Below are 144,179 nucleotides of genomic sequence, written 5' to 3'. Positions count from 1 at the left end.
TGCTTGAGGAGTATAAGAAGTGCAAGAAAATACTTAAGAAAGAAATCAGGAGGGCAAAAAGAAGACACGAGGTTGCCTTGGCAGTCCAAGTGAAGGATAATCCAAAGAGCTTTTACAAGTACATTAAGAGCAAAAGGATTGTAAGGGATAAAATTGGTCCTCTTGAAGATCAGAGTGGTCGGCTTTGTGCGGAACCAAAGGAAATGGGGGAGAACTTAAATAGGTTTTTTGCACCTGTCTTTACTAAGGAAGCTGGCATGAAATCTATGGAATTGAGGGAATCAAGTTGTGAGACCATGGCAACTGTACAGATTGAAAAGGAGGAGGTGCTTGCTGTCTTGAGGAAAATTAAAGTGGATAAATCCCCGGGACCTGACAGGGTGTTCCCTCGGACCTTGAAGGAGACTAGTATTGAAATTGCGGGGGCCCTGGCAGAAATATTTAAAATGTTGCTGTCTACGGGTGAAGTGCCGGAGGATTAGAGAGTGGCTCATGTTGTTCCATTGTTTAAAAAAGGATCGAAAAGTAATCCGGGAAATTATAGGCTGGTGAGTTTAACGTCAGTAGGTAAGTTATTGGAGGGAACACTAAGAGACAGAATCTACAAGCATTTGGATAGACAGGGGCTTATTAGGGAGAGTCAACATGGCTTTGTGCGTGGTAGGTCATGTTTGACCAATCTGTTGGAGTTTTTCGAGGAGGTTACCAGGAAAGTGGATGAAGGGAAGGCAGTGGATATTGTCTACATGGACTTTAGTAAGGCCTTTGACAAGGTCCCGCATGGGAGGTTAGTTAGGAAAATTCAGTCGCTAGGTATACATGGAGAGGCGGTAAATTGGATTGGACATTTGCTCGATGGAAGAAGCCAGAGAGTGGTGGTAGAAAACTGCTTCTCTGAGTGGAGGCCTGTGACTAGTGGTGTGCCACAGGGATCACTGCTGGGTCCATTGTTATTTGTCATCTATATCAATGATCTGGATGATAATGTGGTAAATTGGATCAGCAAGTTTGCTGATGATACAAAGATTGGAGGTGTAGTAGACAGTGAGGAAGGTTTTCAGAGCCTGCAGAGGGACTTGGACCAGCTGGAAAAATGGGCTGAAAAATGGCAGATGGAGTTTAATACTGACAAGTGTGAGGTATTGCACGTTGGAAGGACAAACCAATGTAGAACATACAGGGTTAATGGTAAGGCACTGAGGAGTGCAGTGGAACAGAGGGATCTGGGAATACAGATACAAAATTCCCTAAAAGTGTCGTCACAGGTAGATAGGGTCGTAAAGAGAGCTTTTGGTACATTGGCCTTTATTAATCAAAGTATTGAGTATAAGAGCCGGAATGTTATGATGAGGTTGTATAAGGCATTGGTGAGGCCAAATCTGGAGTATTGTGTTCAGTTTTGGTCACCAAATTACAGGAAGGATATAAATAAGGTTGAAAGAGTGCAGAGAAGGTTTACAAGGATGTTGCCGGGACTTGAGAAACTCAGTTACAGAGAAAGGTTGAATAGGTTAGGACTTTATTCCCTGGAGCGTAGAAGAATGAGGGGAGATTTGATAGAGGTATATAAAATTATGATGGGTATAGATAGAGTGAATGCAAGCAGGCTTTTTCTACTGAGGCAAGGGGAGGAAAAAAACCAGAGGACATGGGTTAAGGGTGAGGGGGGAAAAGTTTAAAGGGAACATTAGTGGGGGGCTTCTTCACACAGAGAGTGGTGGGAGTATGGAATGAGCTGCCAGACGAGGTGGTAAATGCGGGTTCTTTTTTAACATTTAAGAATAAATTGGACAGATACATGGATGGGAGGTGTATGGAGGGATATGGTCCGTGTGCAGGTCAGTGGGACTAGGCAGAAAATGGTTCGGCACAGCCAAGAAGGGCCAAAGGGCCTGTTTCTGTGCTGTAGTTTCTATGGTTCTATGGTTCTATGGTTCTATGTACACAGATGTAAAGATGATGTTGTACTGAGACCAGAACTTTACATTCTCTAAAGAAGGGTTAATGTGGAATGCAAATTTTTAACCTAAAAGATAGTGAATCTTTCAAATTCTCCTCCCACATTTACTCTGGAGGTTCAGTTGCTGCAGGCATGCAGGACAGACAGAGATCAATAGATTTATGGATATTTAGGAAATCGAGGGATATAGGGTAGTCCAGTAATGTGGTGCTGAGGCAAGAGACCAGCTATAATCTTATTAGATGGAAGAACAGAGGATAATTACCAAAGGGGAGGATCTCAACAGGTCGAGTATCATTTTTGGAGGAAAATGGAACAACATTTTGAGTCAGGATTCTTCTTCTGAGCTGAAAGGTACCAGGGAGATAGGCAGCACAAAAAAGGTGAAAGGAAAGTATGGAGCAAAAGCTAGCAGATTATAAGATTCAGGAAGGATGGGAATGATAGGCCAATATCGGAGAGAAGACAGAAAAATGCATTAGAGGCCAAGAGTCATAGATAGAGGCAACAGCAGGCTGCAGAAGTAGAAACTGATAAGAAAGAAAAGCTGACCATGTAGCAAAATAAGGACAGAAAGTGGGAAGGTGGGGAAAATGGGTGACAGGCGGATGGAGGTGGGGAGGAGAGGAAACATGGTGATGGGGGGCTGTGGTAGGCTTGGGAGAAACTGGGGTAGTTCAGGAGCAGACAGAAAAGGGGCAGAAGGTGAGCAGTTAATGGAAGATGGATAATTCAGTATTCATTCAACCATCTCTTTCTGTTTTCCAGACTCCATAACTCCTTAGTCCATTCATCCCTTCCTACCCATCTCTCTCCCACCCCCTCCTAGGCACTTTCCAATGTAACCATAGGGGGTATATATGAAAAACATGTCATTGCACCTCCTTGCTCTAAGTAGCCCTTCCAGATGAAGCAGACTTTCACTGCTTCCCCACCAGTCTTATTTATTTCATTTGGTGCCCTGATGCAATCTCCTCTACACCGACAGAACCAGATGCAGACTGGATGGCTACTTTGCTGAGCAACTGCACTCCATCCACCATGGAGACTGCAGATGCTGGAATCTGGAGCAAGTTGCCGGAAGAACTCAACAGACCAAGCAACATAATTTTCTAGGAAATGAATTTTTAATGATTTGGGCCAAAACCTTACATCAAAACCATGTCCTGAGACATTGACAATTTCTTTTCTCCCACGGATGCTACTTGACCCACTGAGTTCCTCCAGTGTATTGTGTCACAGCCATGGACTGTACTGCAGGGTTTACGTGCCCACACAGGCAGGCTGGGCAACAGGTTCGATAATCGCGCTCATGAGTATGCACTTTCCAGTTCATTAGTGTTCCATTATGGTGGTACTTAACTCCCTTCTTTTCATTGTAGTCTTCTTAAGACTTGACCAGAAGGAGAGCAATGTTCATCTTCCCCGCTCACCCTTATCCTTGTCTAGAAAGAAGACTACTGTTTCAACTGATGCTGTCAAGTAGCAGTATTCATTCAGTATTAGTTATTGTTTCCAGCCGCAGTGTTGGCGTTAATTTTCAATTTAAGAGTTTTAGTTAATGGCCCTGTTGGCCTGGAGTTTATTGTTTTTCTTTTCTTTTAAATTCTGCCAACAGTTCTCATTAAAGTCAGTAAACTGTTGATCTGCTTCAGTGTCACTCTCTCCACATTTGGGCCATATCCAAACATTTTGATATATCATGTATTGCTGTCTGGAGTTCCCTATCAGTACCCATTTTAATTCCCCTCCACTCCGTTTACGCTAACACATCTGTCCTTAACCTCATCCACTACGAGGGTAAGGTTAAACACCACCCAAAGGAACAGCAACTTTTATTCCATCTGGGTAGTTTCAACTTGACGCCATGGACATTGAGTTCTCCAATTTCAGTTAAACTGCCCCCACTCTGTCAATTTTCTCTCTCCTCCTGATCCACCCAGTTCCTCCTACACCTACCCCATCCCTCCATCTCCCTGTTCATCCACACTAGCTGCCTATTACCCACAGATTCCTTCCACTGGGTCTCCGTCCCTCACTGTTATAAACTGCCCACCCACTTCGCTTACTTGATCCCATATTAGATTCCATCATCTACGGCCCTTTGTTGCCTTCAGCTCTCTTCACCTTCCTTCTATCTTTCACTCCAGATGAAGGGTCGCAACCTGAAACTATGACTGTCAGTTTTCCTCCACAGATGCTGCTAACCTGCTGAGTTCCTCCTGCTTTTTGCTTGTTGCTCCATATTCAGCATCTGGCAGTTTATTATAGCTCCAAATAGCCAGCACCTTCTCTCCTGTTCTGTGTCCTCTAATCATAGACTTTCCCAGAAGAGTGTTCAGTAATATATTCTGATGTCATTTACCAGAAATGTAAGGTTTGAGGAATGATTACAGATGCTGGAATTGCTCTCCATGTGATAGCAAACTCCTCACAGAGATCTGACTGTTTTTCATGATTTCTTAGGCTATTTAGGAAATTAATCCAAGCAATTTGTTCATCGCGATTAAGGGTTCAAATATCATGCTTAAATATAGGAAGTGAAAGGAAAAGAGATTAGTAGGTGAAGCTTCATCAGACGTGAACTGCTAATGTGCAATGAACCAGGCATCTCGATGTTGACAGGTCCAACAGTTAAATGAGGTGTCAAATCATTTTAATGTTTAGCATGGGTAGCCAGCATTGTGGAGGCACAGCAGAAGTGCCGGCCTGCATTACCAGCAGAATATCAAAGACAAACCATGCTGCTCTACCAGGCAGAGTTAATCAGCAACCTTGGAAAACTTGGATTCAAAGTATTCCCAGGAACTCCGCCTTCTTCATGTTCTATTAACTTTATTCTGAAATATTCTTTCAAAATGGTTAACACCGAAGCCCACTTCAGCGGAGCTACAATTATAAAAGGAAATGGTCTCAGGATTCCTCACGATTAACTCTGAAACCATGGTATTAATCAGAATGGGCAGGAAAACGTGCTGATCACCACCTACTGCCTTCCTTCAGCCGATAATTCAGCACTTCCCACATGTTTTACACTGCTGGGAAGCAGAAACGAGGATAGCAATATAATGGCAGTCAGGGAGTTTCAATTCTTAATACCAACGGATGCTCAACAGTACATACTGGGTTACACGTCCCAGTGCCTGTGGCAAGAGATGAGAGAACGTCAACGCAAGCCAAAAGCCATAGTGATCTAACCCTTATCAATATACCTGCTGCAGCCACTTCTAATAGGAGTCACCTTGCTCAGTTTTGGTAGAGACACAGACTGATTTAGACCATATGACCATAAAACACAGGAGCAGAATTAGGCTATTCAGCCCGTCAAGTCTGTTCCACCATTTGATCATGGCTGATTTATTATCCCTCTCAATCACATTCTCTTGTCTTCTCCATGGCACTCTGATTAAATAAGATCCTAATGACCTCCTCTTTACACCCAATGACTTGGCCTGCACAGCTGGTTGTGGCAATGAATTCCACAGATTCACCAAACTCTGGCTCCTCATATGTTAATTCTAGGATTCCAGGAACTTCATTCCTGGGATCATTCTTGTGAACTTCCTCTGGGCTCTCTCCAATGCTACCGCATCTTTTTTTTAGATAAGGGGACCAAAACTGCTTACAATACTTCAAGTGCAGTCTGACCAATGTTTTATGAAGCCTCAACATTACGCTCTTGCATTTGAATTCTAGTTCTCTTGAATTGAATGCCAACATTGCATTTGCCTTTATTACCACCAGCTCAATCTGCAAGTTACTCTTCATGGAATCCCGCGTGAGGACACCCAAATCCATCTGCACCTCTAATTTTTGAACTTCCTTGCCATTTAGAAAGTACTCCATGCCTTTATTCCAACTATTAAAGTGCATGACCATGCACTTCCATACAATATATTCTATCTGCCACTTCTCTGTCCATTCTCCTAATCCATCTAAGTCCTTCTGCAGACATCCTGCTCCCTCAGCACAACGTGCCCCTCCATCTATCTTTGTATCATCAGCAAACTTGGCCACAAAGACATGAATTCCTTCATCCAAATCCTTGATATATGACATGAAAGAAGCAGTCATAACAACAACATTAGTCACTGGCAGCCAACAAGAAAAAGCCTCCTTTATTCCCACTCTTTGCTTCCTGCCAATCTTCTCCCTGTGCTAGTATCTCTCCTCTAATACCATGTACTCTTAACTTGTTAAGCAGCTTCATGTGTGGCACCTTGTCAAAGTGCATTCTGAAAATCCAAATAAACAACATCCTGCCTATGCTGCCTGCTATTACCTCAAATACTTCCAAGAAATTTGTTAAGCAAGAATTCCCCTTAAGGGAACCATGCAGATTTTGGCCTATATTGTCATGTGCCTTCAAGTATCCCAAAACCCCATCCATAATAATAGACTCCAGATCTTCTGAAGTCAGGCTAACTGGCCTATAATTTCATTTCTTCTGCCTCCTTCCCTTCTGTAAGAATAAAATGACGTTTACAATTTTCCAGTCTTCAGGAAACATTCCAGAATCTAGTGATTCCTGAAAGATCATTACAAATGCTTCCATAATCTCTTCAGCTACCTCTTTCTGAACCATGGGTATAGTCCATCTTCATTTATCAACTTTCAGATCTTTCAGCTCATAAGCACCTTTTTCTTTCCTTCAGGGAATATCCTGCCTGACGAACCTGTTGGAATTCTTTGAGGAGATTACAAGTAGGACGGATAAGGGGGATGCAGTGGATGTTGTATATTTGGACTTTCAGAAGGTCTTTGACTTACCAATTTAAGAGCCCATGGTATTACAGGACAGTTACTAACAGGGTTAGAGCATTGACTGATTGGTAGGAGGCAGCAAGTGGGAATAAATGGATCCTTTTCTGGTTGGCTGCCAGTGACTAGTGGTGTTCCGCAGGGGTCAGTGTTGGGACCACTTCTTTTTATGCTGTATAGAAATGATTTAGATGATGGAATAGATGGCTTTGTTGCAAAGTTTGCAGATGATACGAAGATTTGGTGGAGGGGAAGGTAGTATTGAGGAAACAGGTAGGATACAGAAGGACTTGGACAGATTAGGAGAATGGGTAAGAAAGTGCCAAATGAAATACACTGTTGAAAAATGCATAGTCATGCACTTTGGTAGTAGAAATAAGTGTGGATATAATTTTCTAAACGGGGAGAAAATCCAGGAATCTGAGATGCAGAGGGACTTGGAAGTCCTTGTTTAGAACACCCTGAAGGTTAACTTGTAGGTTGAATCATTGGTAAGGAAAGCAAATGCCATATTAGCATTCATTTCAAGAGGTCTAGAATACAAGAGCGAGGATGTGATGCTGAGGTTTTATAAGGCACTGGTAAGGCCTCACCTTGAGTATTGTGAGCAGTTTTGGGCCCCTGATCTTAGAAAAAATGTGCTGGCATTGGAGAGGGTCCAGAGGAGGTTCACAAGGATGATTCCAAGAATGAAAAGGTTATCATATGAGGAACGTTTGATGGCTCTGGGTCTGTACTTGCTGGAATTCAAAAGGATAAGCAGGGATCTCATTAAAACCTTTCGAATGTTGAAAGATCTAGACAGAGTAGATGATGAAAGGATGTTTCCCATGGTGGGAGAGTATAAGACAAGAGGGCACAGCCTCAGGACAGCGGGGCACCCTTTCAAAACAGAGATGCAGAGAAATTTCTTTAGCCAAAGGGTGGTGAATTTGTGGAATTTGTTGCCATATGCAGCTGTGGAGGCCGGACCATTACGTGTATTTAAGGCAGAGATTGATAGGTTCTTGATTGGACATGGCATCAAAGGTTATGGGGAGAAGGATGGGAACTGGAGTTGAGGAGGTGATTTAAAAAAGGATCAGCCATGATTGAATGGCGGAGCAGACTCGATGGGCCAGATGACCTAATTCTGCTCCTATGTCTTATGGTCTTTTGGTCTTAGTAATAACAATGGCATTCGCTTCTGCCCCCTGACACTCCTCCATTTTTGGCATTCTGCTAGTGTCTTCCACAATGAAGACTGATGCAGAATACGTATGAAGTTCGTCCACCAATTCTTTGCCCCTATTACAGTTTTGACTTCTGGGCCGCCTAGGGGCAACTCAAGTAGCAGCAGTACTCTCAATGGATACAATTAAATATTCTCGTTTCACCCTGATACAGCTAAAAAGCACAAGGTCAGTACAGTCAACAAAGATGTCTTAATGCGTTTAAATGAACTATCGCTGCTTAAAACTGATGGAAACAACTCTGACTGTGCACAGAAGCACCCACAGAAGAAGTATGGCTGTAGATCAGCGTTACAAGTGTGTTTTTAACTTCCAAAACTGACTATCTTGCTGGCAAACATGCAGTCTCTGGTGGAAAAGGTAGGGTGCTGACTCGGAGGGACATTAGGACCGCGTTGGTCCTTCGTTTCACGGAATCCTGGTTAACCCCTTCTGTACCAGATGCTGCAATTCAGATCGATGGGTTTACTATACTAGGACAGATCTATAGAGTCTCTCAAAAGCAGAGGTGGAGGAGTATGCCTCATGGTCAACTCTTCTTGGTGCACAAATATATCACTGCTGTCCCAATTCTGCTCACCAGACATGGAATATGTAGCAGTTAAATTCCATCCTTTTTACCTACCACGGGAGTTCTCTGGTGCCATTTTGGTAGCAGTTTACATTCCATGTCAGGCCAATATCAATGAGGCTTTAGATGATCTGAGTAATGGGGTCAACACACACAAAATAACGCACCCTAATGCCTTCAGCATTGTTTTGGGAGATTTTAAACAGGCCAGTCTGGAAAAAGTCACTAAGCATCTACGATCAACAGATCACTTGTAATACCAGAGGAAATGACACACTAGATCATTGCTACACCACCATCAAGATTGCGTATTGTGCTATTCCACGCCCTCACATTGGGAAGTTTGATTACCTTGCTGTACTTCTACTCCCTGAGTATAGGCAGAGACTGAAGACCGCAGCACCAGTAGTGAGGACCAAGAAGGTTTGGACAAGGGAAGCACAGGAGCGCCTACAGGACTGCTTTGAATCGGTGGACTGGACTGTATTCAGGGATTCATCTTTGAATCTGGATGAGTATGCTGCAGTTGTTACCGACTTCATTAAAACCTGCGTGGATGAGTCTGTGCCTACAAAGACTTACTGTACATTCCCAAAGCAAAAGCTGTGGATGAACCAGGAGGTACGTCGTCTGCTGAAGGCTAGATCTGTGGCATTCAAGTCTGACAACCCAGGCCTGTACCAGAAAACCAGGTATGATCTGCGGAGGGCTATTTCAAGGGCAAAGAGACAATTTTATATGAGGTTGGAGGTGATATCGGATGCACGACAACTCTGGCAGGGTAGCAAGACATTACGTCCTACAAAGCTAAACCCAATAGCATGAATGGCAGCAATGCTTCACTACCAGATGAACTCAATACCTACTATGCCTGCTTTGAAAGGGAGAACACAACTACAGCTGTGAAGATCCCTCTGCGCCTGATGAGCCTGTGATCTCTGAATCAGAGGCCGATGTTTGGTTCTCTTTAAAGAGAGTGAACCCTCGCAAAGAGAAGGTCCCAATGGAGTAACTGGTAAGGCTCTGAAAACCTGTGCCAACCAACTGGCTGGAGTATTCATTGACATTTTCAACCTCTCCCTGTTATGGGCAGAAGTTCCCACTATGGAAGAATAACATAAGCTGCCTTAATGACTGTCACCTGGTAGCACTTGTATCTACAGTGATCAAATGCTTTGAGAGGTTGGTCATAACTAGAATGAACTCTCTGCCTCAGCAAGGTCCTTGACCCATTGCAATTTGCCCAACACCACTATAGGTCAATGGCAGATGCAATCTCAATGGCTCTCCATACGGCTTTAGACCACCTGGACAACACAAGCACCTATGTCAGGATGCTGTTCATCGACTATAGCTCGGCATTTAATACCATCATTCCCACAATCCTGATTGAAAAGTTACAGAACCTGGGCCTCTGTACCTCCCTCTGCATTTGGATCCTCAACTTCCTAACCAGAAGGTCACAATCTGTGCCTCCTTGCTGACAATCAACACTGCTGCACCTCAGGGGTATGTGCTCAGCTCCACTGCTCTACTCTCTATATACCCATGATTGTGTGGCTAGGCATAGCTTAACTACCATCTGTAAAGTTGCTGATGATACAACCATTGTAGGTAGAATCTCAGGTGGTGATGAGAGGTCATACAGGAGTGAGATATGCCAACTAGTGGAATGGTGCCGCAGTAACAACCTGACACTGAACGTCAGTAAGATGAAAGAGCTGATTGTGGACTTCAGGAACGGTAAGACAAAGGAACACATACCAGTTCTCACAGAGGGGTCAGAAGTGGAGAGAGTGAGCAATTTCAAGTTCCTGAGTGTCAAGGTCTCTGAGGATCTAACCTGGTCCCAACATATTGATGTAGTAATAAAGAAGGCAAGACAATGGCTATACTTTATTAGGAATTTGAAGAGATTTGGCATGTCAACAAATACACTCAAAAACTTATTTAGATGTACTGTGGAGAGCATCTTGACAGGCTGCATCACTATCTGGTATGTGGGTGGGCGGGGGGTGGGGGTTGGGAGTCTAATGCACAGGACCAAAAGAAGCTGCAGGAGGTTGTAAATCTAGTCAACTCCATCTTGGGTACTAGCCTACAAAGTAACCAAGACATCTTCAAGGAGCAATGTCTCAGAAAGGCAGCATCCATTATTAAGGACCTCCAGCACCCAGGGCATGCCCTTTTCTTTAGGAGGTACAAAGCCTGAAGGCACACAATCAGCGATTCTAGAACAGCTTCTTCCCCTCTGTCATCTGATTCCTAAATGGATATTGAACCCTGAGACAGTAACTTTCTTTTTTTTTGCACGATTTTTAATCTATTCAATATGCCTATACTGTATAAAGTATACTGAATAAGACTTAGTTATTTGTTTATTAGTATCATTATTATTTTATTTTTTTCTTCTATATTATATCTTGCATTGAACTGCTGCTACTAAGTTAACAAATTTCACGTCACATGCCGGTGATAATAAACGTGATTCTGATTCTGATTCTGATTCTGACCTCTCCAGTATTTTCTCAGCTGTCTGATATCCATTCTCGTTTCTCATTTACTCTTTATATATCTGAAAAAAAGCTTTTTGTATCCTCTTCTATATTAGCTATATTATTACCTAGCTTATCTTCATAGAGCATCATTTCCCTCTCTATGGCTTTTTAGTTACCTTCTGTTGGTTCTTAAAAGCTTACCAATCCTCTACTTTCCCACTAACTTTTGCTATATTATATGCCCTCCCTTCTGCTTTTATGTCGTCTTTGACTTTCATTCTCAGCCACAGTTGCCTTATTCTTCCTTTAGAATATTTCTTCATTTTTGGGATCTCTTTTCTCTGCACCTTCTGATTTGCTCCTGGAAATTCCAGCCATTGATACTCTAGCCATCATCACTGCTAGTGTTCCATTTCAAACAATTTTGGCCAGCTCCTCTCTCATGTCCTTGTAATTCCCCTTACTCCACTATAATACTGTTACATCCAATTCTAGTTTCTCCTTAGCAGGGATCCTATATTGATCACTGGCTCCTAAGCCTTCCCTTACCTTAGGCTCTCTAATCAAATCTGGTTCATTACATAACAACCAATCCAGAACTGTCATTCGTCAATGAGGTTCAACCAAAAGCTGCTCTAAAAAGCCATCTCATAGGCATTCTAGAAATTCCATATCTTGGGATCCAGGACCAACCTAATTTTCCCAGTCTACCTGCATATTGAAATCACTCTTGACTATCACAACATTGCTAATTTTACAAGTCTTTTTAATATCTTGTTGTAATTTGTAGCCCACATCCAGGCTACTGTTAGGAGGCCTATATATAACTCCATCAGGGTCTTCTTACACTTGCAATTTCTTAAATCTACCCACAAGGATTCTATATCGTCCGATCCTATGTCACCTCTTCCTAAGGATTTGATTTAATTTTTTACCAACAGTGCCACGCACCCAACACCCTCTGCCTATCTGCCTGTCCTTTCAATACAAAGTGTATCCTTGGATAATGAATAAACTGTTCTCAGCCTTCCAGCTGGGTACAAGTATTGATTTTAACTAACATGTGAATGATGAACTCTGCCATCTTCATCAGGGATGATGCCTGGGCATGTCTAGTCCGATGGTATTTATACCCCCGTTTTCCATCCCTTCTGATCAGTTAGTCTTCATCCCATCAGGTTTCCACTGTCCACATTGTTTGCAATCAAATTTCAATTCTTACTTAGAGCGAGACCTTTGTCTTTGTTAAAATTCTTTTCCTCTCGTTTTATTTCAAAGGCTTCCTTCACCAGGTGGTCCCAAAAGCCATTGGCCCAGCACAGTAGTTTTGTGCCATCAAAGTCAATCCCATGGACATTGCAAATGTAGTGTTGTGCTTCCGCTGATTTCTCCGGGTAACCCAGGCAGATACACCTCCTGTGGTCCTTGATGCGGATTTCCACCATGCATTCCATCTGGCCGATAAACGCTGCTCCACACTCACAGGGAACCTTGTAAACATCAGCCGTCTTGAGTCCCAGGTCATCATTGACCACATATGCTGTGATTTGAGCTTCTATATGGGCTTGTGGATGGTATTAATCCTGTATTTCTTCAGGATCCTGGCGATTCTTCTAGAAATTGTGGAAGGATATTGGTGCCCCTGAGCTTCAGGTGTAAGCCATCCTTTTTGTATAGGTCATTTCTTCCCCAGAGGAGATCCCAATGATCTAGAAATCTGAAACCCTGCCCCCTGCACCGATTCTTCAGCCACAGACTCATCTGCCAAATCATCCTATTTTTACCCTCAGTGGCGCATGATACAGACAACAATGCATGGATTACTATTCTGGAGGACGTGCTTTTCAGCTTTCTACCCAACTCCTTATATTATCTCTTCAGGACCTCCTTGGTTTTCCTACCTACAGTACAAATATGTACCTTGACTTTCAATTGTTCACCCTCGCCCTTTAGAAGGTTCTGGACCTGATCTGAGACATCCCTGGCAACTGGCAGGCAACCTACCAGTCAGGAGTCTCTTTCACGTCCACGGAATCTGCGGTCTTCTCCCCTAATTATGGAATCCCCTATCAACATTGCACACCTACCCAGTTCCCTTCTGAGCCACAGAGTTATTCTCAGGTTATAGAGATCAGGTTGCACCGTGCCCCCGCCCCCCCAACAGTATCCAAAGTGGCATACTTATTATTGATGGAACAGCCACAGGGGTACTTGGGACTGGCAGCCTATTCCCCTTTCCTCTCCAGAAAGTCAACCAGGTACCTGCCTCCTGCAAGTTAAGGGTGACAAGCTCCTCGTAACTCCTATATATCACCTCTTCATTTTCCTATTTCCTCACTTCACCCCCCTCATTTTCATATAATGATCCAGGTGCTACATAGCTTTACCGAAGTGGTAACGAATTTAACAGTACAATATTGAACAACCATGAAGTCTTCTGGAACTTCAGTAGTAGTCAAATTGTATTCTACTACGATCTCAATACACCAATTCTACCACTTCCGTCAGGACTGGGGATGAAAAATTGGTTCAATAAGACATGTAGAAGAGAGGGCCAGGAACTGGAATTGGAATTTGTTTATTATTGTCACATGTACCAAGGTACAGTGTGAAGTTTATCTTGCATGCTATCAATACAGAGCAATTCATTGCATAGTAGATCGAGATAGTACAAGATAAAAACTATAACAGAATGCAGAATAAAAGGCAACAGCTACAGAGAAAGTGCAGTGCAGGTAGACAATAAGGTGGAAGACTATAATGAGATTAATTGTGAGGACAAGAATCCATCTTACTATACAAGGAAAACATTTAATTGTCTTATAACAGTGAGGTATGAACTGTCCTTTAGCCTGATGGCACAGTTTCCAAACTGGTGTAACTGCATTATATCACTGTGATTCCTCCACCGTCCTTTAACCTGTAAAATCAACATCAGATTATTAATGTTTTTCAACTGGTCACAGTGCGAACTGTGCTGCATTTTCCTTTCTGATATGAGAATCAATTTTTCACCATTAATTTTGTATCCTGTTCCTTAGCTAACTTTTATCACCCCTACTATAGCTCCTATTATTCTATGATCATTTTGGGTGTCACCTTTTGGAAGTCACCAGCACAGACATATTTCTCTTTGTTATATCAGTGAAAAGAAACTATTATCATTAGTTATACACAATTTGTGTTTAACAAATCTATGCATGTCAATATCAATCAACGGACACATTCCCAGGTCACTACTAATTGTTTCCTCAATTATTGAGTCCAGAACTTACCCTATCATAAAATTAGACTCTCACTTTTCAATCAAAGGTATGGTGGTTGCAATTTTCCAGACCTCCTGCAGCATCCCTCAATTGGCAGAGTTTTCCTTTCTATTCTATGATCAGTTCCAACGACAAAGTCAAACATTGAGTACATTGAGTACACCTGCACAAGTTCATGTATTACTAGGTACAATGAAAAATCTATTTGCAGCAACATCGTAGACACAAAGCATTCAAGACAACATTCACAGGAAAAACACAAATGAGATATAAATTGTATACAATTACACAGGAAAGAAAGAACACAATTAAAACAAAAAATCCACAAAGTTTATTGTAGTGCAGGGTGGTCAAGGTGTTACCGTACTGAGGTTGTGATTAGGGTTGTGCAGTTGGTTCAAGAACTGAATAGTTGAAAGGAAATAACAGTTCTTGCACCTGATGATATGATTCTGTAGCATTTGCCACTTATTTTTCTTAAGTGCCTTTTTTTGTTCAAATGCCCATAGAATACTTTTTAGATTCCCCTTTACATTTGCTGCCAGTCTTATGATCTCTTTTTGCCTTTCTTATTTCCTTTTCCACTTCCTCTTTGATCTTTCTGTAATTATCCAGCTTCTCACGTGTTGACACTTTGCCGCATATTCTTTGCTCAGCTTGGATTCTGTCATTTCAGTCTTGGTCTAAACATAGACGGAGGAAATGACATTGAGAGGTAAGGTGAGAATGACTGGTCTTAACTTCTGGACAAAACTGACTGAAATAGGCATCAAAGGTTCCTACCAAATAAAATCAAAGGAAAAGTCTCCCATCAATATACTGTGAAGAAAGATGGCAGTTGTTATTTTGGACTGTTACTTCAACCCAAGACATTAATGAGGGAATTTCCCAGGGGAACTAATCCCACCCACTGACCTTCTCTGTAAAGGGAAAATCAGGTGCCCAATTCTCTAAACATGAAGAGGGCAAGAATCGCAGTAGCTCTTGGGATAAATGACACTAGAGATTTGCCAAGCAAGAATGAAGATCTCCTAACAAACAAGAGATCTGGAAGGTCAAGGAGATGAAAGGTTAGAGGGGTCACCTATTTAAACGATTGAAAGCACGCTATTAGGTATGGGAGGATTACTGCTGTTTATGGGTGAACCTTAGCATGAATGAACTCATTCAGAACTACAGGAGCTAAGAAGACCTAAATATGACAAAAACAAGTAAATACAATGCAGAATTATAGAATAGAATAAAATATAGAAAATGGTGCAAAAATGAAGTAAACTCTATTTTTCCAATCAATAAAACTGCATGGAAAGTATGTTGATCCAAGGACTGCTGACCATTTGCTTAGTTAGGGATTTTTTTTTCAGTTTTTCCTGCCGTTTAGTGTTTGAGTTGGCCTATTACATATATATATACATACACTGCTGGCCTCAAAAGCAAGGGAAGCAGGCACACTCATTTGAGAGTAGTCTATTGGACATGCTGAGCAAATTATCGCCCACATCCTCCAAGCAGCAACACAGAGTAAAATAAAGAACAACTGGCAAGTGTTCATCCAGGAAACTGAGGCTGTTCACTTTAAGCAGCTGGAAACACTCAGGCAACTGCAGAGGAAAGTAGCGTCAAGAGCCAGTTTTGTAATATATGAGCTTTTACCGATAAATATCCTGATTAAGTTTTTAGTTTATTTTATCACTTAGTTAAGATTCTATGATTTATTAAAGTAATCACACTTTGCTTATTGGCTGAATTAGGCTTTCTGATGGTAAAATTGGTGGAAAGTTGACCCTTGCCCTTACTTAGCTTTTTCTCCATTGCCATGCAATCAGCACTAGAAACAGTAAAGCCATTTTGATGCTTAATATTGCACTTAGTCAAAAGCATCTAGTACATCAGTAGCACACCAATGACATCTCAATGACACTGCAAACAATGAGGAAAATAATTGGTTCATTTTGCTTTTGTTTCTCAGCCAATTGCTTTCCATTTTCTCTCTTTCACACAGACACACACAGTTCATTTGCGAACATGAAGAATTCGGTTCAATCAACAACACCTAATGGAGGGGTTCCTGTATTTAATACTTTGATTTACGAAGGCCACTGTGCAAAAAGCTCTCTTCTCGATATACCTGTGACCCCACTTTCATTGAAGTATGGGTCTGTATTCCCAGATCACTTTGCTCTACCACACTCTTCAATGCCTTATCATTCACTGTGTATGTTTTGCCCTGGCTTGTCTTCCCAAAGTTCAACAGCTCATACTTGTCTCCATTAAGTGTCATTTCCCATTTTTCACCCCATTTCTCCATCTAGTCCAGATCACACTGGAAGCTTTGATAGCCTTCTCCCTGTCCACTACACCCCCAGTCCTGGTATCATCCACAAACTTGCTGATCCACTTTACAACATTATCATCCAAATCATTAATATAGATGACAAACAAGAGTGGACGCTGCAATGATCTCTGCGACACAGCACTATATAACAGGCCTCCAGACAGAAAGGCAACCATCTGCTACCGCTCTCTGGTTTCTCCTGTTATGCAAATGCTGAATCCAATTCACTACCTCATCCTGAATGACAAGTGACTGAACATTCTGGAGCACCCTCCTCTCTGGCACTTTGTCAATGGCCTTGCTGAAGTTGATATAGACAATGTGCACTGCATTTCCTTCAAGTTTCCTGGTAACCACCTTGAAAAACTATCTCTGTCTTGAATATACTCAGCAAATAAGCATCTACAAATCTATTTTGTAGAGAATTCCAAAGATTCATTACACACTGAGTGAAGAAATTTCTTCTCATTTCTGTCCTGAATAGCTGACCGCTTATTCTGAGACTTTGATCATTGCTTCAAAAAATCCCAGCCAGAGGAGACATCACCTGTTAACAATTACCTGTTAAGCCCCATAAGAATTTTGCATGTTTCAATATATTCTCCCTTTATTCTGATAGACTCTCTGTAATTTGCGTTCGTCCATCGTCGACGTCGATGAGGACCTCGACACCATTATGATAATGTCAAGACTAGCACGTGATTTAGATTTAAGTGAGGGAGAGTTGCGCAGCGTCAGCCTCACTCTCTCTTCCCAATTCCCATCTGGATCCAGTGGCAAGACAGAGCCGAGACGGCTGGAGATGAGACTAGGCACAGTGGATGACCAGGACGTCTTCTGTGTATTGTCCTGCTCTACACATTCCACGATGCTAGCAGAGACCGCCTTCTTGACCGTTGGACCTTCCATTGGTCTCATCCACTCAATCTGCTGGAGTCTGTGTAATATAGGCGCAGCCAACTTCATCTCTCCTCATAGCATAATGGTTGGATGAGACAAGGCAAAGCAGGGTTGGTAGGATATTTCAAAAACAGGATTGTGAGTCTGTCCTGAGGAAAGCCATGCAGCCTGAACACATGCTGAACCATGAGGGTGGCGGTCTCCTGAGCTGACGGAAGCTTGGGGTGAACAATAAAGTAGGCTGCTTTAGAGAACTGGTTCACAACTACCAAAATGATAGTTTCCCCATCTGACGGAGGCAGACCAGCCCACCAAGAGGTGGGGCCAGAGGTGGTGAGGCACAGGCTGTGGGCAGAGCAGAACAGCAGGGCACTGATATGACGTCTTGTTCTAGGAACTAGTGGGACAGACAGAGATGAAGTTGTGGACATCTTGAGGCATAGGTGGCCACTAAAATCATCTCTTTATAAATTCCAGGGTCCATTGAATCCCCAGGTGCCCCACCAGGTGGGAGGAGTGACCTCACTCCAACACTCTGGGGCACACAGTGTCTGGGCCAAAGAGCTGATTGGGAGGTCGCCACCTAGGCCTGGAATTGACTGCTGGGTAACCTTCACTTCTGTATCTATTTCCCAAATCAATATAGAAGCGATGCATCTGCAGGGAAGGATGGGCTCTAGATTAATGTTGTTATCAGAGATGTCAGACTGGTAGGAGAGAGCATCAGTCTTCGTAGTCTTGCTGCCAGGACAGTAGGTGAGTGCGAAATTTAACTGGGTGAAGAAAAGAGCCCAACAGGCTTGTTGGAGTTGAGTCACATGCTATCACGAATATAGGAGAGGTTTTTGTGATCTGTCCATACTAGAACGGGGCACTTTGCTCCCTCCAGCCAGACGTTTTTGCTCCTGACATCATAGTTAAACTCTGCTGGTGTCAAGCAATGGGAAAGAAAAGCACAGGAATACAGCTGATAATCTACTGAAGAGCACTTAGAGAGTATAGCTCCAATGCCAAGATCAGGTACATCAACCTCGATGATGAATGGACGGGATGAGTCTGGATGTTGTAGCACTAGGGCACTGGCGAAGCATCTCTTTAGGTCTGAGAATGCTTGGCTTGCTTCACTTGTTCAGTAGAATCCTGCAGAAGCCTTCTTGACGTGTACATTTATGGGAGCAGTGATGAAACTGAAGTTTTTGACAAATGGTGATAAATGTTTGCAAACCCCATGAAGCGCCACACCATAGTTGGTCAGGGCCACTCTGTGACTGCTTGAACTTTACATGGGTCCATTTGAACACTGGAAGGGGTGAGGATGTAACACAAGAACGACACCCGCTCCTTGTAGAACTTAAAATTCACTGGCTTGGGGTAAAGTTTGTTCTCAAGGAGCAGTCTGAGAACCTTCCAAACATGCTGGACATGCTCCTGGTGAGAGTGGGAATAGATAAGAATGTCATCCAAATACACAAAAGCAAATTGATTCAATATGTTCCAGAAAATGTCATTGACCAGGACACGAAAAACAGCACGGGCATTGGCCAGATCAAAGGACATCACAAGGTACTCATAGGGGCCAGAAGGGGTATTGAAAGTTGCCTTGCACTAGTCCCCTCCTTGGATGTGAATCTACAGTACTTGTAGGAATTATGCAGATCAATCTTAGAAAATATAGTTGCTTCCTGGAGATGTTCAAATGCAGAACACAGCAGGGGAAGAGGGACGTGGTTCTTCACCATGATGTTATTGAGGAGCCAATAATCAATGAGGGATGGAACTTGCTGTCCTTCTTGCTCACGAAAAGAAGCCTGTCCCTGCTTGTGAGGTAGTTGAGCAGATAAATCCTAAGCCCAATGCCTCCATGATGTATTCTTCCATGGCCACCATTGCAGGACAAGTGAGAGAAAACAGACAGCCTTGAGGAGGTCTAGACCCAGGTAAGATGTCAATGATGGAGTTGTACAGCCAATGTGTAGGTAGAGATGTGGCCTTCTTCTTACTGAAGCCATGAAGAAGGTCAGCATATTCAGCTGGACTGCCAGTAGGGTCCACACTAGCAGTTGGCTTAGGAAGGGAAATGCTAAAAGGGCTCAGGCAGGTAGATAGGCATGCCAGTCCCCACTCTTGGAGCGTCTTTCAGAACCAACCGGTCCATGGGTTGTGTGAAAATGGTCATAGAAGGCCAAGGACCAGTGGCAGATCAGCTGAGTCATCAAGGTAGAAGAAGAGCTGTTTCATATGGTTGCCCTCTAAAGCAGGGAGTGTTGTCACTGAGCTTCAGTCAAGACTGTCACACAAAGAAGAAAATTAAATATAATTACCAGAAATCTTAATTGGCTAGAATGTGTGCATTTTCATATCCCCTTTCAGCTGCCCATCTGTGAGAGCATCCAAAATCAATTGCAGTGTCCTTTGTTGTGACATAGCATAAATGTCCTATCCAGGAAATAAACTTTCTCACATTGCCTCTATAGTATCTGTTATGTTCACTCACCACTAACTATGGATGAACCCAAATGTCAGGAGATAGAACAAGGCCAGAACTTGAAATACTTCTTTATCCTGTAAAACTACGCAACTGCAAAATCTCAAACTTAAAACTCAACTGTACATCTCAAAGCACGGCTATTTAAGTAGTTTACCCAAAGGACATTCAAGATGTTGAGAGTGATGTATGACTTTGGTGAAAGGGTACAGCATCTTCCTCAACCTTGATCCGCCATCCATCAATGACAGATCTGGAGATACGCTGAAGAAGAGAATCTGCAGACATTTCTGCTCTGATCTTGTCTAGCATGACCAGAAAACCATCAATAGCATCTCATACAACCTGGTGGACTTCAGAATCCACTGAAATTACAGCCATGAGTCTGTCTTTGTTTACAGTAACCTGTTCATTCATAAATCTGGAAAGGCATCTGCCTTAGTTTGATGTGCATTTCAAAATTGTAGGCTAAAAATATTGTTGCCTTCCTTTGTAGACTGTTAACTGCATCTACCAGGATGCCATTCTTAGATCCAAAGGTGGACGACAGTGGCTTGTGATCAGTAAGGAGAGTGAAGTGTCTGCCATAAAGCATATTGTGGAATTTCTTTACAGCAAATATGATTCATAAGGCTTCTTTCTTGATTTGTCCGTAGTTACCTTCAGCTGCAGTCAGTGATCTAGCCGCATGCATGACAGTGTTATTGAAGCCATCAGGAAAGATATGGGATATGACAGCTCCAAACCCATTGTTGGATCCATCATTCATGACAGCGATTGGCAACTCTGGTTGAAATGCATCAAGAGACGATCAGATGATAGCACATTATTCACCTGATCAAAAGCCTCTTTAGACTATATAGTTTAGACAATATCCTTGTTGAGCAGGGCATTGACTGACTCACTCAGCTGGTGCATTGCTGAGAGAAATGCTGAATAATAACTGATGATGTCCGAAAATTATCGTAGAGTGCTGATATCTGATGGAAGGCATTTTTAAGATAGCAGTGATGTTTTTGGGATCTGGGCGATGACCATGCTCATCAATAACGAATCCCATATACTTGAATGAAGACATCAGGAGGCTGCATTTTTAAGCCCAAAGTCACAATACAAAGGCTTGTTGTTTCTTAAAAGTGTGCTCCAAGTATTCAGATAGTTATGTCTGATCTGTGCTCATTGCAATGATGTCAAGGTAAGCAGCAACACCATCAATAGCCCTCAGCATGGTATCCATAAGCTGTTGGAAAATTGAAGGAGCCTCCTTTACCTCAAAAGGCAGATGATAGAAGGAAAACAACCCCTTGTGTGTTGTAATGGTGAGAAGCTCCTGTGAATTCTTCACCTCTTCTACCAGAAGATAGGCTTCAGCCAAGTCAAACTTTGCAAAGTAGGGACCACTGTTCAATTTTTCACAGATCTGCCGGTACCGGTACTGGATACTAGTGTGTCTCCAGAGCCACACTGAGACCAGTGGGGAAGTCTGCACACAACCTTACTCGACCTTTGGCTTTCTTGATAATAACTGTTAGAGCTGCCCAATGTAAATATTTGACAGCTTTGATCACACGAGCTTGTTGCAGGCAATCAAGCTTATGCTCCATGATTGGTAAGGCAACATATAGTACCAGTATTTTAGGACAGAGATTGGCTTTGTGTCTGGATGGAGATGGAGAGTTCTGCTTGCAGTTTGGTGCAACAACCGGAACCTTTTTGAAATACTGCTGTGTAGCACGGTTGGTCCCACGTACTGATAGTGAATGGTGCAACTGAAATGATTTGAACAGCCAAAGTCTTCGTACAGATCTCATGCAGAGAGATGCTCCAGAGTTCAAGCTTGTCCATCCTGTCAACGCCAAGGACATTCAGATCTGGCTGCTCTGCTAAGTAACCCACACTGTTGACTTGGTTACCTTTTAGATTCACCATGCAGTGCAGTTTACCAATCAGTTTGAGTATTTCACTCAATGCACTGCAGGCAGAGTGATTAATTGATTTGACTGGTGGGAACCCAGTTGTGTGCCATGTGTATTTGGAGATAGCAATGATGTCTGACACTGTAAAGAGCTGAAGCTTGACCAACTGATTGTTGATAAATATATTGATGGACTTTCTCTGGGGGTGAAGTCAACTTTAAATGTGACCATTAAATTCCTTGTCGATTCTGACAGCTTTTGAAATTTTTTGTCCTTGAGTTTCACTGGCCCGGAAGACAGTGAAGGACATCAAAAGGCTTCTTTGTGATCACAGAATTGGCATTTGCTGCAAATGTATTTCTTTATGGGCAGTTTCTTCCATAATGCCAAGCACCACAGTTCCAACAATCTGTGTGTAGTCACTTGGAGACCTGCTGAGTCTTGATAGCTGGGCCATTGGAAACTGTATTAACATAGTTCTGTTTGATCAGGTTGGAATTGTTTTACAGGTTGTTCAACTGCTGACATTCTTGAATGACATCTTGTAAAATCATATTAGGGTCTTGCTCCAGTCTGCCCAGGAGCCATTTGTGAATGTCTGAATCGCCAGCTGTCTGAAGTCAGCAAATAAAATCAGACATTTGAACTGTGATTCAGTCATTTTACCCAGCTTGAACTTTTCTCATTCACAATTGACAATACCAGCATATGTGATGAGTTCATTGGTGTCGTGTTTAATGAGTTTTATGTATTAGTAGTGAACACTGAAGAGAGATGACTGCTCTTCAAAAATGCTTGTTAGATGTCAGACAGTTTTATCAAATGATAGACCATGCAGGTTCTTACGCAGAGTAACGCTCAGGTTCAACATTACACAATTTTCAGAGCAAAGTGCATGCCTTCCATAAGTTGTCTTTACTGACAAACACAACCTGGGATATATCTTCGTAACTTTTAAACAATGGTTCAAACGTAACTCCTGAAGTTGGTAATGGACGCAACAACTGACTCACATGAGTTCTGTTCAGTGTTTGGCACCAACGACCTTTCAAATAACTTCAGCGGGACTGCCTCAAATTGAGCTCAAAGCTGTTGTAGAATTAACCATTTGCTCAGCTTGTCTGGGTCCTCTCAAAGGCTTTTTGCATCCTCCTCCCAATTCACGACCCTTTGTTACATCAGCTAACTTGGACGCATTGCCCTTGATCCTACATCCAAAGCACTGGAATGAATTCTGAGCCCAACCAGCACTCCCTGTGGTAGCCATGAGACACAGTTATCTGACTTGAAAATGACTTGTTTATTGCTTTTTCTGTCCATTAAACAATTTTCAGCCCATATTTAATAACATATCCTTTGCTTCAGATTTACTATATTGCATTCTTTTAGTTCATTAGACCAATGTCTGTAACAGAAATAGATATCAGACCAGATCTCATTGTCTTACACCAAAGATATTTGCAAATGGGTCAGTTCCTTCCATTGGGATGGAGGGAGGGTGGAGGAATCTGATGGAATACTTCTCTGTAGGTTTAATGGACTGCCCCAATATTTCATATTGTTTATCCATTGGTTCCACAAGCTGATTTTGATTCAGGAATCAAACTTCATTTGAAAGGGGGAGGGTGAGCAGCCAGAAGTCTTGGTACATATTGGTACTAATGACATCGGTAGGAAAATGGAGGAGAGCCTGAAGACAATATTTAGGGAGCAAGGTAGAAATCTGAAAAGCAGGACCTTAAGGGAAGTAATCTCTGGATTGCTACCTGTGCTACACACCGATGAAAATGAGAATAGGATGATTTGGCAAATGAATGCATGGCTGAGCAACTGGTGCAAGGGGCAGGGCTTCAGATTTCTGGATCATTGGGATCCCTGCTGAGGAAGGTGTGACCTGTACAAAAGGGACAGGTTACACCCGAACCCGAGGAGGATCAATATTTTTGCGGGCAGGTTTGCTTAGAACAGTTGGAGAATGTTTAAACAGATTTGGCAAAGGAATGGGAACTGGATTGATAGGGCTGAGGATGGGCATTTGGTATACAAACAGAAACAGGGTGTAGTCAGATTGTAAGGAAGGACAGGCAGATGATAATGTAAAATTGAAGTTAGTGGGATGAGTTGCAGTGTAACAGAGGGACAAATCTAAAAAAAATGTGATGAATCCAGGATTGAAGATGGCTTACTTGAATACATACAGTATACGGAATAAGGTAGATGATCCTGCAACAGAGTTAGAAACTGGTAGGTGTGACATTGGAGGCATCACGCTGCTGAAAGAAGACTATAGTTGGAAGCTTAATATCCAAGGATACATGCTATATTGCACGGACAGGCAGATAGGCAGAAGGGATGGTGTGGCTCTGTTGGTAAAAAAAAATGAAGTCAAATACTAAGAAAGAGGTGACATAGGATTGGATCAAAAGATGTTGAGTCCTTGTGGGTCAAGTTACAAAACTCAAGGGTAAAAAACCCCTGATGGGAAGTATATGCATGCCTCCAAATAGTAGCCAGGATGTGGGCTACAAATTACAACAGGAGATAGAAAAGGCATATCAAAGGGCAATGTTATGATGATCATCAGTGATTTCAATATGCAAGTAGACTGGGAAAATCAGGCTTGTGCTGGGTCACAAGAGAGAGAGTTTGAGGAATGCCTATGAAGTGGCTTTTTTAGGGAAGCTTGTAGTTGAGCCCATTAAGGTATCAGCTATTCTGAACTGGATGTTGTGTAATGAACTGGATTTGATGAGATAGTAAAGGTAAGGGAACCTTAGGATGCAGTGATCATAATATGATAGAATTAACCCCGCAATTTGAGGAGAAGTTCAGGTTGGAGATACCAGTCTTTTAATTGAGTAAAGGGAATTACAGAGGGATAATAGGGCAACAGACCAAAGTTGCTTGGAAGGGGACACTAGAAGGGCTGATGGAAGAGAAGCAATGCTGGAATTTCTGGGAGGAATTTGGAAGGTGCAGGAAAACTATATCCCAAAAAAGAAGTATTCTAAAGCATGATAAGACAATATGGTTGGAAATGGAAGTCAAAGACAACATAAATCAAAAGTGAGGGCATATAGTAGAACAAAAATTAGTAGGAGGTTACAGGATTGAGAAATTTATAAAAACTAACAGAAAAAGCAACTAAAGATTATGAGAACACTCAGTCCTCTTTTATTGTCACTTAGAAATGCATACATGCATTAAGAAATGATACAATGTTTCTCCGGAGTGATATCACAGAAAACAGGACAGATCAAAGACTAACATTGACAAAACCACATAATTATAACATATAGTTACAGCAGTGCAAGCAATACCATAATTTGATGAAGAACAGTCCATAGGCACAGTAAAAAAAATAGAGGATGGAGTGAGAGCAGATGTACGTGAAATGGGGGAGATGCGTTTGAGAGCAGAGTTGATAGTGCATCTGCTCTCACTCCATCCTCCTGCCACCCCACTAGGAATAGGGTTCCCCTGGTCCTCACCTACCACCCCACCAGCCTCCGGGTCCAACATATTATTCTCCGTAACTTCCGCCACCTCCAAAGGGATCCCACCACTAAGCACATCTTTCCCTCCCCACCTCTCTCTGCATTCCGCAGGGATTGCTCCCTACGCAACTCCCTTGTCCATTTGTCCCCCCCATCCCTCCCCACTGATCTCCCTCCTGGCACTTATCCTTGTAAGCGGAACAAGTGCTACACATGCCCTTACACTTCCTCCCTTACCACCATTCAGGGCCCCAAACAGTCCTTCCAGGTGAGGCAACACTTCACCTGTGAGTCGGCTGGGGTGATATACTGCTTCTGGTGCGCCCGATGTGGCCTTTTATATATTGGCGAGACCCGACACAGACTGGGAGACTGCTTTGCTGAACACCTACGCTCTGTCCGCCAGAGAAAGCAAGATCTCCCAGTGGACACACATTTTAATTCCACATCCCATTCCCATTCTGACATGTCTATCCACGGCCTCCTCTACTATAAAGATGAAGCCACCCTCAGGTTGGAGGAACAACACCTTATATTCTGTCTGGGTAGACTCCAACCTGATGGCATGAACATTGACTTCTCTAACTTCCGCTAATGCCGCACCTCCCCCTCGTACCCCATCCGTTATTTATTTTTATACACACATTCTTTCTCTCACTCTCCTTTTTCTCCCTCTGTCCCTCTGACTATACCCCTTGCCCCTCCTCTGGGTTCCCCCCCCTTGTCTTTCTCCCCGGACCTCCTGTCCCATGATCCTCTCATATCCCCTTTGCCAATCACCTGTCCAGCTCTTGGCTCCATCCCTCCCCCTCCTGTCTTCTCCTATCATTTTGGATCTCCCCCTCCCCCTCCCACTTCCAAATCTCTTACTAGCTCTTCCTTCAGTTAGTCCTGACGAAGGGTCTCGGCCTGAAACGTCGACTGTACCTCTTCCTAGAGATGCTGCCTGGCCTGCTGCATTAACCAGCAACTTTGATGTGTGTTGCTTAAGGAGAAGCAAAGAAGTGTTTCATGGTGGAATCTCTGAAAATGAGGAAATTAAAAAGGTGATCTGTTAAGTGTGGAGGTTGATACAGTGGAAAGTAAAAACCAGAGGAACTCTAGTTGTCCTGATGAAGGGTCTCAGCCTGAAACATTGACTGTACTCATTTCCATAGATGCTGCCTGGTCTGCTGAGTTCTTCCAGAATTTTGTGTATGTTGCTTGGATTTCCAGCACCTCAGACTTTCTCTCGTTTGAGACTAGAGGAACTCTGGCCTTTCTCCATCCTAGTTCTGACGAAGGGTCTCGGCCTGAAACGTCGACTGTACCTCTTCCTAGAGATGCTGCTTGGCCTGCTGCGTTCACCAGCAACTTTGATGTGTGTTGCTTGAATTTCCAGCATCTGCAGAATTCCTCTTGTTTCCATCCTTGAGAAGTGTGATTGAGAGCAGAGGTGTGAGAAATAGATCAAATTCATTCAAGGTCCCTGTCATCCAAGGTCGAGAGGATATAATGATACAGAAAGGGGACAGGTACCTCAGAAGCATCTGTATGAAAAGTGGAACTCAGTTTCCTTTCCTAACAGCCACACACAAAATGCTGAAGGAACTCAGCAAGTCAGGTAGCATCCATGGAGGGGAACAAACAGTCAACATTTTGGACAGAAACAATTCATCAGTTTTCAAAATATTGCTTGTTTATTCCACTCCATGCATTTTACCTGACTTGCTGAGTTCTTCCAGCATTTTGCCTGTGAGTCTCAAGATTTCCAGCATCTACAGAATCTCTTGTGCTCTCATTTTCCTTTCCACAGAGGATTTAGAATTTCCAGCAATTTTCTGTTTTTCGTGGCAGAAGGATATTATCCAGCCTAACATGTCCGAGGCGGCTCGCTACCAGGGCAGTACATTAGTACTGGCCCCTCTCCACTTCTCTCCTCTGTTCCTTCTCTGTAGCTTTGCAATCTTCCCTCTCCATATACTTATCTAATTCCCTATTGAACACCACAATGGAACTGGACCGGCCTCCACCTCACCAGCAGGCTGTGCATTCCAGTTTCCAACCACACGCTGTGTAAAGAAGTTTTTCTTTATGTTACTTTTAATTCTTTTCACTTTGCTTTATGTTATACCTGTGACCTCTGGTCCTTGACCCCTCCACCAACGAGAACAGCCTCCCACTATTCACCCTGTCCAGACAGCTACAGGAATGTGCTGAGACTTTCCGTAGCTGGATTTTAAAACTTCTCGTAGGTCTATTAAAACATTCAATTGGCATTAATTAAAAAAAAGTTAATTGCAGCTTATGATGTATTTTCAAATCCTGTTTGTAATGTTATAGCAATGTCTTTAGTCAATCAATGGCTATCTTTCATGCACTCTCAGCAACTTTCATTGTATATTTTTGGGTTTTTCCTAAAGGCAGTTCCTGTGTCTGAAGTCACTATGACCCAGAAGCTTTGTTCAGTGCAACATCAAGTGGCGAAGCCAGAGGTCATTTTGGGAACTGGGCTAGCAAATTGCACTTTATACCATAAAGAACTTTTTGTAAGAGTGGTTCTTTCAAAGTCTAATCACTGTAGTAGCAACAAAGGTGCTTTGTGTAACATTGTTAGTACTATAGGAGCTCTGATATTCTCCTGTAACATGCAGCGAACCCCCAATATTGCCACTGTTCAAATCACATGCTGCAGTAACATGTCTGTTCAAGTCATGTTATTTAGTCACGAGATGTTGAAAATGGAAAGAGTTGAATTACAAGCAAGGCTAGGTTTGCATCTATTGTACTGCGTAACAGGCTGTGGAGTGTGCTTAGACAATTGCACATTTCAGTATTGAGAGGCATTGATAAATTAATCAAATTCCCCATGATGCACAATTCAGTTCTCAACTCTGACTCCCTTGTAACATTATTCAGATTACTGAAAGAGGAATTGAATTCCCCACATGACTATAGAGGGGCAGCATAGCAATTAGAAAGCCTTCTGCTATAGTATAAGCAAGGCATTCTTTCAATGTAAAACATCACTTGGAACAATGCTTATATCTGACAAACCAAATCCAGAGCAGTGCCCTTTTTCTGTGAAAGTAAGCAGTACCATGCACACTGGTCAGACCCTAGGGCAGATGCAACAGATGTAACAACAATGCTGTCTAATTCCTTTAACAGAGCAAATTGTCACAAGGCAACTCACAGGACAGTTTTCGGTTAAAAATTGTTACCAACGCACATAGGACAACCAGAAGAGACAGTCAGAAACTTAAACAAAACATTCAGGTTAGTGGTGCTAAAGGGGAATAACAAGGAATCTCACCACGAAGAAGCTTGAAAACAAGGATAAGAATTTTTAAATCAATGTGTTCCTGAAATAAGAGTGAATACAAGTCACACACATAAAAGTTGCTGGTGAACGCAGCAGGCCAGGCAGCATCTCTAGGAAGAGGTGCAGTCAACGTTTCAGGCCGAGACCCTTCATCAGGACTAACTGAAGGAAGAGTGAGTAAGGGATTTGAAAGTTGGAGGGGGAGGGGGAGATCCAAAATGATAGGAGAAGACAGGAGGGGGAGGGATGGAGCCAAGAGCTGGACAGGTGATAGGCAAAAGGGATATGAGAGGATCATGGGACAGGAGGTCCGGGAAGAAAGACAAGGCAGGGGGGGACCCAGAGGATGGGCAAGGAGAATATTCAGAGGGACAGAGGGAGAAAAAGGAGAGTGAGAGAAAGAATGTGTGTATAAAAATAAGTAACAGATGGGGTACGAGGGGGAGGTGGGGTATTAGCGGAAGTTAGAGAAGTCGATGTTCATGCCATCAGGTTGGAGGCTACCCAGACGGAATATAAGGTGTTGTTCCTCCAACCTGAGTGTGGCTTCATCTTTACAGTAGAGGAGGCCGTGGATAGACATGTCAGAATGGGAATGGGATGTGGAATTAAAATGTGTGGCCACTGGGAGATCCTGCTTTCTCTGGATGACAGAGCGTAGGTGTTCAGCAAAGCGGTCTCCCAGTCTGCGTCAGGTCTCGCCAATATATAAAAGGCCACATCGGGAGCACCGGACGCAGTATATCACCCCAGCCGACTCACAGGTGAAGTGTTGCCTCACCTGGAAGGACTGTTTGGGGCCCTGAATGGTGGTAAGGGAGGAAGTGTAAGGGCATGTGTAGCACTTGTTCCGCTTACACGGATAAGTGCCAGGAGGGAGATCAGTGGGGAGGGATGGGGTGGACGAATGGACAAGGGAGTTGCGTAGGGAGCGATCCCTGCGGAATGCAGTTGGGGGGGGGGAGGGAAAGATGTGCTTAGTGGTGGGATCCCGTTGGAGGTGGCGGAAGTTACGGAGAATAATATGTTGGACCCGGAGGCTGGTGGGGTGGTAGGTGAGGACCAGGGGAACCCTATTCCTAGTGGGGTGGCGGGAGGATGGAATGAGAGCAGATGTACGTGAAATGGGGGAGATGCGTTTAAGAGCAGAGTTGATAGTGGGGGAAGGGAAGCCCCTTTCTTTAAAAAAGGAAGACATCTCCCTCGTCCTAGAATGAAAAGCCTCATCCTGAGAGCAGATGCGGCGGAGACGGAGGAATTGCGAGAAGGGGATGGCGTTTTTGCAAGAGACAGGGTGAGAAGAGGAATAGTCCAGATAGCTGTGAGAGTCAGTAGGCTTATAGTAGACATCAGTGGATAAACTGTCTCCAGAGACAGAGACAGAAAGATCTAGAAAGGGGAGGGAGGTGTCGGAAATGGACCAGGTAAACTTGAGGGCAGGGTGAAAGTTGGAGGCAAAGTTAATAAAGTCAACGAGTTCTGCATGCGTGCAGGAAGCAGCGCCAATGCAGTCGTCGATGTAGCGAAGGAAAAGTGGGGGACAGATACCAGAATAGGCACGGAACATAGATTGTTCCACAAACCCAACAAAAAGGCAGGCATAGCTAGGACCCATACGGGTGCCCATAGCTACACCTTCAGTTTGGAGGAAGTGGGAGGAGCCAAAGGAGAAATTATTAAGAGTAAGGACTAATTCCGTTAGACGGAGCAGAGTGGTGGTAGAGGGGAACTGATTAGGTCTAGAATCCAAAAAGAAGCGTAGAGCTTTGAGACCTTCCTGATGGGGGATGGAAGTATATAGGGACTGGACATCCATGGTGAAAATAAAGCGGTGGGGGCCAGGGAACTTAAAATCATCGAAAAGTTTAAGAGCGTGAGAAGTGTCAAGAACATAGGTAGGAAGGGATTGAACAAGGGGGGATAAAACCGTGTCAAGGTATAACAAGGGGGGATATAAGTCAGTGAGAACAGAGGTGATGGATGAATGGGACATTATGTAAGCAGCAAAGGATGAGCAACGTTTATGGGTCAGAGAAATAAAAAAACAGTAGATACCAGAAACACTCAACGATCAGACTGCATGGAATTCCTGCTATACGTTCACAATTTTCCTTCAGAAGCAAGAACAGTTAAGGATCACACATGTATTAAATCACAAGGAAAAAGTTGAGGAACCTATGGGAATATCTGTGTTTTAAAAGACCAAGAAAGACAAAATGACACTATTATTGTTGTATTTTTTATTTTTTCTCATCTCAAGTTGGTAAAACCTAAGGTTTGGGCAGGGCCAAGTACCTTCATTTTTCAATTGCCTGGAACTTTTGGACTATTCTAGAGTGTTTAATATTGTGGCTTTCTGAAGACTTATGTTAATATTGCTGTGTATGCTTAACTGTTTTATGCTATTGTCTAGTGATTAGCTGATAACCAGCTGTAGACAATACTATTGCGACAATGTAAACCCTCTTCATGTTCCATAGTCCTTCAATTTCCTCTTTTAATTCAACATATTTCTGGTGTTTTTCACATTGATTTCTCTGTTATGTGTGTGTTGGAATGGCTATATCTATTAAGTAAGTTGTTCTTGATTGTTTATCCTGTAATATTATATCCAGACGGTTAGAGAGACTGTTCTATTTGTAATAACTGATCAGTCATCATATAATTTGTAGAACTCTGACTCTAAAACTGGATCAGGCTTGTATTTATAGTAAGGTATAGTGTTTTTTATGAGTTTGTATTTTAAAGCAAGATTTTGATGAATGATGTTTGCCACTTGGTTGTGCCTGCTTAAGCAATCAGATTATGTTAAACTGCTGCAGGATCCTGTAATGTATTGGGTTCTTTATAGTTTCTCTTGGTATTTTTTGCATTTATTGTCTTGAATTTGTTGGTCTTTTATTATGCATTTTTGATCATTTTTTGTGTAAACAACCTGGTCCTGTATTGCCACAAAAAAAACCCTCTGCTTCTGGGAAACGGTTTCCAACTCTGAGCCATGCATTTTACACTTCCTTATAAACATCTAGTCTGCTCAGATCATGTGGATGTCTTCCATGGAGGTTCATGATCTTCCATTAGTTAACATTTTCTTCTACAGTGATTATTTCTTCATTTTTCTTGGTTGTGCTTTATAATCATTATAATTCGTGTGGTCAAATGAACATTTGGAGAATAAAATTAGGATGGGACAGAGTTGACATGGGTTTATGAGAGAGAGAATAGATAAGGGTGAACCATTTGATTCAGTGTATTTGAGCTTTTACAAGGCCTTTGAAATGATAGCACAGAAATTATGAAACAAAATTGGAGCACACAATATCAAAGATAATAAACTGGTCTAAATTGAGGATTGGTTGATGGAAATAAGAGAGAAGGGATAAATGGGTTATTTTATGATTGGTAGCCACATCTAGTATGCTGGAGAGATTGGTGCTGGACTCCCAGCTATGCACATCCTCTGGCATTAAGTATGGAAGTTAGGATGTCAGGTTGCAGTCCAGATTCACGTTCAATTTCAGATTCATTTATCACATGCACATTGAAACTTACAGTGAAAGGTGCCATTTACATTAACAAAAAATACCTAAGTTTAGTCTGGGGGCCACACATTCCAGTGCCAATATGGCGAACCCATAATGTTTAGCAGAACAGAACGTGCAGCAACAACACAATGACAACAAAACAAACACAATAAAATGAGCCCCTTTCCCACACTAATACCCACACGTCCACTCACGCACACAGACAGGTCTTTGACCTCTCAACAAGCTGCCTCTGGGCCTTCAGTCCTCGGTTGTTGTATTAGACCTGTGACAAGAATACACATAGATTAAGATGTTAGCTGTCCTGTGGAATCAGCAGTTGGTCTGCCACCTGTCTTCGGGAGAGAGAGAGATAAGGAAAACAATGATGCAGCACTTGGAGATGTTAATGAAGGAAGGAGAGCTGTCAAGAGCGGCTCCCCCTTTGAACCCTGAACTGTTTGAAGTGATGGACAGGCGATACCCCAGCAGGGGGATAAAAAGGGACAGGTTCGCTAAGACACACACACGACACCCAAGGTAACAAGACCCTGGAAGCGGTGCGTCTCTCGCAAGTCGGTGGGAAGTACTGGGCCATAAACGCACAGGGTGGAAAGGCACGATCGGCGGGAACCTGGTGTGTGTCCACCCTTGCCTGGGTGCCAGGTTCACCGCAGGGAAACGATCGTATCTGGAAACGGAGGGGTCACGGTCGGTGACCTCAGATGACATCACAAAGGACTCACCCGACAGCTGACTGCGAAGGTCTGTGTGTGGAAGCCGTTTGAATATTCATTCGTTTTTGCTCTCGCTCTCCTTCCCCCCACTGTCCATCTCCCACGGCAGCAATTACTACGAACTGAACTGAACTTTGCGTCACTTTGAAACTGGTCATTTGCCCCTAGACAACGATAGAGCTTGATTGATCCTGTTATTTGAATTCTGTGTACATCTATGTTTATCATTGCTGAACTGTTGCATTCATTATCCTTTTGATTAGAGTACTGTGTTGCTTGTTTCTTTAATAAAACTTCCTTAGTTCTAGTAATCCCGACTCCAACTGAGTGATCCATTTCTGCTGGTTTGGCAACCCAGTTACGGGGTACGTAACAGACCATAAGACCGTAAGATATAGGAGCAGAATTAAGCCATTTGGCTCATTGAGTCTGCTCTGCTACTTGATCCTGGCTAATATATTTTTCCTCTCAACTCCATTCCCCTGTCAGCTGTCCATAACCTTATTGTGACATTGTAACATACATCAAAGTTGCTGGTGAACGCAGCAGGCCAAGCAGCATCTCTAGGAAGAGGTGCAGTCGACGTTTCAGGCCGAGACCCTTCGTCAAGACTAACTGAAGGAAGAGTGAGTAAGGGATTTGAAAGCTGGAGGGGCCATTGTGACATTGTAACCTTGTGAGTTAAGTATCTATCAAACTCCGACATGCTGAAATCAGGAAAGGGTGAAAAAGGTAGAAGCAGCAAATTGGTTGGTAGTTTCACATCCCAATATCCTCTCCAAGAACAGCACATTTAGAATGGAAACAAACCGTGCTGCAGAAACATTGGCAGTTCCCACATTCCTGTTTGGTTGCCACTTACAGCATTTACAGCCGATACAGCATCCGAATTCAAGTTCAAGTTTAATTATCATGAAGCGATACATGAATATAGCCAAATGAAACAACGTTCCTCCAGGACAAGTTGCAAAACATATTACCAACACCACGTAGCACAAATATCACATATGGTTATGATTTCAGAAAAATATGCAGTCACGAAGGAAAAAATACTAATATGCCCATCTCCCTGAGTGGCTTGCCTGTAGATTGATGGGAAGTTTTCCAGGTCCAGCTTGTTTTTTTACTAAGTGAACACCGGAGGGTAGAACCTACAGGAGGAGCCAGCTCCTAGCCCAGTATGTATTCCAATGCACTCACAAAGGCTCTCCCACACCCTGTCAACATCTCCTCTCCTGGTTGGCTGCAACAGGCCACCCCATGGCATGGGCCCAGTCCTTACCACAAATGATGCAATGCAGCTCCCCTGCCATCAGTCTTTCCAATGAATCAGTAAACTGGACTTGCAGTATTCTACATTCCCAATGTCCAGCAGGGTCTGGCGATCCCAATAAAAATGTCCAAGACACTCCAATTGCTGGACCATTCACCTTCTTGGCACAACGGTATACAACAGGTTGAGACATCAGCACAACAGTGGGACGCAATAAGTCCAGCTCCATTGCTATCAAGCAACTCTCTGATGAGATAGTCCTACACTACTTGATGTTCTTAGTATCCAGCAGATACGTGCAATCGTAAAAAAGACATGCAGGATGAACATGTACACCTTTGACTGGATCTGGAGTGGCTGCTGCATCTAAACGCACTGCCATCTTATCAACCTGCCTCCCAGCAAACATAGATTTAGCCTGGAAACATAAATTCAGCAAGGATTTCAAACTGGGGTTCTGATAAGGACACAAAAATCAAAAATAAAGCTGCAGATGCTGGAAATGCAAAATAACCACAAAATGCTTGGAACACTCAGCAACTCAGGCAGTACCTGTGCACAGAGAAATAGAGTCAGTGCTTCAGGTCAGAGAAAAGTTCATCAGAATAAAGGTCGGAAATTTTCAAAAAGTATATCTCTTAATCCCTGGACTTTTCTTTGTATGCTCCCAGTCCTCAGGTTTACGCCATGTTTCTAGTCATGTACTTCCCAGGACAGACACAGAATGTGATCAGTGAAAAGAAGTCCAGCTTTCTTCCCCCCACCTTCTTTGTTTCCCTCTGCCTTTTCATTCTTTCACACCCTCTCATTCCCTCCTTTACTTTCCCCTCTTCACACTACCTGTTCGCAGCTGTGTCCTCTTCCTGTCAACTCTTTTCTCCTTTTTGCTGTAGTTCTAAACTCCAGCACTCCCTGATCTAGTATGTCTCTGTGGCATTACATCCTCTCCTTACCCTGCCCCATGGCTAACCACACAGCTGCATTGAAAATTGTAATTCCTTTTCTGAGGAAACCTATTTATATATAGGGTTCAGAAAGTTTAAATTATTACGATAAACTGGTCACAGCCAGAGAACTGAGATATCCTGCGCAATTGTTGCACCATTTTCCAAACACTTCCTGTATTGCTTGCAAGCTTCTTTCTGCAGGTCCATAGTGACTTCCTCCTTGGGAGGGATTGTTTGAACTCTCTGTGTCTGCTACTTGTTAACTCCAGGAATATGTTGGAACACAGTTTGGAATGTTTCTGGTGCTTGTCAATCTGCACAGAGATCACAGGGATTTATTGTAGCCCTTTTACAACACTCTTATTCCCTCTCTGGATTCACACGTCTGCCTTAGTTCCTGCCTCCAATTTCTTGGCTGCAGATTGTTTTAAAGTAATTATGCACTTCCTTCTTGAGCATCAGTTAAAAATCAAACCCCCTGTGCCTATTTCCCACTTGTTTTGTCTCCAGTCTATTTCTGAGCTAACACAGCAAGCATACAAGGAAAGGATTGGCAATTGGTGGTGCTTATTGTACTTATGCTCTGCACCCAGTCTCTGGTCACAGCTCACAGCATCCTGTGAAGTCTTGACACGAGGCACATGAAACAGTGTCTGCTTCTTGAAGAGCAAACACAAGCTGTTGTCTCTCATCGTGTAGATCCCAGTTGAACTAAACTATTCCCTGCTTAGATCCTCTGCTCCACATACCTTCCCCCACATCGATTCCACATCCACCCCACCCTCCAACTCCACATCCCCTCCCTGAATTTCTCTCACCTCAAATTTTCCAAAAAAAATCTTGCAAAATCCAAGCCATGCCCTAGGTGTGCTTAAGTCAAACTGATATTGAGCCAAAAGCATGGTCAAAGTGGTTGTTCTAAGGACAGAGAGTAGGAGAGGCAGAAGGGGATTATATCCAGATAAAATGTAGAACAGTGACAGATTGTTGTGTAACCAAACTTCTATAATCTCATCATCTTCTTGTGAGTGGTTTCTCATAATTCATTATGAAATAAAAGGAGGTCATTTGGCTCATTGAGTCCATGCTGGCCCTCAGACAACTTACATCAATCACCCTCCAGTATTCATTTCTTTGTGACATATTCTCCAATTAGGAACACCCTGATTCTTCCACCAACTAATATACACATGGTGATAATTAACCTAGCAACCAGCTCATCTTCGAGATGTGGAAGGAAGCAGGAACATCCTGGAATCACCCTAGGAATCACTTGGAGCGTATTCAAACTCCACACTGATGGAACTGGAGGTCAGACACAAACCCAAGCTGTGAGACAACTACGCTACTTACAGCAGTTTGCAGAGCAATGGTGATCCTGACAAATATTAACTGACATGTTTTGGGAAGGCAAAGAAGGGTAGAATGCATACATTAATTGGCATTGTACTAGGGACTGTTGATGAACAGAGGGGCCTCCAGATACATAAGACCATAAGACATAGGAGCAGAATTGGCCATCTGGTCCATCGAGTCTGCTCCATCATTCAATCATGGCTGATCCTTTTTTCTTCTCCTCCTCAACCCCAGTTCCCGGCCTTCTCCCCGTAACCTTTGATACCATGTCCAAGTTCATAGATCCCTGATACAAATACATAGGTCCTTGAAAGTTGCAGCAGTGGTGGATAAGGTGGTGAGGAAGGCATTTGGACAAAATACATATTTGCTGGAATGTCATACTTTGGTTTATAAAATGGTGGTTTGCCATTGCTTGGAGTATTGTGTGCAGTTCTATTCATCATACTATGGGAAGGATAAGATAGAGCTGAGGAAAGTTATTGTTATTATTAGATACTGGTTAGGGTGAAGTTGTGCTTTTCAAGATGTTTACCCAATTTATTCACCTATGCTGCTCTGACAGCACCTCCCAAACCTGAGATCTTCAACACAAAGGGCTACGAATGCACCAAATGCATGGGAACACCACCATTTTCAAGTTCCCCTCCAGGTCACACACCATCCTGACTTGCAATTTATCTCTGGTCGCTGGGTCAATGGGTCTAAATTCTGGAAAACCCTACTGCCAGCACTGTGAGAATAAATTCACTAGCAGGACTGCAGCAGCTTATGAAAGAGGCTCACTACCAGACATCTATATCTCATAAATAATAATGAAATCCAAAGGGAAGATAGAGTGGAAAAAGTCAACATAGTGGTTTTCATAAGTAGTGAAGTGTTCTAGATTTTACTAAGAATAATTTCACTGATGGAAAGCTTTGTCATAATATAAATGTCATTTTCAGAAGAATCAATTTAATTGATACAAGTTACGTGCCACACCTAATATATAGTGATGCATTTTGTGCTTTGTAACCATGCTACAGAAATTGCCACACGAGGCAGCATAAAACAAATTGGAAGCAGTCAAATGCATAAGTGCAACAACCTAATAGCAGAGCTGCCAGTATACAGTGAGTCTTACAATGAGGTTAAGGTTTACTGGAAGTAATTGTTAGATGAAGTCACATACTTGCTTTAATTTAATTGAGGGGTTTGGGTAAAGTCATAACGTGCAAAGGCTTGAAGAGTTAAGGAAATCATCTAATGCACTGCAATTATGTTGTATTCATCAACTTATTCCTTGGCTCAGTCTTTAGCACTTTTGATACCAAGAGTGACAGACCTGTACTCAATCTGTTCTACAGAGCAGAACGCATCTTCCAGACCAGCATGCTGCTGAAGGACTTCACATTTAACCAGTGCAGTACTTAATCAGACACTAACCTAAGATTTCTTTTGTTTTAAGTGCAAGTTAAAGGTCTCATCGTATTATTTTAAAAAGGGGAGGTGAGTGTTATGGTCTGTAAGCCACTAATTAGCTCACATATACACGGAAAATAGGGAATTAACTACTTTTTTTTTCGTTTTTGTTCTCGTGAAACCTTTCTACATGCATACTGGACTAAATCACACTGAAATGCTGTGCTGGACCACACTGGAATAGAGGATGGATCTTACTGGATCAAGTGGTTTGGTCACAATGGAATCGTGCTGAATGACACTGGGGAATAATGTGCTGCATCACACTGGAATATGTGTACTGGGTCACACTGAAATAGTGGAATGGTGTACCTGATCACACAGGGATAGATGAGGACATTTTCAACAGGTTGTGAGGTTGCTCCATTTAAACATATGAGATACCACAGAATCTTGGATGAGGAAAGAATGGCTCTTGTAGCCCAATCTAGAACTATAGATCCCTGTAAAAATAAAAGGTTCACCCATTAAAGTCTGAGCTGCAGCAAGATATTTTCTCTCAGACGACTGTGAATCTCTGAATCTCTCTTCTTCAGAGGGTGAAATCTGTGCATATATTTAACACTGAAAAAGGTAGTTTCTTGAACACCTAAAGGCAGGAGTATGGAGATGAAATCAGTCATATTCTCAGTGAAGTGCGAGCAGACTCAAGGGACTGAGTGGTTGATTAGACTTGTTCGTAATTCACACATGCAATTATCTGGACCAAGCCAATTGTTCATCTGGCACAGGAAGTTCAGAGCTGCATTCACCCTTCAACAAAAGTTATGCACCAAATACTGATAAATGGGACTAGCTTGGATGAGCATCTTGGTCAGTATGGATCAGTTGGGCTGAAGGGCCTGTTCCCATGATGTATGGCTCCATGAATTCTAGTTGTCAAATTGCTCGAGATACTTCACTTTGTTCTATTCTCACCGGTCCAACAACAGGAGAAATTTTTCTTCTAATGTTCTCTCACACACACCACCACCTCAAAGCCCACAAGTATTTGTGTTTCATCCTCTTTTCCCTCATTTTCTTTACAGTTACACCATAGAAAGCATCCAATCCAGATGTATTGCAACTTCGTATGGCAACTGCTCTGCCCAGAGCCACAAGAATCTGCAGAGAGTTGTGAATGCAGTCCAATCTTTCACAAAAACACGCCCCTCCACCTTAGACTCTCTATACACTGCTTGCTGTGTCAGGAAAACAGCCAAAATAATCAAGGCCTCTCCAATCCTGATCATTCTCTCTTCTCTGACACCCCCCCCCCCCACAACTTCCACTGGCAGGAGGTAAAAAAGCTTGAGAGCACATACCACCAGGCTCAAGGACAGCTTCGACTAGCTATTCTAACACTCTGTGTGAAATTCTTAAGTAATAAAGATGAACTCTTGACTTTCAATTTATCTCATCATAGCCCTTACACTTTATTTGTCTGCCTACACAATACTTTTTCAGTAACAGTAACACCACACTCTGGATTTTAATTTTTTTGCGGTACCTCAATGTACTTATGTATGGAATGATCTAACTGAATGAATTGAATTGACTTTGTTTCTTACATCCTTCACATACATGAGGAGTAAAAATCTTTACGTTACATCTCCACCTAAATGTGCCATGTGCAATCATAGTAATTTATAATAATTCATAATAAATAGAACAGTCAATGTAATATAGAGTACACTCAAATCAGCGTGAGTTCATCAGCCTGACGGCCTGGTGGAAGAAGCTGTCACGGAGCCTGTTGGTCCTGGCTTTTATGCTGCAGTAGTGTTTTCTGGATGGTAGCAGCTGAAATAGATTGTGGTTGGATGACTTGCGTCCTCAATGATCCTACTGGCCTTTTTTACACACATTGTCCTTGTAAATGTCCTGAATCATGGGAAGTTCACACCTACAGATGTGCTGGGCTGTCCGCATCACTCTCTGTAGAGTCCAGCGATTAAGGGAGGTACAGTTCCCATACCAGGCAGTGATGCAGCCAGTCAGGATGCTCTCAATTGTGCCCCTGTAGAAAGTTCTTTGGATTTGGGGGCCCATACCAAACATCCTCAACCATCTGAGGTGAAAGAGGTGCTATTGTCCCTTTTTAACCACACAGCTGGTGTGTACAGACCACATGGGGTCCTCAGTAATGTGGATGCCGAGGAACTTGAAGCTGTTTACCCTCTCAAACCCAGATCCATTGATGTCATAAGAGTTAGTCGGTCACTATTCGTCCTGTAGTCCCCAACCAGCTCCTTTATTTTTGCGACATTGAGGGAGAGGTTGTTTTCTTACAATCAAAAGCTTTTCATTGCATCTCAGTACAATAAATTACCAGTAACTAATTTTCAGTGATATCCACATGGTACTGATGAGTAACACTATCAGTCAGAAGGGGAGTAGTTAAATATTAACCTGGATTTTAAAGCCAATGAAGAGCTGACAACTCTTACCACAGATCCATGAAAACATGACCCTACATTTAGCCATGATCTCATTCAGGACTTTAGGAGAATGCCAGTTCCTCTGGATTACATAGCGGGAGGGAGATTTCTGAAGAAGTGAGGGAGGCAGTCTGGAAATTCTGTGCACCACAGTTCTCTTGGAGTTGGATTGTGCATAATTAGGCACTTGTCAAGGGCCAATAAAAAGAAGTTAAGCTTAAGTGGAGTGGCCATTGTGAGAGTGGTCGTTGTGTGAGCAGGCCAGTATTAGAGTGGGGAGATCCAGCTTTGGATCACAGTGTCATCAGTGAGGAGAGGCGGAGGCTATAGATGGATTTTTAGTTTAATTTTTTCTTTCATTTTTTCCTTCTTACTGCATAGTTAAAGCAGTGGCGATGACAGGCATGTGGAATTCTCCACATGGGAGGTAGGAATGCAGGGAAACCTCCAGAGTGCCTGACAACTACAACTGCAAGAAGTTCTCCCAGCTGCAGCTTCTTTCAAACCGTGTTAAAGACTTGGAGCAGGAATTGCATGAACTCAGGTTCATTCAGGAGGCTAAGGGGATAATTGATAGGTGAGACAGGTAGGTAGTTACACCTAAGGTGCAAGACACAGGTAACTGGGTGATTGTTAGGAGGGGGAAAGGGGATAAACAGCCAGTGTAGAGTACCCCAGTGCCCGTTTCCCTCAACAATAGATATACCACCATGGATTTTGTTGAGAGGATGACCTAGCAGAGGAAAGCCACAGTGGTCAGGTCCCTGCCACCGAAGGGATGGGGGAAAAAATTAGCTGTAGTGGTAGGTAACTTATGGTTTGGGAGACAGGTAGGAGGTTCTGTGACAAGAATGGGATTTCCTGATGGTATATTGCCTCCCAGGTGCCAGGGTCAAAGACCTTTGGGGCAGTGATCTCAGGATTGCTACTGTGCCACATGCCAGTGAGGCCAGACGTAGGAAAATCATACAGTTTAACATGTGCTAAGGAGATGGTGAAGGAGGGAGGGCTTCAGATTTTTGAATCATTGGGCTCTCTTCCAGGGGGAAGTGGGACCTGTACAGAAGGGACGGTTTGCACCTGAACTCGAAAGGCACTAACATCCTAGAGCTTCATAGGGGTGGGGTTTAAACTAGAGTTGCAGGTGGATGGGAACCAGACTGCCAGAACAAATAGTGGAGTGGTTGTGGGGAAAGATGTTGCTAAGCCTACATACAAAATCAGTAATCAAGAAGTGGAGCATGGTGGGACTAATAATCCGTGTTGTGTGTATTTCACTGTAAGGAGTATTGTAGGAAAGGTAGATGAGCATAGGGTATGGATCAGCAAGTGGATTATGACATTGTAGCCATTAGTGTTACTTGGTTGCAGTCGGGGCAGGACTGGCAGCTCAATTGTTCCAGGACTCTGTCATTTTAGATATGGTAGAGTGGAAGGGATTGAAGCGGCTGGGTGGCATTACTAGTCAGGGAAAATGACACAGCAATGCTCAGATAGGACAGACTGGAGAGCTCCTATACTAGGCCATATGGGTGGAGCTGAGGAATAAGAAAGGGATGACCACATTAACAGGATTACGCTAGAAGCCACCTGACAATCTACGGGATTTAGAGGAGCAAATTTGTGGAGAGATCGCAGACTGTTGCAAAAACACAAATTTGTGATAATAGCAACAGACACAAAATGCTGGAGGAACTCAGCAGGACAGGCAGCATGTATGGAAAAGAGTAAACAGGTGACATTCCTGACCAATGCCCTTCCTCAGATGAGAGAAAAAAGATGAGAAGTCAGAGTAAGAAGGTGGGGGGAGGGGAGGAAAAATGCAAGGTAGTAGGGGATAGGTGAAACTGGGAGAGCAGGAGGGGTGTAAGGAGTTGGGAAGTTGATTGGTGAACGAGATAAATGGTTAAAGAAGGGGGAATATGATAGGAGAGGACAGAAAGGAAGGAAAGGAAGTGGAAGGAGCACCAGAGGGAGGTGGTGAGCAGGTAAGGACATAAGGTAAGAGAGGGAAATGGGAATGGTGAATGGTGGAGGAGAGTGGGCGGGGCCATTACTGGAAGTTCAAGTAATCAATGTTCATGCCATCAGGTTGGAGGCTACTCAGATGGATTATAAGGTGTTGTTCCTTCAACCTGAGTGTGTCCTCATTGAAACTGTAGAGGAGGCCATGGACTGGCATGTTGGAATGGGAATGGGAAGTAGAATTGAAATGGGTGGCCATGCATTTTCCTGGCAGACGGAGCATAGGTCCTTGGCAAAGTGGTATCCCAACCTACATCAGGATTCACCAATATACAGGAGGCCACACTGGGAGCACTGGATACAGTAGATGACCCCCAACAGACTCACAGATGAGTGTTGCCTCTCCTGGAAGGACTGAATGGGAGTGAGGGAGAAGGAGTAGGAGCAGGCGTAGCACTTGTTCTGCTAGCAAGATTGAGTGCCAGGAGGAAGATCTGAGTGGAAGGACGGATGGACAAAGGAGTCGCGTAGGGAGCAATCACTGCCGAAAGCAGAAAATGGTGGGGCGGGGGGAGGAAAGATGTGATTGGTAGTGGGATTGCATTGCTTTGGAAATGGCGAAAGTTATCGAGAATAATGTGCCGGATGTGGAAGTTCCCTATCCCTTGAGGGGTGGTGGGTGGATGAGATGAGGGCAATGTGGGGTCACTTGAAAGCTGCCTCCAGCACATCCTTGGGTGTGTTGGCTATTTAACACAAACAATGCATTTCACTGTATGTTTGATGTACATGTGATAAATAAATCTGAATCATAATCTGAACCTGAGCTCTGATTCATTCGTAGATTTCAGCTGTTGCAGTTCCATGACACATCAGTACTCCAAGTGCGTGCGTGCATTTTTTCACTGCTGAATCCTGGTTTGTTCATTTTGAAGCACTAACCAATCATTAAATATGATGTCAAAGTGTTGCAAAAAGTGAATTGCGATATGTCCTAAGATCCATGAAAAAGTGCCTGAAAATCCAGATTACATTCTTTAATCTGTTAATCAGGTGGCTCAAGTTGTGTTGTCAAGTTGCCAATCTTTAATTTGCTCTTGAAGTACACAGAAATTAAATACAATTTTCATTAATCAACTGCAGGTAAAAATCAGTGTTTAATTCCTCGACAGGCTGTAGGTCATAACTCTGGCTTACTTTCTCTTTAAAGCTTGATTGATAAAGTCACCAAGAGGTTACAGACTTTCTGGCTCCAGTATCAAGTGACTGCCTCAACTAATTTATACTTCTTTTATGAAGTGCAATGCAGAAATTTAAATCAGACACAAAGTATGATGAGGAGGAAAGGTGGAGTTTGCAAATCGGAAGTATGATTTTCATCCCAGATGGCACCAGGTTTGGGCATAAACATTGCCCCTTCACATTAACAGCTTCTCAGGCAAAGCTTTAAATACAGAAAGAAAAAAAAGAATAAACAATAAGAAAAAAATGGAACAATGAAAAAAGAAAGAAATAATATGAATCAGAATCAGAATCAGAATCAGATTTATTATCACCGGCATGTGACATGAAATTTGTTAACTTAGCAGTAGCAGTTCAATGTAATACAAATCTAGCAGGGAGAGAAAAAATATAATAATAAATAAAATCAAACATAATAATAAATAAACAAGTAAATCAATTACATATATTGAATAGATTTTTTAAAATGTGCAAAAACAGAAATACTATATATTAAAAAAAGTGAGGTAGTGTCCAAAGCTTCAATGTCCATTTAGGAATCAGATAGCAGATGGGAAGAAGCTGTTCCTGAATCGCTGAGTATGTGTCTTCAGATTTCTGTATCTCCTACCTGATGGTAACAGTGAGAAAAGGGCATGTCCTGGGTGCTGGAGGTCCTTAATAATGGACACTGCCTTTCTGAGACACCACTCCCTAAGGATGTCCTGGGTACTTTGTAGGTTAGTGCCCAAGATGGAGCTGACTAGATTTACAACCTTCTGCAGCTTCTTTCAGTCCTGTGCAGTAGCCCCTCCATGCCAGACAGTGATGCAGCCTGTCAGAATGCTCTCCACGGTACAATTGTAGAAGTTTTTGAGTGTATTTGTTGACATGCCAAATCTCTTCAAACTCCTAATAAAGTATAGACACTGTCTTGCTTTCTTTATGACTACCTCGCTATGTTGGGACCAGGTTAGATCCTCAGAGATCTTGACACCTAGGAACTTGAAGCTGCTCACTCTCTCCACTTCTGATCCCTCTATGAGGATTGGTATATGCTCCTTCACCTTACCCTTCCAGAAGTCCACAATCAGCTCTTTCGCCTTACTGACGTTGAGTGTCAGGTTGTTGCTGCGGCAGCATTCCACTAGTTGGCATATCTCACTGATGTATGCCCCCTCATCACCACCTGGGATTCTACCAACAATAATTGTATCATCAACAAATTTGTAGATGGTATTTGAGCTATGCCTAGCCACACAATGTGGAAGTAATGACAGTGAAGAAAAAAAAATGGAAAAAGATGAAGTAAAAATAAGAAGAGAAAAAGAAAGGAGTAAAGGAAGAAACTGTAAATAAAAGAAAAAAGGAAGAAGAAAAGAGAAAGGAAAAGAAAACACGCTAAAAAATTAAAATAAATTTTCCAAACTTAGAAATTTCCAAAGTATTTTACAGACCAGGAAGTATCGAGAAATGTCATCACTGCTGTGGGATAGGATGACTTCACTGTCTTTTTCTGACACCCATTCATGTACAAATCTGCATACAGCATCTGCATGCTGAACAGAAGTGGGATACCTGCAAAATTCATTTACATTAGAACATGGATTTGAGCTCTGCAGCAAGAAATTTAAAAGCAATCTCTGAAGGAGATAAGGTAAGCTCTAATGACAGATAGATTAAAAGATAGGTAAATAAGCAAGCAATATATATTGACAATATAGTCATAGTCATAGTCATGGTCATACTTTATTGATCCCGGGGGAAATTGGTTTTCGTTACAGTTGCACCATAAATAATAAATAGTAATTAACCATAAATAGTTAAATAGTAAAAAGTAAATTATACCAGGCAATAAGTCCAGGACCAGCCTATTGGCTCAGGGTGTCTGACCCTCCAAGGAAGGAGTTGTAAAGTTTGATGGCCACAGGCAGGAATGACTTCCTATGATGCTCTGCGCTGCATCTCGGTGGAATGAGTCTCTGGCTGAATGTACTCCTGTGCCCACCCAGTACATTATGTAGTGGATGGGAGACATTGTCCAAGATGGCATGCAACTTAGACAGCATCCTCTTTTCAGACACCACCGTGAGAGAGTCCAGTTCCATCCCCACAACATCACTGGCCTTACGAATGAGTTTGTTGATTCTGTTGGTGTCTGCTACCCTCAGCCTGCTGCCCCAGCACACAACAGCAAACATGATAGCACTGGCCACCACAGACTCGTAGAACATCCTCAGCATTGTCTGGCAGATATTAAAGGACGTCAGTCTCCTCAGGAAATAGAGATGGCTCTGACCCTTCTTGTAGACAGCCTCAGTGTTCTTAGACCAGTCCAATTTATTGTCAACTCGTATCCCTAGGTATTTGTAATCCTCCACCATGTCCACACTGACCCCCTGGATGGAAACAGGGGTCACCGGTACCTTAGCTCTCCTCAGGTCTACCACCAGCTCCTTAGTCTTTTTCACATTAAGCTGCAGATAATTCTGCTCACACCATGTGACAAAGTTTCCTACCGTAGCCCTGTACTCAGCCTCCTCTCCCCTGCTGATGCATCCAACTATGGCAGAGTCATCAGAAAACTTCTGAAGATGACAAGACTCTGTGCAGTAGTTGAAGTCTGAGGTGTAAATGGTGAAGAGAAAGGGAGACAAGACAGTCCCCTGTGGAGCCCTGGTGCTGCTGATCACTCTGTCGGACACACAGTGTTGCAAGCACACCTACTGTGGTCTGAGATGAATATGAGATGAATGATCCTTGAAAATGAGTCCATAAGTTGTGGAGACAGTTCAGTGATGGGGCATTTGAAGTTGAGAGAAGTTATCCACTCTGGGGGTTAAACAGTAATAACTGTTCCTCATCCTGGTGGTGTGGGTCCTGAGGTTCATGACCCTTCTTCCTGAAGGCAGCGGTGAGAAGAGAGCATGGCCTGAGTGATGGGGATCCTGATAATGGATGCTGCTTTCCTACAACAGCGCTCCACGTAGATGCGCTCAGTGGTGAGGTGAGCTTTACCCATGATGCACTAGGCCATATCCACTACTTTTAGAAGGCTTTTCTTTACAAGGGCATTGGTGTTTCCATAGCAGGCCGTGATGCAACCACTCAATATACTCTCCAGCACACATCTACTGAAGTTTGTCATAGTTTTAGATGACATGCCAAATCTTCACAAACTTCTAACAAAGTAGAGGTGTTGCCATGCTTCGCTTAGAAAGAAGAGGTGCTGCCAAGCTTTCCGTAGAAAGTTTACAGTCTGGGTCAGGAATCCTCTTTCAGTAGGTCTCTCAGGCTTCACTTTCATGTGATTACCCACAGTTCAGCCACGATCCAACTGAGCAGCCAGGAAGGGTGAAAGGCCTCCTCTACCTATACTTCTATATGTGATGTCTTAACATTCAGCTTTTCAATGTGGCTCTTACTTCTCTCCTCCTGTATTGCTAATGGTGACTGAAACATGAGCTACCCATGCTGCATCAGGAAATCTTACTCCATCTGTATGGTTCATTTAATTGATGAATTATGAAACTGGTTCCAGTAGTCAAGAAGTCTCTTGAAAGGAAGCAAACAAGGTGACATTACTGAAGAAGGGTCTCAGGCCGAAACGATGACTGTTCTTTCATTTCCAAAGATGCTGCCTGAGCTGCTGAGCTCCTCCAGCATTTTGTGTGCATTGGCATGCATACCAGTAGTTTGGTTCCATGCATTTGATACTCATGAGCAGAAATAAATTGCTGCTATTGGAAGTAAATGGGGAAAGTGAGGGTCAATTATGGGCGACAACATTCTGCCTACTTTTTGGTTTTCCAGTGGAAAACCACCGCTTGGTTTCCTTTTAAACCATATAAGCATACATTGGAGCCTGGCATGTGTAAATGACAAACCTAGGAACTCCTGCATTAAGCTGGCTGTGAGTAGATGAAGCAAGCTCTACCCTGATCACCTCTAAAGCTTTTCACTGCACGTTGTGGCCCAGCAACATGCTACCACCACTGTTCCGCTGAAGATAATTTTCCCTGCTGGCCGCTGTTTGCTCATGATGACTCTGGTATCGCAGAGTCCCTCCATCCCATTCCCACCTTTCCCATTTTATGTCTGTCCCCTTCCAATAATTTAAGCTTGTGACTAGTAGAAAACGCAGTCAAAAAATTGAACCTTCATCCCTAGAGTCATGATAGATGACGGCAGCTGATCCAAATAACTACAGCAGGCCTCGCAGCCCGCATGGGCAAGGACAGTTGGTCCCACTGTCTGCATTCCATTCATTGTTGGCCCAAAGTTAATCCAGAAGTCATATTTACCCTGATGTACTATGGTCTTGCGGGGAAAGAAGCTACATTGACGGAGGATCCCAGTTAAAAATATCCATAAGGTTATTCAAATATCAGCAAGGTTAGTGTGTGTGTGTGTGTGTGTGTGTTCCTGTCCATCTAGAAGCAGAAAAGGAAGGGAAAGTCCAATATTTATTTTCCATTCACAATCGCAGCAAGAACTCACCCATCCAATGATGTTTAAACACACAATAAGGAATGTGGATGTGCACTTATGCTTGAGTTGCATCTGTCTGACGTGCTTCTACAAACACAAACAGATTTAAATTCCTCCATGTGCTCCTGATCCAAAAGCTTATTTATTTTTTCTCATTTAATCTAAAACTGTTAAAAGCTCAAACACTCTCATACTGGCTGGCCTGTCAGCCCCCTTCTGCTCCTCACTTAGTCCCAAAGCACATTACTAGAGGAAGTTTATTGCCTATTCACTGAATCAGAATCAGAATCAGAATCAGCTTTAATGTCACTGACATATATCATGAAATTTGTTGTCTTGTGCAAGTATTACAATACAATGCAGAGCAATAAAACCATAAATTACAATAAGTTGCATGAAAATAAATTAAACAGGTAGTGCAAAATGAGCAGGGAAGATACTGAGAAAATGTTCATGGGTTCATTGTCCATTCAAAAATCTGATGGTAGAGGGGAACAAACTGTTGTTCAAGCACCGAATGTGTGTCTTCAGGCTCCTGTACCACCTCCTTGATGGTAGCAATTAGATGTGGGCACGTCCTAGGTGATGGGGGTCCTTAATGAATGACACCAGCTTTTGGAGGCATCGCCTCAACTCTTTTAAAGTTTTCCTTGCCTTAACGATATCACACTAATAATTTCCTCTCATTACTTTATGCTCCACCATACAACTTACCTTCTTTCTGTTAACCTTCTGTTGAAATCTCAGGGATGTCTTTTGGATAAAGAGGAAAATCTGTGCTCCTTGCTGATCTCTCTGTGCCCTGAGGCCTTGGCCTCTTCAGTGGACCTTCAGTCCTGGATCCTGGTCTAAGTTACTGAAGTATTTTTACAGCAGTTGTGCTTCTCAGTATGCCCACTGTGCAGGAGTAAGTTCAGATGATGATATTAGGTGGGAAATGGGAATGATCCTATTTCGAGGCCAGATATTTGTAAAACCATCTTCATCCATTGAACCAATTGTAAAGAGAGCTTCATTTAACATTTATCATAAAGTCAGGGCATTCCTGGAGCCAATGAAGTACTTAGGCTGCATTAGTAGTGTTTATCTTATAACCATTAGAGACATCCAAGCATGCACTCATTGGGGCGGAGCAGTGAACTGCGGTGTCAGTCAAGGTTATGTGGGATTTGAACCCACAATCCAGTGACTCACCAATATTACTAACCACTAAGTTGCGGCTACTGTACTGGGAAGACAGAGAATTCTGTAAAGCCACAATGTGAAGGAGCAAATGAAGTTCTTAAAGTCCATGATGCATACCAACCCTTCACCTAATAATGGTGCTGCAAACATCAGCATGAATATAGCCTAATCTTGTGCTAAACATATTGCAGCAAATGGTGAAGTCAATGGCACATCACAACTGCAGTAAAGGCAGAGTAAGGTTGCAGCAATAAAGTTCCCCCGTCATCTTACATTCCATGCCATTGAACTCTGACCCCAGTCTTTCAACGACTGTGGCAAGAGTGGGGAATTGAAAAAGAGGGAAGCAAGAGGGGGGTAATTACCAGAATTTGGGAAAATAGATGCTTATGCCATCAGGCTGGAGGCTACCCAGACAGAATGTGAGGTCCTCCGATATCAGAGTGGCCTCATTGTGGTAGTAGAGGACGCCATGGACCAATGTTGGAATGGGAATGGAGATAGGAATTAAAATATTTGGCCACCAGGAAATCCTGCTTTTTGTGATGAAGCAAAGGGGTTTGATAGTTGACATCGGGTCTCACCAGTATAGAAGAGGTCACATCGGGAGCACCGGATACAATAGACAACCCCAACAGATTCACAGGTGAAACGTTGCCTCACCTGGAAGGATTGTTTGGGCTCTGAATGGAGGTGAGGGAGGAGGTGAATAGGGAGGCATAGCACTTCCTCCACTTGCAGGGATAAGTGCCAGAAGGGCAATTAGTGGTGAGGGATGAACGGACAAGGGAGTCACTGAGAGAGCTATCGCTGCAGAAAGAAAAGAGTGGGGAGGAGGTAAAGGTGTATTTCGTGATAGGGTCCCATTGAAGATGGCGGAAGTTGTGGAGAATGATGTGCTGGATATCGAAGCTCATGAGATGGCAGGTGAGGACAAGACGAACTCTATTCCCCTGTTAAGACACTGGGAAGATAGGGTGAGGATGGATATCAGGGAAATGGAGGAGGTACAGGTGAGGGCAGCATCAATGGAGGAGGAAGGGAAATCCCATTCTTTGAAGAAGGTGGATATATCTGATATCCTGGAAAGGAAAGCCATATCCTGGAACAGATGTGGTGGAGACAAAGGAACTGAGAAAAGGGAATGGCATTCTTACAGGAGACAGAGTGGGAAGAGGTATGATCAATATAGCTATGGGAGTCAGTAAATTTATTAAAAATACCAGTAGAGAGTTTGTCTTCCAGACAAGAAGCTCTGTTTGCAAAAAGCAGGATTCCCTGGTTTTTAATTCCAATTCCCATTCCTATTCCTACATGTTGGTCCATGGCCTCCTCTACTGCAATTGTGAGGCCACTCTCAGGTTAGAGGAAAAACATGTCAGATTCCATTTAGGTAGCTTCCAAGCTGATTGCATGCACATCGATTCCTCCAACTTCCAATAATCTTTCCCCCTCCTCCTTTCCCTCTTCTTCAATTCCCCACTCTGGCTCTCTTCTTGCCTCTTCTCTTCATTTCACCTGCCTATCACCTCCCCCCTGGTGCCCCTCTTCCTTTCCTTTCTCCCGTGGTCCACTCTCCTCCTTTCAGATTCCTTCTTCTCGTGCCCTTTACCTTTTCCACCAATCAGTTCCCAGCTTCTACTACATCCCCCCTGCCCCATCCACCTGGCTTCACCTTTCACCTTCTTGCTTGCAGTCCTTCCCTCCTCCACCTTCTTATTCTGGCTCCCACTCCCTTTCTTTCCAGTCCACCAATGCTGCCTGACCTGCTGAGTTCCCTCCAGCATTTTGTGTGCTGCTTTGGATTTCCAGCAACTGCAGAATCTCTTGTATTTATTATGTTGAAAAACTAACTCAAGAGAGATTACTAATAGCAATTTCAGAATGTGAAGCAAAATAACTCCTGTTTAACGCAAAGAATGAGTTTATTTAGTTCCACCTGTGAGAGACAAAGAGAGGCGGGCAGAACAGGCAGTGTAACTATACCAGCACAAACATTAACCTGTGAGAGATGGAGAGATAACAGAGTGCCTTAAGGGACATTTGCAATTTTTTGCATTTTCTGGGACAATGTGACACTTTGCAAAGTCTTCTACTTGCTGACTAGAATTATTCTGAGGATTTACTTTTGCTTACTTACCAACGACTAAGAAAGCACTTGAAACTACCTATTCTTCAGTTGCTTCTTGGAGAGTGGGAGATATTGTATTTAGAAGGAAACTTGGAAATTCACCACTGGGAAAAATAGATACCTGTTAATTTACCGAAGTGAGCCATTTCACTGAGGGTAGAAAGAAAGCTAAACACATCATTATTAATCTCTTTCATTTTCAGTCTAGCTTTATAACACACAATTGTGATAAGTATAAGATCTGTGTGAATGTATTCTATATTGCAATGTACCCACACAAAGTAATTCAGATTTAGTAATGCAGATGTCTAAATGCCCACCACATCGTCAGTCACTCAATAAATAAGACAGATGATCATCTAGAGCCTGAGTAATTCAGACAGTAGTAGTGATTTGTTAAAAAAAACAAGTCTAGACCACACACTCATGTTGTATTTACAATATGATACAGATTTCCTAACAATCATGTAATGTTATCTGACCAAATATAATGACTCACTTTTAGCTGCAGTTACATTGCACGAGAATTGTACTCAAACAGCAATTTCTCAATCCATGACTTTTACGTAGTTCAGCTGCAAACATAATCTGATGTCAGTGGCTATAAAAACTTAATGTAAAATGACCATGACACGACATTGCGAAAGGTATGCCTCTAATATTTGATTTACAGTATGCCTATTATCAAATATGCAGAAAACAGACAGAGGGAGCATTTTTTAATTTTCATATCCTGTTGAAAGTACTGCCACTTCACTTCCCAATGTGAACCTTGAAGATGTTCTCCTCCACCCTCAACAAGATTTCCATCTGCCTTTGTTGCCCTGTTTACCCTCAATGATTTCTCAGTCCCTTCTAATTCCTAACCAAAACCTATTTTCACAGCCACATCCCTTTCCTTAACAGATGTACCACTGTGTAATCCATTGCTCCCTACATCTTAACCGCAACTTCAAATGAACTTTTTAATTCTTTCCCACTTCTCACAAATTGGTTTCTAACCTGAAACGTTCACTCTGTTTCTCTTTCCACAGATGCTGCCTGACTGCTTGGAGTTTCTAACATTTTTATTTTTATTTCAGAATTCCAACATCTGCAAGATTCTTGTTTTTCATTTATTAATGAATACATGTTTGATGACCGACCAGCAGTGCCCATGACCCAAAGTCCTGTGTCCCAAAGAATAGCCATAGCACATTGACAGATTTTTCCTTCACGTCCTCTGCCCATATAGAATGCATAAAATAATCTGAGGCATAGTAGATCATACGGGAGAAGGAAACAGGGTCTGGGACTAGTAGGGCTATGAAGACCCGCTGGTTTCCATGGCTGTGTAAGTTTAGGGAAGACACACTCCGGTGCCGCCAAACCTGTGACATTGAGATAACTCTTCTACCCCAAATCCTGGTTTGTGTGGATGCTGTGTAATCTGCAACCTGTTACAACTCAGTACCAAGAAACAACAGACAGCACACTGCATGCGATTAAAGGGATTACATTTATGAATCTTAACTAAAGGGTTAGTAAAGAAAAGAAAGAAAAAGCGAAAAAGACCCATTATAATTAAACAGTCAAATGTGCATCATTTGGAGCTCAATTCACCGATCCTCAGTCAATCTCGACGCCTGGCTCCATTGAATCACAATACCCCCACCAGGTCATGTCCTATGACTGGTTCTCTCCAGCGTCTTCTCTCTTCATCTCCCACTGAACAAAGGACCCAGCTCACATTCCAAAGCACCCGTTATCTCTAACCATAACCCAAACTCTGCTTCTACAGAAAGACTATTATGTTAGCAGTGAAACCTTTTCCAGTGTGTTACAGCTACAAATATGAGATATCAAGACAGTGGGAATTGGGGTCTCTATGGGTGGTGTCACAATCAGTTAAGGGTGGTTGGTAGGAATATTGGTGTGAATGATTGGCAGTGGTCAGGGCAAAATTCAGGCCATGGGATTGGCAAGAGAAGCTAACCGAATACAGCAGATAGCAGGGCAGCACATTAGTAGTTGGTGAAGGGAACAAAATTGGACGAGTGCCATCAGCTGGACAGATGTGGGAGACCAAGACGAGACCCAGCTATAGTACACTTACTGAGATGGATTCTCAACACCAAGATCTCTGCTCTGGCATCTACTTCGGCAGGTGCCCTTGGATTACAAATACCTGGGGATACGAATTGACAATAAACTGGACTGGTCAAAGAACACTGAGGCTGTCTACAAGAAGGGTCAGAGCCATCTCTATTTCCTGAGGAGACTGATGTCCTTTAACATCTGCCGGACAATGCTGAGGATGTTCTACGAGTCTGTGGTGGCCAGTGTGATCATGTTTGCTGTTGTGTGCTGGGGCAGCAGGCTGAGGGTAGCAGACACCAACAAAATGAACAAACTCATTCGTAAAGCCAGTGATGTTGTGGGGATGGAACTGAACTCTTTCACGGTGGTGTCTGAAAAGAGGATGCTCTCTAAGTTGCATGCCATCTTGGACAATGTCTCCCATCCACTACATAATGTACTGGTTGGGCACAGGAGTACATTCAGCCAGAGACTCATTCCACCGAGATGCAACACAGAGCGTCATAGGAAGTCATTCCTGCCTGTGGCCATCAAACTTTACAACTCCTCCCTTGGAGGGTCAGACACCCTGAGCCAATAGGCTGGTCCTGGACTTATTTCCTGGCATAATTTACATATTACTATTGAACTATTTATGGTTTTATTACTATTTAATTATTTATGATGCAACTGTAACGAAAACCAATTTCGCCCGGAATCAATAAAGTATGACCATGACTATGACTATGACTAAAAAAATGTAGAAAGGCCTGCTTCTTCAAGAGTAACCTGGTCTGAGTGTATTAAGGCATCAGATATAAAGAGCACTCAGAAAAAACACCTTGCTTCAAGGAAATCATAGTGTTTGTGACTTTTTTCTGTGATGTGTTTTCAATTGAATAATGGACACAGCCTCACTGCTGTGCATTCCAATTTCTCAATAATATTTTACCAATCAATAGTCAGCAGCTGGTATGTGAGATATTGCCTTAACAATACAGACTCATTTCAATTTTATGAAATATTGGAACACTATTTGATTGTCTATTTGTTCCATACTGATTTTTTTTCTGTTTTGCACTGACTTTGTTTTTATTTTTCATTTCTTCAAGATTCTAGATCTCAGTGGATTTTACCCTTGGGCGATGCACAAGGGAAATTGCAAGTTCATTAGTTCTAATTTTCTAAATTTAGGATTTGTGCCTTAGGATTGGGAAATTCTGAATGGAGTGTTATTGTACAAGACACAAGTGAGGTGAAAAACAATTAACTATCGGACTGTTGTTCAACATCTACTGTGGGAAAGTTACTGGTATGCGTCATCAGGGAAAGAAGGCTAAATCTTAGCTCTTAGAATCTGAGGAGTTCTCAACAAAGGTTGTTAACTTAAAACATTAATCCTGCTTCTTTCTACTCAGATGGCATCTGACCTGCTGAGTGCTTCCAGCAGTTTCTGCTTTAATCCCATAAACAAAGCTTGGGGTTGAATCAGAGATTAAGATACATAAAATATGGAACAGGAACCAAGCCTGCCTCATATTGTTGCTCTCAAGGGACTGACAGGGTTCCTGCACCAAAGGCTTTTGACCTGTTAATCAGAATGCTATATTGTTCAAAGACGCCCCAAAGCTGAATTCCGCAGGGCAATCCTAAAAGCAGTGCTTTCTGTTTTCTTAACCTTATAAAAACCAAGGTCTCTCTGCTGATGCATCCTTATCCAAGCTTCTGTTACCTCCAGAATACTTCAGTACATTCTTGGCTGACTTTCCTCGCTCTATCCAGAAAGCTGTCGTGACTAGCCTCACCTAATGTCGATGGTTCAGTACTATAGCTAATAGAGCTGCTCTTTCACTTACTCAACAATCCTGCGTCTTCTGACTCTAACTCGCTCTGGCTCCCACTAATACCATGTCCTTCAATGCTCTTGTCACTTCTGTCTCTGTAATCTTCACCTACACTATATTTCAATGATATCTATTCTCTAACTATAATTTCTTGACTGTTCTGAAGTATTCCAGTAAGATTTGTTTGTTACATTAAAGGTACCATAAAAATGACAACAATGTTTGATGTTTCTGCTTCTGATAGTCTTTCAAAGAATGAGTCTCATCCCAGACTCTCTTGGTGAAAGTGTTTCTCCACATTTGCCACCTAACTTGTCTGTTATTTGTCAAGTAGGGGACCATGCACAATTCTGATTTGATGGAGACAGACGTGAGAGTACTGAGGAACATCTGGAGAAACTTCTGAAATGCCCGGTTCACTGCCGCTGCTACTGTGTGGTCCGGAATCTCCGGAGCAGAAGGCCCCGAATCCTCAGTTTTGCTTGTTTTGGCGGCGGGCAAGGTTGAAGGCGCTCGGCAGAGGATGGCGCTTGGGAGGCTGTATCGGAGGGGCTGGTCGGAGGCTCAAAGTTTTCGGACTGACGGACTCAGTGTCGGCTGTGGTCGGGTGCTTCCAATGCATCGGCAGCTGTCGGTGCCTGGAGGTTTATGGCAGGGTGTTTCTCCCTTTGTCGCCTGCTATCGGGGACTCGGGAGTCGACTGACTCGGGACTTTGAAACTTTTTTTACCGTGCCCATGGTCTGTTCTTTATCAAATTATGGTATTGTTTTGCACTGCTGTAACTATATGTCATAATTATGTGGTTCTGTCAGTGTTAGTCTTTGGTTTGTCCTGTTTTTTCTGTGATATCTCTCTGGAGGAACATTGTATAATTTCTTAATGCATGCATGCATTTCTAAATGGCAATAAACGAGGACTGAGTGTTCTCATAATCTAAAATAAAAAATCTAAAAAGGAATAACCATCCGCCAATCATTTTAAATCTACTGGCGAACAATGCTGGCAGTTAAATTTCTAAGTCATAAGGAAGAGCTAGTTTATTATTGGCTGATACTGTCTTAAGTGAGGAGAATTTGAAACAATGTATTGAAAATAATAAATCTTTGGGGAAAATAAAGAGACAGATTGTCAGAAATGAGAATGCATTTGTGATTGGAGGGCTGCTTTGGCTGAAAGTTTTAATCCGGAGCTGAAAAAATGATTGTCTCAATGTCCAGTGACTCCTCAAACAGACCCTTCAAGGCAGCCTCCAATGGGGCATTTAATGACCTTAGATTGGTTAACCTCACTTCCCACAGCACACTGTCTCAGTAGAGTTAAATTGTATTCCAAAACCCTTGCTCATTGGGTTAATTATCTCTCATTGACATTGCTCATATGAGATCCACAGTCTGTCTCTTACTGAGAAAGGATCCTCATCCACTCTCTCTTTGGTATATTCTGTTGCCAGAGTGTGCTTTGTTTAAACACTACACAAAAAATGTTGCTTGTTGGTTCACTGGAAGTGCTGTTACAGCAATGATATCTTTTGTCAATATGCAAAACCATGTTTAAAAGAATGTTACCAAAGAACATCATATGTATGATGCTATCTTTTATTTGCAAGTAATTAATTCCACTGTTTATGTCAATATTGAGAGTTTTCATTTATAGGTTTCTGCGAAGCTCCAGCTGGATTATCCAGTTTCTAGATAGATCAAGTGCTCAATAATTGCAGTGGGAAGACACAGTTCACACTCTGGAAGCTTTGTGTTTGTCTGTGATTGTTACAAACAGAATTAACTGGCTCTTATTTTAACCTGTCTCTGCCTTATCCAAATATTCCCATTAAACCAGTAACATCCTGCCCTAATTGCATGCATGCAGGTCAGCAGATCGCAGCCAGCAGATAGCCTCATTGTAGAAATGTGACTGAGAACAATACTAGTTCCTCATTTCAACTATCATAGTGCACCCTACTCAAACATCAACCCTACAGAGGATTGGTACCAGCCAAAACACATACTAAAATCCAGTAGCCTGGTAACGCTCACTGCTTGTACAATTTTACCTGGGTGCAAAGTTGCAGAGCTGCCTGTCTGGCCATTGCATTACTGATTATTATGGTAACAACACAGGGAGGTGGGTGTTCTAATCTGAGACCATCTATTCAGCACAATCCCCTGAAAGTCTCAATTGGTCCACAGTATTCTGACTGTAGATGAATAGCTTTAAAATACTTAATCAGATAATCTATAGTGCCAACACTCAGAACCAAGCCTGAATATAGTACTAGATTGCTAAGCCTCTCGTTAGTGCACAACACTAATGCTCCCAATTTAAACAATATGCAACAGTGATGATGATGAGGCCAGCGTTGGGCATTTTCAAGCCTTACAAGGCATGGATCGGAAGGCTGTGTGGGTCGCCACTCCTCGCACAGACAGTTTGCAGTATTTTTCTTTATTTTACGAGGTCGAGTTGCGAGCTCAACACTCAACCCGGCACGGATGGAAAGCGTACTCGGGATTCGAAACCAGGAACCTCTGCTCCGGAGTCCGGCGCTGATGTCACTGCGCCAGTAGCCCTATACAACAGTGATATTCCAGATCTGAGACAGGACACAGTATTATCACACCCTATCTGAGTCAGGGTACAATGATAACATTTCTTATCTGTATCAGAGCACAGTGCTAACACTCCCATCCTGAGGCTGTTCAAGGTGCTAACTTTCACGGTCTAGGATAGTGGACATGATTAGCACACACAATCACAGGTAACACATTTCTTTAATATTCCCAATGACCATCAGTTCAGACAAAGAGCAACACTAATAATTTTTAATTCCATTAGAACCCCACACTACATAATTTCAAGCAATGCTACATGCACAAATTAGTGTTTCACCATCATCTTAAGGGAGTTTTGGGAGGTTACTTCTGTTCATTAGTGACTATTGTGCCACGTGGATAGTTAGGTTTGAAGCTGGAACAGTGACATGCTCTAATGTGAAAGCTAGTAAAAGTTTAAATAGTAGGCTGGAGATTATTATAGAGCTGTCTCTTACCAGCAGACAAAAGGAATTCTGCAGATGCTGGAAATTCAAGCAACATACATCAAAGTTGCTGGTGAACGCAGCAGGCCAAGCAGCATCTATAGGAAGAGGCGCAGTCGACGTTTCAGGCCGAGACCCTTCGTCAGGCATCTCTGCCAATGTTACTGCTGCCACAGCTGAAAACATCCACATCTATACTTTATATGCCAGTGATGTTGGATGGAATGGCAGAACACTGTAAACCTGAATTGAATTCTGTTTATGAAGTGCACCTACCTGAGCTTCCCCTTCCAAAAATCCTTCCTCCATTCCCAAACTGGGATTCAATTCATTATGTGGCAGTTTCTTTCCCAGTTATTGATTCCCAACAACGATAAGAATGTATCTGGAGCTAATGTGTTTCCATTGTGATTACTCTATCTGCAGAGTGGCAGAAATCAATTTTTGCTGGAGCTCCGTGAGGCTCCCTGTTGTTGGGGCCAACCATCCTAGCTGTCAACATGATATGCAAACCAGCACAGTAGGATATAGAGAGCAAGCAGTTGCCACGTAGCAGGTTCCTCCTCTCCACGCAGCTGATGAATGTAAAGGGATGCCAGAGACTGATACAGTTTGGTAACAGCAGCATCACAGGAGTTGCCCGTCGGTGTTGAACTCAGCATTGGACGACCTGAAGGACTCCAGTTCAGGATTTTTCCTTCATGGTTTTCTCCCAAATCCTTCCCCATGAGTGGGTATAGCTAGATGAGCTGCCAGCCATGGCTGGTGAGCCCCACCTGCCCAAGGTGACTGGTTCTAAGGTGCCAGTAACCCGCCTTTGCCCCCTCTGTCAGTAGAAACGGTCCTGCCAGGTTTAGTAGCTAAACCACACGTGAAGGTGAGGAGCTGGACTTGGTTGTCAGAGGCTATCTGAGATGCATAACATTGGGAGCATTTAATCAGTTGTGGGAGCTTATCCCCACTACCTACCTCTGCTATGACAACCTTAAAGAACCCTCTGTTTCTATCCCCTCCCTCTTAGGATTGGCTTTGTGAAAAATCTTGGACAATGAGAATCTGATCATTGGTTTTAATGCTCCTACGTCTATGTGCTGCCCTTGACACAATTAACCATAACATTCTCCTAGATCACTTTGAGATTTGGCCTCTCTGGTAGTGTCACACCACTACCAGTGGTTTTGCTCACACATATTGAAGAACAATTTTCTAAGAGATCCAGTGTACCTTTTGGTGTTGCTCCGGGAAGCTCCATTGTTCCCCTACCCTTCTCCTTGTACATGATCCTCTTCAGAGATATCATTAGCGAGCATTAGAGATATCATTAGAGAAGCAAGCTTGATCGTCACAGTTATGCAGATGACACACAATTGTACATCTTACTTGAGCCTGATGATAACAATAACACACTGTCTTCTCTAACTTCTGGTATGGCTACAATAAACAAATTGATGAGCACCAATTTTCCAAATCTAAATGAAGATAAAACTGAAATAATTTTGGTTTGTCCCAAAGCCAAAAGAAATAAACCTTGATAAACTTGGAAACTTGGCTTCTCTTGTAAAATCAGAATTAGCAAGCCTGAGTGTTATCCTTGATTCAGTTTTGAATTTTTAATTCTACATATAGAAATTGATCAGAACAGCATTTCTACTATTAAGAAATATTGAAAAGGTACATCTATTCGCATCATATAATGATGCTGAAAAATTAATTCACATCTTTTTAATCAAATGTACCAGATTATTGCAATGCACTTTTTACTGGCAATCTATTGACAAACTTCAATTTATTCAGAAGGTCACTGTTAGATTTTTAACTAAAACCAAGATGAGGGAACATATCACTCCCATCCTAGCTACTGTGCAATGGTTTCCTGTATCTTTTAGAATTGATTTTAATGTTTTCAAAGCTCTCAATGGTCTGGGACTGGAGTATGTCACATAATCACTTTTGTTTTATAATCCTGTTCGAGCTCTCAGGTCTTCTTCTTACTTGCATCTTAAATGTAAATAATCTCCCTCAAAAGAAAATTGCCAAGTCATCCTTTTTGAACTATGCTCCTAAAAATTGGAATTCAATATCTAAAACTAAAGGAGATGCAGACTCAGTTGACACCTTTAGCCAGCTCAAAACCTATTTATTTATTTAACCTTGTTTTTAACTAACATCATTTAACTTTTATTTTCATGTTTGCAGATTATGCCATTGTAAAGCACTTGGAACTACATCATTTGTGTAACTAAGTGCTCTATAAATAAGTTATTATGATGATAATTATTATTGAAGACAACGGGCAGAGCTATTCTTGCCTGAAAGTCAATTGTATGGACTGAGGTTTCTTCCCACACTGTCCCAACAATGAGGAAAGTTAAGAGAGATACTTTAACTTAGATCAGCAAGCTCAGCCCATGGCATTCTGTACGGATTCTACTCCATCATATTGAATGATATCTATAACAAATGAGGGTGCCAACAAGAGAGATCTTTAACCCGAACCCAATTAGAACACTAACTTGAAAATCTGCTTTTTTTAAGTAAATTGCTTGCAGATCTAACTGCAGTCCTTTTAATGTTGCCAATTTGTGGCAGGGTTATGCAGTTTGTGGGTTTGGAATTTAGCAGCCAGTAGAAAGAATGGAGAGTGCAAAGACACATGTATAGCTATCTTGGTACTACAGAATAGGGAAGAATGACAATCACAATCACTTGTCTTTCACAGAAAGATCCTGAAACTCAGAGAAATTGGGGGCTGAACGGTGGAAAATATAGTCTGTGTAAAAGACTATGGTGGATTAAGATGCAGGTGATTTTAACTCTGGTCACATGGGTGAATTCTCATTGTCCAGGATTTTCCTCAAAGATACTAAAAAAAAGTGATGACAACAGAAGAAAATTACCTCCATTGAGACTCAGTTAACAGAACGGGGAGCGACAGTGGCTGAAAGGTGCAGTCCCTGACAATGTAAGATTGGTCAGAGAAGGTTTCAGGGAAAATGCCTGATGGACAGAAAACTTACTCCAGGGAAGAAACATGGCAGTAGAAATTCTTCAGTGTGGCGTATGTGGAAGGAACTCAGTCTAACTCAGAGCAGCATTTTTACACTTAAGAAATTTTGCACAGGTACGTCCAATTCTGTCACGTAATGTTGCTGAAAGACTAATTCACACCTTTACATCGAATAGACCAGATTACTGGAATGCACTTTTTATTTGCCTTCCAAAGCAACCAATTGAAAAATGTCAACTCATTTGGCGACAAGAATTGTAGAGGCGGCTGGACTCAAACACAGAGCAGCGGAGACAATTCAGCAACAAGTGACCACTTCAATAACAAACTGCAAAATTACAAGCCACGAGGGGCCACAAAACAAGATTGTCATACAGTCATAGAACACTCAAATAGGCCCAACAGCCCAGCTAGTCTGTGCTGAGCCATTAATCTCCCTAGTCCCATCGACCTGCACTCGGACCATTGCTCTCTATATCCTCCCATCCATGTACCTATACAAATTTCCATTAGATGTTGGAATCAAACCTGCATCCACTTCTTGTACTGGAAGCTGTTGGGTAGTCTACCTTTCATACATGGTCATACGTTTCTTATTACTCAGTTCTACTCATAAAACCTCACCAGATGAGTTCTCCAGTCTGTCCTGTCTGAGCACTGCCATGACAATTTCCCTGACTAGTAATGCCACCCCTTAAATCTAACAGTTACTTGTGTCCCACACCTTGGGTGTAACTACCTCCCTGTACTGTATGTCCTCAAATGATTGGGACTTCATGCAGTTCCAACCCCAACTCCTCGACACGATCTTTCAGAAGCTGCAGCTCAATGCATTTCTTGCAAGTGCAGTCATCAGTGACACTGGAGGTCACCCTGCCTTCCCACATCTCACCAGAAGAGCATTCCACTATCTTGCCTGGCATCCCCACTGATCTAAATGTGCTCTATGAAAGAAAGAAAGAAAAATAAACGAAAAAAAATCTGCCTACAGCCTACGCCTCACCTTGCCAAAGCTTTGATGATCTACAGGTACTTAACACGACAAGGCAATGAGATAACTGTAGGCTAGCAGCAACTGGTTGAGGCTGGCTGGTTTGATGATGGAACAAGGGCTAGGAAAGGATGAGAGCTGGGTTTAAATAGGCTGCAGGTGATGAGTTGGAAATGAGCGGCTGGTGATTCCTATTAGCCGGGTGGAGCTGGGAGTTGCGTGCCTGACAGGAACCTCCACTCCCCCACCCTCGCTACGGCCAGCACTCAGTTGCCCAGGGCAATCTGGATGGCTAGATGGGTCTGGTATACCCCTTTGGTGAGCAATAGGTCCAAGGTGAAACGGGATGGCATAAAAAGCTCTTCTCCGAGCTGCACCCGTCCCATTCCACCAGGTACTGCACATCCAGTCCATGACAATCTGAATCCATCAACCAGCAAACCATGCACACTGGACCTCATCCCACCATCCTGGGTTCCAGACCCACAGGCTCAGGTGGGTTGAGTGGTCAATGGGCAACGGCCTTGAGGCAGGACGCATGGAAGGTAGGTCTGATCCAGAGGGACGATGGCAGCTGGAGACAGCATGACTGGGTTGGTGTGATGGGTAATCTTGAAGGGACCAATGAACCGAGTTGAAAATTTATGGGAGTTAGTGAACAGACCTTAGGTGGACAGCCAGACACCGTTCCTAGGTCAGAGTAGTTTGGCTGAGTGCCGACGGTGGATAGCCTGTTGTCAGTAGGCACAGTTGGTGGCTAGGCTGGTCCTCTGTGCCCACTTCCAGGCCTGCTAGCAACAGTGAACCACGGCCCTGGCAGACAGGATCATCACTGTTGGCTCCTCTGTGTTGGTAGCCATGAAGCACTTCAAACGGTTGTATAACCTGTGGCAGAGGAGGTGTGTAGATTGTGGGACAGTTCAGCCCACAGAAGTTACCTTTTCCATGTGGGAGGGAAGAATCGAATGAATTGTGGACGCTGGTCTGACACAATGTCCTGGGGGATACCATGGAGGCTAACTACATGTTGTAGAACCAGGTCTGCTGTCTCTGCAGATGATGGAGGTTTGGGGGTGACAATGAACTGTGCAGCCTCAAAGAACCGGTCCAACACTGTCACGATCACCATGTTCCCATTGGCAAACCGTTGATGAAATCCATGGCGATGTGGAATCACAGGCCTTGGGGGATTGGCAGGAGCCACAGGAGCCTGGATTTCACTGGATGGAGGAATTGGACTGGGCACATTGAGGGCAGACAGCAATGAACTGGCGTACGTACCATTGTTGAGGAAAATCCAAAGCCTGCCGTACACCTAGATGGCTGGAGAGGTGTGAGGTGTGGGCCCACTGGAGTGCCTCAGAGCGCACGGTCTCTGGCATGTATATACGGTTGTCAGGTGTGTTGACTGGAGCATGCTCATGCTGAAGGGCCTACTGATCTGGTTCTCAACACTGCAGATGATCAAAGTGAGGATCTGTGAAGATGGAATGAGAGGTTGAGAGGTGATCTTGCTTCAGCTAGGTTGAACTGTCGCGACAAGGCTTCTGTCTTGGTGTTCTTGGAGCTGGGTCAGTAGGAGGTGGTAGTGTTGAATTGTTCAAAGAGGGTCCAGCAAACCTGGTGTGGGTTGAGTTGGTCGGTCTGTTCAAGTGAACAGTCCAGATCAAGAAGAGCTCAGTGTTTCCCATTAGCCAGTGCCTCCATTTCCTCAATTGCTTCGTGTCTCCTAGTCCATAACAGTGATGTATGGAGTTGAACTTGCATGAGAAGAAGGCACAAGAGCTTATCCTCCCATCTGGTCTTCACTGGAAGACAATGGCCCCAGCACCCACCTCAACCATAGTAGGTCCGGAGAATAGGAGCAGTGGTGAAGCGTCCATTGAGCTCCTCAAAAGTGTGGCTCATGGCAGCAGACCAAATTATCCGTGAGGAAGGTGACTTAGTGAGGGAGGTGAGAGGAGTGGTGATACGGCAGTAGTTATGGATCAAATGGTGGTAGAAGTTGGAGAAGCCCGAGCAGCACTTTAGCTGTTTGAGGAATCACTATCGGGGGCATTCAACTACAACGCATGGCTTCTCTGGGTCCATGTTTATGTCTTGGAATGAAAGGACATAACCCAGGTAGGAAATGACTGGGGTGAGGAACTAGCACTTTCCTAATTGGCAATACAGCTGGGTTTTCAAGGAGATGCTGAAGGACTGAACACATGTGACAGATACGGTCTTGGGATCCTTGGAGAAGATGAGGATGTCATTGAGTTAGACAAACACATAACTGTGTAGCTTGTCTCAGAGAATCTCATTGATGAAGGCTTGGAAAATGGCTGGACTGTTGGAAACTGCGAAAGGCATCACCAAGTACTCGTAGTGGCCACTGAGTGTTTTGAACACCGTCTTGCACACATCATCTTGGAAAAAGCAGATGAGGTTGTATGTGCTCCATAGATCCAGCTTGGTGAAGATCTGGGTCCCGTGCAGAGTTTCGAATGTGCTATCTATCAAGGGGAGAGGGTAGCGGTTCTTAAATGGTAACTTTGTTGAGCCCACTATAGTCGACTCAGGGACGAAGACTTAATCTTTCTTTATGAATCCTGCACTGGATGGGGACTGCGATGCTGGAATGGAGTCATGCTGCAGCTCTTTGGTGCGATAGTCATTCATGGCTTGGGTTTCAGGAGGGGAGAGGGTGAACAGACAACCTCAGGGAGGAATGGTGCCCAGGAGCGGTTCAATCGTGCAGTCATCCGGTCTGTGAGGCAGCAGCGTGCTGGCGTTACTGAAAGTCATGGCTAAGTCGTGGTGCTTCTGTGGGAGTTGGGTGAGGTTGAAGGTTTCGTCCATCTACACAGATTTAAGGGGTGAAGTCAACTGACATTGCACACATTTGAGTCAGCAGGTGAAAAGGGTGACCAAGCAAAGTGAGGGTCGAGATTGAAGAGCCAGGACAACCTAAGATGACAGGAGTGTTGGGTGAGTTGACTAGGAAGAACTGGATGGATTTGCTGCACTCTCTGATGCTCACATGCACAGGCCACGGCATGAGCATTAAAGACCCCAAGGGATGTCTGTCAATGATCGTGATGCAGACTGGGTGAGAGATACGCCAGGTAGGGAATCCAAACTGCACACAGAGTCCTGTCCAGGAAGTTGCCTGAAGGCTGGGAGTAACTGACTGTGGCTGGCTGGGTCGATGAGTGAACAAGGGCTGGGGATGAGAGCTGGGTGTAAATTGGCTGCACGTGTTGAGTTGGAAATGAGTAGCAGGTGATTTCTGTTAGCTGTGTGAAGACTGGGAGGTGTCTGTCTGTGCAGGCCTGACATTCAAAATGCTACTGCTAGACTTCTAACTAAAAGCAAGATGAAGGAGCATATTATTCTCATCCTAGCTGCTCTGAATTGGCTTCCTGTATCTTTTAGTTAACTTTAAAGTTCCTTTACCTGTTTTTAAAAGCTCTCAATGGTCTGGGACTGGAGTACATCACAGAATCACTTTTGTTTTATAATCATGCTTGAGCTCTCAGGATTTATTCTGCCTGCATCTTAAATTTAAATAATCTTCAAAAGATAATTGGTAGGTGAGTTTTTATACAACTATGCTCCTAAACTGTGGATTAAAAGTATAAGGGATCCAGACTCAGTTGATGCTTTTAAATGCTAGCTTAAAACTTAACAATTTAATTTTGCTTTCAACGAACATCTTTTTATCTTTTATTTTCATGTTTGCACTTCATCCTATTGTAAAGTGCTTTGAACTGAATTGCTTGTATCAAAGTGCTCTGGAAATAAGATATTATTATATTTTAATTTTTTCTCAGCTCAAGCTACTCTAGTGGTATTTAATATTGTGACTTTCTGAAGATGTATATAAATATTGCTGTGTAGGCCTAATTGTTTAATGTTATTGTGTTGCAACTTTGGAATATTACCAGTTGTAGATTGAAGAAAGGCAAGAGAGAATATTGGACTGCTGGAAAATAATAGTGGAGAGGTAGTGATGGAGTGAAAAATGGCAAATGAACTGAGCAAGTATCTTGTATTATCCTTCACCGTGGAATATACCAGCAACATGCCAGTAATTTGTGTGTCAGGGCAGAAGTGAGTGTATTCACTATTATTAAGGAGATTGGTGGGATATTAGTAGTGATCTTTCAAGAATCACTAGATTCTAAAATCAGAATTAGGGTTATTATCACTGGCATGTGATGTGAAATTTGTTAACTTAACAGCAGCAGTTCAATGCAATACAAAATCTAGCACAGGAAAAAAGATGATAAATAAAATTTAAAAAAATATATAAACAAGTATATCAATTACAGAGGCACAGGTTCTGCAATTTCTCAATCAGGATTGTGGGAATGATGGTATTAAATGCTGAGCTATGATCGATGAATAGCAACCTGACACAGGTGTTTGTGTTGTCCAGGTAGTCTAAAGCCATGTGGAGAGCCATTGAGATTGTGTCTGCTGTTGACCTATTGTGGCGGTAGGCAAATTGCAATGGGTCCAGGTCTCGTTGAGGCAGGAGTTCAGCCTAGTCATGACCAACCTCTCAAACAATTTCATCACTGTCAATGTGAGTACTACCGGGTGATAGTCATTAAGGCAGCCCACATTATTCTTCTTGGGCACTGGTGTAATTGTTGCCTTTTTGAAGCAAGTGGTTGTGAATGTCTGGGAAATTGCTAATATCACTCAAATATTCAAGAAGTGAAGCAGGCAAAAGGCAGGAATTTTTTAGGCCAATTAATGCGACTTAGTAGCTGGCAAGATTAACATCTTAAATATGAAGTCTGGGATATTTGGAGATTCATGATAGAAATAGACCAAAGTCAGTATGGTTTACTTAAAGGGAAATGTTGCCTGACAAATCTGTTAGGATTCTTTGTAGAAATGACTGTCAGGACAGACAAAGGGGAGTCAGTGAATGTTGTGTACTTGGATTTTCAGAAGTCTTTTGACAAGATGCCACACATGATACTACTAAACAAGATAAGAGCCCATGGACAGAAGGTTGGCTAACTGGTAGGAGAGAGAGTGGGCATAAAGAGGGCCTTTTTAGGCTATCTGCCAGTGACTAATTCTGTTCCACAGGGTTCAGTGTTGGGTCCTCTATTTTTCATGTTATATATTAATGGCTTCGATGATGGAATTGATGGCTTTGTGGTCATGTTTGCGAACAATACTAAGGTGGGTGGAGGGACAGGTAATTTTGAGGAAGTAGGCAGTCTGCAGAAGGACATCGACTGATAAGAGAATGAGCAACAAAATTGCAGATGGAATACAGTGCCAGGAAGTATCTGGTCATGAGCTTTATTAGAAGGTATAAAGGCATAGACTATTTTCTAAATGGAAAGTGAATTCAGAAATTATAAGTGCAAAAATACTTGAGTCCTAGTGCAGGATTCCCTAAAGGTTAACTTCCATGTTACATGGGAAGTAAGAAAGACAAATCCAATGTTGAAATTCTCTTTGAGAGGACTAGAATATAAATGCAAGGATGGAATACTGAGATTTTTTGCACTTGGAATATAGTGAATTTCTGCCTGTGTGTCCTGTTCGATGCCCCCAGGACCACTGTGGAGAATCAATTAACCTGCCTGCCAATGTTCCCTGTAATTTGGTGTGCAAAAATCTTGCGCTGTGCATTTTTTTTTGCCCAGTGCCAACAATATGTGCGCACAGAATTTTTAAGTGGAAGTGAGCCTGAAGCTATTCTAAGGATAATAAACTATCAAGTCCAGTTTGCTCATTGTTTACAAGAAATAAAATAGCTGTCAAAAAGACCTTTTTGATCTCCTCCGGGTTTGATAATTTTGTTCTCATTCATCTGCACTCTCACAAATCGTATGTCATACAAAGCCGGTTCTAAAATCTGCAGACAAATCATCGCAATCTCCACTTTGTCAAAACCATCCACATTAGAAATCAAAAAGGGAAATGTGATTGTGTACAATTGTGAAGTATACTGACCATGCCAATGAGGTACAGCGTGACAAGCTTTAGTGCTCCAGTTTAAATTCCTTTGTGTGTTCGTAGCTAAAGATGTGCGCGCGCACTTCAGCGGGAACATTGTTGCTGGCCCTGGCGTAGTACAATCAGGACCCTGAGTCTTGCTGCAGGTTCTTAAATCAATACTCCCTAGTCTTTCAAATACAACCTGCAAAGTTCCCCTTGGACAGGAGTAATGTAGCCTATATAATCTTCCCCCGGTCTTCAGGATCAACACATCAGTTAGTAATAAAGTCATAAACATAGTGAGAAATTGAAATCCAGCTGATTGGTTAATCTAAATTTAAAAGTTTGTGTATTTTTGACTTTTTCTTTTATATTAGAGTGCAAAGCAATGCAACATGTGCAAATAAATATGGAGTCTCTGTGGATAAGTATGTATATGGTTGGGTTAAGCGGCTGGTGGCATAGTGGCATCAGCGCTGGACTTTGGGGCGGAAGGTCCAGAGTTCGAATCCAGTCGGCTCCCGTGCATGCTTTCCATTCGTGCTGGGTTGAGCGTCGAGCTAGCAACTCGACCTCGTAAAAAAAGAAATTGCCTACTACAGAAACATCAACAGCAAAAAGTTGATGGCCTATGCTCACTCGTGAGGCAATTTCTCTTTTTTTTTCTCAGTGAGACATGTTCACTTAGATATTTCCCTGTGAATGTACATATGAGAACTTGAATTAGCCAGATGCACATCTTGCAGCTCTCTGTGGTTCTTGCATATTACACTGCACATTCTGTATATTATTTCACTGTAGTCTAGGAACCACAGGTCTTCATTACGACATAAGTAAAGAATGTTGATAATTCCCTTGGCCCTTCTGGCCTGAGAATGCTTGCTACAGGAAGTGAAATAAACTAAATTGAATAACCACAGATTGAATAGGCCTTGTGTATCACTATATAATACTTCACTGACTGTAGAATTGTATAGTAGTAATCACTCAGTCTGGTGACATGGTGTAGCCCGCGTACCAAAAAGGCATGTGGTGGATACAGGATGGCAAGTGACAGAATACAGGGGATTGGAGTTTGACAGTATGAGAGTGGAACTGGTGGATACAAATGTGGTTTAAAACTCCAGCTGATGACCCACTCTGGTCTATCAGCAATCATTGAAAGTAGTCCAGATTGCCCATCCTCCTGAATTGTCCAATGGGCTTCAAGAGCAGAAGGTGATTCAACAAACCTCCTGAAGATGACTGCCAAATGGTCTCAGTCCAAAATATTGCCTATACTTTTTTCCCATAGGTGCTACCTAGCCTGCTGAGTTCCTCCAGCATTTTGTGTGCATTGCTTGAAGATGACTAATTGAAGCCTGGGACTAAAGAAGACTTCACCTTCTATGGCATCCACTGTTATTACAGATAGTTTCCGACTAGTTTCTGAAACTGGGTGCAGGTGAACTCCTGATTCTTGTAACTGCTCAAATCATTGCTAAGGCACAAAATGACAAGATAGTTAATTCTCTGCAAGATAAATGTAGTATTATATGTACACTGTGAGCAAATGGTCAAATGTTAAATGCATCAGTGTTCTGTAGGACGATTTCAACATGAGTGCACCCCTACCCCCATCACCTTCGCCCCTCACCACCAATAACTGAAATTTGGCTGAGACACAGCAACTTGCAAATCATAAGTGCTAACTGGGCTGGTCATCTCTTCTCTTGAGGGAAGCGCCCATCTACCACAGATTTTTGCTGCCGCAGAACAACTAATTTCACGACATAGAAGACAAATGAGAAAATTCACGGATGCTGGAAATCCAAGCAATGCACACAAAATGCTGGAGGAACTCAACAGGCCAGGCAGCATCTATAGAAAAGAGTGGTGTCAAAGTTTTGGCCCAAAATGTCGACAATACTCTTTTCCCATAGATGCTGCCGGGGAAGGGGATGTGTGTGTATATGTACCTGCATCATGGCAGAAAATAAGGAAAACCACTGTTGATGTCATGGGTGCATGAAGAAAGTTAATTGAGTTGGCTCCAGGAGCATTATTAATCGGTGAATATTCTCCAGTTTTCAAAACAATATCTAAACACCAGTCTTCAAACATCCATGTTTGCCATTTTAAATAAGTGACTGAGGTTTTATACTGAGCCACAGGGACCAGCTTGTTCTGTAATAAAACTGGAAGGAGCAGAAGTTCATTTTCAATTACTTTTCATATATAGAACCATAGAACTATAGAAACTACAGCACAGAAACAAGCCCTTTGGCCCTTCTTGGCTGTGCCGAACCATTTTCTGCCTAGTCCCACTGACCTGCACACGGACCATATCCCTCCATACACCTCCCATCCATGTATCTGTCCAACTTATTCTTAAATGTTAAAAAAGAACCCGCATTTACCACCTCGTCTGGCAGCTCATTCCATACTCCCACCACTCTCTGTGTGAAGAAGCCCCCCCTAATGTTCCCTTTAAACTTTTCCCCCCTCACCCTTAACCCATGTCCTCTGGTTTTTTTCTCCTGTATCTGTAATATCTGTAATAGAGAAGCAACATCTGAAATTCTATTATATTGAAAGGCAATGGAACTTGTTTATATTTTATCAGGGAGATTTGTGTACAAGATATAATTACCGTTGGCCCTCAGCTGAAATACTGTGTTTATTTCTGAGCCCTATCTTACAAGAAGGATATCCTGGCAAAGATGATTGTTTCAGGAATGAAAAATTTATGTTGCACAGAAGTGCGAGGGGGAAAAGAAAGGGACAGTTGTTCTTTGAGTACATTAGGTTAAAGGGACATTAAATTGATTTCCCCATTGAATTCCTAAGGCTGTTCATAGAATACATAAAGGAAAACCTTTCTGTTACCTATTGTACTGTACCCACAGTTTCATTTGTTCATCAACCAGATACACAACCAACTGAGTCTCCTATCCCCTCCTCCAAATGGTTTCATCTGCTTGTCATCTCCCCCTCATTTGGTTCCACTTATCACCTCCCAACTTCTGTCTAGACCTCCACCTGCCCCTTTTACTCTCCCCTATCACCCACCAGTTGCTGCCTCCAAACTCCATCATACCCCTCCACCTGGTTTCACCTACCAGCTTCACTCGTTCCTCACCCTGTTGAAAGGAGGCCTTTCACTTAAGACAGGTTTGTGTACAGTAGGTACATGGATGAATGAGGAATTGAGGACCATGGTCTGGGTGCAGGAAGATGAGACTATTCAGAAGTCCAGGCTGGTATCGACTAGATAGGCCAAAGGGCCTGTTTCTGAGCTGCAGTATTCTGTAGGTTAATGACTCTCGACCAAAAATATCAACAGTCCATTTCCTCCATAAATGTTGAATGACCCATTGAGTTCCTTCAGCTGTCTTTTGTGTCACTCCCGATTTTCAGGATCTGAAGTCATTTGTGTCTCTCTCACTCTTCCCTCTCACCACTTTATACTAGCTATTCCCTCTCTGTGCTCTGTCCTGATGTAGGGTCTCAACCTGACCACCATTTTGCCTTTACAGGTGCTACTTGACCCACTGAAGTGCTCCAATGTTTTGTTTATTTATTCCAGATTACAGTATTTGCTGTCTCTCAAACCTCTTGCATTTATGTATGACCTCAAGAGTAGCCAATGCAGTGTTTTTAGAAGTGAATGACTGGTTTAATGCAAGGTGCTCATAGACAACAGGCACCCACATGATAATTAGCAAACACTGTATATTTTTATTTCAGTTTCAGTGTGATTGATGGAAGGTTAAATATTGGCCATCTTCCATACTTCTTCAAAATGCTTTATCTCAAAGAAAAACACTTCCAGCAGTGCAGGGCTCCCTCAGTATCAATCAGAAGCATTAGTCTAGTTTAGCTACACCTCCCTGGTGCAGGACATAAGTCCCTATCACTCAGGATCTGTGGAGCCAGTTAAGTCATGCCTGGCACTTCAGGGAGAAGCTGTTTCCAATGACAATCAGGTTAGTAACCAGAGGACACAAGTTTACAAAATTTAGCCAAAGATCTTGTGGGAATTGTAATCTTCTTTCACATATCCTAAAATATAGTAAAAGCAGATTCAATAGCAGCAGTCAGAAATTAATTGATCATTTACTTGAAAACAAAGAAAATGCAGGACTATGGGAAAGGGTGGGTGGGACTGGCCGTGTTACTTTTAAAGTTCAATGTTTAAATTAAACTTGTTATCAAATTACATGTATGTTGCCAGAACAGAAATTTGAAGCAGAAAGTGCTAAAACCGTTCAGAAAATACTCAGTAGGTAGACATCCTCTGCAAAGAAAAACACAATTCAAAGTCGAGGGATAGAGTTTAAGAGTCGCGATGTAATGATGCAGCTCTATAAAACTCTGGTTAGGCCACACTTGGAGTACTGTGTCCAGTTCTGGTCACCTCACTATAGGAAGGATGTGGAAGCATTGGAAAGGGTACAGAGGAGATTTACCAGGATGCTGCCTGGTTTAGAAAGTATGCATTATGATCAGAGATTAAGGGAGCTAGGGCTTTACTCTCTGGAGAGAAGGAGGATGAGAGGAGACATGATAGAGGTGTACAAGATAATAAGAGGAATAGATAGAGTGGATAGCCAGCGCCTCTTCCCCAGGGCACCACTGCTCAATACAAGAGGACATGGCTTTAAGGTAAGGGGTGGGAAGTCCAAGGGGGATATTAGAGGAAGGTTTTTTACTCAGAGAGTGGTTGGTGCGTGGAATGCACTGCCTGAGTTAGTGGTGGAGGCAGATACACTAGTGAAGTTTAAGAGACTACTAGATAGGTATATGGAGGAATCTAAGGTGGGGACTTATATGGGAGGCAGGGTTTGAGGGTCGGCACAACATTGTGGGCCGAAGGGCCTGTACTGTGCTGTACTATTCTATGTATATCTATGTATAAAGCTGGAGGGCAAAATGGGTTTTACTTCACATTAAATAATGCTGGCGTCATGATGATGGGGGAATGTAAAGATAGGTCTGAATGGGCTTTCTGTATGGACCAACTCAGTGATTCTATACGGTACTCCCTGCCATCCAATTGAAAAGAGAAACTACACATTCATGATGCCATGCGGACAAAGGTTAACCCCAACAGAGTGACTCCTTGATAGTGAAGGCAGGTTTTTAAAGCTCAGCAGAGTCCCTAATGCAGCAGAGAGGTATTATTCACAACCCATTTATCCCCTCAGAGCAGATTTTCATGCATCTCAATTAGGAAGAGGTGTTAATTGTCGATTGTTTCAATGAATTTATGACAAGATGAACTTATTGTGATGTAGCAGCAGCTTGATTATTTGTAAATTGACATCGGCAACCGACTTTGTATTGGTTTTTTTTACAGTTGAAAAGAGATGTGACTCAGACTCAATTTTCAAAACATTTTCTGTTAAATTCCTTAACTCCAAAAGCCAAGAACTATTTGTATAATCAAAAAGCAAAAACTGGCAGATGTTAGAAATGGGAAATAAAAGCGTAAAATGTTGGAAATACTGAGAAGCTCCAACAGCATCTGGAGAGAGGAAGCAGAGTTAATGTCTCGAAAGGTTTATCACCAAGGGCTGTTTTTCAAGTGTTAAGGTATGACCAGGACAAGTGGAGGGAGATGGCTCACCATTACCATATCAAAAATAAAAAAGAATGATGCAAAAAATATTACAGCACTATCAAAACTGTGATTAACCCACCGCTCTACTGCTTCTACACCTGTGACTGTGTGGCTCAAACGCCATCTATAAATTCGCTGATGATATAACCATAAGACCTTGGAGCAAAATTAGGCCATTCAGCCCATTGAGTCTGCTCCCCCATCCCATGATGGCTGATCCCTGATCCCACTCAACCCGATACACCTGCCTTCTCGCCATATCCTTTGATGCCCTGACCAGTCAGGAAACGATCAACTTCTTCCGTAAATATACGCACAGACTTAGCCTCTACCACAGTCTGGCAGGGCAATCCCCAGATTCACTGCTGTCTGGTAAAAATATTCCTCCTTACCTCCGTTCTAAAAGGTCGCTCCTCAATTTTGAGACTGTGCCCCCTAGTTCTGGATGCCCCCACCATAGGAAACATCCTCTCCACATCCACCCTATTTGCCTTATGGGTAGAATTTCAGATGATGACAAAAGGGCATACAGGAGCAAGATACACCAATCAGTCAAGTAGTGTCGCATCAACAATCTTGCACTCAACGTCAGTAAGACCAAAGAGCTGATTGTGGACTTCAGGAAGGGTAAGATGAGGGAACACAAATCAAACATAGAGGGATCGGAAGTGGAGAGAGTGAGCAGTATCAAATCCCTGGGTGTTAATATCCCTGAGGACCTAACTTGGATGCAACATATTGATGCAGCTATAAAGACAAGACAGTGACTATACTTCTTTAGGAATTTGAGGAGATTTTTGTTTGTCAACTGAAACACTTGAAAACTTCTACAAATATAATGTGGGAGAGCATTCTAACTGGCTGCATCAACATCTGGTATGGAAGGGCTACTGCACAAGATCAAAGTAAGTTGCGGAAACTTGTAAAATTAGTCAGCTCCACCGTGGGTACTAGCCTCTGTAGTATCAAGGAAGGAGGCATCTATCATTAAGGATCGCCACCACCAGGTCATGCCCTCTCCTCATTGTTACTATTGGGAAGGAGGTACAGAAGCCTGAAGGCACAAACCCAGCAATTCAAGAACAGTTTCTTCCCCTCTGCCATCTGATTTCTAAATGGACCTTGACACATGAACACTACCTCACTACTTTTTTATTTTTTTGCACTACATATTTTAACTTAACTCTTTAATAGACATATCAGTAAATTTAATGTAATTCATTTTTTCTCTATATTTACTTACCACCTATTTCATTGTACTGCTGCTGTAAAGTTAACAAATTCTACCACATATGCCCGAGATTTTAGATCTGCTTCTGAAAATAGAGCAGAAAACAAAAATTTGAAGAAGAAAATGCTGGAAAACACTCTAACAAGATTCAAAATTGGAAGGTTAAAATACTTCACATGCAATATTAAATCATGATTACAGGGAAATGTAAAGACAGGTTCAGCTATAATTCTAAAAAATTGTCCTATCCACACTAGGGCCTGAGTAAAAATCTTAACTCCTTAAGGCAATTTTTAATATGCTCTCACAACATAGCACTGACACAGACTATGTCATAGTCATTACAACCAGGTATTTTTCTACATATTTACATTTCTGTCTATTAGAACTCTATCGGATAAATTTGGAATTATCAGCACATTTGGAACTACCTAAAGGTTATAGAAACAGGCTATGATTTCTGGGGAAAAATCATATTCGACAGTTTATAGAGGAAAGAAAACTCGCTTTTATTTTTAATTTTAGAGATACAGGCCCTTCTAGCCCAATGGGCCTGCACCATACATTTACACTCATGTAAATTTAAGGGTTAATTATTCTAACCATTTTGAACTTGGAATGTGGGAGGAAACCAGAGCATCCAGAGGAAATCCACACAGTTACGAGGAGAATGTACAAACTCCTTACAAGCAGCAGTCTAATTAAACCAGGATTGGTGCTATGCTAACCGCTATACTACCCTCATTCGGTCAGTCTCATTTTAAATCCATTTCTCTGACTATACTTTGCTGAGAATAGGTTTGTTCGTTATGTAACTACTGACCAGATTGTGAATATCATACTTTCTTCAAACTGGTGCTATGCTGTTAAAATACCGTCAAACCAATCTTAGATGACAAGTATTTTCCCTCTCACTTGGAGTAAGTCCAAGCCCAGGTATCAGTGAGGAGATTGTATAACTACAAACACACATTAAGTAACACTCTCCTCATTATGCCAGTAGGAACAGGCATTGCCCAGAAAGTAAAAGCCACTTTTCTCTTCCATTTCTCATTCAATGTCATTAAGATAAAGCATTTTTTCTGTTTCTTTCTCCATGGATGCTTTTTTGCTATCCTTGGCACTTAATTAAAGTTGTTCTATAATGCTGACATGTATAGCCATCAGTGATAACTCTTCTCTCTGGCTCATATCACATCTCCTAAATCTCAGTTGTAACTATTAAAATAATAACTGAAGTCTTAGTCCTTTTATTCTCAGCCAGGGACAAAGGTTACAGCATATTGCTGGTTTGATTTTCTATTTGTGAGCTTCTATTGATTGACCTGCTATCACTCCCTGGAGCCTTTAGAGGCCCCTAATAAGAACATATTCCAAAACAGCTTCAGGTAATACTATAATCAATTGCTGCAGAGGTTTTCTTTTCAAACACAGCATAGAAGCAACTGAACCACCCTCTTTTGATCTTAGCATGGCTTATCTCTGCTTCAGTTTAAGACCTCAAGATGTTGAGTACAGGTAGACATCCTCACATGAACCATGCCTCCTAGTCCTCATTCAGGTGTGTTTCATTATAGAAGTATACCTTTGTTGATGATTTTGTATTTTAGCTTGAAAGATCTTTCTGATTTCATCTAATGAATACTGCCAAATTAAACATTGCTGAAAACCCCAACAAAAATCTGCACCACACCATTAGTATGGCTCAAGCATTCCACTTCTCATTCTTAAATTTTATTTAAATCATACCACTTCGATTTGTTTTCCTTTGGCAATATTTTTCAGTAATGATCCCAGTCCCCGACTGGTATGATGGAGTTGCAAGAGTGTGCTACCTGTTATTGTCATAAGGGCTTCTCAATTCTGAAGTGACTGATAACATCTCCTCTGAAGTTCCTCATAGAATGAAGAGTGTCAAAATAGCATGCAGCGACACATGTATATTTCTGACCAGCAAGGCTTGGGATCGATTTGAAACAACAGAATAATCTTCTACTTATTGCTCAGTGTGTTCGGAAAAAATAGTCATGAAATTGATTATTCATTTTTAAACACCCGCTTTGTAACCACAAGTACAGATAGTTTTGACTCTCCAGTTTCATCACAACATCCAACTGTGGACTGTGATTATATTCAAATGTGTTGCTTGGTGGTTTTGAATCAATCGTGAGTTTACTTATCAAAACCTTTTTATTATTGTTAGTGTAAAAGGGAACCAATCAGTTCACTTATTGATTATATGAGAAGTTTTAGAGTGCAAGTTCATTACGGTGCACTAATACAAACATCTGGCCAGTCCAGCAAGAATATTGGAATCAACTTAATGATCTTTGTAACCTTCTCATAATTCACTGTTTAAAATCGCAAGTGTTGAAAAACTTTCACACCCACAAACAAATCTTCATCTGCAGTGAAACCCCCTAATCCTTTATCCAATTATTCAGAAATCCTAATGGTTGGGCATCTGCCTCAATAGATGCAGTTACCACCATTGCCTTTAGACCCAATTAGGCATTAGTTCCTGTGAGTGCTGTATCCCAAATTCCTTTAAATCTCACTGAATCACTGGAAAATTTATTATTCTACTTTGTAGGAGCTAAAATAAAGTAAACTAAGTTTGTTGAGTAACTAATAGTTGTGATAACCAACAGTCCAAAGAATCAGTTGATTCATCACCATCAAAGTTTTGATCGTCCTGGATTATCAGAATGTTACTGTATTTGGAGATCCATGAAAGTATACTATATGATGTTTCTTGTCGGGTCTAGTTTCTGATGGTTGTCATAACTGGGAGTCATGGGAATTTGCTCCCATTACTTATTAAATGCTTCCAATGGCATGCAACTCAAATAGTCTCTGACAACCAAGTCCAACTCCTGGCCTTCATGTGTGGCTTAGCTATTAAGCCCAGAGGAAGCATTTCTACTGACAGAAGAGGCAAAAGTGGGTTACGTCTGCCTTAAAACCAATCACATATCTGCTGTGGTTGGCAGCTCACCTAGGAGAAGGATCTCAAATCTCTGCTGTTTTGCGGCTATACCCACTCATAGGGTAGGCTTAGTAAATCTCAAGGAAAAATCTGGAGCTGGAGTCCCTAAGACAGTCCTATGCTGAGTTCAGTACTGACGGGCAACTCCACTGATGCCACTGGTGCCAAATTGTATTGGGCTCTGCTGTACCTTTGGATTCAACAGTTGCATAGAGATGGGGAGCTTGGTGCATGGGCAGTAGCTTTCTGTCAATATCATATTGCCCTAGACTGATTACTACCTTGCATATCACGTAGACAGCCAGCACGCAATATCCACAGTCGACCCTGACCAATGGAGGGCTTCAGTGTTGGGGCTATTGATAATCCGAACTGACTGGGTCTGCAAGTGAGGAAGTCATGGATCCAATTGCACAAGGAGGTATTGAGGCTTAGGTCTTCAAGCTTATTGATCAATTTTGAGGGGAAGATAATGTTGAATGAATAGCATCTTGATATAAGCATTTTCGCTGTCCAGATGTTCCAGGGCTAAGTGAAGATCCTACAAAATGCCATCTGCTATTGACCTGTTGTGACAGTAGACAAATTGGAGTACACCTAAGACACTTCCTAGGCAGGAAGTGATATGCTTCATCACCAACCTCTCAAAGCACTTCATCAGGAGCTCTGATCATGTGGATAGGCAGTGGCTTTTTCCCAGAGCTGAAATGGCTAGCACGAGAGGGCACAGTTTTAAGGTGCTTGGAAGTCAGTACAGAGGAGATGTCAGGGGTAAGTTTTTTACACAGAGAGTGTATGGAATGGGCTGCTGGCGACGACGGTGGAGGCAGATATGATAGGGTCTTTTAAGAGACTCCTGGACAGGTACATGGAGCTCAGAAAAATAGAGGGCTATGGGTAACCCTAGGTAATTTCTAAGGTAAGGACATGTTCGGCACAGCTTTGTGAGTCGAAGGGCCTGTATTGTGCTGTAGGTTTTCTATGTTTCTATCACAGTGGAATTAAATGCTACTGGATGATATTCATTGAGGCAACTTACCACCATCTTCTTGGGCACTGGTATAATTGTACCCTACTTGAAGCAAGCGGGTACCTCAGACTGCCAAAGCAAAAGGTTAAAGATATTAGTAAATACTCTCATCAGCTGATTAGCTTACATCTTCAGTACTTGGCCAGGTACACCATCTGGGCCAAATATTTTTCGTGTGCTTACCCTCCTGAAGGATACTCTCATGTCACCCACAGAGAGTGGAATCACAGGGTTTTCAGAAGATTTGGCATTCAAGTTCTGCCACAGCTGTAGAATTTCTTTCTGTGATCTGTTGAGCTTCTGTTAAGCATCTTTCAAGTTTGGTCTGGAATTGTCACTTTGCATGTGAAGTGGCTTTCTGGAGGCTGAACCTGGGCCTCTTGTACTTTCCCTGATCGTCATATCTGAAGGTCACCAATCTACCCCTCAGCAGATTGTGGGTTCCTTGGTTTATCCAGGGCTTCTGGTTGGGAAAGATTCTGAATGATTTGTGTGGGGTCACACTTATCTGCAAGTGTCATTATAAAGTCTAAGATAACTGTGGCATATTGTTTCAGATCCTCTGGTGAATTATTGAACATGGCCCAGTCCACTGACTCAAAATAGTCCTGTAGTCGCTCCTGTGCCTCCCACATCCACCTCTTCATTGTCCTTGCCTTTGATGCCTTGCTCTTTTGCCTCTGCCTATATGCCAGAAGTAGGAGGATAGCCAGATGATCAGATTTCCCATAATGCAGTCCAGGGATGGAACAGTTGGCATACATCATGGTAGTGTAATAACGGTCAAGTGTGTTGGGACTGCTTGAGCTAAAGCCCCAGTATTCATGCGAGAACCTTGAAATTATATGGAGATTCGCTGACCATTTGCACAATGTTCAACAAGTTTTGGTAGAAGAAGGTAAGTCGCAATTATCTACATTTTATGTATCACTGATTTTTGCCTTTATTCGTATTTGTGAACTTTGGACATTCATTTGAGAAATAATGAAAACCTCTGCATAACTTTTATTTTAATATCTAACAGGAGTTATTCTTCAGAATCAGGTTTAATATCTCTGACGTATGTCGTGAAGTATATTAATTTTACGGCAGCAGTATGATGCAATACATGATAAGTATTAAAACATCTGTAATATTTATTATTGAATTTCGGGATCCTTGCGACTACTTCATCTTGATTGACCTCTGATATTGTGTTATGCCTTCATCCATCATACACAGAATGCCACAAGTATTTTCAGCATTCCTTGGTTTAGGCTGTTAATTAATAAAGAATGTCTGATATATTTAAACATTACCTTTTGATTTGATGTAATGCTGTAAATTCTCCCAATACTTAATGGTTTTGAAATGGATTACTGCCTGATATCCCAGTTGTGGCTTGAAAATTTTATTATACCTCCACGTAGCTTCGAAAATAAAGTCTATTTTAAATAATAGAATTGTAGAGCAGGATATTGACTGAGTTACTTTTACTTAACTATTTTAAATTTCTATTCAGTTTTTTATGTAATTGAGAAGAATACTTTATTGACTTAAAGTTCCTTCTTCTACATTAACTTTGTTTTAAAGCATCCTAATAGGCTTAGGGCAAATTATTTCCATTCTGCTATCAGGAAGTCTTTGATGTTAAATTTGGTTAGTGATAAAATTGGGAAGATTAGGGAGCTGCAATACATCAGTTTTTCTGCTGTGCTTAGCCTGGCTCCACAGTTCACATAAACGTTACCAGCTTAGAGCAAAGATTTGAGAAACATCCTGACCTTGTCAATTTATAAAAGATTAAACTGGAAGTGAAACAATTGAATCAACTGTTCCAGCGCATGCAATCCATACCGAGCGTTATTATTTGACAGTGTTTACTGAATTGAGTTTAAAATTGGGTATTTTTGTTTAATTATGGTTTTTGAGCATGGAAGCTTAAAGTCATAGTTAAATGCACATCCCCAGAATGTGATCATGGATTGCCTGCTCAAAACTCTGTGTAGTCATTGTGCGGAAGATCTAGTTGTGGTTTTGGTAGTTCCAAGGTCCAATGACAAAAGGTGGTTCAGCAAGACTGAAATAGAGTCAAAGAATATGGGATATAGTCTGTAGGCCAGGCAGCCTCCATGGCGAGGAAACAGAATTAATATTTAAAGTCTGCTTGTGATCTGCAAGAGAAATTTTTGATAGTGGCATTAAATTGTGACTGCTGCTCTTTTCCTTCTTGGTGACAGAGATCAGGAGTGTGGAAACAAATGCCTTGACAAGTTGCTGTGCTACATCAGAGCCTGTAAGCTCTAAGTGTATGTGGTGGAGAAAGTGTATGTTTAAGGTGACAATGGCAATGCTAGTCAGATATATAATTTTGCCCTGGATGACATTGGTCTTAAATGCGTGCATTCATGAAATGCAGAAGATTCTATCATACTCCTGACTTGTGCCTTGTAGATGGTGAAGGAGGCTCATATACTGCTGGAGAGCCAGCCTCTTACTTGCTGTTATAGTCACAGTTTTATTATGGCTGCTTCAGTGATGTTTTGGAGTCAATGGTGTCCCCAAAGACACTGACTATGGGAGTTTCAGTTGCAATAAACTTATTCAGTGTCAAGGGAAGATGTCTTCTTGATTATCATTGTGCATACTTAGTAAGGTGTGACTGTTACTCACCACATTAGCAAAGCCTGAATGTTGCCCAGGTCTTGCCATCTGGAGGTATGGCCTGCACATTCTCCTAAGAAAATGCAAGCAGAATAGAATAATGTGCAATCAACATGAGCATCCTGACTTTGGCCTTGCGATGGAAGGAAGGTCAATGCGGAAGCAGCTGATGATGGCTAGATCCAAGACACTGAGCTGAGGGAATCCTGCAGTGATGTATCAGTCCCGGAAAAATTAGCAGCAGTAGGCTATTTGGCCCTTCATATATTCTCCACCACTGAATAGACCATTTATTTCAGCACCATTTTACTTCATTAACTCTACATCTAGTGAATCCTTTCACCTTAAATTCTATCAGTATCTTCCTTGAATATACTCAGTGACTGAGACACCTCAATGGAGAGTTCCAACGATTCACAATCTTCTTTCCTCCTTTCTCAACTCTCAAAGGCCAACCTTTATTCCCTTATTTTGACATGATAATCATTGGATCCTGACACCTCAGCTGGAGGAAATGTCAACTCTGAATTTATGCTGTTCAGACCTTTACAAATTTTGCATGTTTCAATGGAATCTCCTGTCGATTTTCTAATCTCCAAAAATGATAAACTGAGTCTGTTTAGTAAATCCTCTTTGGAAAATCTCCCATCCCGGGAAGGAGTCTGGCGAACCCTTGCTGCATCCCCTTAAGTGTATCCATGCATAACCAGGGCAACTGGATGTGTTCACAATATTCCATTATGGTGTCGCTGAGGCCCTAACACCACCCAGATCATTCTGAGCACCAACAGCTTTCAAAATCTCCAAGTTTAAAAGTTATTCCACTTTACTATATATTCTACTACACTGGGTGAACTCACGTTTTTCCACATTATATTCCATCTGCCATGTTGTCATTCAGTCACTAGGCCTACCCATATCTCCCAGCATCTCTCTGTATCTTTCTCACAACCCACCCCACCGAATCAACTTTATGCTGTTAGAAAACAAGGATATGCGATATGCAGTCACCATATCCAAATCATCGATACAGATTGTGAACAACTGTGGCTCCAGCATTGATTCCACTTGGCACAGTCTTCCAAATTCCCCATTAACTTCTGCTGTTTCCTTCTTTTAATCAATTCTCAATCCACGGCTACAAAAACAATCACTTCCTTTGTGTTAGATTTCATTCCAGCAAATGGTAAGTTGTTTTGCATTGACTTCAACAAAAGGGTCCTTGATGCCGCACTGCACCAGAAGCAGCTCGGGTATCAAGGAGAACCACTTTCACTTCGCCTCTGAATTCAGCTCCTTTGCCCATGTGGCACGGTAGCATGGCGGTTAGTGCAATGTTCTACAGTGCCTGCAACTGGGGTTCAATTCCCACCACAGTCTGTAAAGAATTTGTACATTCTCCCTGTGACCTCGTGGGTTTCTTTTGTGTGCTTCAGTTTCCTTCCATACTTCTAAAGAGTATGGGTTAATAGGTAAACAACACACAAAAAAGTTGCTGGTGGATGCAGCAGGCCAGGCAGCATCTATAGGAAGAGGTACAGTCAACGTTTCGGGCCGAGACCCTTTGTCAGGACCTCCCTCTGCAGATTTCCTCGTGCCTCTTCCTAGAGATGCTGCCTGGCCTGCTGCGTTCACCAGCAACTTTTATGTGTGTTCCTTGAAATTCCAGCATTTGCAGATTTCTTCGTGTTTGGGTTAATAGGTTGTGGACACGCTCTGTTAGTACCAGAAGCATGGCATCACTTGCGTGCTGCCCCCAGCACATTCTCAGAATGTGTTGGTCATTGACACAAGCAACACATTTCACTGTTTCGATGTTCCTGTGACAGATAAAGCTAATCTTTAGAAATCTAATCTCATTGTTGGAACAAAACCAAAATCAAATTCGTAGCCAAGCAATCACTGTAAATCATATTGCAATTTGGCTTGTGCCAAGCAGAGTAGATGTGTTCCAGCTTCATTCTTTGGTCTGTCGAAACTAGCACCTCTCATTTGCATTAAAATGAAAGTTACCACTGCTGACCTCTGGGTCAAAGGAATGAAAATGGGACAAGCCTATTTCTACAGGGTTCAAAACAACATGGTTTGCATGACTTCAGTATAGTGAAATGCTCCAAGAAAATTTCATTAAAAATACAGGGACAGTCTGGTTTAATCAGGAAGGCCTAGAAGCAGATAAATTGTCTGATGATACTTATTATCTTGGCACATGTATGAATCATTGCTGCCTTTCTATGATATCAGAGAGCACATAGAACACAGAATAGCTGAGAAATAAGCCCTTTGAGCAACAATATCTACACTAAACAGGATACCAAATTAAACTATTTCCCTACTGCCTGCACATAATTCACATCCCTTCATTCCTTGCAAATATATATTTCATTCCATTCAGGAAGGGTAACATAGAACATTGAACATAGAATAGTACAGCACAGTACAGGCCCTTTGGCCCACAATGTTGTGCCGACCCTCAAACCCTGCCTCCCATATAAGCCCCCAACTTAAATTCCTCCATATACCTATTCAGTAGTCTCTTAAACTTCACTAGTGTACCTGCCGCCACCACTGACTCAGGCAGTGCATTCCACGCACGAACCACTCTCTGAGTAAAAAACCTTCCTCTAATATCCCCCTTGAACTTCCCACCCCTTACCTTAAAGCCATGTCCTCTTGTATTGAGCAGTGGTGCCCTGGAGAAGAGGCGCTGGCTATTCACTCTATCTATTCCTCTTATTATCTTGTACACCTCTATCATGTCTCCTCTCATCCTCCTTCTCTCCAAAGAGTAAAGCCCTAGCTCCCTTAATCTCTGATCATAATGCATACTCTCTAAACCAGGCAGCATCCTGGTAAATCTCCTCTGTACCCTTTCCAATGTTTCCACATCCTTCCTATAGTGAGGCGACCAGAACTGGACACAGTACTCCAAGTGTGGCCTAACCAGAGTTTTATAGAGCTGTATCTATAGCTGTATCTACATCGCGACTCTTAAACTCTATCCCTCGACTTATGAAGGCTAACACCCCACAAGCTTTCTTAACTACCCTATCCACCTGTGAGGCAACTTTCAGGGATCTGTGGACATGTACCCCCAGATCCCTCTGCTCCTCCACACTACCAAGTATCCTGCCATTTACTTTATACTCTGCCTTGGAGTTTGTCCTTCCAAAGTGTACCACCTCACTCTTCTCCGGGTTGAACTCCATCAGCCCACTTCTGCATCCTATCAATGTCTCTCTGCAATCTTTGACAATCCTCCACACTATCTACAACACCACCAACCTTTGTGTTGTCTGCAAAATTGCCAACCCACCCTTCTATCCCCACATCCAGGTCGTTAATAAAAATCACGAAAATTAGAGGTCCCAATAAGAATCACGAAAAGTAGGGGTCCCAAAACAAAGGAGCATGAACCAATCCTCATAGAGGGGTCAGAAGTGAAGAGAATGAGCAATTTCTAGTTCCTGTGTGTCAAGGTCTAACCTCCTCCCAACATATCGATGCAACTATAAAGAAGGCAAGACAGCAGCTATATTTCATTAGGAATTTGAAGAGATTTGGTTTGTCAACTAAAGCACTTGAAAACTGCTATAGATGTCCAAGGAGAGCATTCTGACTGTCTGGTACTGTCTGCGACTGCACAGGACCAAAAAGAAGCTACAGAAAATCGCAAAATTAGCCAGCTCCATTGTGGGTACTAGCCTCTATAGTAAGCAGGACATCTTCAAGGAGTGGTGCCTCCTTGAAAGGAAAGGTGACGTCCATCATTAAGGACCCCATCATCCAAGACATGCCCTCTTCTCATTGTTACCAGAGGAAAGGAGGCACAAAAGCCTGAAGGCGCACATTCAGCGATTCAAGAATAGCTTCTTCCCCTCTGTCATCCGATTCCTAAATGAACATTGAACCCTTGAACACTACCTCACTTTTTATAGCAGGCCAGGCATCGTCTATGGAAGAGTACAGTCTACATTTTGGGCCGAGACCTTTCAGCAGAAGTCTGACTCCTCCCTTTTTTTTCCCAGCCCTGATGAAGGGTCTCGGCCTGAAACATCAACTGTACTTTTTTTTTCCATAGATGCTGCCTGGCCTGCTGAGTTCCTCCAGCATTTTGTGTGGGTTATTTATTTATTTATTTATTTTTCTATATTATCATGCATTGCACTGAACTACTGCTGCGAAGCTAACACATTTCATGACACATGCCGCTGATGATAAACCTGATTCTGATATTCGTGTGTCTGCCAGACTTTTAAACTTTGCCATCATATTTACTTTCACCACTAACCCAGAAGCCTGTTTCAGGCACCTATTTCACCTCCATGTGAAAAACGTTGCCCTCACATTTCTTTAAGCTTTCTTTCTTTCACCTTAAACGCTTGACATTTCTTCCAATAGCTGACAGTCAGAAAAGGATTCTAACTGTGTTTACCTTGTCTATGCCTCTCATAATCTTATAAACTTCTATCAGATCTCCCATCAGCTTCTGATGCTCCAGAGTAAACAGCTCAAGTTTGTCCACCCTTTAGTTTATACCCTGTAATCTAGGCAACATCCTGATAAACCTCTTTCACACCCTTTTCAGAGCTTTCACATCCTTCCTGTAATGTAGTGACAGAGTTGCACACAATACTCCGAGTGGAGTTTAACAATGTGACTTCCTGACTCTTATACTTAGTACCCCAAACAATGAAAATAAACATGCAAGCACTACCTTTACTATCCTATCTACTTGCACGTTCATTTTCAGTACGCTATGAACTTGGACCCCAAGATCACACCGCCTTCCCATATATCAATACTCTTGAGCGTCCTACTATAAACCATATACTTTCCCCCTACGTTAGATCTTCCAAACTGTTACATCTTCTACTTGCAACTCACACAAAAATGCTGGAGGAACTCAGAAGGACAGGTAGTATCGATGGAAAGGAGTAAATGGTCAATGTTTTAGGCCAAGACACTTCATCAGGACTGGAGAAAGAAGATTAGAAGTCAGACTAAGAAGGTGAGAGGCAATATTCCCTCCAAGGTGTGTGTTTGCACATCTTTTGCTACTACTGCACAAAGGAGTTTAAACTGCATAAAAGGTTGTCACCCTCTACCTTGTTGGGAAGTTAAGTATATTTCATGATGTGCACAATCATATTTCCTTTTCCAGTTTCTGATGCAAATGAGGTTAACAACGTGATGTTTGTGATGAGTTATCCGCAGATTTTAGAACTGGATTATTTATACAGATTTTTATTGAAGAAATTATTGATTCACTATGTCAAATTTCAAAGAAGCAAAAGAGATGAAGCGTTTATTTAAAGCGGAACGGCTTAATGAAACAGTAGAAAATGTTGGTCACCTACCACCCCACCAGCCTCCATGTCCAGCAGATAATTCTATGTAACTTCTGTCATCTTCAACTGGATCTCACCACCAAGCACACCTTTCCCTACCCCCCACCCCCCCCACTCTCCATGTTCCACAGGGATCACTCTCTACACGACTCCCTTGTCCATTTGTCTCTCTCTACTGATCTCCATCCAAACACTTATCCTTGCAAGCAGAACAGTGCCTCACCTTCCTTACACCTCCTCCCTCACTATCATTCAGGGCTCCAGCCAGTCCTTCCAGGTGAGGTGACACTTCACCTGTGAGTCTGTTGGTATTATCAACAGTATCCAGTGCTCCTGGTGGGTCCTCCTGTATATCTGTAAGATCCAGTGTTGTTTGGGAAACTGCTTCACTGAGCATGTACGCTCCGACTGCTAGGAAAAGTGAGATCTTCCAGTGGCCATTCATTTTATTTCTACTTTGCATTCGGACATGTCAGTCCATGGCCTCCTCTACTGCCAGGATGAGGCCACACTCAGGTTGGAAGAGCAACACCTTGTATTTCATCTGGGTAGTCTCCAACCTGATGGCATGCGCATCAATTTCTCGAACTTACAGTAATTGCCCACCCCCCCTTCACCATTCCCCATTACCATTTCTCCTTCTCACCTTGTGTCTTACCTGCCCGTCACCTCTCTCTGCTGCCTCTCCCCAGTTCCCTTTCTTAAAAGGCCTTCTGTCCTCCCTTATCAGATATCCCCTTCTCCACCCTTTTATCTCTTTCACCAATCGACTTTCCAGATCTTTACTTCAGCCCCCCCTTCCCAGTTTCACCCATTACCTACTACCTTGCACTACTTCTCCCCCACCCCCCCACTCACCTTCTTACTCTGACTTCTCATCCTTTTTCTCCAGTCCTGATGAAGGATCTCGGCCCAAAATGTCAACTGTTTACTCTTGTCTACAGCTGCTACCCGACCTGCTGGATGTTGTATGTGTTGCTTGGACTTCCAGCATCTGAAGATTTTCTCTTGTTTGTGATTGGACACCTTGTACTTGCTTGGATTAAACACAATTTTCCATTTCTCCGGTTGTATCTGTAACTGATCTATATTCCACTGTTGCCTTTAACAAACCTTTACACTATCTGCAACCACACCAATATTTGTGCTATCTGCAAACTTACTAAGCTATATCCACATTTTCACATGGAGACTTCCGAATTGGCAGTCAAGGAGTAGGCATCACTAGCAAGATTTTTTTTATTACCTCTTAAAAATGACAGTTCACTTTTCTAACCCTCTTCACAGGTCCATGACTCTGCAGATTATTGTATGCCCATTTCATTCCACCAGCAAGCGCGCACGCACACACACACATTTCCGCTACCTGAACACATTACAGGATTAGTCTGGAGGCCTCCCCCGTGCAGCACATTCTGTACTCACCATTATGGCAGCTAGGAACACAGATAGATCTGTAAATTACAAGGGAGCTTCTCCATGTGTTTGAAACATCTCAACAATGAAATTTATTTAAAATATAATAACCTTGCTCTGCAGGAAAATGTAGCAGTCATTCTGCTCCAGTAAGGTGACCCTCAAATGGCAATATGATAAATGGTCTTTTTTTCCACTGCTTTTGTCTAAGGAAATACAACTCCCTGCTTTTATTCGGATTGTAGTAAAGGATGTTGAACATTAACTCAAATCATTGGAAGAAGTGCAGATTTCTTCCATTCACCATCGGTAGTATCTGCAGGAGGTGCTACCACAAGAAGGCAACATCTGGATAGTTTATTATTATTGTCTTGTATAGATTCAAGATTGTTTATTGTCATTCTTCAGTACACAAGTGTAAAGGAGAACAAAATAATTGTTACTCCAGATCTGACGCAGCATAAAAAACACAATGAGCATAAAAACATAATAACTATAAATATAAGAGCAATTCTATAAACCACGATGGACAAGTAACTGAGTGGCCCTGTATACACAAGATTAGCTCATATAGATAGACTGATTGTACGCACACATAAAGTGACACTAGTTCAGAAGTATCTGTACCTGGGGTAATTCTGACAGGAAATGATAATGAATCTTGGCAATGGGAACTCTTCTAGGCAGCAACAGGCATCTGAGATCACAGGACTGCGACTGTCTCAGTATAGGTATGAGGTGTGGGGTGTAAGCATAAAGTGACAGAGCACAGAGGAAATGAAGTGAGCTGAGGGGCCGTGCAGTGTAGGTGCTGATGTTGATATTGTGGTGAGGCTGGTCGGGTAATGAATGAGTAGAGGTGTTGATCAGCCTGATGCCTTGGGGGAAATAACTGCTTTTGAGAGTGAGCAATTTCTAGTTCCTGGGTGTTAATATCTCTAAGGATCTAACCTGATCCCAACATATTGATGCCCCAATAAAGAAGGCAAGACAGCGGCTATATTTCATTAGGAGTTTGAAGAGATTTGGTATGTCAACAAAAACACCCAAAAACTTCTATAGATGTACCATGGAGAACATGCTGTTTGGTATAGGTGGCCTACTGCACAGGAGCTAAAGGAGGTACAGAAAGTTGTAAAATTAGTCAGCTCCATCTTGGGTACCAGCCTCGTAGTATCCAAGACACCTTCAAAGAGCAGTGCCTCAGAAAGGTGATATTCATTATTAAGGAACCCCATCACCCAAGACACGCCTTCTTCTCATTGCTACCATCAGGAAGGAGGTACAGAGGCACACACTCAGCGATTCAGGAACAGCTTCTTCCCCTCTGCCATCCGATTCCTGAATGGCCATTAAACCCATTTTAACGAGGTTTTTAAAAAAAGCTCACTTTTTTAATTACTTCTGTTTTTGCACTATTTTCATCTTAACTGTTTCATATTTACTGTACTTGATTCATTCATTTTTTCTTTATTATCATGTATTGCATTGTACTGCTGCTGTCAAATTAATGGATTTCTTGACATATGCCAGTGATGTTAAAGCTAATCTTAATTCTGATTCTAATGATCCTGTCATCAATGTTACGTAGCTTCTTCCCAGATAGGAATATGACAAACAATCGGTAAACATGGTGGGTGGGTGGGATCTTCCGTGATATTTTCCAGCATCTTTCTTTGTATATGTCCTTGATGGCAGGTAGGCTGCTGTCAGTGATGCAATAGGTAGTTTTAACTACCCGTTGTAGAGCCCTCCTGTCTACCATAATGCAGTTTTCACACTATACAGTGAAGTAGCATGTTAGGCAGCTCTCATCTGTTCTTTTTTGAAGATCATAAGTATTGACATGTATAGTCCAGGTCACTTCAGCCTCCTTAGAAAGTAGAAATATTGGTGAGCTTTTTCAGAATGTGAAAGATGTGTTCTGGGACCATGAGAGATGTAGACTCCCAGGAGTTTGAAATATACTGAGGTACAGTGAAAAGTCAGGTACAGAACATACAGCATAGGTCAGTACATGGAACTATGATGGTGTGGCCGTTACAGAGACTTGGATGAGGGAGGAACAGGAATAAAGGCTTAATGTCCCAGGGTGTCAATGTTTAGAAAATGATTGAGGTTTTAGAGGGGACATAATGGAGGGCTCGTCTATGGAGTCTATGTGAATAGAACTGAAAAATAGGAAGGGTGCAATCGCTATGATGTAATTGTACTACAAACCTTCTGATAGCCACTGGGAAATTGAGTATCAGATATGCAGGCAGATTAATAAGAGGTGTAAAACAATAGGATCATAGGGCTTCAACTTCCCGATTATAAACTGGGGCTGTCTTAGTGCAAGTGCTTTAGATGGGTCAGAATTTGCTAAGTGTATCCAGTAGGATTTCGTAATTCACTATGTACATAGTCCATAGTACTGAATCTGGTGTCAGGTAATGAGACTGGCCAGATGACTCAGCTTTCAGTAGATGAGCAGTTAGGGAACAGTGACCACAAATTTTTTAAGACCACAAGTCCACATCGACATGTGAAGGATGTTTGAAGACCTACCGCACAGAGTACAGGACAGGCATGTTCCCATCTGAAAGAAATACTCGGATGGCAAGGTAAGAGGACAGTAGATTCTTACCTTGAAGAAAAAGGAAAAAGGAAAAGTATGTAAAGCTTAAAGGCATCCGCTGGTCTTGCGAGACCATGGTTCTGCGCCTGGAAAGTCTTCACTCTCCAGGGCAAGGTTGTACGGAAGACCAGCAGTTGCCCATGCTGCAAGTCTCCCCTCTCCACACCACCGATGTTGTCCAAGGGAAGGGCATTAGGACCCATACAGCTTGGCACCAGTGTCGCTGCAGAGCACTGTGTGATTAAGTGCCTTACTCAAGGGCACAACACGTTGCTTCGGCTGGGGCTCGAACTCACGACTCACTTAGGAAGCTAGAATCAAACAGAACCCTTGAGGCTTATAAAGTAACCAGAAAAGAAGTCAACAAGTAAAATAGAAGCCAGGAGGGGATGTGAAAAGTCCCTGGCAAGTAAGGTTAAAAAGAACCCCAAAGCATTCCATATATACATCAGAAACAAGGGGATAACTAGAGAGAGGATGGGAGAACTCAAGGGTAAAGGGGGACCACTTGCTTGGATGCAAAGGTTGTCAGTGAGGTTCCTAATGAGTACTTTACATTAGTATTTACCAAGCAGAAGGACGCAGAGGACATGGAGATCAGAGCCAAGAGTACTAAGAGAGGCAAGTGAAGAAATTGCCATGCCTTGATCAAAATCTCTGTGTCCTCTCCAGCCACAGGCAAAATCCTGGAGGACTGATGAGTACCTAATGTTGTTCCATTGTTCAAGAAGGGAACCAGGGATAATCCTGGAAACGATGGACTGGTGAGTTTCACGTCAGTGGTAGGCAAGTTATTGGTAGTAGTATTATTCTTAGTAGTAGGATTTATGAGCATATAGAAAACTATGGCCTAATTAGGGAGAGCCAGCATAGCTTTGTGCAAGGCAAGTTTTGTCTCATGAACTTGATTTGAGTTTTTTGAAGAGATGGCAAGGGTGATTGATGAAGGTCAAGCTGTTGATGTTGTCTACATAGATTTTAGAAAGGTGTTTGACACAGTCCCTCATGGGAGGCTCATCCAGAAGATTAAGATGCATGGGACCCCTGGTGAATAGGTGACTTGGATTCAAAACCAGCTTGCCCTTTGGTGATTGAGGGGACTTATTCTCACTGGAGGTCTATGATTAGTGGTGATCTGCAAGGATCTATACTAGGACTTCTGCTAAATGACCTGGATGAAAATGCAGATGGGTGGTTAGTAAGATTGAGGATGACATCAAGTTTGGGACTATTGTGGATAGCACAGATGACTGGCAAAGAACACAGCGGGATATAGATCAGTTGCAAATGTGGGTGGCGAAATGGAAGATGGAGTTTAACCTGACCAAATGTGAAGTGTTGCACTGTGGTAGGTCAATTTAAAGAGTCAGTACACTGTTAAGGGAAAGACACTTACTAGGGTTGATGAGTGGATGGATATTGTGGTTCAAGATCACACCTCCCTGAAAGTGACTACACAGATTGATAGGGTGGTTAAGAAGGCAAATGCCATGCTTGCTTTTATTGGTCGAGCAATTGAGATTAAAAGTCAGGAAGTTATGTAAACATTATAAAACTCTAGAGTACTGCATACAGTTCTGGTTGCCCCATTACAGGAAGAATGCCAAGGCTTTGGACAGGGTGCAGAAGGGGTTTGCCAGGATGCTCAAAGTCCTGATGAAGGGCCTTGGCCCGAATCATCGACTGCTCATTTATTTCCATAGATGCTGTCTGACCTGCTGAGTTCCTCCAGCATTTTGTGTGTGCTGCTCTGGATTCCCAGCATCTCCAGAATATGTTGTGTTTACCAAGATTTTGCCTGGATTAGAGGGCATTTGCTATTATGAGAAGTTGGATAAACATGCTGATTCTCTGGAGTGGCAGAGGCGAGGAGATATCTTGCAGAGGTTTATATGATTATGAGGGTGATAGATAGAGAGTCATAGTCAGAGAGCCTGAGGGATAGTAGGGGCAGATACATTAGGGAATTTTAATAAACTTAGATAGGCACATGAATGTGAGGGAAATTGAAAGATATGGACATTGTGAAGGCATAAATTTAGTTGGTCACTTGATTACTAATTTATTTGGTTTGGCTCAACATTGTGGGGCAAAGGGCTCTTTCCTGTGCTGAACTTTTCTGTGTTCTATCGCCGCTCTCCAGGCCATGCCATCGTCTCACAGCTACCATCAGGCAGTAGGTACAGAAGCCTGAAGTCCTACACCACTAGATTCAAGAACAAATACAGTACTTCCTTTCAACCATTCAGTTCTTAAACCAACTGGCAAATCCCTAATCACTGAAGTTTAGCAACATTTTGATCACTTTACAGTAAAATGGACCTTATGTTCTAATAGCATATTTTTCTTGTTAAAATTGTGTATGCTTTATGTTTTTCTTATATATACTGCTTCTATGCCATGTGCCTGAGACACTGATGCAAGTAAGTTTTCCATTGCACCTGTGCAATGAAAATAAACTCAACTTTGACAGGCCTCTTCGCCGGCTGATACTCCTGCACATTGCTCAGAGGTTCCTACCCACATTGTACATTTGGGATGCTAATGTATACACCATAACAAGTATTTGGAAATTGGGACATTAAGTGAAAACCACAAGTCATATGGTAGAGATGCGCAGGAGGTGCAGTGAATTATTCAACAGATACAACTACACTCTCGGAGTCATTTCAGAAAGTCATTTGGGTGAGAAAGGGCCATTGTCTGACATACATGAGTACACTGCATGGAACAGTTAGGTAACCTAACCTCAGGAACTATTATGGGAGAGATAAACCTCCATTTCTTGTGTGCAGCTGGTTTGAGCTGATCAAGTTAAATTATCTGAGCATTTTTACAATGACTATATTGCAGTGGAGAAGCTGATTAGAAAGCAGTGGGCATTGTTCCAAGACCGATTTGGCATCACTATACATGTTAAGGTGTGGATTCACATATATAACAAGGCAGCTAGTTTTAATTCCTAACCCAGACAAGTGAATAACTTTCACAACTACAATGAAAATCAAGTTGGAATTATTGCTTTGTAGCTAAAGGCAGCAGAACCTTTTGCAGGATATGTTGGCGGTGCACCCTTCACTGTCAAAGGAGCAGAACTGACTTCCAGTAGAAGGATGCAGATGAAGCTGGAAAAGCGTGCCCATGGTAGCTGGAACTTGACAAAATACACAAATACTGTTCAATGTGAATTTCTGGTGTATAAGTAGTTTATTAGGTATTTGCACAACCTGATCATTATTCACTTTCCAAATACAAAACTATTAGGAAAAGCACCTTGGCATTTGTATTGGCAAAGAGGTCAAGGAAGTATAACTGTATGAAATGTCGGTTAGGGATAATACCAGCAATACCATAGTGTAAAAGAGAGTTAGCAAATTGGCATAAAAACATAAAACGGTGGAAATAATTCTGCAGATCAGGACACATCAGTGGGAAGAAAAACAGCAGATGTTTTAGATCCAAGCCCCTTAATCAGAATTGGGAAGGAGATAGAAGAAAAATGCAGGGAGAGGGGGTGAGGGAGGATGTTTCTGATAGGATCAGAGTGAAAACATAGGCAAAATAAGGTGGATAAGAGAAGGTAGGAATTGCGAGATGTAGAGTAGGAGACATGCCAGGCAGCTCAAGCTGGGCAAGTCCTCCACTCTAGTGGGAGAACAAAGGGGGAGAAACAAGTTAGCTGATCCAATATCATAGATGGGTGATTGATAGACTAAGAAATCAATTTACCTGAAGTAGATTTTAATGTTACATCCAGATGATAGTAATGTGCCCAGGCAATCCAGCTTGCATTGGGTCTCATTGGTAAAGTGTAGGAAGCCACAGACGAATAGATCATAGTGGAAGTGGGATAGAGAATTAAAGTGACAGGGAACAGGAAGCTTGGGACACTTCTGCAAATTGAATACAGGAAATCAGCTAACAGCTGTTGCGCAAAGTACTGACAAGAGGAGACCATACGGTAGGAAACTTTGTCACATGGTGTGAGCAGGATTATCTGCAGCTCATTGTGAAAAAGACTAAGGAGCTGGTGGTAGACCTGAGGAGAGCTAAGGTACCGGCGACCCCTGTTTCCATCCAGGGGGTCAGTGTGGACGTGGTGGAGGATTACAAATACCTGGGGATACAAATTGACAATAAGCTGGACTGGTCAAAGAACACTGAGGCTGTCTACAAGAAGGGTCAGAGCCGTCTCTATTTCCCGAGGAGACTGACGTCCTTTAATATCTGCCGGACGATGCTGAGGATGTTCTACGAGTCTGTGGTGGCCAGTGTGATCATGTTTGCTGTTGTGTGCTGGGGCAGCAGACTGAGGGAAGCAGACACCAACAGAATCAACAAACTCATTTGTAAGGCCCAGTGATGTTGTAGGGATAGAACTGGACTCTCTGACGGTGGTGTCTGAAGAGAGGATGCTGTCCAAGTTGCATGCCATCTTGGACAATGTCTCTCATCCACTACATAAAGTACTGGTTGGGCACAGGAGTACATTCAGGCAGAGACTCATTCCACCGAGATGCAACACAGAATGTCATAGGAAGTCATTCCTGCCTGTGGCCATCAAACTTTACAACTCCTCCCTTGGAGGGTCAGACACCCTGAGCCAATAGGCTGGTCCTGGACTTATTTTCTGGCATAATTTACATATTACTATTTAACTATTTATGGTTTTATTACTATTTAATTATTTATGGTGCAACTGTAACAAAAAACAATTTCCCCCAGGATCAATAAAGTATGATTACGACTATAAGCAACAAATCTGGTACAATGCGGTACACAGATTGGAAGAGGTGCAAGTGAATCTTTCTTCACCTGGAAAGTTTGCAAATTGACCAGTTGTTTTACTCCACTCCTCATTTCCAAGTCAAGAAGGTGGCATTCATCATTAAGGGCACTCACCGCCTGGGATATTAGAATATCAGAATCAGGTTTAATATCACCGGCATATGTCATGATATTTTATTAACTTTACAGCAGCAGTAAAATGACATACATGATACTTGATGTAGCCTTTTTCCTCTCTATATTTATCATGTAATAGTTAAAATTAGTGCAAAATAACTGAAATAAAAAAACGTACTGAGGTAGTGTTCATGGGTTCAATGTCCATTTAGAAATCTGCAACTTACTTCGATTTTGTGCAGTAGCCCCCCACCCCGAAACCAGACAGTGATGTAGCCAGTTGGAATGCTCTCCGCAGTACATTTCTAGAAGTTTTCGAGTGTTTTAGTTGACAAATGAAATCTCCTCAAACTCCTAATGAAATCTAGCTGCTGCCTTGCCTTCTTTATAGCTGCATCAATATGTCGTGTCCAGGTTAGGTCCTCAGAGATATTGACACCTTTTTCACCAACTTCTCCATACTACTAGCCGGCAAGAGCCTGAAGACCCATACTCATCATTTTAGGAACAATTTCCTCCCCTCTGCCATCAGATTTCTGAACCCGTGAACACTACTTCATATTCCTCTTTTGCACTTTTGTTATTCATATTGTAACTTCAGTATATTTTTTAATATCTTGCACTGTACTGCTGGCAGAAAACAAATTTCATAACATTGGCTACGAATCTGATTCTATTTCTGATTCTATTTCTGATTCTGAAATTAAGACCATAAGATTTAGGAGCAGAAGTAAGCCATTCATCCCATCGAGTCTGCTCCTCCATTCAATCATGGGCTATTCCACCTCATCCAGTCATCCCCACTCTCCTGCCTTCTCCCTATACCCTCTGATGCCCTGGCGAATCAAGAACCTATCTACCTCTGACTTAAACACATCCAGTGACTTGGCCTCCACAGCTGCTCGTGGCAACAAATTCCACAGATTTACCAACCTCTGACTAAAGTAATTTCTCTGCATCTCAGTTCTAAAAGGACGTCCTTCAACCCTGAAGTCGTGCCCCTTGTCCTAGAATCCCCTACCATGAGAAATAACTTTCCCATATCTGATCTGTTCAGGCCTTTTAATGTTCGGAATGTTTCTATGATACCCCCCCTCATTCTCCTGAACTCCAGGGAATACAGCCCAAGAGCTGCCAGACATTCCTCATATGGTAACCCTCTTATTCCTGGAATCATTCTCATGAATCTTCTCTGAACCCTCTCCAATGTCAGTATATTCTTTCTAAAATAAGGAGCCTAAAACTGCACACAATACTCCAAGTGTAGTCTCATGAGTGCCTTATTGAGCCTCAACATCACATCCCTGCTCTTATATTCTATACCTCTAAAAATGAATGCCAACATTGCATTTGCCTTCTTCACAACCGACTCAACCTGCAGGTTAACCTTTAGGGTATCTTGCACAAGAACTCCCAAGTCTCTTTGCATCTCTGCATTTTGAATTCTCTCCCCATTTAAATAATAGTCTGCCTGTTTATTTCTTCCACCAAAGTGCATGACCATACACAATCCAACATTGTATTTCATTTGCCACTTCTTTGCCCATTCCCCTAAACGGCCAAAGTCTCTCTGCAGGCTCTCTGTTTCCTCAACACAACCCACTCCTCCACCTACCTTTGTATCATCAGCAAATTTAGCCACAAATCCCTTAATACCGTAGTCCAAATCATTGACATACATCGTAAAAGGTAATTGTCCAAACACTGACTCCTGTGGAACTCCATTGGTAACTGGCAGCCAGCCAGAATAGTTATGGGCACCCGTATGGGTCCTAGCTATGCCTGCCTTTTTGTTGGGTTTGTGGAACAATCTATGTTCCGTGCCTATTCTGGTATCTGTCCCCCACTTCTCCTTCGCTACATCGACGACTGCATTGGCGCTGCTTCCTGCACGCATACAGAACTCGTTGACTTTATTAACTTTGCCTCCAACTTTCACCCTGCCCTCAAGTTTACCTGGTCCATTTCCGACACCTCCCTCCCCTTTCTAGATCTTTCTGTCTCTGTCTCTGGAGACAGCTTATCCACTGATGTCTACTATAAGCCTACTGACTCTCACAGCTATCTGGACTATTCCTCTTCTCACCCTGTCTCTTGCAAAAACGCCATCCCCTTCTCGCAATTCCTCCGTCTCCGCCGCATCTGCTCTCAGGATAAGGCTTTTCATTCTAGGACGAGGGAGATGTCTTCCTTTTTTAAAGAAAGGGGCTTCCCTTCCTCCACTATCAACTCTGCTCTTAAACGTATCTCCCCCATTTCACGTACATCTGCTCTCACTCCATCCTCCCACCACCCCACTAGGAATAGGGTTCCCCTGGTCCTCACCTACCACCCCACCAGCCTCCGGGTCCAACATATTATTCTCCGTAACTTCCGCCACCTCCAACGGGATCCCACCACTAAGCACATCTTTCCCTCCCCCCCCCAACTGCATTCCGCAGGGATCGCTCCCTACACAACTCCCTTGTCCATTCGTCCCCCCCATCCCTCCCCACTGATCTCCCTCCTGGCACTTATCCGTGTAAGCGGAACAAGTGCTACACATGCCCTTACACTTCCTCCCTCACCACCATTCAGGGCCCCAAACAGTCCTTCCAGGTGAGGCAACACTTCACCTGTGAGTCGACTGGGGTGATATACTGCGTCCGGTGCTCCCGATGTGGCCTTTTATATATTGGTGAGACCCGACGCAGACTGGGAGACCGCTTTGCTGAACATCTACGCTCTGTCCGCCAGAGAAAGCAGGATCTCCCAGTGGCCACACATTTTAATTCCACATCCCATTCCCATTCTGACATGTCTGTCCACGGCCTCCTCTACTGTGGAGATGAAGCCACACTCAGGTTGGAGGAACAACACCTTATATTCCGTCTGGGTAGCCTCCAACCTGATGGCATGAACATCGACTTCTCTAACTTCCGCTAAGGCCCCACCTCCCCCTCGTACCCCATCTGTTACTCATTTTTATGCACACATTCTTTCTCTCACTCTCCTTTTTCTCCCTCTGTCCCTCTGAATATACCTCTTGCCCATCCTCTGGGTCAACCCCCCCCCCATGTCTTTCTTCCCGGACCTCCTGTCCCATGATCCTCTCGTATCCCCTTTTGCCTATCACCTGTCCAGCTCTTGGCTCCATCCCTCCCCCTCCTGTCTTCTCCTATCATTTTGGATCTCCCCCTCCCCCTCCAACTTTCAAATCCCTTACTCACTCTTCCTTCAGTTAGTCCTGACGAAGGGTCTCGGCCTGAAACGTCGACTGCATCTCTTCCTATAGATGCTGCTTGGCCTGCTGCGTTCACCAGCAACTTTGATGTATGTTGCCAGCCAGAATAGGATCCCTTTATTCCCACTCTCTGTTCTCTGCCGACCAGCCAATGCTCCACCCACACTAGTAACTTCCCTGTAATTCCATGGGCTCTTATCTTGCTAAGCAGCCTCATGTGCGGCACCTTGTTAAAGGCCTTCCTGAAAATCCAAGTATTCCATGTCTACTGCATATCCTTTGTCTACCCTGCCTGAAATTTCCTCAAAGAATTGCAGTAGGTTTGTCAGGCAGGATCTTCCTTTCAGGATACCATGCTGGCTTTGGCCTATCTTGTCATGTGCCTCCAGGTATTCTGTAATCTCATCCCTAACAATCGATTCCAACAACTTCCCATCCACTGATGTCAGGCTGACAGGTCTATAGTTTCCTTTCTGCTGCCTCCCACCCTTCTTAAATAGAGGAGTAACATTTGCAATTTTCCAGTATCCCCATTACATACTTCCATCATCATACAGGGTTTAAATATGACTTCATGGTTTATGAACATATAATTTACTAGGTTTCAAATAGAATAGCAGCTTTAATGCCTGTCAGTCTTGCTCTCTCTATTGTAGTGAGTACATGCTGCTTCTCAGTAAAGACTTTTCCTTTGCTGCCTTTTCTGATAAGTTCTGTATCAATGAGGCCTTGACCTTTCTCATCTCCACTGAGCCCCACTGCTACAATAGTCTTTCACCAGTCCACACTGCAAACCCATGATGAAACTCTCCTTCCTCCTAGTGAACACTTTCATGAGGAATTCTTGCTGATATTTAAGTTTGTTTCGTCTATAATATTAACAAAGTTTTAAACAAGAGAGAAAAGCACATGAATGCATAAATACACAGGCATTAAGACACATAACAGATGTTTGACCATATCAGTCCCTGTCAGTGTTTACCTTCCAAATAAGCAAATACTCCTAATCACATCTTCTTACGCTCTTCCCATATCTCTCTCCCTTGATCCACCAATCCAGTCTAATCTCAAATGTTGACATGAACCACTAATCACTGAAATGAGCTCCGTAGCCATACTCTTCCCTTTGTAAGAAAAGCTTAAGTCATTAGATATTTTATAGCCTTATCACTCTGATGCGATACATTCAAGTTCTGTTTTATTCACAACTCCAAACACCATTCAGTTTATAATTGCCTGTTATTTTGATGTCTAAATGGATTGCCTCACACTTTATGCCATCTGTTGCATTTCAGCTACTTTTCCATTTCATTAATATACTTTTGAAGCTTCCTTTAGTCTATTACAGCATAAATGCAGAAAAATATCAGTCAGAAGGATGATGAAGAATCCCTTCGAAACCTACCAAATACTGAAAGGTCTGGAGAGAATGGGCAGGCAGGGGGTGTTTCCATTAATAGAACAGTCTAGGATCCGAGGCACAGCCTCAGAATAAAGGGACATCCTTCTAAAACTGTATGGAGGAAATTCTTCATCTGGAGCGTGATTATTCGCTCACACAGACAGCTGTGAAGGTAAAGTCACTGAGTGAATTTATAGATTCTTGATTGGCAAAGGGGTTAAAGTGGGTGAATGTTGTTAAAAGACTTCAACCATGATTGAATTTCCAAGCAGACTTGATGGGCTGAATGGCCAATTCTGCTGCTATACCTTATGGTCTTATGATCTAATATTCATATTGCTGCCCTGAGAGAGACAAGGTGACAGGAGCTGGTAGGCTTAAAGAAAGATATTGTACCCCTTCTTCTGGAAGGGATAAAATGGAAGGAGAACATTTATTATATAGGGTCAGTCTCATTTCAAGAAGATATGGGCTAGCACCGCATTTGAGTCTCTCAGTGATATAACTGAACCTTGGCCAAATCCTTGACCCCTGTTTCAGAGAGTCAAACTGATGACTTCATTGCCTGTATTGGAAGAGATATAATTCAAAGAAGGAAAATGGAAAGCTACATGAGTACTCCTGACAAAGTACTTGGAGCATATCCTCATCATAATTAACAGCCTTTTTCAACATAGAGAGTCAATTACAAGACTTCAGAACAACATTCTGATCTAAGCACTAGCATTTGTTAGATTATATCTCTTCCTCCTACTCAGAGACTAGAAGGATGCTCACATCGCCAGTAAAATGACTAGTGACTGTTGGACTCAACCACACCTAATCAGCTTTGTTATTTACATTGATCTGGCCTCAAAAAAACAGCAGCAATAGAGCATATGTAAGAAAGTCAATGTTGTAAATTTGAAGGACCCTGCAAATTTAACTCTTTTCATTTCTGACAACTTGGCAATGCCGAACCAACAGAAACCATGGAGTATAAACAGAATCTGGCATGTCCTCAAACACATCCAAACCTCTTATATTAACCACCAAAAATCTCATTCAATGCACCACCTATGCTTTCCATCCAAATCCCTTTACTGAGCAAATCTAATCCTGTACCTACAATCATGATCCAGTGGTCCTAATTCTAATTCAAGATCCTCCTGTCACTCTCCATGGATATGGTGTTAAACAGTATTAATTCAGTTAAAGTAGCAAAAATGAAAACATAATGCAGTGTATCAGATCTGAAACATTAACACATTTCACTTTCCATAAATGCTGCCTGGTTTGCCAAGTATTGCCAGCATTTTTCATTTTTATTCCAGATATAACAGAAGATCCACCAGATACTCATTCCTAAAATTTAGCCACTAAACTCTAAAGGCAAAAAACAAGGCCATTCTTCAAAGTATATTAAACCTTTAGTTTCAGAAAGCTGGCTGTTTGCATTTAATCTCAGAAGAGAGACATCTCGAAATTACAATTAATTAATTGGATTCTAATTATTTACATGAATTGGGGGGAAATGAAATAACACATCTCTGCTCCTGCAATATAAAAACAAGTATGTAATGCTGAGATTTTATAATGCATTGATCAGACTGCACTTGGAGTATTGCAAACAGTCTTGGGCCCCATTTGGAAGAAAGAATCTGCTGGCATTGGAGCGGGTTCTGAGCATGTTCATGAGAATTATCCTAGGAATGAAAGAGATAACACGAGGAATGTTTGATGGTTCTGGAGTTTGGAAGAATGGGGGGGGGGGGATATCATTGAAGCTTATTGAATATCAAAAGGCCTAGATAGAGTGGATGTTGAGAAGATGTTTTGAATAGTGGGGGAGTACCAGAGGGCACAGCCTCAGAATACAAGGACATTCCTTTAGTACAGGGATGAAGAGGAATTGCTTTAGCCAGAGGTTGGTGAATTTGTGAAATACATTGCGTCATACGGCTATGAAGGCCAAGTCATTGGGTATACTTAAGGCAGAAGTTGTCAAGGGTGTCAAAGTTTATGTGGGGAAGGCAGGAGAATGGTGTTGAGAGGGATAATAAATCAGCCAAAATGGAATGGCAGAGTAGAATCAATGGGACAAATTACCTAATTCTGCTCCCAAGTCTTATGGTCTAAATTAAACCTCACAGATCTCTGGCCTTCATAATCTCTCATTAGATGAATCCCTTTAGAGGGAAGCTGCACAGGGCTGGGCATTCAATAAATCTTTTAGCTCTTTATTCCCACACTAGACTTCATAAAGAAGTGGAAGTTAGTGCAGCTTAAGGAATCAGTGAGATAGCTACCCAATCCCATTCAAACTTCTGATGCTCTATCCCACTGAGGTCCCTGATGTCCAGATACCGTCTGGTTCCTTGTGCCCCAGCATGCAGGCTAACCCTGTTCCCTTTTCCCAGGCTGATCCCTGATGTCCAAGCCCAGATTGGTACCTCATGCCCAAATTCAGGTTGATCCCTGATGGATTTGCCATGGCTGAAATCTATTGTCCAGCTCCAGGTTGATTCCAGCTGGGCCCTGACCCCAGGTGGAACTTCAAGTGTGTCTTGTGGACCCTGATTTGGCATGAGTGGGCCTGGAGAATGTCAGTACATCAATATGAATTAAGTTCTCAAGTCTTTAACTGCAGCCCACTCAGCTCCCTCCCAGTCGACATGTAGGAATGATATCATTGTAAACTTCCTGTAAGGATTGATGGCTGTCCTGGGACGTATCCAGACTGCTTTCTCAGGCTCTAATAATTTTTAGAGAAAATTTAGCATCCTTTACCAATGATAGACCTCTCAATCACTGTTCATTTCAGATTCTAGTTATGGGGTACAGAACTTTATTTTAGATGGCCATTGCGGTGTACCTCAGCCTTCCACATTTGGGCTTTCTTACACTTTTGGTAGCCCTGTCCTTCAGTCCTGCCAAATTTCTCAACAAATTTCTATTCATACCACGTCACATCCCAGCTCATTCAATTCATTGCTTAGAGTCAGGTCCCCCTGTGAGCATGCTAATCCAATGTGCATTTATTCCAATCCATAAAAGAATGATAAGAATCTATCATAACAATTTTATTGTTGTTCTCCAGGACTTCTCTGATGGTTCAGAAAGTTTATCCAGTGTGGTCAATAGCCAAGAAATCCAGGAATGCTCCAAGTTTAATGCAGAGTCTGTATTGAGTTAGTTGACCCCATGCAGGTTAGCTGTAGGGATGCTATGCGTCACATCAGTGATTTTGCATGAGCAAGAATATCTGCTGCGTTTCCAATTCTGACTGCCCTTGGTGAATAAAACAGTGGGTATCAAGTGAGTGCAGAAGTGGACGTGGCTACATTGCTCAGGCACGATCTGTCATCTGGTCATTGGACCCTGTCTTGGCTCACATATGCAATAATTGCCATTTCAGTCTGGAAATTACATATAGATAGCCCTGCAAAATGTTGATGTCTCCACTAGGAAGGGAAACAATCTGGCAAGAAGAAGAATTGAAGTGGAGTAAAAACAAATAAGGAGGGAGATATTAGAAGCAGATGTCCAAAGTATGTATGGTCTAATATAAAGATTAGTACCTAAAATGGATAAATAGGAATAGAGTACTGGCAGTTCCACTTAACAAGACTCAGAAAGACACATTCCAATGAAGAACAGATTTTATTGTTTTTCTGCTGTAATTATTATATCCTATCCTTCTCTTTTGTATCTTCACATTTTATTGAATTGTGATCATCTTTGAAGCTTTATGGATATAAAGGTGTTGGCATCTTTGAAGATATGTTTGGAAAACACCTGCAGTGATGTAATGCATTCACAACCTCAAATACAGAAAGCTGCTTATTTGGCATTTAGATTTTGTATTTAAAGTAACTTTCAAAGTAAATTTATTATTGCAGCACACATATATCACCATATACTATCCTGAGATGCATTTGCTTGTGCGTATTCACAATAAACACAAAGAAAGACAACAGAATCAGTGGAAAACTGCACACAGAGATGGAGAAAGGATCAATGTGTATAAAACAACAAATTGTGCAAATACAAAAATAAAATAATAAATAAATAAGCAATATTGAGTTGTAGAGTACTTGAAAATTAGTCCGTAGGTTGTGGAATCTGTTCAGTGTTGGGGTGAATGCATTGGTTCAGGAGCCTGATGGTTGAGGAGTAATAACAATTCCTGAACCTGGTGGTGTGGGACCTATGACTCCTGTACCTTCTTCCTGATGGCAGCAGCAAGAAGAAAGCATGGTCTGGATGGCGGTGGTCCTTGAAGGTGGATGCTGCTTTCCTGCAATAGCAGTCCTTATAGATGTATTCAATGGTGGGCAGGGCTTTACCTGACAAGGACTGGGCTATATCCACTTTTTATAGACTTTTCTGTTCAAGCGCATTGGTGCTTCCATACCAAGCCATGATGCACTCAGTCAATATACTTTCCACTCTGCATCAATGGAAGTTGATCAAAGTTTTAGATGGCATGCTGATCTTCACAAACTTCCATGAAAGCAGAGGCACTGCTGTGCTTTCTTCAGAATGGCACTTACCTGCTGGAATCAGGACAGAACCTTTGAAATGATAAGGCCCAGGAACTTTTAGTTACTGACCCTCTCCACTTCTGATCCCCTGATGAGGTCTGGCTCATGGACCTCCGGTTTCCTCTTCCTGTAATTAACAGTCAGCTCTTTGGTCTTGCTGACATTGAGTGAGAGGTTGTTGTTGTGGTACCATTCAGCCAGATTTTCAATCTCTCTCCCAAATCTTGATTCATCACCACCATTGTTTCAGCCAACAGCAGTGGTGTCGTCAGCAAACTTAAACATGGCATTGGAGTTGTGCTTAGCCACATAGTCATAAGCATAAAAAGAGTAGAGCAGGGGGCTAAAGCCTTGTGTGCACCTGTGCTGAGGGACATTGCAGAGCAGACGTTGTGCCAACAAGGGTATGCAAGTGAAGAAATCAAGGATGTACTTGCACAAGTAGGTATTGAGGCCTAGATCTTGGGGCTTATTGATTAGTTTTGAGGTGACTATAGTGATGAATGCAAAGGTGTCATCAATGAAGAGCAATCCTCAAGTATGTACCTGCACTGTCCAGATATTCCAGAGCTGAGCGAAAAGCTTATGAAATGGCATCTGCTGTTGACCTGTTGTGAGAGTAAACAAACTGGAGCAGATCCAAGCTACTTCTCAGATAGGAGTAGATACATTTCATCGCCAACCTCTCAAAGTACTCCATCACATTGGATGTAAGTGCTACTAGATGATATTCATTGAGGAAGGTTATTACATTCTTCTCGGGTGTTTATCTGATTGAAGCCTGCCTAAAGCAAGTGGGTACCTCAGACTGCTGAAGCGAGAGGTTAAGTATATCAGTAAACACTCGAACAGGTTGATTCGCACAGGTCTTCGGTACTTGGCCAGGTACACCGTAAGATTCAAATGCTTTTCATGGGTTCACCCTCCTGAAGTATGCTCTTCTGTTGGTCTGAGAGACTGAAATCACAGCGTCGTAAGGGGCTGTGAGAATTCATGAACGTGCCTCCATGTTCTGTCGGTCAAAGCGAGTATAATAGGCATTAAGTTGATCTGGGAGTGAAATCTTGTTGCATCTGGTGCCACTGGTTGCTTGCTCTGCAGCCCCTGTTTGTATACCAGAAGGAGGACAGTTTGTTGATCAGATTTCCTGAAATGCAATCCAGGGACGGAATGGCAGGCATTCCTGATCGTCACGTAAGTGGTTAAATGTGTTGGGGCCCCTGGTGCTGCAGGTGATATATTGATAACAACAGAGCAGAGATTTCTTCAAGGAAGCCTGATTGTAGTCCACAGCAATAATGTGGCAGTTGCCATGGTAGGCTGTTATACGCACAAAATACTGGAGGAACCCATCAGGTCAGGCAGCATCTATGGAAATGAATAAACCGATGACATTTCAGACTGAGACTTTTCATCAGGACTGTGGATTTCCAGCATCTGCAAAATCTTTTCTATTAGGGGTAGGCTGTTTGTTGTTTGCTAATCGTGGCATAGGTGACCCAGAGAACCATGACTCCCAGCTTGTGATTAACGCTGTACTAAGGCAGTTAGGAAGTGTTATTCCACAAAGGGCAAATTAATACGCCAGTAACATTTTACTCAACATATGATAACTAGCATAAACATTGCAAATAAATTGCAGTTTGCCTATGTGCCTTCATACCCTAGCCATCAAAAGGCTTCTTGACTTCAGTCATGTAAGTTTCATTTTACCCAGTGTCCACAGTAATATGACAAGAAAATATCAGATTTCTACCAGTACTTGTGTGAAGAATCAGTTCTAATTTAATTTCCGAATAGTCCAGATCAATAATAAGATTTTCTCCACTTGTTCTGGATTCCACACTGGCGCAAGTACTTTTGTTGTGTTGAAACCAGTGAATCATCGTCTTCTTTAATCCACACACTGACTGATATTTAAAGAGGATATAGGGCAAGTGTATGCAATTTCTTATAATGCAAACTTTTTAATCCTCAGTTAAATCCGTTGATTGAAAGGCTAATACATGCTTCCATGGTTTTATCTTCAGAAAAGAACAAATCTCTGTACAACTGAAGCAAACCTCTTCACCTTTATTCCAGGATCACCTTTACTTTATTGCATTTCTGTGTTCTAGGACAGTTAATTGTGTTCTTTGTTTTCCAGACTCCATTGTAACCTTTGTGTTCCAAGCCAGCCCATTTTTTGTATTCCAAGTCAATGCACTTGCATTCTTCGTGTTCTAGAAGGGTCTGTTGGCTCCTTGTATTCCAGGCCAATCTGTCTCATGCTTCCTATATTAGAGCAGTCTGCCATGTTCTTCATATTCTAGGAGCATTGGTTGTGTTCTTTGTAAGTAGCTATCTTTACACTCTAGGCTAGCGCACTGCATTCTTTTTACCCAAGAACAGACCACTATACTGTGTGCATTTCAGGCCAGTGCACAATGTTCTTTGTTTTCTACAACAGCCCACTCCATTGACTCTTTGTGTTCCACGCACGTCTGTTGTCTTCTGACTGACTTTCTTTCACATTCACTTCACCTGGAACCCAAGCAGCATTTCCAGCACAAGTCTATGGCAGCTGTGTGTGAAGCAACTAAGTGAGCATGTGATACACTCTATAGTGAATTTCCATTCCCTCAATGCAATATTCGACATCTACATGTTTTTGTCACCATCATCCAAATCAAGAATATTACTGGTCACTATGGGATGGGGATAATTCACACAACCCCAAGGTTGTCCACATACTGTGCCTGACGCCATTTTCTTTTCTTCCATCGAAGCTTACACGTTTGTACTTTTGCTCTCTCCTTATTCCAGTGTGGTTGCCTGCATACTTTAATGTTGTTTTAAAATTTGATATGTACTTAAAAGTGAATACTGTTCCCTTGCAACTTAACATCACTGCTAATATTCTCTCTGTATAAGGCAGACCCACTTAATGAACTTATAGATCAAATGCACAGGAACTGCAATATTCTGGCTTTATTTTCCCCTATTTTGGGGGATCTCACTATGTCAAGATCAAAGAGAAACACTTTGAAGAGAGATTTTCTTTTAATCCTGACTGTTTCCTGGGGCACTGAAAATGCATGGATAAATTCAAACAGCCTTGTCAGCAGCCATTATAATGTTTCCTAGGGTTGACCTATTATAATGCTGGTGTTCTGATAAGTCGTATTTACAATAATTGTGCCAAGATGTATGAGACAGAAAAAAGTGGGGACACTTTATTTCAACAACAGCAGGAATTAAGTACACATGATAATTATATCATGTGATGATGTCACTATGTATTTTGACTGCACAACATTTAAATAACTACATACATACACATTACAATGCCTAACATTCCAACTGTGATTAATTTATCTGATGATGAACAAATCATTTTCCAGGCAAAATTCGTTGTCAGACATCTAGTGCAATAAAATTAATGTTATATCTAAGTTTCTAGACTCTGAGCCAGATGTGGTTGGCGCACGATTGTATTAAATGGATTATAATGAATTGGCAGACAGTTTAACATTTCTCCTAGACTTAATTTCCAATCAATAAGAACTGGGAGTGGTGCAAGTCACTGTAGCTTGTTTTTCTCAGTATGAAGCAGACTTGGGCAAGCTTAAGGTAAGCTAAGCCTATTTCACACCATAAAGTAACTCATGCCCCGAACCAGATTTTACTGTGGTGGTTACATGCCTACAACTGACCCCAGTACTAACTGTCAAGGGAAGTGAAAGCCGATTATAGTCTACACTTTTGATTGTCGTGCAGGTGAACGTACATAGACATTAAACGATCACAGGATAACATGCAATTTTAATTCTCTCCACAGTCACATAACTTGTCTTCACATCTTCTGAATGCCCATTGTCAGTAAAGCCAACTGCAGAGATTGATTGAATCAACATACACAGGGAGTGGGTGGGAAAGTACTGTTGACAGCGGAGGTCAGTCATGATCTTGTTTAATGGCAGAGGAGACTTGAGAAATCCAGGTTTAGTGTCTTACAGAAGGAAAAAAAACATTAAAGTCAGAAAAGACTGAACGCAGGGAAAATCTGCTCTGGAGCAGCATCTGTTCTTTTAAGATGTTTTATTTAGGGAACTGCTTGTACTCTGACCTCATTTTTCAAATTTAAATACTAATTAGGATTGCACCGTAAATGTGGACAGCTGCTTCTAATATTTTCTTTCTTGCTGGTTTTTAAAAAGAGACAGATTGTGGTCTGTGTGAACTCAGTGATGCCATAACCCTTCATGTGTTGTTAAATTCAGTTATAGAGCAGCTTACAGTTGCTACACTACTTACTCTAATGTTTCTCAGGTTCAATTCTCTCAGGCATTCCAATGGCTGAAAAAAAATGTTGGAAAAAATCTCATAAACTCTTTCATTTTAACCCTTCAATTCAATTTCCTCCTCTCTTATATTACCAGGTTATTCTTGAGCATGGATTTACAGAGCAGGTTCCCCTCTGTCCCACAATCCCCATCAAGTCAGTAGGCAAACCAAAGAACAGCATAATATCTGAGCTTCTTTCTGTTTCACCTAATGTCCATTGACAGATCATGATCTCAAGTTCTAAGATTACATTATAAAGCAATAATTTTTATTTCCAAAGCCATGTAAACCCAAAACTCAAAGTACAACTAAGATCTTCACAACTGAGATTAGAATGGGAGACAGTTAGAGTAATAAGACTTGTTAACACTTGCCTATGTTTTAAGGATTCCTGAGTTTACATTGGTCTTTCATGTTCTTGCAGTTAGTTTGACTATTTGCTATTTGTTCCATCTGATGATAGTCAAATACATTTTCAAATATTAAATAATTAATAAATTATTACAAAGTGAAGTCCCAAAAATATTCCTGACACAGATTGATCTCATTAAAATCTGACATTCCTTCTTCAAATGTTGAAATATAAAAATGAAGTCCTCTGACCAAAAATGCAAAGCAAAAAATATTAATTGAGTAGAAGAGAAGATAATGGAACTGCCTTAAGCTGTCAGTGGGATTGGAAATTGCCACATATCGCACATTCCACGTGGTTTTCCTTTCCAGGGACCTGTTAGAACTTTCTGACAGCAAAATTTTCAAAAAACACTTGCAGTATCTTTGCACTGGACGAGAATGTCAGCTTTGTTATAAAACACAGGTGGAGCCTTTCCATTGAAAGTGTGCTAAGTAGATGAAACAAGATGAGGAAAGATGGAGGAGAAAAGGCAGAGAGGGTGCTGAGGATATGGGAAAGTAGAAGATAGATAGGGGATGGAAAGGTGAGGATAAGGACAGAATTCAAATAGATTTGATTGAAGTAGGGAGTATGGAAGCCTGGGAGAATTATGTCAGAGACTGGGAGAACCCTCATGAAATATTAAGTTGAAGAAAGTTACCAGAGAGTGGCTTATGAACTGGCTGGGTTTTGGGTTTAGCACTGACTCAGTGGTGGATGAGAAAGAGAAGTTTTCCATTCCTCACTTTCTGAACATTCTAAATTTGATCTCAAAAAAGAAAGGGATCATTCCATTCTTTCCATGATAAAGGGTCTCAGCTTGAAACGCTGACTCTTTATTCATTTCCATAGATACTGACTGACTTGCTAAGTTTCTCCAGCTTTTTGAGCATGTTGCTCATCTTAAAACTGTGCCTTTGTGTATTAGCCATTTATGCCCTGGGAAAAAGTCTCTGGCTATCTATCAATGCCCCTTATTATCTTGAACAGCTTTATCAAGTCTCCTCTCATCCTTCTATGCTCCAAAGGGAAAAACCCTAGGTCGCTCACCTATCTCCATATGATACGCTTTCTAGTCCAGGAAGTATCCTGGTAAATCTCCTCTATATGCTCTCTAAAGCTTCCACATGCTTCCTATAATGAGGCAACCGGATTTCAACATAATATTACGACTCTGGTCTAACCAGGATTTTACAGAGCTGCAACATAACCTCATGACTCTTGAACTCAGTTCCCCAACTAATGAAGACCAACACACCATATGCCTTGTTCAGCCCTATTAACTTGTGTGGCAACTTTGAGAGATCTATGGGCATGTATCCCTGCTAATAATCCTGCCATTAACTCTGTGTTGTGTCTTCAAATCTGCCCTTCCAAGGTAATTCCAAGGTAAAGTTGTAATGGAGGGAGGAGAGAGAGCAGCGCGCCATGCGTGCACAACCCTCACCTGAAAAATGATATCATATCCGTTAAATAGGGGCCGTGGACAATTCTGATTTGATGGAGATGGACATGAAAGTATAGAGGAACATCTGGAGAAATTTCTGAAACACCAGTTCGCTGTTGCTGTTACTGTGCGGTCGGGAAGCTTCCGGAGGGCAGGCCTCAAAATCCCCGGCCTTGCCTGCTGTTGGCGACCAAGATTGAGGTCGAATCGTTCAGACAGAGATGGTGCTCAGTACTTGGTGTCGGAGAGCTGATCGGAGGCTCGAAGTTTTCGGATGACTCAGAGACAGATTGTGGTCGGGCATTGCAGGGAGAGTTTTTCTTCCTTCTCCTGTCTGCGTGAGATGTGGGACATTTGAGAGACTTTGAACCTTTTACTGTGCTCATGGACTTCTTCATCAAGTTATGGTATTGTTGCACTGTTGTAACTATATGTTATAATTATGTGTTTTGTTAGTTTTTTCAGTCTTGGTTTGTCCTGTGTTTTGTGATATCACATCGGAGGAAATATTTTATCATTTCTTAATGCATGCATTACTAAATGACAATAAAGGAGGACTGCGTGTCTTCATAATCTAAATTTACTTCACTCTTTTCTGGGTTAAACTCCATCTGCCACTTCTCAGCCCAGCTCTTTTTTAAAAATTTTTTTTATGCGTTTCTACAATACAAAAAAACATGAGCAAAAAAGAGATTGATACAGTGAAAAACAAACATATCTAATATATGATTCATAACAGTAAAGAAAAAGCACCCAAAGTGAAGTCATACAAAGTTAGTATCCTCCCCGACCTCCCACTATGCTCAGCCCAGCTCTGTATCCTTTTAACGTCCTGTTGCAACAGCTCTCCAAACTACCCATGACATCACCAGCATTCATGTCATCTGCAAACTTACTAACCCGCACTTCTACTTCCAAGTTAGTATCTAAAATTCACAAAGAACCGGGTCCCAAAACAGATCCCTGATCACTAACCTCCAGATTGAATACTTTCCATCTGCTACCACCCACTACCTTCTACGGACAAGCCAATTCTACAACCACACAGCCTAGCTTTCCTTGATCTTATGACTTTCTGAATAAGCCTACATTGGGGAACCTTATCAAGCACCTTACTAAAATCCAAATGCACCACATACACAGCTCCACCTTCATCAATGTGCTTTGTCACATCAACAAAGAATTCAATCAGACTTGTAAGGCATGACCTGTCTCTCACAAAGACATACTGACTATCCTTAATTAATCCTTCTCCCAATGTCTGTAAATTGTATCTTTAGGAATTTTCTCCAATAATTTTCCTACCACTGAAGTAATACCCACTGGTCGATAATTCCCAGGGTTATCCCTACTCCCTTCCTAGAACAAAGGAATAACATTTTTTTTGTGTGTGCTATGCTCTGCCAGAGCCTCAGCGACCACTTTTTCAAGTGGTTGTCTTGGAGGAAAGATTCTGTGAGTAGTCCCCCATGTCCTTCCCACAGCGTAGTCTTTTTTTTACAAGGCCGAGTTGCGAGCTTGACACTCAACCCAGCACGAATGGAAAGCGTGCCGGGAGAGGCCTGACTGGGTTCAAACTCGGGAACCTTCGCTCCGGAGTCCAGCGCTGATGTCGCTGCGCCACCAGCCAGCCGAATAACATTTATATCATCCTCCAATAATATGTTACTATTTCAGTGGCCAGTGACGATGTAAAGATAATCACTAAAGGCACAGCAATCACTGAGAGCCATACAGTCACAGAAAAATAGTGCAAATAGTGCATAGGAAAGGCTCTTTGACCCATGTCACACCATTTAAACTGCCTACTCCAATCAACATGCACTGGGAACATAGCCCTCCATACCCCTACCATCCATGTACCTATCCAAACTTCCCTTGAATGTTGAAATCGAGCTTGCATGCCCTACTTGTGCTGGCAGCTTGTTCCACACTCTCACCACCCCCTGAGTGAAGAAGTTTCCCGTAATGTTCCTCTTAAACTTTTCACATTTTAGCCTTAACCCGTGACCTCTGGTTGTAGTTCAATCAAATCTCATGGAAAAAGCTTGCTTGCATTTACCCAATCTATATCCCTCATAATTTTGTATTCTATCAAATCTCCTCTCAATCTTCTACATTCCAAGGAATAAAGTCCTTGCCTATTCTATCTTTCCTTATGATTCACATCCTCCAAACCCAGCAACATCCTTGTAAATTTTCTCTGTACTCTTTCCTGTACATTTACATCTTTCCTGTAGGTGGGTTACCAAAACAGCACACAATACAAATTAGACCTCACCAAGGGGAACGGGAAGGGAATGTTGACTCAGACCTTGAGAGTCCTGCATCGAGCATTTTCATGCCTTACAAGGCGCAGATTGGAAGTCTGTGTGGGGTGCCACTCCTCACACAGACACTAGGGCAATGTGTGGTTAAGTGCCTTGCTCAAGGACACAAACACGCTGCCACAGCTGAGGCTTGAACTAACAACCTTCAGATCACTAGACGAACCCCTTAAGCACTTGGCCACATGCCTGACAAAGTCACCAAAGTCTAATACAACTTCTACATCACATCCCATCTCCTATACGCAATACTTTGATTTACCAATGCCAATGAGCCAAAAGCTTTCTTTACAATCCGATCTACCTATAACATCACATTCAATGAACTATGGACCTGTGTTCCCAGCCCCTTTGTTCTACCACACACCTCAGTGCCCTACCATTCACTGTGTAAAACGTACCCTGGTTCGTCCTACCAAAGTGCAACCCCTCGCAATTCTCTGTTTTAAATTCCATCTGTCATTTTTTCAGCCCATTTTTCCAGCTAGTCCAGGTCCCACTGCAAGCCATGATAGCCTTCCTCACTGTCCACTATACCCTCAATCTTGGTGTCATCGCAAATTTCGTTGATATAGATGATAAACAACAATGGACCCGGCAGCGATCCATTATAATGATACTCCACTAGTCACAGGCTTCCAGTCAGATGGGCAACCATCTATCACTCTCTGGCTTCTCCCACAAAGCCAATGTCTAATTCAATTTACTACCTCACCTTGAAAGCAGAGTGACTGACCCTTCTTGATCAACTTACCATGTGGGACCTTGTCAGATCCCTTGCCAAAGTCCATGTAGACAACAGCCACTGCTTTGTCTTCATCAACTTTCCTAGGAACTTCCTCAAAAAACTCTATAAGATTGGTTAGACATCACCTCTCATGCATGAAGCCATGCTGACTATCCTTAATCAGTCCATGCCTATCCAGATACTCATATCCAGACCCTTAGAATACCTTCCAATAATTTCCCATTACTGAAATCAGGCTGAGCGACCTATAGTTTCCTGGTTTATTTTGTTAAAGCCTTTCTTGAACAGCGGAACAACATTGGCTATCCTCCAATCCTCCGGTACCTCACCTGTCAATAAGGATAATTTGAGTATCTCTAGGGCCCCGGCAATTTCTGTGCTTGCTTCCTGCAGGGTCTGAGGGAACACCATGTCAGGCTCTGGGGATTTATCCACCTTAATTTGCCTCAAGACAACAAACACTTCCTCCTCTTGTAATCTGTATGAAGTTGATGCTGCTTTGCCTCACTTCTATAGACTCCATGCCCATAGCCTGAGTAAATACAGATGCAAACATTTCATTTAAGATTTCGTGCCCCCCCCCCCCGGCTCTACACATGGATTACCATTCTGATCTTCCAGGGGACCAATTATGTCCCTTGCAATCCTTTTCCTCTTAATGTATCTGTAGAATCCCTTTGGATTCTCCTTCACTTTGTCTGCTAGAGCAATTTCATGCTTTCTTTTAGCCTTCCTGATTTCTTTCTAAAGTGTTCTCTTGCATTTTTTGTACTCCATAAGCACTTCATTTGTTCCTACTTGTCTACACCTGCTCTGCACTTCCATTTTTTTCACTTAATATCCCTTGAAAATCAAGGTTCCCTGCACTTCCCTCACTTCCCATGAAAATGTGACAGTCTATGCAGATCCAGTGGGTCACAAGACCTGTTGCTGTATGACTGCATGCACTCAAACAAATGTGTGCCACTAAGAAAATATATGCCAGAGGGACTAATTTTAGTTTAAAACAAATTATATGTGGTGATGTACAGTATTTATAGCAATGTTAGTTCCAATCACAATATCTTCCATAGATGAGAAAGGGTATAGATAGATAGGTAGATATACTTTATTGATTCTGAGGGAAATTGGGTTTCGTCACAGCTGCACCAACCAAGAATAGAGCATAAATATAGCATTACAAAAACCACAAACAATCAAACAACAATATGCAAACCATGCCAGATGGAAATAAGTCCAGGACCAGCCTATTGGCTCAGGGTGTCTGACCCTCCACGGGAGGAGTTGCAAAGTTCGATGGCCACAGGCAGGAACAACCTCCCGTGACACCCAGTGTTGTATCTCAGTGGAATATGGCCGGAGTCCAACAGCAAAAAGTTCAATATCCAGTCTACAAGCATATTCCTCGATCGTAATATGACCAGGATTGCACCATGCGTTGTTAACCAGAACAGCACCAGTATTGAACCTAAATACTAAATGCTAAATTTTCTATTAAAATATTGTGACAGAGATTTTGTGTTAGAGTCATACAGTCATGAAACGGGCCCAGCTGGTCCATGCCAGCCAAGGTAGGGTGCCATTGAAGTTTAGAGGTTAGCATGGTACTATTGTAGCTCGGGGTGTCAAAGTTCAATTTCAGCGTCCTCAGTAAGCAAGTTTGTACATACCTATCCATGTGTGCACAGGTTTCGTCTGGGTGGTCCGAATTCCTCACACAGTCCAAAGATGCAGCGGTTAATTGGTCATTGTAGGTTGTCCCACGATTAGGCTAGGGTTAAAATCAGAGGGTTGCTGGGCAGTGCAACTCAAAATATTATAACTCCAAATGACATTAAATAAATGCACCATCGAAGCGACTCAAACTTGCCAGCATTTTCCCCACAACCTTTTAAATATATCCAATTCATGTACATGCCCAACTGCTTTTTAAATTGTTATTATACCTGCCTCAACCACTTCTTCTTTCATTGATTCCACATAGATATGTACTGCTCTTTGAGGGGAAAAAACAATAATTTGCTTCTAGGCTGCCACTTTCCCCATTGCCCTCTCATTCTTGATTCTCCAACTCTGGGAAGAAAACTAAATGCATTCATCCTTCCTGTGTCCTTCATGATTTCATACACTGCCATAAAATCACCCCTCAATCTCCTATGCTCTAAGGAATAAAGTTCTAACTTGTCCAACCTTTCTGTATAACTCAGTCCTTCAAGTCCCAGCAGTATCCTTGTATATCTTTATGTACTCTTTCCAGTTTAGTAACATGTTTGGATGACCAAAATTGAATACCAAGTGCAGTCTCACAAGCTTCCTGTATAATTGTACCATTACCTCTCAGTATTAATACTCAGTGACTTGACTTGTGAAGGTCAGTGTGCCAAAAGCCTTCTTTACTGCCCTGTCTACCCGTGACTCCACTTTCAATTATCCACGTACTTGTACTCCAAGATCCGTCTATTCTACAACATACCCCAGGGCCCTGACATTCACTGTGAAAGATCTACTTGGAGTTAACTTTCCAAAATGCAAACACCTTGCACTTATCTGAATTAGGCACCATTTGCAACCTCAGCACACTGACTCAGCTGATCAGTATACCCCTGTAATTTTTGCTAGCCTTCTTCATTGCCCACAATGCTACCTTATTTTAGTGTCACTTGCAAACTTACATGCCTTGCCCGTTCTCACCCAAAGATGACAAACAGCAAAAGGCCTAGCACCGACTCCTGAGGCACACCATGGTCACAGCCCTCCAGTCTGAGAATCCACCTTCCACTATCGCTCTAGATTAGATTATGAGGACACTTAATCCTCATTTATTGTCATTTAGAAATGCATGCATTAAAAAATGAGACAACGTTCCTCCAGAATGATATCACAAGAAAAACACAGGACAAACCAAGACTAAAACTGACAAAACCACATAATTATAACATATAGTTACAACAGTGCAAAGCAATACCATAATTTGATAAAGAGCAGACCATGGGCACGGTAAAAGAAAGTCTCAAAGTCTCGATAGCCTCATCATCTCACGCAGGTGGTAGAACGGAGAAACTTCCCTGCCATGAACCTCTAAGCGCCATAAACTTGCCGATGCAGCACCATTGGAAGCACTCAACCGCAGCGGACTCTGAGTCCGTCCGAAAACTTCGAGCCTCCGACCAACCCCTCTGACACAGCCTCTCCAAGCACCATCCTCTGCCGAGCACTTCGACTCCGCCCCGGCCACCGAGCAACAAGCAAAGCCGAGGACTCGGGCCTTCCCATCTAGAGATTCCGGATCACACGGTAGCAGCAGCAGCGAAGCAGGCATTTCAGAAGTTTCACTAGATTTTCCTCCGTGCTCTCACATCTGTCTCCATCAAATCAGGATCGTGCACGGCATCCTACTTGACAGATAACAGATATCATTCACGGGAGTGGCCACTGCGAGCTGCGTCGTGCCGCTATCTTCTCCTCCCTCCTTTCCTACCATTAAGCCAAATGTTTTGTGAATTAGCCACCACTCCCTGGATTCCATGTGATCGAACCTTCCAGAGCAGCCTACCATGTGGAATCTTATCAAAAGCCTTACCTAAGTCCGTGTAATTCAGACTGCCCAGCGTTCATCAAGTTTCTAGGTCAGTGTAGCTTTGTTCATAGTAGGTCTAGTCTTACGAACTTCATCAAAAAACTCAGTGAAGTTCAGATAGCTAGGCCAGCTGTGCACAAAGCCACACTGACTATTTTACTCTGAATGTAGCAATGCTATCATCTGTTTTAATATATGACAGATTAAAGAAAAACTGTAGAAGATATATGGATATGCTTCAAGGTTAGATCAGAATGTACAGGGAAAAGATGATATGGCAGTGTAAGTGATGGATTCTATCACAGCACGAGAAAATAAAGATACTCTGGAATTTGTATTAATATACAATACAAATGGTTAGAGTTAACAAATAAAAAAGGAAATGGCTCTAGTTTATTTGTGCATTGCAGACCATTAACAGTGGGTAAATTTTAACCAGATAAGATGAACTGTAGTGGATGGAATAAAGGTAAAGAATGCTTCTTTACATGCACCCAGCGGCACTGCCTGAGTTACAATGAACATATTCTCTGGATGTCAGAGTTCAGAGTTCAATTCCAGCCCCGCCTGTAAGGAGTTCGTACTTTCTCCTTATATCGTGGGAATGCGTGGGTATCTGCTGAGTGTTCCGGTTTCATTCCACAGTCCAAGGATGTGCCAGTTTGAATTGGTCATTGTAATTTGTCCTGGGATTAGAAGGTTAAATAGGTAGGTTGCTCGGCAGCACAGCTCTTTGTGCTGGAAGGGCCTGTTCCATGGTGTATTACTAAATATAATAAATAAAATAAATATTCCTAACAAGGAAGAAATTAGTGCTTAATTTAATGCCTGAAAATTAAAAAAAGGATAAATTACTAAAACCTAAAAGCTGACAAATATTGTAAAGCAAACAAACACATTGAGAGTAATGGGAATAGAATGGGCATTTAAAGAATAAAGAAGCAAAAGGATAAGTAAAGTTGGATATATTAGTGTTTATTAGTTGTAGTAAAAATGAAAAAGTAGATTACAGCAAGATGAACAACAGGCCCAATGAACTACTCAAAAAGTAATCTGCTCTAAAAGATAAGCTCTTGAGGTGGATGTTGTTAGCTGGAGGCTGTTGAAAACAGTCAAAGAGGAGATAGCAAAAGAACTAGCATTAACCTTAGTATGTAGATTGGGCTGTATTGTTACAGGGAGAACAAAGTTAAATCTTCACTCAGAAGAGAGAAGAGTTTATATGAGCCAACTATAGATCCAAAAGCATGAAATCTATATTGCAATATAGATGTAACAGACAGTTGGAAGCAAGTGGATTAATTAAAAGCAGATAGCATGGATTCTTTGAAGGTAAATTATGTTTGACAAACCTGATGGCTCATTTTTCAGTAAATGGACAATTGGATAGATCAATCAGTATAAAAAGATGGTTGGTAGAAAGAATAATGAATATGGTTATAAGAGAAAAGATTATAGGATGGATAGAAAGTTGAATCTTTAAAGTGAAATTAAAAATTAGATAAATATTTGAAACAAGAGGAAATTCAAGGCTATAGATAAAAGAAGAATGTGAATATTAGCAATTAGATACAGGGCCAAATGTTCTTCATCTGTGCTGTAAACTAACATTGCTTTTAAAAGCTTTGTATTTTTGCAAGATGTGAGTATTGCATTATCATCATCAAATGCCTATTACACTACTGGTGTTTAAGGCAGCAAATTAAAACATTTTTTTTCTTTTTCAGGGGAAGTGAGAAACGAAAACCATTGTCGTATATTAAGATGTTGATTGTGTTTGGATCACATGGAACAAAGGTCAAGATATATTCTCTAAAACAAGTGTTAGGACGATAAGTTACTCCTACATTTGTAATGCTACATCTTGAAATTAAACAATGTAAGGAATATCATAACAATTGAAAGAGTCTTTGTTCTGTGATGCAGTGGTTCCAACCACACTGATTTAGTTAATAGTGCTATGCACACTCTGAGTCAAGACAGGACTCAGCAAACTCAAGATTAACGTGATCACATCATTACCAGATGTTTTGTGAACTCTCTACTTTATATTTGCTTTCAAGTAAACTAGTGAACCAAGTGTTGTTCTGACTAAAGGACCATACTCTTACAACACACTGTCTTCATCCACTGGATGGCCTAAATTACTTAGAGGATTGCTTTTGACTTATAATCTTTACTAGTTGATAGGCCAATGCAGCAGCTAATTTACACCCATGAGATCCAATAAACGGCTAACAAAATAAGGGCCAAACGTTCTGGCTTTTCAGTGGTGTTGGCTGTTGGAGGAATGTTGGCCAGAACATCAGGAGAACATCTTGTTCTTCTATTAGTTTAATTTGGGACTTTTGTGTCTACCTAAAAAATCCTCAGTATAATGTCTCACCCAAAATCATCATCTTCAGTAAAGTCAAACCATCCTGATTATAATATTGAAATGCACAGCCTAGTTAATATACACACATTCCTAAAGGATACTTGAAATTCAAGAAAAATAAATTTGTCTGCAGGTTGTTCTCCTCTTTGAAAATCAGGACGCATAGCCATTACTACATTGCTTAATAATTGCTAAACGTAAAGACCACAGTCAGGCAAGGATGAAGATATTGGATCTGATATATACCCTGAATATTATTCCATCCATCTGGTATATTTCTCTACATCTATGTATTTTGCTGGACTTAATGTTAAAGAATGACAGCTCTAGTATATGCTGTAAGTATGACTGTCAGATTGAATTAATCAATTCATCACATTACCTAAGGCTGTGTGGTAGCACTTTCCACTGATTAGGCCAAGGGGTAACTTCTTCTGGATCCTATGGGTCAGGTCACATCATCAAAATCTGTACACTCCTGATCACTATCTTTTCACACTGACACAAAAATCGCTCTCATTTCAATATTATACCCCTGAAACCAACCATTGCTTGAGGTTCCATTGAGTTTGGTGCTTCTGGTTCCACCACTTGATGAGAAACCTAAAGCTAATAACTCCATCTTGTTCTCCCCCTGACCACCGTCTCCACCCTGTATCAACACTTCCCTTTCCTTCTTCCTGATCCCCATCATCAATCACTCCCATCACCACTTGCAGTAAAATAAAGGCTGTTGCAAGTTCAGGAGTCCATACTTCCAGGTTTTTCACCTGTAAGTTCTGTCCACAGATCCTACACTATCGACGCACTCCTCTTACCCCTGCTTGCTCCAGCACTAAGTGCACAACAGATCAAAGCCTAAATAGTTATATCTGGTGATCGGTTTGTAATCCTGGTAGGTAAGGACAAAAGGAACTCTATTCCTGTTCAGACGTCAGGAAGATGGGGTGAGAGTAGATAAAAGAAATGGCGATATGGAACAGTCCATGTTTCAAGTCTTCACTGGTAAACTTCCCCAACTCTGTCTGTGAATTTATGCCCCTTAGTTCAGTCCCTCTCCACCTACATCTGTGACACTTCACACACCCTCAATCTCTTCAACAACTTCCAGTTCCTTGGGACTGATCACCTCATTTTCACTATGGATGTCCAGACCCTATACACTTCTATTCTCCATCAAGAAGGCCTTAAAGCTCTCTACTTTTTTCTAGAAAACAGACTGAACAGTTCCTCTCCACCACCACCCTCCTTCATCTGGCGGACCTAGGTCTTCACACTCAACAATTTTTCATTCTACTCCTCCCATTTCCTTTAAACCCAAAGTATAGTCATGGACACTCACACTGGCACCATCTGTGCCTGTCTTTTCATTGGATATGTAGAACAGTTCATGTTCTAAGCATACACTGGTAATGCTCCCCAAACCTTTCTTTGCTACATCAACGACAGTACTGATGCTGTTTCATGCACCCATGCTGAGCTCATCAATTTTAACTACTTGCCTCCAACTTCCACCCTGCCTTAAATTCACTTGGTCCATTTCTGACACCTCTCTTCACTTCCTCAATCTTTCCGTCTCCATCTCTGGAGACACACTATCTCGTGATATCTTTTATACTGACTCTGATCTTGACTAACCCTCTTCCCATCCCGCCTCTTGTAAAAATGTAAATCCCTTTTCTCAGTTTCTCTGCCTCTGCCACATCTGTTCTCAGGAAGAGGCTTGAGGAGCCAGACCTTATATTGCATCTGAGTAGCCTCCAACCTAATGGCATAAACATTAATTTCACCAACTTCAAGTAATTTATCCCCCACCCCCCTACTCCCCTTTTCCATTCCCCTTTCTGTCTCCCCTCTTACCCCTTCTCTTCTTCTCGCTTGCCTATCACCTTCCTCTGGTGCCTTTCTCTCATGGTCCACTACCCTCTCCTATCAGATTCCTTTTTCTTCAGCTTTTTTTCCTTTACCACCTATCACCTCCCAGCTTCTCACTTCAATCCCCATCCTCACCCACCTACCTTCCAGCTTGTATCCCTTTCCCCACCCCCACCTTTTTCTCTCTTCTTTTCCGGTCCTGATGAAGGGTCTCAGCCCAAAATGTAGACTCTTCATTCCTCGCCATGGATGTTGCCTGACCTGCTGTGGTTCCTTTAGCATTTTGTGTGTGTTATTAAAAAATCATTCTTAAACATCTATCAATGTCAGCTCTACTGCATTTTCTGGAAATACATTAATCTGGAGTGACTCTATAAAGCCAGCTGTTGTAGCTTGTCTATGCTACAGTCCAGTTCAACATCAGATAGAACAACACACATCAAAGTTGCTGGTGAACGCAGCAGGCCAGGCAGCATCTCTAGGAAGAGGTACAGTCGACGTTTCAGGCCGAGAACCTTCGTCAGGACTAACTGAAGAAAGAGTTAGTAAGAGATCTGAAAGTGGGAGGGGGAGGGGGAGATCCAAAATGATAGGAGAAGACAGGAGGGGGAAGGATGGAGCCAAGAGCTGGACAGGTGATTGGCAAAAGGCGATATGAGAGGATCATGGGACAGGAGGCCCGGGGAGAAAGAAAAGGGGGAGGGGGTATAGTCAGAGGGACAGAGGGAGAAAAAGGAGAGTGAGAGATTTTCTTTCTGTCACTCTCCTTTTTCTCCCTCTGTCCCTCTGACTATACCCCTTGCCCATCCTCTGGGTTCCCCTCCCCCGGTCTTTCTCCCCAGGCCTCCTGTCCCATGATCCTCTCGTATCGCCTTTGCCAATCACCTGTCCAGCTCTTGGCTCCATCCCTCCCCCTCCTGTCTTCTCCTATCATTTTGGATCTCCCCCTCCCCCTCCCACTTTCAAATCTCTTACTAACTCTTCCTTCAGTTAGTCCTGACGAAGGGTCTCGGCCTGAAATGTCGACTGTACCTCTTCCTGGAGATGCTGCCTGGCCTGCTGCGTTCACCAGCAACTTTGATGTGTGTTGCTTGAATTTCCAGCATCTGCAGAATTCCTGTTGTTTGCATCAGATAGAACAATCGCTTTAGAAACTGACTACCCCCTCCCCACCCCACCCATCTGAAAGACGTGCAAACCCAGGCTAACTAAATGTTAATGCAACCTCTACTCCTTGTGTTAGCTTGGTCATTTAATGAGTTAAGTTTTCAACTAGCACTGTTTTTGCTGTGCTATGTTGACACACATATGTCCAAGGTAATTGTTTAAATCTATGCTGTTTATCTCTGCATCCTAACCAGTACCACTTTATTTGCAAACACACTTCCAATAGGCTGTAAAATAGCATTTAGGAATAAATATCCTGGGGGTGTATTTTTTTTCTCTTTGTTTGTTGCCATCCCTATCCCTACGGTGTTAAGCACTGAGCACTGAACTGTGATCATGGGTAGGAACTTCAAAGCTATGACCATGCATCAGGAGAATGCTTTACAGGGGTGAGTCCCCCAGTGACCTGTTCTTCCCACAATCTACCTGGAAGTGAAGATATGTTATAGCAACCTTCAAGGACTCATTGGAAAGAAGGCCTGAGCCTTTGATGTTGATGGTATTTAAATGGTGTTTTAGCAAGCCTTTTAGCTAACAGCATTTCTAATACAGTATAGTGAAGAAATTATTGTATGAAACACTGTTCCAGCTTGTAACTTTGAGCTAGCCAAACCTTACATCTGTTATTACAAACGTTGATTCTAAAATAACTGTCACAGTAAATGAGTAAAGAGCTTCAGGTTCCAAATTTTCCAAGCAACAGCTGGCATGAGAATTTCAAACTGCTGCGCTAACTCCATTTACATGTACAAAATGGTCAGGTTGAATCCCCAGAGTTCAACATATAGTGAAATTTTCATTTTAAATTACTTTGCTATCTAAAACGGATGTGTTTGTGAAATACGTAAAGCAGTCTTCTGCTAAACCTCCTCTCAATCAGAAAACAAATAAGTGATCTGAATGAGATGTGGATTTCCAAAGACACAAATGGTATTTTAGTTGAGTCTTACCTATTATCTGACTCTTACATAAAGCATAAATTAGAATCTATGATCGAAATGTACAATCATGAAAATGCTCCATCTGTAATATTAATAAAAAATTCAAAGCAATTAACTGAAGATTCAGATTAAATTACAATAGTCCATATCCCAACTGGTGCTTGGATCACTGAATACTAATCAGTAAAAGCTTCATACTGATTCTTCCCTTGGTGCTTTCTACAAAGATATTCCATCAACCCACTGGCCTCGGATTATCAGAAAGAGCTGTCATTAAAATAGACAATCTTATCTGGACAAAGGCTCTTATGTCTGATCCTTCACATACATATATAGGTACGTGTGTGTGAGTGTGTGTACATATTTGTGCTTATGTATGCAAAACAGCATATGCCTTCTATCAAGTGGCAGCAATATTTATACTCTCCAATTCATAAGCATTTGTATTTGTCAAGCAGAACCTGGTCCAGATGTCTCAATCTTGTCAATAGATCAAGATCTCGGTCTTGAAGCCCAGGAGACAGCTGGATCTCAAAAGGCAACCCCACACTAAAATAAATTGAATATGATCAATTACTATTCCACAACGTGAGATTTGTGGTCTGGACCTTAATGGAGATCCCAACTATAATAAATCTGAAAGCTGCTCTGCTCCGATAGCTTTGAAACTTAGGTGCTTTATCATCAACTTTGCCTCTTTTGGCAGAAAGAGTACACCATCTTACAATCCGCCCACATTGTTGTCTTTCGAGCCAGTGGAATTCCCTCTTTGGCCTCATCAATCATCTCTGAACCTAAAAATTGGAGTGGGAGAGGGATTGCCTAAAAAACATCAGAAACAATTTACTTCAGTGACAAGTGTGTGGGGCCTTCCTGAGCTTGTGAAAAGGTTCTGTGTAAATGTAAGCTTTATTTGCCTTCTTTCCAAAGATAATTTGCATGTACTAAAACAAGCCTGCTGAAGCAGCTTCATTGTGCAGGCACACATAAAAGCTTTATACACCCCTGGTCATCAATGATTTACCTTTATGTTTGTTTTGGGGAAGGCATTTTTTTACTTTGCTTTGGCCTTTATCCGCCTCCATTCATGCATCACCAACCTAAGAAATGTGCAAAATCTGATCAGTATCCTCACAAAAATCCTGGAACCTCAATAAAGCAGCCCTAAATGTCAGCCTGCTGGCATTTAAGGATTATAAAACAATAGTGTGGTACTGAAAATGCAAGGAGATAAGAAGTTGCCACACTGACCCACTCTTATAGTAGGTGGGTGACAAGAGATCCAAACTAACATCAAGGGATACAGAAATTATCAAATAAATCCTCAGTGCTAGAAACCTAGACAAAGGGGTTGATATAATTGCTTGCTTGTACTCTAAATTTCTAAAAATCTAACAAGCTTGGGACAACTTTCCAGGTAGTTTGAGCTCTCTACTAATCTGTCCTCCCAAAGAAAACTAGATGCTTTATGGATTTTTCAGCATTTCCTATGATACGTAATTCAGCCTTCAAGTCGAAAATAGTCTTTATGAGAAAGCAACACACAGAAAATGCTGGTGGAACGCAGCAGGCCAGACAGCATCCATAGGAAGAAGCACAGTCGACGTTTCTGGCCGAGACCCTTCGTCAGGACAGGCTATTTTTAATGAGAAAGGTTATTCATAAAATATACAATGAAAATAGTTATCAGTTTTATTCTGCAGAGTCGAGTTCCTTCCACTGGATGACTAGATATATCAGATCTTAACAGAGAATGTTAAAGGACTTGATTAATAAACTCTATGTAGCATGGGCCTGAAAAAAAGCAAAGATTGCCCCACCACACTCTCCCTTCTCAATAATCATTGAACAGATTTTGGGCGTCTTTGTGTCTGTGCAATATATATGACTAGCGGATGGAGGAAAGGAGGCTTGAAGATGACAGACATCCCATCTCTCCTGGAAGTTCCAGGAGTCTCCCGCATATTAATAGTGGCTCCTTGATGCCCGCAAATTATATACAATATCCTGGAAATAAATTTTTTTGAGAGCGAGTGAGCGAGAGAGCGGGAGAGCAAGAGAGAGTGAGAGAGAGAGAGAGAGAGAGAGAGAGAGAGAGAGACCGAGAGAGAGTGAGCACGAGAGCAACCATGAGAGAGAGAGAGCGCGCCATGGGAGAGTGTTCCAAAAAAAGAATACATAAAACGTACGTCACCCCAGACTACACTAAAGTGTACCCCTGTCTAATAGGGGTCAAAAATAATGACAGTGTTGCTCACTGTACTGTTTGCAACAGTGACTTTTCTGTTGCCCATGGTGAGTTAAGACTGTAAAAGACATGTTGAGGTGAGTTTAACAGGTGCCATTCGTTCATTAGCATAGCTAACGTTATTCAAACTAGCTGGCTAGCTGCTAAGGAGCTACTCTATTGCAGACATCCCACCTCTCCCGGAAATTCCAGGAGTCTCCCGCAAATTGATGGTGCTACCTCCCTGAAATGATTCTTTGCAGGATGGGATGTCTGGGATGAAGCCATCATACCTGGCACAAAACCCAGTGTCAATTAAGCAGCAGAGATCTTCGCAGTGATCCCAGCAGTAAATTACTATATAATATTACGGTTCTGCAAATTCCTCCAAATCCAGTGGAAAGATAAATAAGCCTGGATCCCCGGCACTGAGGCCTCCAATATCCAGTTGGTTTTGTTGCATAAGCCTGACAACAGACTCCCAAAGAATGTATAGTAATACATTCTCATCTGATATGGAATAAGATTATGCAGAGAAAAAGTTTCAAGGATGTTCTCAAAACCTCCTCAAAAAATGTTAACGTACTTACTCACTCTCAGAAAAAATTGTCTGAGATGCTGCTGAAAGCCTTGAGTCCGTACCTACATACCCAGCTACCTGCCTTGTCAGATGACTCCTGCCCTTCTGCAGGAACCTGCAGCTCCCTCAAAGGTTTCATTTAACCACATCAGAACACACAATTTGGATCAGAAGTAAGTCATCCTCTATTCCAAGTAACTGCCTAGGAATATCTAGGAGACATCTGTGCAGAATGCCCTTGCACACACTCCTGATCAACAAGTAAAAGCTTTTCAGATTATACAGAAAAATTGCAGGCACACCTTCCACTCTCACAAAACTAGAGAGCCGTTTCTTAGATAATTGTCTGAATCCTATGAGGAGCAGCAGTGAAATTATCTAACGTTGAAAGTACGTTGATTTACCCAGTTAAATAAACATGCTTTTTTAAAGTTTTTACAAAGGCAACTATAATCATTGAAACACACTGTCAGGAATATGTCTGATGAAGATTTACCCTGATAATTTATCTGACTTTTTCATATATATTGACAATTCTTTCTCTTCCTTTTCCTTCAATATGTATTGCACCTTTGAAATTGTCAAAAATCCTTCCTTACTTTTACATACGGCTGAAATCATTCTCCACAGTAATAACTAATGAAATTTCACAAGAGTTTACTGCCATGAAATGTCGCAAGTTGAAGCTACGTTTTCACTTGAACCTACTTAGTCTGTATAGAGTCTGTAAATTCCAAAGGACCTACGTTGATTACAAAATCCATGCAGGCATTTCCATATGGATGTTCTCTCCTTACTCATTGTATGCTTGAAGTGAGACTTCTTGCAGAAGGGAGAAATAGTTACAGGAAGCAACCAACCGCTGAGCTCATAAATAACTAACGGAGCTCATAATCTGCATCTGCAGATTTTCTCTCATTTATCTATTCTATCAAACTCTTTTTGAATCTTAAAAATTGCTCCCCTCACTCTTTTCTTACTAAGGGTGCAACAGATCATATACAGTAGTCATTCCTGAAAATTGCGCCTTCCTAGCTTTAGTGTTATAAAACAAATTTTTGCAAATATGTTTGTTGATTAACAATCAGAATATTTCTACTGTGGGAAATATATTCCAGATTTCTGCCCTATCTAGGTCTACAGTTTCCAATGCGTCAAAGTAAACAATTCAAGTTTAACCTTAAAGCTACCATTTAATCCAGGTAGCATTCTGGTAAGCCTCTTCTGATCCCTTTCCAAAGTAGTCACATCTTTTCTGTAATGGGTTGTAATGGGTCATCAGAAATGCACCCAATATTCCAAGTGTGCCCTAAACAAAATGTTATATAATTGCAACAAAACTTGCTGATCTTACCAGTGTGGAGGATAAGGAGCTCTTAGGGTCCAAGTCTACAAATCCCTCTAATTTGTCGTGCAAGTTAATCGTGTGATTCAGAAGGTCTGTGGTGTTTTGGTCTTCATTATTCTGGGGACTGAGTTGAAAAACCATGAGGTAATGTTGTAGCTCTATGGTACACTGGTTAGACCACACTTGGAGATTTGTGTTTAGTTCTGGTTGCCTCATTATAAGAAGGATGTGGAGGCTTTAGAGAGAGTGCAGAGGAGATTCACCAGAAAGCAGCTTGAATTAGGGCGATTATCTTACGAGAAATGTTTGACCAAGCTAGGACTTTTCTCTTTGGAGCGAAGTAGGATGAGAGGTGACTTGATTGAGATGTGTAGGATTATGAGAGGCATAGTGGAGTACCAGCACCACTTTCCCAGGGCATCAGTGGCCAATCCTTTCAATGTGAGTGGAGGAAAGGTTAGGGGAGATGTCAGAGGTAGGTGTTTTACATTGAGAGTAATAGGTGCCTGGATTGTACTGCTAGGGATAATGGCAGAGAAATTTACAATAGGGCACTTAATAGACTCTTACCTTGGTGCATGGATGTAATAACAATGGAGGGTTATGGACTATGTAGGAGGGAAGGGTAGATTGATCGTGTAGTAGCTTTATGTAGGTCAGCACAACTTTGTGGACTGAAGAGCCTGTACTTTGCTATACTGCTCTATATTCTATGTTCCATCACTGGAATCATTGAGTCTGGGTGGAAAAGGCATGGACTAAGGTTTCAGCAATCAGTGGACAAAGATTAGATGGAGCACAGTAGGTGAACTTGTTAAATGAATACATAGTCGGCATAAAGAAACAGGTAATTTTAGAAAGGAAGAGACCTTTTCCTTGATTGAAAGGATGTGGCCTCAGAGATCAGAAAATCATTAAAGGTGCAATTTGTCTGGTCAGTATGAGACAACTATCAGGGATAGAATTGGTTACAAAGGTACAATGTTCAGGAAAGAGTCTGGAGACAGTGGCTTTGATTCTCCCAATACCTTAAAGGAACTGTCTGACAGCAACAGAGATATGAAAGAAGAGGTGGAGATCAAGAGTAGAATATCATTGCTGTCCAAACAAATGATGAAATTATTGGGCCATAAAATTTACCATTAAGTACATAGCTTGGGTAGGCTACAAAGCTTGCTTTAACTATAATCTTTCCAAATAATTCTGCAGTATGTTTCCTTCAAGTATAAGCTAAAATAAATACCTGCTGTATTCCTTTAACTGTGATAAGTGTTCATGTCATTTCATTTTAGAATGCTCATGTCATTTCATTTTAGAATACACACTGTTATTCAGCATTAATAGGCAGTTAAACCCACAGGTGGACCCAATTAATCCATGATATACAACACTTGCTTCCATATGAAACAGATTAACTGGAGAATATAAATTGATGTTAGTGCAATAAAAAGCAAGGATGAATATGTAAGCGATATGCACAGCAAGCAACTATTTCCCATAGAGCTGTACAGAATATGATGACCTAAACTTCTTCCATCTTTCTGTTGTCAGTGGGTAAATATACTAAAAAACATGCTCCTCTCCCCATTATTAGAAGTTCATCATTAAAAATACTTGCCTTGTCTCTTTGTTGGGAGGAGGGAACTCATATTCTATATGATGGGTTTTTTTTAAAGCAGTTTTTAGATTTCACCCTGCTACCACCCAAAAGTTCTTCCAATCACTGTTGGAGCACAGGTGGTTTTTCAGAAAAATCCCCCAGGACAGTGCTTAACTGACCAATGATGAATGATTGCGTGAATCTGGCACTCAGGTGACAGCAGGAGATCGGGTAACTCCAGCATAACTTCATCACAGTGATTTTTCTTCAAAAAAAAGGATCTCTAAACACTGCTCATATAACAATTGTTTGCTGGTTGTGGCTTAACAGTCTCATCCCTATTCTGAAATTTACGGGATGAAGTCCCTTTTCAGCACATAAAGCTGGGGAGCATTCCAGTTCAATACCAAAGGAATGCTGCACAATGAAAGGAGCTATCCTTCCAATGAGACATTCCCAACAAAGGTAATGGTATTATTTCACAGAGGATCAGAGAACCTATGTCTAATAGTCATCCACCAATCAAAATTACCAAAACAAATTATCAGTTCATTTTCAATTGTTATTTGTGGGAGCTTCCTGTTTGGAAGATGGCTGTTGTGGTTCCTGTGTTAAAGGAGTGACTCACTTCAAAACAAAACTTCACTGGTTGTAAAACCTTCATGGTGCCCTCAGGTAGTGGAAAGTACAGTGCACATGCAAATCTTTTAATTAAAAAAAACAAACATGTATCATGTGAATAGAAGTGATTAGTGATTTTCAACACCTTGGTAAACAAACCAACCATGGACACTCTAATGATTGATCCTTGCTGGAACACATTCTTGGGAAGATGTAAGTCAAAAGGGCTTGCTTAACACTCACAGGTGGCTGCTGTTCAGTCCTTCCGGTCCATGCTAGCTTCAATCTTTACATTCCCATTCCTGTTCCTTTTTCACTAAGATCTGCAAGCTACTCTCACTCCCATACCCCATCAATTCACCATTGACTCTTTTTGCCAGGTTCCTATACCAAGCATTACTTCACATTGGTTAGGTAACGTGACAGCAGTTCTTTGGGATGTGGGAACCCAGACTGTCAAAGAGCACACATTTAGCAGTGGATGCAAGGATCAGGAGCGGTAAATCAGCAGCAATAACCACTACACAAACCACACAGGATTGATCAAATAGTTTGCCAGAATGATAGGAACATGTTAACAAACAAAGGATCGCCATTGTCATCAAGGTGTGAGGGGGTCACTAGGAACAGTGGAATTACTCACCAACAAAAGTCAACACTTTTGAAAGTGCAAGGCAGAGAGAAAAAAAATCAGCATATAATTCACCAGAAAAGAGCAGATTGGCAGAAGTTTAATGAGGAGCCCTGCCAATTTCTATTACATAACATTTTGATCCTGAAGACCTGTAAAAATAAATGTTACCTGATGGTTAGCAAAATAAAAGCTAATAATTGCCAGCTTCCTTCACGGGTCAGTGACTTTATCCAGTCAGTAGTTTGGCTATACAAACCAGAGTAGTGGTACGTTGGATATGTTTTGTGTGTGCACCTGTGGGTGCTGAGGCATGAGGAATGGTGGTGTAATTGTTCACAGAGCCTCGGGACACAAAGTAGACAAATGGTCAGTGTTCAGGTTTGTGGTCCCTATTTTGTGATCCTTGTTGACATTGAAAGTCTGTGGGTGAAAAAGCGAGACAGCAGCTGGCTGCATTGATACCCTGTTCTCTAAGATCATCATGGCTAAGATAGTAAACTAAGATACGATTTGTATTTTCAGAAGAGTTATTTAGAAACAAATAAGAGTTAACTCCAAAGATAGATAGGTAGATCATTTAAATCCAATTTTTGGGTATCTGACATAATTTATTGCCCAACCCTAATTCTAAAGGCAGGATGAGGCAGCCGTGGCTGACAAGAAAAGTCAAAGCCAACATAAAAGCTAAGGAGAGAGGGCATACAATAGAGCAAAAATTATTGGAAAGTTAGCGGATTGGGAAACGTTGAAAAACCAACAGAAGGCAACTAAGAAAATCATAAAGAAGAATAAGATTGACTATGAAGATAAGCTAGCCAATAATATTAAAGAGGATACCATAAGTTTCCTCAGATACATACAGTGAAAAAGAGAGCCGAAACTAGATATCAGACTGCTGAAAAATGAAGCTGAAGAGGTAGTAATGGGGGACAAGAAATAGCAGATGAACTGAATAAGTATTTTGCATCAGTCTTCACTATAGAAGACACCAGCAGTATGCCAGAGGTTCGAGAGTGTCAGGGGGCAGAAATGTGTGACGTTGCCATTACTGGAAAAAATGTGCTTGAGAATCTGAAAGGTCTGAAGGTAAATAAGTTGCCTGGACCAGATAGTGTACACATTAGGGTCCTGAAGATGAGGCTGAAGTGATTGGGGAAATATTAGTAATGATTTTTCAGGAATCAGTTAACTCTGGCATGGTTCCAGAGGAATAGAAAATTGCAAATGTCACTCTACTCTTCAAGCAGGGAGAGAGGCAAAAGAAAGGAAATGATAGGGCAGTTAGTCTGACTTCAGTGATTGGGAAGGTGTTGAAGTCAATTCTTAAGGATGTAGTTTCAAGGTACTTGGAAGCACATGATAAAATAGGCCTCGTTCAGCATGGTTTCTTCAAGGGGAAATCTTGCCCAACAGATCTGTTAGAATTATTTGAAGAAATAATAAGCAGGATAGACAAAGGAGAATTGGTGGAGGCTGCTTAACAAGCTATGAGTCCATAGTATTACAGGAAAGATACTAGCAAGGTTAAAGCATTGGCTGATTGGCAAGAGGCAAAGAGTAGGAATAAAGGGGGCTTTTTCTGGTGGCTGCTGGTGAGTAGTGATGTTCCACAGGCGGCTGTGATAGGACCACTTCTTTTTATGTCATATGTCAATGACTTGGATGACAGAATTGATGGTTTTGTGGCCAAGTTTGCAGATGATACAAAGCTTAAGTGGAGGGGTACGTAGTTTTGAGGAAGTAGAGAGGGTACAGAAGGATTTAGACAAATTAGGAGAATGGGCAATAAAGTAGCAGATGGAATACAGTGTTGGGAAGTGTACAGTCATGTACTTTGGAATGAGAAATAAAAGGGTCAACTATTTCTAAACAGAGAGAAAATTCCAAAATCTGAGGTGCAAATGGATTTGGGAGTCCTCATGCAGAATTCCTTAAAGGTTTATTTGAAGGTTGAGTGGGTGATGAGGAAGGATGTGGAGAGGATATTTCCTATGGTGGGGAATCTAAGATCAGAGCACACAGCCTCAGAATAGAGGGGTGTCCTTTTAGAACAGAGATGAGGAGGAATTTATTTAGCCAGAGATTAGAGAATCAGTGGAATTTGTGGCCACAGGCAGCTGTGGAGGCCAATTCATTGGGTATATTTAAGTCAGAGGCAAGAGGATTCTTGATTAGTCAGGGTATGAAGGGATATGAAGAGAAGGCATGAGATTAGGACCAAGAGGGAAAATGGATCAGCCATGATGAAATGGCATAGCAGACTCGATGGGCCAAGTGGCCTAATTCTGCTCCTATATCTCATGGTCTTATGGTATAACTACCCCTGAGAAGATGGTAGTGAGCTGACTTCTTGAACTGTTACAGCCCTTCTGGTAAAGATAATGCCATCTGCTTCAATTATACCAGTGTCTAAGAAGAATGTGGTAAGCCGGCTGAATGACAATTGTCTAGTAGCACTTAAATCCACTGTAACGAAGTGCTTTGAGTGGTTGGCAATAAAAAATGTCAAATCCTGCCTTAGAGATTACTCAAATCTATTCCAGTTTGTCTACCATCACAACAGATCAACAGCAGATGTCATTGCATTAGCTCTTCACTCAATCATTGGAACACCTGGACAAAAAGATGTTTATATCAGGATGCTCTTCATTCAATACTATCATCCCCTCAAAACTCATCAAAATGCTTCAGGACCTCAGCCTCAATACCACCTTGAGCAGCATACTTGATTTCCTCACTTGTATGTGCAATTAGTTCAAATTGGCAACAACATCTCCTCCACCATCTCCATCAGCACAGGTGCAGGACAAGTCTATGTGCTTAGCCCCATGCTCTACTCACTTTATACTTATGATTGTGAGCTCCAATACCATACTTAAGTTAGCTGACAACACCACCTTCATTGACCGTGACAAATCAGCATATTGAAAATCTGGCTGAGTTGTGCCACATAACATCAGCAAAATGAAGAGGCTGATTCAGCAGGAAATCAGAGAGTCCTCATCAGAGGATTAGAGGTAGAGAAGATCAGCACCTTTAAATTCCTCAGTGTTATCACTTCAGATGATCTATCCTGTATCCAGAATGTAAGTGCCATTACAATGAAAGCACAGGAGCACCTCTACATTCTTTGAAGTTTACAAAGATTTGGCATGTCACCTAAAACTTTGACAAACTTCACAGGTGTGTGGTGGAGAGCATATTGACTGGTTTCATCATGGCCTGGTTTGGAAACACTAATGTCTTGGAATGGAAAAGTTTACAAAAAAGTAACGGATACAGCCATCACAAGTAAATCCCTCACCATCTTTGAGAATATTTACATGGAGTACTGTCACAGGAGAGCATCATCAAGGGGCCCCACCATCCAGGCCATGCTCTCTTCTCACTGCTGCCATCAGGAAGAAGGTACAGGAGCCTCAGGACCCACACCACTTGTTTCAGAAACAATTATTACCCCTCAACCATCAGGCTCTTGAACCAAAGGGGATAACTTCATTCAATTTCACTCACCCCATCATTGAATTGTTCCAACAAACTATGGATTCACTTTCAAGTACTCTTTATCTCATGTTCTTAATCTTTATTGCTTATTTATTTATTATTATTATTGCAATTTATTTTTTCTCAGCTCAAGCTGATAAGACCTGAGATACAGGTATAGCCAAGCACACACATTTCTCAATTGCTAGGAACTTTCAGACTATTTTAGTGGTGTTTAGTATTGTGGCTTTCTGAAGATTTACATATATATTGCCAGGTAGCCCTAATTGTTTAATGCTATTGTGTGGTGACTTTGGAATGACCCCAGTTGTAGATATTAATATTGGGACAATGTATACCCTTTCATGCTCCATTGTCTTTCAATTTCCTCTTTTAATTCAGCACATTTCTGGTGCATTTTCACTTATTGATTTCTGTACGTTTTGTGTATTTGGAATGGCTATAACTATTAATTAAGTTGTTCTTGCTCGTTTATCCTGCATTTTTATATCCGGATGGTTATTATGGATTGCGTATCTGTAATAATGGATGGGTCATAATATAATTTGTGCTATTCTGACTCTAAAACTGGACGAGTCTTGTATTTATAGTAGGGTATGATTTCACTTATGAGCTTACATTTTAAAGCAAGTTTTTGATGAATGATGTTTGCCACTTGATTGTGCCTGTGTAAGTAATCAGACTGAGTTAAACTGCTACAGGATCCTGTAATGTGTTGGATTATTTCTGTTTTTTCTCGGAATTTTCTACATTTATCATCTTGGATTTGTTGGTCTTTTGTTAAGTATTTTTGATAATTTTCTGTGTTACCTACCTGGTCCTGTACTGCCACAAGGAACCCTTCTGTTTCTGGGAAGAGGTCTCCCACTCTGAGCCAGGCATTCAATGCTTCCTTGTTGACATCTAGTCTGCTCAGATTGTGAAGATGTCTTCCATGGAGGGTCATGCTCTTCCATTAGTTAACTTTTTCTTCGATAGTGATCGTGTCTATTTTCTGGGTTGTGGTCTCATTTAAGTTTAATGATGTATACTTATCAGAATTGCATATGCTTGTATGGAGTGCTGATTCTTGTTTTAGTTGATGGAAATATATCCTCAGAAGTTTTATCTGACTTGTGTAGATTTTAATGTTTGTTATTCCTCTTCCCATTCTGTCCTAAGTAGTGTTAATCTAAATGCATTTGAATGTACATAAGGTTTTCTGAAATTAGTCATTTTGCTTCTTATTTTTCTATGTAAATTTTCCAGATCTGTTTCAGACCAAGTTATTATGCCAAAAGAATACATTAATATAGGTATAGCCGAAGTGTTTATTGCTTTTGTTATATCTGTTTGGCAGATTTTCTTAAGCCTTAAAGTAAATGCTGTGAAATTTTTTCCTTTATCACACTATGATCTGGTTTTTAGCCTTGTTGATATCCCAGATACTTGTATGTTTCGTATTCATCCATTGGTTTTATGGTATCCTGCCACTCTGTTTTGTATTCTATTAGCTCTATTGCACCTTTCTTTATGCTTAATGTTCTGCATTTATCCAGTTCAACATTCATGTTTATATCTTTAGAAAATAGTTCTACTATTTGAATTAATTTCTTTAGCTTAACTGTTGAAGGAGCATATAATTTCAACTCATCCATGTATAAAAAGTGTATTAAAATACAGTTCATTTCATTGTTTCTGATTTGATTACAATTTTTCATCTGATTCAGTAAAGTAGAAAGTGGGTTTAAAGCTAGACAGAACCATAGCGGGCTTAGAAAGTCACCTTGGAAAATGCCTGTTTATTTTGATAACGGCGGTTGTTCAGTTTTGTTTGTTAATAGATAGGGTGGTTACAGTACACCAATGCTTCATCAGATGTTGCAGGAGCTTTACAAGTATTGGGTGTAATTTATATATATTAAGAACTTCCATTAACCATGAGTGTAGGACAGAGTCAAATGCCTTTTGGTAGTCAATATAGCAACATGAAAGATCTCTGCTTATCCACTGGGCTTGATTTAGAATTATGAAATCTATTATCAGTTGTACTTTACATTCTTCTGTACCCTTACGGCATCCTTTCTGCTCTTCTGTGAGTATATTGTGGTTATCTAAGTGAGCTGTCATTAGTTGAGAGATACATGATGTTACAATTTTATATATAGTTTGTAAACAAGTAAAAGGATGATATTTTGATGGATCTTTTGTGATATCCCCTTTAGGTAAAAGATATGTTTTACCTTCTGTCAAAAATTCAGGCACTTTTTCAGGATTTTTAAGAAAATTGTTGATATGCATTAATAGTTATGGATGAAGACAAGTAAGTTTTTAATGACAATAATTATGAATATTATCACTCCCAGTACTTTTCCAGTTATGGGTATTTTTTTTCCATCTCTTTCAGCATATCCATTGTAACTTCAGATATCTGCATTTCTTCAATTGTGTGTATGCACTCTTTTTCCTCCCTAATTCAGCTTGCTCCTTGATTGGGCATCACCTTCTTTGACCAGATATTAGACCAAAAGTTCACTATCTCTGTGTTTGTTGGTAAATCTATGCTGGGGTTGGTGACATTTTGGTGCATTGAATTTAGTTTCAATGTCCTGAATAAACCTTTTTCATTTTCTCTCACCTGATAATTCTGTTTTCTTCATCTGGTGCGTTTCATGTATCTATTTAATCAGGCTTTGTACTCACCAAGCTTTTGCTTTAGTGTATTATTATTAATATTATTATTATTTTTCCTTTTCTTTTGTTTTTTCTTTTCTTATTTGCAGTTTGTTGTCTTTTGCACATTAGTTGTTTGTCTATCGTATTGAGTGCAATCTTTCATTGATTCTATTAGTTCTAGCATTTGCTTCCCACAAGAAATTTAATTCTGAGGTTGTATATGGTGACATACATGAACTTTGATAATAAATTTACTTTGAACTTCGGGTTTTGATAATGCTGTTAGGAGAAAGTCCCCAGATTTAGACTCAGCATCATGAAGGAAGTCATGATTTCTCCAAGTCAAATGGTGGGCAACCTGTAGGTGGGGTTTTAAACATGTATTGAAAGCCATGGTCCTCCTTGCTGGTAAAGATTGTGGATTTATAAAGAGTCACTTGAAAGCCTAATTAAATTACAGTAATGGTTTTGTTCACGGTAAACTCTGCAATATCTGTACATCTGCGTTGAAAGTAATGAATATTTAGGAATGAAGACGAGGTATCATATCTCTTGAATATGTAGGGTAACATAATTGGGAGAAGTGTACATAATTCACAACCACCAAGTTGGGGTTTTACTTTAAGAGGCTGGTCTGATGTACTGACATTTTTATGTAAAGAGTTTTAGACCATAAGATATAGGAGCAAAGTTAGGCCATTTGGCCCATTGAGTCTGCTCTGCCATTTCATCAAGGCTGATCCAATTTTCCTCTCAGACCAGCCCCTATCTCCTGCCTTCTCTCCATATTCCTTCATACCCTGACCAATCAAGAATCCATCAACCTCTGCCTTAGATATACATAAAAACTTGGCCTCCACAGATTCATCACTCTCTAGCTAAAGAAATTCCTCCTCATCTCTGCTCTAAATGGACGACACTCTATTCTGAGGCTGTGTCCTCTGATCTTGGACTCTCCCACCATAGAAACATCATGATGTTAGGTTGGAGGTGACCCAGATGCAATATGAGCTCCTTCAACCTGAAGTCACCCCTTATTCTTCTGAATTCGAGTGAATACAGGCCCAGAGCCAGCAAATGCTCATCATATGACAAGCCATTCAATCCTGGAATAATTTTCATGAACCTCCTTTGAACGCTCTTCAGTTTCAGCACATCTTTTCTATGATAAGGGGCCCAAAACCTGCTCACAATACTCCACGTGAGGCCTCAGCAGTGCTTTATAAAGTTTCAACATTATATCCTTGCTTTTACATTCTAGTCCTCTTGAAATGAATGCTAACATTACATTTGCCTTCCTCACCACGGACTCAATCTGCAAATTAACCTTTAGGGAATCCTGCACAAGGACTCCCAAGTCCCTTTGCACCTCAGTTTTTCTGCATTTTCTCTCCCTCTGGAGAGATTTTTTAGCATGCTCTTGTGTTTAGGCTTTGGAGTTTAATAAAATGTGTTACAGGTTTCACTTTGTTTTGTGTGGAAAACTACAAGTGGGTTGGAACTCTCCTCTTTCATCACAGAGATCATTCCAGCACACTCCTGACTTGTGCGCTGGAAGTGTTGTAAACTTCTCACTCACTCACCAACCAATACCCAGATTTGGACCTGTTTTAGGAGCCGTAGTACTTGTAAGCAAGGATGTTGATAGTTAGGGTTCAGTGAAGATAATCCCATTGAACTTCAAAGAAAAGGTGGTTAAAATGTCCCTCTTCTGGAAACAACCATTTACTAGCACTTCTGTGGTGTGAATGTTAACTGCAGCTCACTGATATATGCTGGACTTTATTTAGATCTTGCTGCATGGAGGCAAGGGCTTCTTCACTTGTTAAGGAGTAGTGAATGGAAATGAACATAGTGCGTTCATTGTAAAACACTCCCACTTCTAATCTCATCACTGAAGTGCCCAATTATCAGAGACAGATCTGAGCCTATTGCACTTAGCACAACTTATTGAAAACTGTGCAATTTATGTTTTTTCATGTGACTGCTGCTTATATAATGCTATATGCCTGTATGCTGCTGTAGAGTAAGTTTTTCATTGCACCTGTTCACACAAGTTCTTGTGTATTTGACAGTAAACTTGTCTTTGAATTGTTATGCCAGATACATATGTGAAGATGGGGCATATTCTTCACAAACACTGTGCAAGGTTTACTTCTACCAATGGATAGGTAGTTGACACATAAGATTTGTGAGAATGGGGCCAGGAAGATTTTTCCATCATATAGGTTCACTTACTTTCTGTTACAGATATTCTGAGATCTCTGCCAATGGTGCAGCTGCATTGACATCTCCCACTGAGTGTACTCTCTGTCTCATTGCTACATTCATTGCTTTTTCCAAATATTGCCCAACATGAAGGAGCAATAACACTTGACAACGATTCATATCATTGCTAGATCTGATTTCAGAGAGTCCACAAGGTTTGAAATCAATATTAAGTAACATACCCGAAGCATGAGGCTCCAGCAATGTCTTGGATTTTTGCATTTATTGGTGTAAAATCCAAGGAATGAATGAATATTTGTCCTTCAAATCCTTCTGCAGGCATATTTCTTCCAACACTTTCCTTTATGATCCTTTAGATAAGGCTTTAGATGTTCCAGAAGGACAGGGAGGGAGGCAAAAGAGGTGAGGGCGTGGCACTGCTGATCAGAGATAGTCTCATAGCTGCAGAAAAGGAGGAAGTCATGGAGGGATTGTCTACGGAGTCTCTGTGGGTGGAAGTTAGAAACAGGAAGGTGTTTTTTATAGACCACCCAATAGTGACAGGGACATCGAGGAACAGATAGGGAGACAGATTCTGGAACGGTGCAAGTATGACAGGGTTGTCGTGATGAGAGATTTTAATTTCCCTAATATTAGAAACATAGAAACATAGAAAATAAGTGCGGGAGTAGGCCATTCAGCCCTTCGAGCCTAAACCGCCATTCAGTATGATCATGGCTGATCATCCAACTCAAAACCCTGTACCTGCCTTCTCTCCATACCCCCGATCCCTTTAGTCACAAGGGCCATATCTAACTCACACTTAAATATAGCCAATGAACTGGCCTCAACTGTTTCCTGTGGCAGAGAATTCCACAGATTCACCACTCTCTGTGTGAAGAAGTTTTTCCTAATCTCGGTCCTAAAAGGCTTCCCTTTTATCCTCAATTGATTGGCATCTCCCTAGAGCAAAGGGTTAAGATGGGGCGGAGTTTGTTAGGTGTGTTCAGGAAGGTTTCCTGACACAATATGTATATAAGCCTACAAGAGCAGAGGTTGTACTTGATCTGGTATTGGGAAATGAACCCGGTCAGGTGTCAGGTCTCTCAGTGGGAGAGCATTTTGGAAATAGTGATCACAATTCTATCTCCTTTACCACAGCATTGGAGAGGGATAGGAACAGACAGGTAAGGAAAGCATTTAATTGGAGTAAGGGGAAATATGAGGCTATCAGGCAGGAATTTGGAAGCATAAATTGGAAACAGATGTTCACAGGGAAACATACAGAAGAAATGTGGCAAATATTCAGGGGATATTTGTGCGGTGTTCTGCGTAGGTACATTCCAATGAAACAGGGAAAGGATGGTAGGGTACAGGAACCAAGGTGTACAAAGGCTGTTGAAAATCTAGTGAAGAAGAGAAAAGCTTACTAGTTCAAAAAACTAGGTAATGATAGAGATCTAGAAAATTATAAGGCTAGCAGAATGGAGCTTAAGAATGAAATTAGGAGAGCCAGAAGGGGCCATGAGAAGGCTTAGCGAACAGGATTAAGGAAAACCCCAAGGCATTCTGCAAGTATGTGAAGAGCAAGAGGATAAGACGTGAGCGAATAGGACCAAGCAAGTGTGACAGTGGAAAAGTGTGTACGGAACCAGGGGAGGTAGCGGAGGTACTTAATGAATACTTTGCTTCAGCATTCACTACGGGAAAGGACCTTGGCAATTGTAGGGATGACTTACAGTGGACTGAAAAGCTTGAACATATAGACATTAAGAAGGAGGATGTGCTGGAGCTTTTGGAAAGCATCAAGTTGGATAGGTCACCGGGAGTGGTCAAGATATACCCCCAGGCCACTGTATGAAGTGAGGGAGGAGATTGCTGAGCCTCTGGCAATGATCTTTGCTTCATCAATGGGGATGGGGAGGTTCTGGAGGATTGGAGGTTTGCAGATGCTGTTCCCTTATTCAAGAAAGGGAGTAAAGATAGCCCAGTGAGTCTAACTTCAGTGGTTAGTAAGTTGATGCAGAAGATCCTGAGAGGCAGGATTTATGAACATTTGGAAAGGCATAATATGATTAGGAATAGTCAGCATGGCTTTTTCAAAGGCAGGTCATGTCTTACGAACATGATTGAAGTTTCTGAGGATGTGACTAAACACATTGATGAAGGTAGAGCAGTAGATGTAGTGTATATTGATTTCAGCAAGGTATTTGATAAGGTACTCCATGCAAAGCTTATTGAGAAAGTAAGGAGGCATGGGAACCAAGGGGTCCTTGCTTTGTGGATCCAGAATTGGCTTGACCACAGAAGGCAAGGAGTCATTGTAGATGGGTCATATTCTGCATGGAGGTCAGTGACTAGTGGTGTGCCTCAGGGATCTGTTGTGGGAACCCTTCTCTTCGTGATTTTTATAAATGACCTGGATGAGGAAGTGGAGGGATGGGTTAGTAAATTTACTGATGACACAAAGGTTGGGGGTGTTGTGGATAGTGTGGAGGGCTGTCAGAGGTCACAGCAGGACATTGATAGAATGCAAAGCTGGGCTGAGAAGTGGCAGAAGGAGTTCAACCCAAGTAAGTCTGAGGTGGTTCATTATGGTAGGTCAAATATGATGGCAGAATATAGTATTAATGGTAAGCCTCTTGGCAGTTTGGAGGATCAGAGGGATCTTGGGGTCTGAGTCCATAGGACACTCAAAGCTGTTGTGCAGGTTGACTCTGTTGTTAAGAAGGCATACGGTGCATTGGCCTTCATCAACCGTAGGATTGAGTTCAAGAGCCGAGGGGTAATGTTACAGCTATATAGGACCCTGGTCAGACCCCACTTGGAGTACTGTGCTCAGTTCTGGTCACCTCACTACAGGAAGCATGTGGAAAGTATAGAAAGGGTGCAGAGGAGAGTCACAAGGATGTTGCCTGGATTGGGGAACATGCCTTATGGGACTAGGTTGAGTAAACTCGGCCTTTTCTCCTTGGAGCGACGGAGGATGAGAGGTGACCTGATAGAGGTGTATAAGATAATGAGAGGCATTGATCGTGTGGATAGTCAGAGGCTTTTTCCCAGGGCTGAAATGGCTAACACGAGAGGCCACAGTTTTAAGGTGCTTGGAAATAGGTACAGAGGATATGTCAGGGGTAGGTTTTTTATGCAGAGAGTGATGAGTGTGGAATGGGCTGCTGGTGATGATGGTGGAGGCGGATATAATAGGGTCTTTTAAGAGACTCCTGGATAGGTACATGGAACTGAGAAAAATAGAGGGCTACGGTTAACCTTAAGTAATTTCTAAAGTAAGTACATGTTCGGCACAGCATTGTGGGCCGAAGGGCCTGTATTATGCTGTAGGTTTTCTGTGATTCTGTAATCCCTTGTATTTGTGTTAATCTGCCTTCACAATTCTGCTTCTTCATTGCACCATCACACTCCTTATTGAGCATGCACTCAGAACTCACTCCCACTCTACTTTCCACTGTTTTGAAGAAAGCTGCCTGAGAAATAAACAAACTAAACATTGCAGTTGCAAATGTAGAATTATGTGGTGAAGATCTGGCAAAGAAAATTGGGAAAATAACATAATTTGATTTAAAGCTCTGCATATTTTGTTAAACTTACTTTCATTGCCAAATTGCTCATCAAACCTTTATGCCTTAATCCATAATCTTACATGCAATGAAACAGCAACAAATAATATTCATTATACATACATTCCATCATCTAAGTTGTACTTGTTCAGATCACTTCACAGAAACAGCAAAGTGTTCAGAGGAAACCAGCCAATGCATTATAATCTGTTGGCACATTTGACAATTTCAGCTCCTCTTAGGTTGACTCACATGACAGACAGATCATTGTGGTTGTTTCATATGTCCCTGTTGTTATCCATATCATTTGAAGGCATACATTTTTGGTAATCTTTAATTTACAATTCATTTACACTTTAACTCCCTTGCTGACTTTGAAAAGCTCGGGAGCCACAGCTTTGCGATGCCTCGCAGACTTGGTGTGTACTTATTTAGAGATTGCACAGTACGCTAGTACTTCAACATCCCCCTCCCCTCCCCCACCCTACTCTTTTTTTTAATATTATGCCAATAATAGCATGGGAGAAGTCGCCAGGTGACATAATTTAAAAGATTCAAGATGCTCCTTGTGACTCCATTTCTATTTAAGAAAAATATTGCTGCATTTCTAAACTACATTTGATCATATTTCATTATATTTATATTATATTTGGTTTATAATATTATATATTTATATCATATTTGGTTCCTTAAGGTTGTTTACGCCATGGGCGGTAGTGGAGATAAGCTCCCACTACTTATTAAATGCTCACAATGGGGATCGTCTCAAATA

This window comes from Mobula hypostoma, chromosome 2 (genome assembly GCF_963921235.1).
Source record: "Mobula hypostoma chromosome 2, sMobHyp1.1, whole genome shotgun sequence".
Classification (NCBI taxonomy): Eukaryota; Metazoa; Chordata; class Chondrichthyes; order Myliobatiformes; family Myliobatidae; genus Mobula; species Mobula hypostoma.
This window is presented reverse-complemented; position numbering follows the sequence as displayed.